Below are 108,146 nucleotides of genomic sequence, written 5' to 3'. Positions count from 1 at the left end.
TGCCACTAAAGGGATGTTTTTTGGGAGATCATAAAACTACATGTATGACTGAGGCATATAATTAGTCATTTCTTTTTCATTTTCGGCATGTAAGGAGCGCCTGAAATATTTCAAACCCTCAAAAATTCGAATTTATGACATCTATAAACCATAGAGCCAGGACCTCCATGATTCATGATTTCAGGATATCTTGAAATATTTCCTTGATATTTATGGAGCTCCATAATTATATATTCAAGGACCTCCATAATTCGATTAAATGATATCCTAATAAGTATATTCTCCCAAGTAAGGAAATTCAAAAGCACCAGGAAACCATTTTTTCGGAAATCGACGACGGACATAAGCCTTAGGACAGACTGACAAACTCCCGGCTACATATTTACAGAATCCAAAACGTATTATTTTGGGCTATTTTGCCGGGTCTGATTGAAAAATAGAAATGACTATTTTGCCTGCACCAGCATTTTATATACTAAGTAGTGAATTTGTTATTTTGCCAGTTCTTTGTAAAGAGTGAATTTGATATTTACTACTTTTAAAAAGTATTACTAGAATGTGCACTGTAAACATAAAAGAATAAAATAATTACTATATTCCAGACGTATTATTAAATAGGAAAACAGCTAACAATATTTGATACACATATGAGTAGTAGTAGTAGTAGTGGGGAAACTACCGGTTCTGGGCCACTTTGTCTAAGGTTAACTCTATGGGGAAAAGGTAGCCTCCTGAGAGGTAGCCTCCCGATGTGAGGCTAATTTCTATGACGTCATTTTTAGGTATTACGACACTAATTAATTAAATTAATTACTTTGGAAGATAAGGTCATTATTAAATGTTACTAATTACGTTTGTGTTAATTATGCATAAGTATATGATTTTTATTTTTATTTTAATTTGATATATGAAAATCCCCAGTCTATTAATAGATATACAGGTAAACCCATCTAAGTGTGTATCAAATATGTATTTGTTTGTTTATATATCTATTCACCTACGGCTGTGAAGAATAAGACGTACACGTTATTATATAAATAATATAATCGTTAAATCAATATTGAAAGCGTGTTTTAACTTGTCGTTATTGTACGTATAGTGACCTTTAACATGTTTAGACGTGTCTTTTTAATATAAGTAAATCGTTACATTAATGGAACAAAATAGTATTTTACATCTAACTATTTCTTGGGTGAAATTTTGAAAGGTATTTAATCTCGAATTTTATAATATAATTGTTCAATCAACATCGATAGCGTGTATTAACTTTCAATAGGTTTTATTGATAAACGATGCACCGGTGTTTATCATTGTTAGTGTTTGTGTATGTTTGTGTGTGTGTGTGTGTTTGTGTGTATCGATTCAAGGTTTAATCCATACAAATATGAGCAAGGAATTATCCAATATGATTCTCCTTTTGTGTGATTGTATTCCTTTTTTATTTTTTTTTAAGTTTCTGCTTCTCGGTACCACACTAGTAATGATAACAACAATAATTTGTACAATATTTAATATCCCCGTCAATTCAGACAGACATGGGTCGCGGAGCCATCCACATATGTTGTCTTTACAATATATATAAAGAATAAAATTATCTATAATTATTTTATACATCGAGATAAAAAGAAATAGAGAGTTGCATATCACTCAACAGTATCTCTAACCTCACGAAAGGGCCAACAGTATGCTATATTTCGTGCAGGGGTGTAAACTGTCGAGACTTGGGTCCTTTGCCTTTTGTTTTGAGGATGTTTTCAACTTTCCATATATCATCTTCCCGAACATCCACTTTCTGCACTTCTGATTGGTAGAAGGTTCCTGAAATTTCTTCGTCTTGAAAATCAATAAGTCGATAAACTGGAAGCCCACCACGTAATATTCTTTGAGATATTCTAAATATCTCTCCGCTCCATTTCTCATCGTATTCCCTGGTAAAAGGATTTCTTATGTATGTAATCCGAACTTTATCACCGATTTTGAAACGGAAAGGTTTTCGTACATTCTTTGTCTTAGGTTGTAATCTTTTTGGCCAATACATTTTCCACCACAGGTTTGTCTCTTTAGATAGGGTGACTTTATCTGGTGCCATGCCAATCGTTCTATGGAAGGTCTTGTTGTAGCTGTTAGCAAAATTCTGTAAGTTATCCACATAGTCATATGACTGCTTACTGGTGATAAATCTCATAATTTTTGATTTAATAGTCTTGATCACTCTTTCAACGTAATTAGCTTTGATTTCCGTATTTTGTGCAAATAGATGTTGAATATTTCTCTGTTTAAGGAGAGATTCTACTAATCGTGATCTGAATTCTTGTCCTTTATCTGTTCTTATTCTGTTTGGAGATCTTCCTTGTGATAAAACATGTTTCAAAGCATTCGCCACGGATTCACCTTTCTTATTCTTTAAAGGTCTTAGCCATACATATTTGGAAAATATGTCAATCACCACCAATATGAAATTAAATCCACTGTTAAATTTCGAAAATTTAGACATGTCCATTAAATCGACATCCCATTGGTCGTCTATTCCAATAACGATAACTCTGTTCCGCTTGAACGACCTTTTTAAGGGTCTTTGTAAACTGTATGGTTCCTGTCGTTGTAGCCATTTTCGTATTCTATATTTACTGAGAACGTATTTTCCATCTGATCGAACAAATCTGTAAAGTTTATCAGGCCCTGCAAAACTCGCTGGGTTAGCTGGATTGTAATAAATATTTCTCAAGTACTTTTCCCAAGAGGCCATCTTTACACATGGGATGATGACTATAGAATGATATACAGAGTAAAACGTTCTCATATTTATATAGTTGAGCTCTCATCGTCTACATCCTCCTCTCCCCCCTCTTCCTCTCCATCATCATCAATGCTATCTTCGCTTTCAGAACCATCATCATTTGTTTCGTTATCAATAGCTTCATCTAGATAGATTTCCAACAAAGGTTTATATTTCCTGACGGCTAATTTAATGGCTTTCTCGTAGTCCATGTCATCGTTAATTAGTTTTGTAATCAATTTCGTCTACACGAGACTTCTTTATGGGAATGTCTTCATCCTCTTTTTCCCTTTTTCTTTTTAAATCATTATTTTCCGGGCACCACTTATTCATATGTCTTGCTAAATCAGGAACGCTTTCAAAGACTACACCGCAATCATCACATGAAGGCATGATTTCTTTCTCGTCTGGTAAATACGTCTGCTCACTTTGAAATGAATCTTCAAACTGAGGTGGTTCTAGTTCTTTTCTGCTAATATACTCTTCAGAAACACCTCCACCAATCATGTTCTTGTTTACAAATATATTAAGTTTTAGTCTGTCGTCTTCCGGTGTATTCTGTTTCAAATCAATGAATAGACTCCCATATGGTCGTTGTGTCCCCTCTTTGTACTTATTTATGAATTTCTTTGGATTATTAGGATACATCTGTCTAGCAAATATGGCTGGCCCAACTTGATCACGTGGGTTTTTGAATAGGACTATATACTGGCTATTGATGCTCATGGTTCGACTCTCCTTTCCCTTCGAGAACGCATTTTGCAGTATACAAGCTACACTTAGGTTTCTGTGATGGCTGCCCTCCACAAAGAGTTCACAAACATCCTTACTATTGGTGACGTCTCTCATTAAATCGTCTAGGATGATTAAACTTGGATATCTAGAGTCAATGAATGAGCCATCATTCAAATTTTCAGGTAAACCTTGAACAAATAAAATGTTTTTAATGGTTTGTTGCAGTTCACTAAATAATGGCTGCCACCGTTTATAACACCATATAATCCTCTCAGGTGGCGGAGGCGGTGGTGGCGGCGGCGGTGGATATGCATCATTGCTCTGCGGATATGGTTGACTAATTCTGTGTTTGTTTCTTTGGTGTCGCAACATAACATCTTTTCTCGAAAGAAAAAAAATTATTACAATCCAGCTAACCCAGCGAGTTTTGCAGGGCCTGATAAACTTTACAGATTTGTTCGATCAGATCATGGAAAATTCGTTCTCAGTAAATATAGAATACGAAAATGGCTACAACGACAGGAACCATACAGTTTACAAAGACCCTTAAAAAGGTCGTTTAAGCGGAACAGAGTTATCGTTATTGGAATAGACGACCAATGGGATGTCTATTTAATGGACATGTCTAAATTTTCGAAATTTAACAGTGGATTTAATTTCATATTGGTGGTGATTGACATATTTTCCAAATATGTATGGCTAAGACCTTTAAAGAATAAGAAAGGTGAATCCGTGGCGAATGTTTTGAAACATGTTTTATCACAAGGAAGATCTCCAAACAGAATAAGAACAGATAATGGACAAGAATTCAGATCACGATTAGTAGAATCTCTCCTTAAACAGAGAAATATTCAACATCTATTTGCACAAAATACGGAAATCAAAGCTAATTACGTTGAAAGAGTGATCAAGACTATCAAATCAAAAATTATGAGATTTATCACCAGTAAGCAGTCATATGACTATGTGGATAACTAACAGAATTTTGCTAACAGCTACAACAAGACCTTCCATAGAACGATTGGCATGGCACCAGATAAAGTCACCCTATCTAAAGAGACAAACCTGTGGTGGAAAATGTATTGGCCAAAAAGATTACAACCTAAGACAAAGAATGTACGAAAACCTTTCCGTTTCAAAATCGGTGATAAAGTTCGGATTACATACATAAGATATCCTTTTAGGGGACGACCATTTGATATTCTGGGGGGGGGGGGGGGGGGGGGCCAGGAGGATTTTGAAAATAAATAACTCAGCCTTGATAATCACAAAAATAAATGGTTTGTTCTGTGGTAGTTTGAAAATAAATAACCTGACTTGCAATGTATTAAAAATAAATAACTCAGCAGGTCTATTTGAGAGCATGAGATTGCACCAGATTCTTTATAAAATTCAACTTTTTTTTCAAAAAAAATCGGGAATCACTTCCCAAATCTTTGAATAATAAAAGTATAAATAATTATTTAAAATACTTGAAATTTCTGAAAAATGGGTTTCATTTAACTTGAGGTATATTGTCTCAGGAACACTTAACTCACTTTTATTACATATGGCAGTAACTACATTCAGGCAAATGCCTCATGTAGGAAATTTCAAAACCAAAAGCTTGTCTTCATATCAAATTGTTTTCACATTAAGTGTCTTGCAAGAAGCAAGTTCTGTTCTCCCTCAGACGTAGCTCCTGTTTTTTTGGGATCAATGTTTCTTATTTATTTGTCTTTTGTTCATTGATTGCCCTTCTGTATTCTGTTAGTGTTGCATTCCTTTTGTAATTTAGTAATTTTGTTATTAACTTGATCAAGAGTTTAAAAAAAAACAGCAGCCACATACTTAACTATGTGAATTAAATTTTTGCTTTATCTTTGTCTTTTGATGTTGTTCCTAAAAACTTAAGTCTTACACTGAATCTATACATGTTGCTTTGAGACCAAAATATTGTCAAAAAATGATTAAAACAGAACTTTCATTTTCAGATTAAGAAAGGGTATGGGAAACACATTTTGCATCATTAGTTCTATAGCAACTTGGGGCCTTCAGCGGCTCCAAAACCCTTCAAATTTTTTTAGCCTCGCTCCGCTCGGCATAAATGATTTGCAATACTTTTAAAAGACACTAATTACAGCCAAACTTTGATATATTGTATGTATGCAATACATGTATATGCAGTTGGGAATTCAGAAGATTCATTTCTACAGATGATGATGATTAATTCTGATTAAATGGTACATAATGATTGGACTATATGTATTATTTATAATAAAAAATAAATTTAAAAATTGTATGTTTTCAAATATTATAAATATAGTTGTTAAAATAAATAATCAGTCCCTTGCTTTAATGAAAATGAAAAATCTTGCTTCAGCAGTGCAGAAAATAGATAATCTGTCCTCTTAGTTTACAAAAATAAATAACCGATCAAAAACAAATCCTCCTGGCCCCCCCCAGAATATCAAATGGTCGTCCCCTAATCTTAAAGCATCAGAAGCATTTTTTTTTAATTTCATCAAGTAGTTAACAATGCATGCTGAATGTTGAAGCAGCTTGTCCTTGAAATTATTTCTGAGGAGTAATTTCACCACAGGATGGCCTGCCGGATAATTTGTGTCACTTAAAACAATATCAGTACGCTCAAATGACTCGACATGCCTTAATTGCTTAGCTTGTTGTAGCTTGTTGTATGACTTTTGTCTCCAGAATAGACATTTTTACCAGTCATGGTAATGCAATGGAGCGTGTTTTAACGAAAGTTGATTCAGCATTACACATATTGTTTTTTTCCCTAATTCAAATACATCGAAAGGTTTTCTTCTTGTACATGTAAAGGCTTAATAAAACGACCTACGCAACTTTACTCTGTCTTATTTAATAGAATTAGCACTACCAATAATTTTCTGGAATTTTTCGGATGTCTTCCAATATGGTTTAAAATTAGTCTTTTCAGAAAACTTTTAACAAGAATAAAAGCACCTCAAAAGTTCAACACATAGACACAACTATTGATACAAATCTATATTCTTATTTAAAAAACTTAAGAAAATGCAATTAAATTCATTGTGCAAAACACAGCATTTCATATGACAGGGGAAAATAGGAAACAGGAGTGTTACATGACTTATTGAGGTGAAAATTGCATAGTAATCCTGCTATGTGATGAGTAGCATAAATAGGCTTGTAGGCTTGTCTTTCTATGTTGTGATGTTACACTATTGTTTCAGAAAAAGGGTGATGGTTTGGTACCATTAAAACGTTTAAACCCGCTGCATTTGTTTGCACCTGTCCTAAGTCAGGAATCTGATGTTCAGTAGTTGTCGTTTGTTGATGTCGTTCATAAGTGTTTCTCGTTTCTCGTTTTTTATATAGATTAGACCGTTGGTTTTCCCATTTGAATGGTTTTACACTAGTAATTTTTGGGGCCTTTTATAGCTTACTGTTCGGTGTGAGCCAAGGCTCCGTGTTGAAGACCGTACTGTGACCTATAATGGTTTACTTTTATAAATTTTGACTTGGATGGAGAGTTGTCTCATTGGCACTCATACCACATCTTCTTATATCTATTGTAAAAGAGCCGTATTTACAAAGTGCAACTTTCATTCATGTTATTTCAAATAATTCTTATTTAGATAATTTGACGCTAAATTTAATCTATTTTCTTGTCTGTAAATTAGTTTTCTTGTTTCTAAATTATTCTTCTTGTTGCTCATAAGTAAGACCTGTATATTGAATAAAAAAAATATTAAAGTTTAAAGATAAATCTTTAGACTTTTGCTAATATTGTAATATATAATATATAAAATGTTAAGATAGCAGTCAACTATTCTATCTTATTTAGTTAATTGTCAGATTGTAGTAAAATAATGATAATGTACACAATAAATAGATTTAATATATGTCAAAAAGTGTCCAACACCAGAATATGTTCAGAATAATACAAGTGTTCTTGATCTTTTTTTTATAAAGCTCAAGATTATTATGAAAATAAGCATAGTTTAATATGAATTAATTTTAAATCCAATTGATGAAGGATATATATGCTATCCAAATCATTTATTGATTAACTTTTTTCTTTTTTTTATTTTTGGTGTTGTATGTTACACTTTTTAGGTCGAAAAGTATTTGGAAGGCCATTCAATTTAGGATAGACTCTTGAATTTTAAAGAGTCAAAATATGATGAACGGATTATATAAACCGTTCTATCCTAAATTGAGGTAAATTATATTTTAAATACTGTTTCAATCCCTAACATCACTGTAGAGACATTAATTGTCAAATTTGGATATGGTGTAAAAAATTTAGCACATGAGCTCATGTTGTGGTTTACCATCTTTGCCGCAAGATTATTGTTTTCTACTTGGTATTAAATTAATATAGAGATCCATTTTGTTACACCTTGTGATCAATTTATTTGGCAATCATCAATGGCAGTCAGCAGGGTTTAAGAACATCAGTTGTTCGACCTGCTAGTCAAATGCATTTAGTTAAAATATATTTTTTCACTCTTTTGGTCTTTTGGAAAAGTTGTTTGTGCTGTATTTAGACCCTTCTACAACGAAATTTGTTACATGTACAGGTATAAAAATTGCGGTTTTAATCTAACGCAATCATAGGTTTGAACATTGTTTTCAATTTAGACTTTAGACAAGATGTAACAAAATTTAATACTAAACAGAAAACAATAACCTTGGGGCAAAGGTGTTATAAAATTGAGAATGGAAATGAGGAATGTGTCATAGAGACAACAACCCGACCATAGAGCAGACAACAGCCGAAGGCCACCAATGGGTCTTCAATGCAGCGAGAAACTCCCGCACCCGGAGGCGTCCTTCAGCTGGCCCCTAAACAAATATGTATACTAGTTTAGTGATAATGGACGTCACACTAAACTCCAAATTATACCACAAACATGAGCTGCAAAATATTTTGTACACCAGATCCTGATTTCGACAATAAATGTCTCTTCAGTGATGTTAGGGATCGAAATGGTATTTGGAAGGCCATATAATTTACTTCAATTTAGGATAGACTCTTGAATTTAGAGTCAAAATAGGATGAACGGATCATATAAACTGGAGGGAAAATATGATACAAGGCCAAAACGAAAATTATAAACAAGCCTAAATTGAAAACTACGTTCAAACCTATGATTGCGTTGGATAAAAACCGCAATTTTTATATGTGTGCATGTAAAACAAATTTCGTTGTAGAAGGGTCTAAATACAGCACAAACAACATATATATATACAATACAAATTAAATTATATGAACAAAAATACATACTAGAAGTTTGTATTATTTTATTAAATCATTATTATATATAAAAAGGTTGAAATATATAAAAGATAACAGTCAAAAATGTAATTATTACCTTCTTTCTATATTACCGCAAACAGCTATCACATTAAGTATGTAACAATATTCTTCAAAATGATTTAGTCAAAACAAATATCATTAAAAACTACATTATTTTTTAACAAATTCTGCTGACGAATCAATCACAGATATATTAACAAGCATTATCAGTAGATCAAACTGTAGTGACATACAACTCTAAAACATCTAAATTTGTCCTGCAATCCATTGATGTCTCCAGTGTGACCATCACAAAAATGTGCATCCTTATTGTCTCAGTATGGACTATACTTCAGTAAGAAATCCTGCCAAAAAATGACATAAAAATAATTCATGGCTGAGTGGATGGATTCTAGCAAACTTAGTTATTGTGATCTCTAGTCATCTTTTTCTTTATATTCAGTCTATGGAAAGTGAGAATCCAAAAATAGTTTCTTTTGTTAGAGAAGCAATATTCTTTTTTTGTGGAGAAGCAATACTCTTTTTTTGTGGAGAAGCAATATTCTCTTATAAGAAATTGTGAATGTGCACAGACTACATAAGTAAAAAGATGTTTTAACAATGAAAAATATGTTTGATATTTAAAAATATCAGTAGATAAGGTCCAGAATTTCTTCACATGATAAACAGGAGAGTCATTTGTATTATAAATCAATAGAGTCTGAAATCATTCATTACCTAAATTTTAATGTCGTTTTAAAGCAAAAGAGTCAAGTACATCTGTAGATCGCAAAAACAAATCTTTATAGATATATCAACAGTCAAAATATTGTTTAAAACAAACCAAAATTAAGTCTGAAATATGTTCAATTGCAAAATAATAGCAAAAGTTTATGTCTACGGAAAAAAATGTATTGCTACATTTTTTTTTAATGTAAATAAATGCTTAAGGGGGCTCGCAGGCATAAATCGATTTCTTTTTAAATATAGGATTTTGCTATTTTTTTCTATAAATGAACTTTATCATATACTTAATAGAAAATAAAATAAACAAGAATGTGTCCCCAGTACACGGATGACCCATCCGCACTATCATTTTCTATGTTCAGTGGACCGTGAAAATGGGGGAAAATCTCTAATTAGGCATTAAAATTAGAAAGATCATATCATAGGGAACATGTGTACTAAGTTTCAAGTTGATTGGACTTCAACTTCATCAAAAACTACCTCGACCAAAAACTTTAACCTGAAGCGGGACAGACGGACGGACGAACGGACGGAAGAACAAACAAACATACGCACAGACCAGAAAACATAATGCCCATAAATGGGGCATAAAAAATGGGGTCACCGTTCATTTAATCTCACAATCTCCCTTCGAAAGAAGCATGCATTTTTGTAAAGGTACTTTTTTTCTGTTGAACTAATAGGATTAAATATGGTTATATCGAAATAAAAAAAGAACTAAATTACAGAAAATGCCTAAATTTTACAATTTTTTAGTTTAAGTACAGCTTATTTGAAAATAATAATAAAAAATATAGGTCACCGATGACATTTTTGCACTAAAGGGAGATAATTTGGAGCTTTTTCAATAGTATAAACATTTTAAAAGTCATCTGGGGCCAAAACGAATCTATATTTTTGGTTGATTTTTGTACCATATCATTAAGTAACAATTATTAATAGTATAATAAATAAAATTTTTAAAGATTTTTTTTTTTTTAAATTTTTCTGAAATTTTTTGTTCCCTCGAACCTCCTTAAATGCTATTCATTTTATTATAACCCCAGCTTTATCTTATACAAGGTTTCAGATTTGAGCTTACTGCTGAGCATGAAAATTAATTTAAAAGCGTCTTTCGATATTCTGAATTTTTCTTCAAACATAAATCTATTTGATAAAATTTATATATACATTGATGGTAAATAATTGTTTTCCCTTTTTGCTGGAATGTAGAGAAGTAACGTCCATGTCCGGGACAACAGTTACTGTACATCTGTCTTTGTTTGGAATGATACTTCGCCATATGTGATTTATTTTCAGGTTTAGTTGTAAACCATATGAGACTGCATTGTCTCTCCAAAATATTTCTTTTTCTTAAGAAATAGTAATTCTTTGATGGTGTGGCTATTTGCTGCATGACACTCGAAGTACTGTAATACCAGCAATTTTGACATAGTAAGTCACATCTGGTTGAATACGAAATAGGTTGGAAAAAAAATTTCCCTTGAATTCGACAGTTGTAGGAAATTATTCCTATATTTCATTGCAGTAACAAATTTCTGAGTCGTAAACATATATCTTTTGGTATTTCAAAGCACCATTATTTTTTTATTTGTTTTTCTATAAATTATTTTGGAAACTTGAGGTCACATGGTTACTAAAAAGGGGTGAACATTTCATTGGCTCAATTCCAGTGATGTTTTTTTTCATATATGTTATGTAAAATTTTGTTTATAGTACTGGACAGGATAAAACTTTACTCATGCAAAGTATTTCTTTATGTTAAACAAAGACAAATTCTGCACAATTTTTTGAAAAGTGCAAATATAACAAAGACTAATTTGGGAAAATCAATGGTGGTAATACACCTTGATACAATCAAATAATTTGGGAAGAATATTAAGTGGCCATATCAATTTTCTTCCAAAGAACCACCATTTAAAATAGAAATAATAAGTAGAAAGATAGAATCGTGTATTACAGACTTATTGAAGGTGGTAAATATTGGGAAATATTGATAGGGAAATCCAAAAGTGACCTATTATCTATAAAACTTAGTAAAAATTTCCACTTAATTGATAAATTTAATAACACTCATATTTTTTTTTTAATAATCAAGAATTATCTTACTATACTGCTAAAAATTATCCATGTGAATTTTCTTTAGATAAATCTAATATTAACAGCATTGATTGTCCTTTTTCTAGATTTAAAATTTCAGATTGACACGTGAAAATCTAAAAAAAAATTTCACATCAAAACAGACAAGTTTTCATTCTCTAGTGTTAAGTTGGACTGTGGCATTCTTCTGGCCCTTTTAAAGTGATTTATATTTCCCACCCCAATATCTATAACCAATTGTCTGTAGTGACGTTTAAGTTTTCAATAAATGAAATATATGCATCACTGGTAAGTCATATAATTTGAATTTCTGGTTATAATAATTATAAAGAAATTATTGAACAAAAGCATGCATATATACTAAACTAAGTCCTCTGTGCAATCGACGTTTTGAAGTGCTTTCCATAGTCTTTGCTACATCATCGTCTTAGTATTCTGTACACCTCAAAATTATACTTCATACAAATAGGTTTCATTTAAACTAATTTGCCTAATGTACCATGTAAATACAAAATACTTGGAACTATATACAGTGCATGGGAAGCTATAAAGATGATGCTCCCTGTACATGATTAACCTTGAGGGGCCTGTTGGTGGCCTTTCGCAAGTTATAATTTCAGTCGCTATCACTGAACCCTCATTTTCTAGTGGCATTTGAAATTTCCAACCTGTCCTAACAAAGTCATAGGTACTTTACTTTCTTATATGGAATATTAATGTATATCAATCCAAAAAATAATGTAAAGTTGCAAAAATCAATCCAGGAATACAGGATCTCACTAAGGATTTTTTAACTTGTTATTTTTGGCCATGGTGAGTCCAACAGTAAGAAGAAGAAGATATCTTATTGCAATATAATTTATTATTTTAGTCTCTATGACCTAATAGAGCAACAAAATGACATTAAATTCAGATAACTTTTAAACTTTTGCTAAAAATTATATGTATGTGTTCAGTTTACTGGGATTCATATATTTTCATGGGTATCAATTTTCATGGATTGAGGAAAACTTGAATTTTCGTAGATATTTTATTTCTTGGTTTTGCCAATCTCTGCATGCCAAACCTATAGAACATTTGTAATTCGTTGAATATTTGAATTCATGGTTCAACTGTACCCACAAAACCCACGAAAAATGGTATCCAACGAATCATAATGAATCCACAGTATACAAAATATTTCAAACTTGATGCATCTTTGGACTCAACAGTTTTGAAAATGGTGCGTCCAGACAGATTTTTAAGAGTCCAGGACTCATAGACTTGCCTTAGTGAGAACCCTGGAGCAGTGTCATACATGAATAATTGCCTTTTCTCAAATTGTAATGTCCAATAACTCCGGAACAACAAACCAGAAAAGCAAAAAATTTGTATGGTAACTTTATCAATCATTATAACAAATATGTGTTGATATCACAACAATGTCTGTAGACTGTCATGAAATATAAATTTAAGTGTTGTTTTTTTTTTGCAGCATTCTTTGAGAATGCAAATATTTCTTTTTATTGAAAATTGTGTCAATATTTTTGTAAACATTATCATGCAAGAGTCTCTTGATTATTTTTTTTCTTCATAAAATGTGAATAATATATGAGTATAGATATTTAACCTGATTCCTAATGTTTGTTTGTTTCAATAAGTGACTGACCTTATCATGTTTGTTTCCTGTAAAGCCTTTCAGGAAATGAATATATCTTGCAGCAAACTCAAATACTGTTGCTTTATCTGTTTTATCAGACATACCAGGAACCAGTTTTCTCATTACTTCACAGGCATCTTTAATTCTGGCCCTGAGAGAATAAAAAATATCACATTTTGTCATGCCTGTATTAATGTTGTGAAAAAAATATATCTTATTATTTAGTTTTAGGCTAAATTAATTTAGAAAGGGAATGTGTCAGTATATGCTGTATATCTAAAGTGAAGTTTTTATAAAATGACTCATAATATATAATATCTACCTCTAATGTATTTTTTCTTCTTCTATTGAACTTATATGTACTTATTTAATATTTATGCTGCTATATGTAACTGTATTATGTATTTTATTTTGTTTGTATTTTTATTTTATTTTCTATTTGTATTAATAGTTTTGAAGATCTCATGGAAGATTAACATGTCAATGTTGATGTGTTACCTTCGTTAAATAAAGAATTTTATTATTATTATTATTATTCAGAAAAATTAACATCACAAATTCTCTATGTGCATGTTCAAGTGATTGTGTTCATGCCCTCCTAGTGGAAATGAATTTCAGTTTCCTTTTCAAGTTTGTTGAAGACATAATGAACATTATTAGTTTTATCATTATGAGTTCTCAAAGTCATAATTTTGTTCTTATTTGTGATAGCACTTATAGTTTTATATTTAAAATGCTTCCTCAGCATTTCCTCTTATCTCCAGAAAAGTGTTTTCTTCCAAACATAATTGTTTTCAAGCTGAAGTTCTATGTACAACAGTCTTATCAAAATAGGAACTGAAATACATCTGTGGCCACTATCAAAATCAAGGCTAATTCTACATAATCATTGATCAGCATTTCAGATTTTTATAAAACTTTCAGAACTCGTTAAACTGCATATGAATTTAAAAGTAATAATGTTCAATTCTTTTTTTTTCCAAATTAAGAATTGAAAAGGAACTATAATATAATGTATGTGAAATCATCAATAAAAGGCATTTAATTGGAGTTCTGGGCCGTAACTAGCCTCTTTTAAAATTGAGGCAAAATATATTAGCTGAGCGTAGCGAGGCAAAAAAATTTCGGCAAGGGGTATGGCTCCGAGAAAAATCACGCAAAATCATGCATTCTGAGCGTTTCCCGGACTCTTTCTTACATTGAAACGCAATTAATTTTTAGCTATTTTTCAGAAATATATCCTTCTGGTCTCAAAGCAAATATATAGATTCATTGTAATTTAAGACTTTTAGGTTTTAAGGACAACATTAAAAGACCATATGCAGGATAAAGAAAAAATCGTAATTCTCATAATCATTAATACCGGATCTGCCTGTATTGTCTTTAGACTTAGGTGAATTTTTTTATGACTAGATTTATATATAGTGACAGTGCAGTATTATACTTTAAGTACTAGTAATGCTTGAGTCGACACTAGGGACCATCTTGACCTTGTTTTATGGTATTATTGATTCTTTCATTGTTGAAGACCCTCCAGCAACTATCAAGATGAAGAACAGGAATAAAAACCCTGACTGTTGATAATATGTATTTTTTTCTATGCATTGACTTTGTGTGCGATTAAGTCCCGTGCATGTTTACTCCATTTTCCTTTATTTTCTGTTAAAGGGTCTGAACACGACTTAAAGCAAGTTTAACCCTTCAATGTAAAAACATGTCAGCTATCTAGTTTTATCTTTATCTACAAAAAAAGAGCAAGTTTTGTGTTCAATTCTCCATGAAGAAACAACCAATTTTTCTGTGTCCAGTAGCATCGTATCTTCTTAAAATATTTTCTCGCACAATGTCTGGACACTGGTGGACATGCAACATTGCCAAACCACACATTTACAAATGAAAATCAACACTTAGACTATAGTCATAAATTAGGACAATAAATGAACAAAAGACATAGACCATCAACACTGAAAACTAAAAGTAAAATAGAAACATGGATCACGAATTACATGCAGGGGCGACATCAGAGAGTGAAGAGAACTTGCCTCTTGCAAGACAATTGCCGTGAAAACAATTTGATATTCCAAGGACAAGTTTTTTGGTAGAAAAATCAGTTATAGTCCTGTTATGTAAAATGAAAAAGGCAGTGACAACGTTATGCTTCAATTAATTGTAATACTAATAGTTCATGTTTTACTATCATGTTTAAGATTGCAAAAGTGAATCTGATGATCCCTTATATTTTCATACACAAAAAATAAAAAATTTGCACATCCGTACCTTTTCATTTTTAAAACTAGTTCTGTTGAAGGAGTTTTTATAAATCCAGAATATAAGTGAATAAAATGTCCTTTATTAAAATGTCCTTTATTGGTCTTTTTTGTATTAAATGAAAATTCTATAATTTTTGTAGATTCCATTAAAAATATGATTGTATCCAAGGGTCCGGAAACGGTCATATTTGCCAGTCATGTCCTAAGATGAAAATATTTGTCCTAAACAAGTAATTGGGATTTAGGACAAATTTTATTTTTTTACAGAAGTAATTTCGGTCATTTCATTGACTCAATGTTTGAAATCGGATTTCTTAATCGCCATTTTGCACTTGTGATCACTTGTTTTTGTTTATAATCCCTTTCCTGTAATAAAACTGCCACTACAGTAGTTTGATAATCCTGAGGGCCCTCCTAATATCTATATCAATGCCTCCGGGAAACATTGGCTAATGATCGCTAATCACTTTTTACCTGTGGTTTTAATTCACACCTGACAGTGATCACAAAGCTCAGAATAATATCTTTAAAACATTAAAGTTCCCTGACAAGTGTATTCATTATTTATTTACTTTTCATCAAAGACAGTCATCAATTCTGATTTAAAAATTAAAAAGTATTTTTTCATGAAAACACATGTGCTTTATTTACTATGTAATATACGCATGCATGAAATTGTCTTCAGCAGATTTAATATTTAATCGTGAAATGCAAATTGATTTCATGCTAAATTAAACGAGTGCAACTATTGTCTGTTATATTCAAACACTTTTAAAGGTAATAAAATAAAAAAGCCATAAAAAGCCGGTGACTTCCTGTCAGTTTGATAAACAAAACAAATCACGGAAATGAATCCGGAATTATTCATACTTTAAAATATCGCAAACTTCCGGTTTTAACTTTTGTCAAATCGAAAGAAACGTAAGCAATGTCTGAGAAATTAACCATTTTGAGTCATTAAAATCATTTCAATTTTAGACTGTTGCCTTCACTATACTATCCTTCATGGTAATGGTAAGACATTTACTTAGTAAATGCGATGAAACAGCAATACAAGTTCGTCATGTTCGTTGATGCTATGAATATAGTCAAGTTGATATCGACAATTTGAAAAGGGGCACCAGTTAACTTTTCAAACATCTCAAAATGACCGAAATTGTCTGGAAAAATTTCCGGATCCTTGATTGTATCTGTGGAATTTATAAGTTAAAATATACAAGGGAGACTCTATCCCATGAATGAGCGGGAGACAATTCTTTTGAATGTCACCCTCTGGTGAAGACCAATAAAAACAATCGATAATTTAAAGGACAATGAATTTACAACAAGTAATTAAAGACAATGCTTAAGTTCTATGTTTTGGTACAGAACTTTTTCATTGACGGTTCTAAATTTGTACAAAATTTCATAAAATTGTGACACTGACAAAATTAATGCAGGTAAACTTAGTTTACAAAAAAAAAATACTTTGAATTTGGAAAGTTTAAATATTAATTTCTCGTCTTGACAAGCAAAAAATACAATGTGACAGTAAATATTTGTGTATTGTTAAAGAGAGAAATCGAGACAGACTGCAAGCATACTGCATAAATAAATCATGAAACAAGGTTTCAATTCGACATGTTTTAAGAGGTCACAGCTATGATAGATGTGTTTATAATGTCAGAAAGGTGTAGAGACAAGAATTATCAAATAATATGTTATTTTTTTTCTCTATTTTTATTGTTTGGTCAGCCAGCAATTTGTAGCAATTGTCTAGATGTCTCCACATAAATTACAACCCTGAAAAGAGTGTCAACAAAAGAAATATTTCAGTAAAGAGGCATAACAGTAATGGAAGAAGACTATATAAATATAAGTTTGATTAATTTGTGTCTCATCCCCTTTGCATATGTAAGCAAATAAAATATGTTTACACTAAACATAACAGTAAAAGTGACAGAGTGAGCAGCAAATATGGCAATTTTCAATAATTTTTTTTAGAAATTGAGAACACCCAAATTCGAATTTAACAGTATTTGGTGGTAATAAGCTGTGTGTATAAGTTTCAGAACATTTATTTGTGGTAAAATGAAGTTTATGTGTAGAAATGGCAAATTTAGCATTTTTTTCATTTAGAAAGGACAAAACTAGAGAATGATGAAAGGGAAAGCTACCCAAATTCAAACTTGTTTTTAGTGGTAATATTAGTTAGAGAACCAAAAGTAATGTTTGAGTTGTCCAGATGGACAAGAGTAAAACTTAATGCCATCTCCGCAGAAACAATCTGAGAGGATAATTCTTCATTCCAGTCAGCAGAATATACAGAAAGATGTATATATTTTCTATTCTACTAGTGTCAATATCATTGAAAGATGCAGCATTTTCTGTCACCCAAAATCATTCCAAATATACAATTGCACATTCATTTCAGCAATGAACTAAATGATGATAATGAACAATTTGAAGAATGCAAATAACTTATATTTTCAAGTAAATTAAGTTACAATCTGGTTTGCTTGTTAATTATGAAACTTGACAGAGAAAAAGATCATTGTACAATGTCTTGAAAATGATCATCAATTCACTAACCATACATAAAAAGCATTGAGTATATTATTGTGTCTCCTGTAAGAAATTATTTTTCGGGAGTTCTAACAGTCAATGCTATCCGTCTTCCTGTTGGACCTTAGTTTCACTTTTTCAGAAGACTATATGTGTTTGAATAACTGAACTTCATGAGTACATGTGCAATCATTATCAACTGAGGTCACACCAAAATTGAAAGTATATGGATCTAAATGATGTTAAATATTTGACTTGCAAGTCAATAATATATCAACTAGTTTTGAGGCTTATTGACAAAATTGAACCAAACTGAATGCTATCAATAAAGAATTCACTACTGAATTCTTGTAAATGTATGAATAAAAAAACAAGTTAATGCACCTTTAGTACCTTCTCTTTCTTTCTTTTAGATTGTGCTGTTCTCTGCTCTCCTCTCCATTACCACTGTTGATAAACATTGGTGGAAAATCTAAATCTAGTTCTCCTGGAGACTTAGAACTGTCAGGTGACATATTCTCCTTTTCTTCTGTTTTTTCTGTCACAGGTTTGGGTGACTGACTGGAACATGCATCTGATTTCTATCAAAATATTAGAATAACATGATCTAATGACTATAAATACACTTCATCAAGTATTGTTCCACTAAAGTATCGGGCAGATATTGAATGATTACTGATACATGATATTTTTTTTTCATATTCATGGAAATATTTGTATTATTTTGTATAAATAAACAGTATGTTGTAATATAAATCCAATCAAAATAATTAACAAAGATCTGTTTCTGAAATCTGAAGGGATTATCATTATATGGAATGGGAACCCAATTGTTTCCTCCATTTTTTCAATGAAACTTTATCATAATTGAGGCCACACTTAAAAAGACTTTGGTTTGCCCAAACCCTACCCATACATTGAGACAGAGGGTAGGTAGGTAGGCATTTTCTTTGTTTTTTTCTTTCAAAGCGAAATTGAAATGTCAGATATTTATTAGTCTTCATGTCTATCTTAATAAAAAAAAAAAAATTCACATCAGGACAATAAAAGATTTTGAGTAGGCAGCTATTTTCTGGGTAGGTAGGGTAATGGCAAACAAACCTATTCTTTTTTATGGCCTGAGGGGCATATTTTTATTGTTGAGCCTGTGACTTTTGTCACAAAAGCGAGACATAGCAATCCTACATCCTCCGTCGTCCACAAATATTCACTCTTTGTGCGGTTAATTTTTTTGAAATTTTAATTACTTTCTTAAACTATCCTGGATTTCTACCAAAATGGGACAGAAACTTGTTTAAAATCATAAGATAGTATCTAGAAATAAATTTTGTAAAAAAAAAAATCCTGTTTAACAGTTTATCGGTATTTTACTTATAAATGGACTTAGTTTTTCTGCCAGTAAACATTACATTAACTCTGTGGTAAAGTTTTAAAATTTTAATAACTTTCTTTTAACTATCCTGGATTTGTAACAAACTTAGACAGAAGATTGTTTATGATCTAAAACTAGAAGGAAATTTTGTAAAAAATTGTTATTTTCTGTTTTTCCATATATTACTTATAAATGGACTTTAAAAGCTTTTCTTTAAGTTAACATTACATACAGTCTGCAGTAAAAACAAATAAAACTTTTAGAACATAAATTAAACCATCCTGGATTTTTACCAAAATTTGGATCAACAGATAGTATCTAGATGAAATTTTTTCCCCAATTTTTGTTGAGTCTGCTATATACTAACAGCAAAAGTAGGTGAGACACTTGGTTCCTGGAACCCTTACAAATTTTCCCCTATATTAGACTGCAAAATTTCAATTACTTTGTCATAGTTTCTTGAAGGGTCATAAACGGGATTTAAGAGAGAAATACTATTTTTAGTATAAATAGGGTGATTTTATTAACTTCTTGGTTAAAATCAAAAATAAAATTTACCATTTACTCAGACAATCGTCCACCCTTTACATTTCAGAATCACTTAAAATTTTACAGAATTTGAAAGTTTAATGAACAGCATTTGGATATAAATATTTAAGCATCTTTACATAATTTTCATCTCGGTACAATATCCCATTTAAAAAAATATAAATTCATTAAGGGACTTTATTTGTGGGTACTTGACTATTATCTGTAACTGGGATCCTATTTCATATAGAAATATATCAAGAGGCTCTAAAGAGCCTGGGTCGCTCACCTTGGTCTATGTGCATATTCAACAAAGGACTCTACAACATTGTAAAGAAGAATAGAATTCATGAATAAAATCTGTTTTGTTGATCTTGTATTGTTGATCATTTAGCCTGTTTAGATTCTCTCTATCTTCTTTAGTTTTTGCTCAAAACACAAAATTTTTAAGGGCAACCCATTCTATAAAGAGTCACAGTCTACTTAACTATATCGGCAAAATTTTATTTGTAAGTAGATCATGACTTGCTGATCATTTTGTGATTTAAAGTGTATTTTTATCAATTAAAAATAAAACTTTCTATCATTTTGGACAAAAAGCAAAAAGAAAGTGAACATGAGTTTTATTAAAATCTGGCAAGAATTGTACCCATCAGAGCACTGACCAGGCTCTTTTCCATAAAGGACAAGGTACGATAAGGCCCGTTTTTGGCCCCCCTATTTTCTCATTTTTCAAATTCTGTTTTGGAAAGCTACTTTTTAAGTTAAAACATTCCCTGATGTTTGAAGTTTGTTTGGATATACTTCAAAACCACTAATTTTTGCAACTGGGTGAGGTGAGGGGGTGTACTTTCTGTTATTATTCAAATATTGTAATTATTATTCACTTTGAAGGTGTTCAGTACAACTAATTTTTAGTTTTTAAGTGCCTGCGCCAAAGTGACCCAGAAATTTTTTTATTCCAATGTCATGAGAACTGTTTTTGCTGTCTAAATCGCCATAATTTTCTCCGGGTCACGTAGGCGCACACTATTAAATTTTTAGAAACAATGGCCAAAAATCGTAATTTTTCCTTCTTTTGGCGTTTTTGATGCCCTTTTACCCCCCTCACCTCACCCATTTTCTGAAATTAATGGTTTTGAAGTTCATCCAAACAAACTTCAAACCTAAGCGAATATTTAACGTGATAAGCAGCTTTTCAAAACAAATTTTGAAAAATGAGAAAATAAGGGGGCCAAAAACGGTTCTTATCGTACCTTGTCCTTTAATATTTCCAAGGCCCATTACTTTTTTTAAATAAACAGCTGCGCCATGAGCACATGATGCGCCCATTGGGTTTTTCAAAGAATAAAGTTCAATAACTTCTCAACGTCATATCAGAAATTTATAAAAATTGAAAAGGAGCTTAAACAAAAGATACAAACAATTTATCAAAGTTTCATGAAAACTGCTGAAAGCATTTTTGAATTATTGTCCAAAAACTGGAAAATCCCCCCTTTTTAATGAATAAAACCCCAAAACTCAGAAACGTAAAACCTAAAATTTATAAAAATAACAAGAGGCTGTCAGAGCTACAGCAAACTGGATTTATTAACATTTATTTGTGTCCTGGCATTTTTCAATATCACAAGGACCATAACTGATGAACGGTGAAAGTGAAAATCGTAAATATCAAATTTGACCTCCATTTTGTCATCAGTAACAACATATTTAAATTTGAAAAGCTTTGGTTGAACGGTTCAAGAGTAAATGCTTGGACACGACTGGAAACACCATTTTTTCAATCTCTCAAGAACCATAACTCCTGAACGGTAAAAGTCAAAATCTAATTATTGAACTTGACCTCCATTTTGTCATCAGTAACAACATATTAACATTTTAAAAGCTTTGGTTGAACAATTCATGAGTAAATACACGGACACAACTGGAAACGCCATTTGTCGATCTTTCAAGATCCATAACTCCTGAACGGTAAAAGTCAAAATCGTCATTATTGAACATGACCTCCATTTTGTCATCAGTAACAACATATTAAAATTTTAAAAGCTTTGGTCGAATGGTTCATGAGTAAAAAGGGATCTTATGTCAATAAATGTAAACTATTTACCAAAGTGTCATGAGACCTGCTGAAAGCATTTTTGAGTGATTGTCCGAAAACTGGAAAATCCCCCCTTTTTCAATGAATAAAACCCCATAACTCGGAAACGTATAATCAAAAATTGATAAAAAATGAAAGGGAGCTCACGTCAATAGATATAAACAATTCACCAAAGTTAAATGCAAATTGGTTTTTAAAGCATTTTTGAGATATTGTCTGAAAACTGGAAAATCCCCCTATTTTAATAAATAAAAAACCCCATAACTCGGAAACTTAAAATCAAAAATTTATAAAAAACCAAGGGAGCTCACTTCAATAGATATAAACAATTCATCAAAGTTTCTTGCACATTGGTTAAAGTGTTTTTGAGTTAATGACCGACATGTTGACGAAGGACGGAAGGACAGACGGACAACGGTATACAATAATACGTCCTGTAAACAGGCGTATAAAAAATAATCCCAGGGGCTTTTCCATGGCTCATTAAGGGCACAACCAATGTCTCATACCGAACTTTAACAGAACTGGAAGTCACATGGGACTGCCACCATTCAACAGGTCAAAAGGTCAGTTATATTTTAAGGTCTTTTAAAAAATACTGATCATTTTTGCAGTTTATAGGAGATAGATTAGCAAGTAACCACAATAAATGGCCCTGTAAAGGTGTTTCTTTTTAAATTCAATTGTTTTGAGTTTATAAATCTCTATTGCATGTATTGCTTAAATACTTAAACCAGTTAAATGAGACTTACCTGTAAGGTGAAGTTTGACTCAGATTTCTTCGACCAATTGGGTACCTCTGGCTAAAATGATAAAACTGACCTGTATTATTTTTGTTACTCTTTCAAAAATATACACAAAACAGGATACTTTAAAGAATTATCTCGTAATAACTTTTTTTAGTTTCAAAGATATACACAAAAACTATTCTTAATTGACGTAACTTTTGAACAGATTGTTGAACAGTTTTCAGTCATAAGCATACAACGTTGTTCTTTGAAAGGAACATTCTATGCAATAGGCGTAAAAATTATTGGTGAAGGTGCCTTGTCCCTATGACTACAAGAGAAATAACTCTTATAAGGGTTGATAACAAATTACTTTTTTTTCTGTTTATAATTTGCATAGCTATATATAGAGTGTTTCTGTACATGTTGCCATTCTCAGATCAATTCTATTTGTAACAATTTTAAAGATATATGCAAATAAATGTAATGTTTTCAAGGGCATATAACACTGGTGATACTTCATGATGAGATGTACCTATTGTCCAAATAGGGTCATGATATCCTCAAAAAAGACGCCATGTTAAAAAACAATAAAAGGGAGATAATTTGTAAAAAGGGAGATGAAATCTTACAAAGGGTCATCTGGTAATAACGAGGTCAATTGATGGGTCAAATGAGTATACAAAGTAGAGACAGAAACCACAATAAATGGCCCTGTAAAATTTATTTTTTTTTTATATTGGATTGTTTGAGTGAATCTTTCTGTATGTACATTGTGTTGCTATATTAACCAGTTAAATGAGACTTACCTGTATTGGCTGTAAGGTGAAGTTTGACTCAGATTTCTTCGACCAATTGGGTACCTCTGGCTAAAATGAGATGATAAACTGACCTGTATTTTATTTTTGAAATTATAATCAGAAAAATTGTATATCTGCATCATATTTTTAAATAGATGAGCCTGAAATGGGTATAGAATTTTTTTCTAATCCATTCTTCTAAAAAGTGTCACCTTTTTCAGCCTATTTTCATGATTTCATATGGTGCCACCCCTCACTTATTGATATTTTGGTTAATTAAGTACTAAGGATATATATGGTAATATAAAGAATATTTCAGCAAACATTGTTGTGGGTGAGGGATGGTGCTAAAGTTATTTTTCATAAAAGTTCCACATAGAAAAAGTATTCTGGAATATTATTTCCACTAGAATAAATATTACAGAATATGTTCCTTATTGCATAAATGATATATAATAGAATATTTATTCCAACAGGAACAGATATTATGACATTGTTTATAACAAAGTTTCTAGTGGAACATCTGTTAGGCAGAACAAATATACGACGCCAGGTTTAACATAATTGTTTCACTTCCTAAGTTGATATTATATTCTTCTTAATAGCTGAACATGCCTAATTCATGCCTAATTAACCCATCTCTAGCTAAGGGGTATAATTTAAGTTCATATGCATACAGATTTAATTAGTTCAAACTATTCACTTGCAAATGAATAATCCATTAGCCATGTTTCTTTGCTTATCTTGACAAAACTGAACCTGGCTGCTAAAAGCAAATTATTATATCATTATTTCATTTTCATTAATAATTAAAACAAAAAAAATTCAAAAGAAAAAATGGGGTCAACAAACTTGTTTTCTTGCTACAAGTTAAAGATGAAAATTTCACTAATATTTCAGCAATCTTTGCCTAGGCTTGTAAAAATGCTATCATGCCTGTTAAAATCATCTCTACTGGTCAATAGAATTTTACTTTAATTTTCATAAAATTCGGTTTGAATGGGCATATACATTGAAATTATGCTTATTGTGCATATTGTTCCAGTATAAAAAAAAAACCCTACTTTACGAGTTATCTCACCGATATGGCTAAGCTGAAAAAATAAATCAAACAAAACAAATATTTAGTATTCTTTCAAAAAGTCTAAATAATGCAATTAATCTTCATCTAAATGAGCAGTCTAACACATTAATTGCCAATCTGTCTAAATAAATGGAGATTTAATTAAACTAGAGGATCCAAGGAGCCTGTGTCTCTCACCTGATATCTTTATTTACAATTGATGCATGAAATGATGCAACCGTTATACTTTTGCTTTAGTTTCAGAGATGTAAGTCAAAAACTGCGTATTTCCCCCTAAGTTCTATTTTTAGCCATGTCTGCCATGTTGGTTGGCAGGCAGAGTCATTGAGTGATTGACACATTATTTAAACTATATACCCTAATGCTGAATGTGGCCAAGTTGGTTAAATTTGTCTCAGTTGTTTCAGGAGAAGACTTTTGTATAAGATTACAAACATTTATGAAAAATTGTTAAATTTGATTTTAAAGGGCAATTACTCCTTATGGGGTCAATTGACCATTTTGATCATGTGACTTATTTGAAGATCTTCTGAACATTATTGCGGTTTACAGTTTACCTCTATCTACTGTAGAAACATTAATTTTCGTGGGGTTAAAATTTCATGGTTTTGTCTCTATATAAGATTTCATTGGGATTTAATTTCATGGTTTTCATTAAATGGAATTGATATGGTATGATGGTTGAATTTTCATGGGGGTTTTAATTTCATGGATATATTCTTTCCACGAAATAAAGGAAATTAAATCCACCACGAAAATTTCTGCTTTTACAGTATCATAATATTCAAGATAATAACCAAAAACTGCAAAATTTCTAATTCAGGGGCAGCATCCCAACAACGACTTGTCTGATTCTTCTGAAAATTTCAGGACAGATAAATCTTAACCTGATGATCATTTTTACCCATGGCCAAATTTGCTTTAAATGCTTATGTCTCAGAGACATAAGCCAAAAATTGCATTTTACCACTATGTACTATTTTTAGCCATGTCGGCCATCTTGATTGGTGAGCCTGGTTATAGAACACATTTTAAAACTAAATACCCTAGTAATGATTGTGGCCAAGTATGATTAAATTTGGCCCAGTAGTTTCAGAAGAGAAGATTTTAGTAAAAATTTACTATAAAGGGCAATAACTCCTTAAGGGGTCAATTGACCATTTTTGATGGTGGTATACAGACAATCTACCTTTACCATAACAAAAGACACTTGTTTGATTGAATGACAATAAAGATCAATATTTCCTCCAAGTTTTATTTTTTTATTAGAAATTAAGAATCTGACAAAATAAAAACAATCAAATTTTTTTGTATACTTTATTGCTCCTTATACTTAAAAATTTAGCTATCCCTTATGGTAATTGTCAAATTAAAAGTTAAAGAGTCCAGAATTATATGGATATCCTATTTTTATAATATTTCACATGAAAATCGTTTTTGATCATAAGCTATCATAAAAATGCAGAGATTTGGATGAATAGGTTACTTTTGTACTCAATCTGACTCCTTGTGAAAGCAGTATCTGACTTTAACCCATTCGCCCCCAATCCCGCCTGTAGTCGTGATGGCGACCACCATTCTTTGATGGCCTGTATGACCCTCCATACATTTTTAGAACTGCCCTAGCTCAACTGTCTTTACAGTAGGGACGTCAACCATGCAATTCATGGTCCATAAACTCTTCTCAGATGTGTGATTATGAAAATATGGGAACTTAAATGGCCTTTTTAGAGTTCAAAATCGGAAAAACGTGTAAAGAAGCCAAAATCAGGTGGGGGTGGGAGTCTTTTAACGACCCCTACGTTACTGGTATGGGTTGTAGGTATCAACTATTATCATAAATACATGCATAGATGGTACAGGAACACAATGAGGTATAGTAGGGCCAAAAGAAATGTGGTCTGTAAAATCTAGGTCACCGTTTTGTCAGAAATCGGTAAAAACGGACATTTAGGCATAGTTGGCTACCCAATAATAATTCCCCAGCAAGATTCTCAAGTCACATTTACTTCCAGTCAGTATGGATAGACTGCTGTAACTGTAAGGTACTACTTGAATGACAAAGAAACACAGTTTAGTTAATGTTCACCTCTCAAGGTCGTATTAAAATCGAAAAATGGACTGAAAATGATCATTTTTCAGTGGGGGTGGGTTCAAACCCACCAGAAAATATACCACGTCCCACCCCACCCCCCAGCCATGCCATCTGTAAGCGTTCTTTCATTCCGCCATGTATTTATTCCGGGTAACTGTTTTTCACTAGAGAATATTGGATGTAAATAGTGTGAAAGCGTCGATCTTGATATCGTTTTGTTTATATTAGACCGGTTTATTGTTTACATAAATTATTCCACACAGAATGTACACGGAATATAGTAGGAATATTGCATTGAATTCCTACCAGAAAAGAGTGATATTCTAGTCAGACAGTAGTAGGAATCCACACGGAAAATAGCCGAAATATTTAAATTAGCAGGAATTTCTTAGTAGGAATATTGTATATTTCTACCAGGAATATTTAAATTAGCAGGAATAATTTGGCGGGAAAAAAAATTCCTACTAGAAAACCTGGCAGGAATTTTTCAAAATTCCACATAGAAAAAAATATTTTCTAGTAGGATTCTAAAAATATACAAAATGTAAGTGTATATTCACAAATATACAACTGGGTCAATCATTTAAGTTTGAATCTCAACAACAAAAAACAAAGGAAATGCATGGAATATATTCATTTAAAAAAAGTTGACTTTTGAAATGTATGAGTAAGCTGTGATATATCCAAACATATATGTAGATGGGCAAAAAGGTTGATTCTAAGATGAAATTAAAGAGTTATGAAAAATTAATAAGTAAAATAAAATTATGCAATATTGTTGAATTAACTGATTACTAAATATATTGGCATACAGATCAAAAATTTAATCTTTAAAGTATAAAATTTACCTTCAATCTACATGAGCCATATTTTCTCATATTTCGATATTGTAGTTGTTTAACCCTTGCAGCATATTGTGTTCCAACACAACTTTTTTTTCTTCTACCCTTCAACTTTTGAATTTGTGAACTGGAACTTGTTTGCATTCAACACAGCAAAATTTATGTCATAATTAGCAAACAGGAATCCAGTTTAAGATAATTAAAAAGATTCCATGTAGAAAGATTTTCTAGTAGGAATAAATTAATTCTGGTAGGAACCTTGTAGTAGGAAAATGAATAATCTTATCATATTTTCTATATTTAAATATGAATATTACAATTAGTGACAATTTAAAAGCATATGATTTTATAGATTTGCATAGAAAAATTATTTAAATCTCATTCGTTAATAAGCATTATTGTGTTATCGTGAGTTCAAAATGAGTACTAATCACCTCATCAATGAATAGATCTAAAGCACTAGTGTAATTAATCCCGCCGGGTATAAAATAACTAGTGCAATCATTCCGGTACAAAATCACTAGTGTAATCATTCCTGATTCAAAAACACTAGTGTGAACATTCCTTGGATGAAAACTCTCCACTTTTTACATAAATCAACTATGCAATTTTCAAATACACTAAAAACTATTAAGCCACATTTTATATATATTTCACCTTCAAAAAAACCTTTTTAGAACCTTAAAATGACTGGTGGATGTTTTACACTGGACCCGGATAGAAAACCCTAGTGATTTTTTGTTGGTGGATAAAAATCACTGGGGATTTTCTTCCTCCGTATAAAGTACACTGGCGGAATCAAACCACTGTTACACATCAGACCCAAAATCTCAATACATAGATTAATAGATCAGCATCAGTTACAGCATCAAGAGTCTACTAATTTGCATAAGTTTGCAAATTTTCAAAAATGATTAATTTTCCGGAAATCTCTTGGGGTCGAATGAGTTAAGAGGTAGTCCAAAGCAGGGAGCATGTTAAATGCTTGTCAGTATTGTAAAATCTCAATCTGTGTGAGCCCTTCAGTGTCTTTAGAATTTTGATAATAGTCAGAACTTAGTCAGGGTAACTTAATGAAACTTCTTCTGGCCCAAAAAGATTGATGTATTATACCTCAGTATGTTTTTCTATATAAAATATTAATATTTGTGCTATTTCATTACACAAGACTATTTGCCTATCAAAAATTTCAAAGACCTCGTTCAATAGTTTTATAATATTTCATCCACTTGTTTTTCATTGTATAACAATGCAGTCATTGAGTTGCTTTTAGACATGAAATATGGTTTTAGATGTAGGTATATGTATGTCGTGTACAAGTTGTAATGTTAAAAATTATAATTTGTACAGAATTTTTGTACAAGTTATCAGTGTTTTATGAACCGCTTTACACAAATGGATGATGCAAGAACATAGTCTTTTGTTTTGTATATCTCTGTCATATTTCCACAACAACATGATACAAACTAAAACTGAGCATTGATACAAAAACGTTGTAAGAACACAAAAGGACTCTTTATTGATATGATTTTAGTATAATTAGAAAAATAAAATTAGAATTTAAACCATTCAGGTATCCTCATATCCAGTTTGAGGACAAATTAAATAGCACTAAATGTTAGGTTGAAGTATATAAATTTGAATTTAAGACATTAAACTGATACATTTTTGAAGATAAAAATTATCACCTGGTGCAAGAAGGTATGTGTCAAAAAACTTATTTAAGACAGACAGCTAGATACCATAAACATATTATGTATACACAGGCCAGAGTCTGAGCTTGATTTGCGATATGATATAAAAACTTAACTGACGAAAAAAGGTCATTTATTCAAAATCATAAAATGCAAAAAATAAATTTTGCAAATAAACCATTAATTTGACATAAAAGTTCATATTTAATATGAAATAATAATACATAATTAATACGAAATTACATCAACTAAATTCATATCAATTGAATAAATGACAAAGAATAGCAAAGGTGGGGAGAAAAATCCACCCAATACATAAACATATATACAAATCTACTTCAAAAGATAACATTGAGGGAGGTATGTGGTTGGGAATTTTCAACAAATTGTTTGATAAGAATCGATCACAAGTTAACTCATCAAATGCTGATGATAAAAGGAAGTGACCACGACCCACTTACACGTGAACTCGTGCTGACCCCGCAAGATTATTGACCAATAAGAGAGATGAAATCCAATGATGCATTGGTCATAAGTGAAATTTCTCTGCATGTGAAAACGTGTTATCTAATTTCAACAATTTATCGCTTAATTAAGTAGGACACTCTGACCCTTTGACCAGACTAGAGACATCATAAATCTACAGTATAAATAACTCGCTCTTTATTTAAGTCTTAGTAATAACCAATTAAAACATAATTATCTTCTCTGCTGTCTTAAATTATTTTATTCAGCTTAATTTTCAATAAGCAAATAAAATTGGTTATCTTATACAAAATTATAATTTGTACAAACTTACATATTGTACACAACATATATATTGTTGTAATTTCTAATTAATATATTACATAGCATTTGAAAAAGAAACCAGATGCTCCGCAGGGCACAGCTTTATAAGACCGCAGAGGTCGAACCCTGAACAGTTGGGGCAAGTATGGACACAACATTCAAGCTTGATACAGCTCTGAATTTGGATTGTGATTAAATAGTTGACACAGCAAAGGTTTCTGACACAGAATGAATGTGGTCTAATGAACTTAAATTTTTTTTTTTTTGCTTTTGAGCAATACACTATGCTGTTGAATATTAATCCCCTCAAAAAAAAATATTTGAAGAAAAATTATTTTTAAATTTCTGAAATCTGAAATGAGAAAATTTTTACCCTCCCCCCCCCAAATATTTTTTCACCTCCCCCTTTCCCTTATTCCAAAAATAATCTCAATTCAGATTTCTAATGGAGTTGGCAACAATAACTACTCATTTAAATACATCATAAAATATTAAAATACAAGAGTGCACACACTAAAATGTCTCGCCTTCTTTACTAATCATTGATATTATGTTGATAGTCCTAAATATAAAACTTTATTACAACTGTCACATAAACTTAACATTAACCAAGTAAACTAAACATTGACCAATGAACCATGAAAATGAGGTCAAGGTCAGAAGAACCATGCTAGGCAGGCATGTACAGCTAACAATTCTTCCATACAACACATATAGTTGACCTATTGCTTATAGTTTAAGAAAAACAGACCAAAAAACAAAAACTTAACACTGAGCAATGAACCTTGAAAATGAGGTCAAGGTCAAATAAAACCTGCGTGACTGACATATAGATCATTAAATTTACATACATCAAATATAGTTGAACTATTGCATATAGTATTAGAAAAAAAGACCAAAACTCAAAAACTTAACTTTGACCACTGAACCATGAAAAAGAGGTCAAGGTCAGATGACACCTGCCAGCTAGACATGTACACCTTACAATCATTCCATACACCAAATATAGTAGACCTATTGCATACAGTATGAGAAAAACAGACCAAAACACAAAAACTTAACTATAACCACTGAACCATGAAAATGAGGTCGAGGTCACATGACACCTGCCAGTTGGACATGTACACCTTACAGTCCTTCCACACACCGAATATACTAGACCTATTGCTTATAGTATCTGAGATATGGACTTGACCACCAAAACTAAACCTTGTTCACTGATCCATATAATGAGGTCGAGGTCAAGTGAAAACTGTCTGACGGGCATGAGGACCTTGCAAGGTACGCATATACCAAATATAGTTATCCTATTACTTATAATAAGAGAGAATTTAACATTACAAAAAATCTTAACTTTTTTTTCAAGTAGTCACTGAACCATGAAAATGAGGTCACGGACATTGGACATGTGACTGACGGAAACTTCGTAACATGAGGCATCCATATACAAAGTATGAAGCATCAAGATCTTCCACCTTCTAAAATATAAAGCTTTTAAGAAGTGAGCTAACGCCGCCACCGCCGCCACTGCCGGATCACTATCCCTATGTCGAGCTTTCTGCGACAAAAGTCGCAGGCTCGACAATAAAATGACATACAGTCATGGTTAAAATTAATATTAATTAATAGTAACTTCTAAAAATAAATTCACAGCTACACATCTCAAGACAATCATCATTTCTTAATACATAATTTTCAAGCAGTGTAAGGGAGGTAATCAAACATATATATAACAGTATTTTTGACCCCTTTTTTGCCCCTAACTGCTAAAAGATTTTAGCCATAACCCCCCATAACCATCCCTTTGTAGTATGGAAACTTGTGGTATAATTTCAGAGAGATTTATACACTTAAACACAAGAAGTTATTGACTGAAAAACTACAAAAAATGCTTATTTGGGCCCCTTGTTTGGCCCCTCATTCCTAAACCTTTGGGACCATAACCCCCAAAATCAATCCCAACCTTTCTTTTGTGGTCATAAACTTTGTGTTAAAATCTTATTGATTTCTATTTACTTATACTAAAGTTATTATCCGGAAACCATCTGTCTTTGGATGACGCTGTCAACGCCGACGACATGATACCAATATAGGACCAAAAAAATTTTAATTTTTGCAGTCTTATAAAAATAAATTCTATGCAACATTTTATGGCATTTCAACGTAACAAATGCATGGAATGGGTCATCCTCTTCTTAATCTGTGATTGTTTTTGTGGACGGTAATTTATCTTAGTAAGCAGTTAATAAATGCATAGGAATTTTAAAGGATCCCTGGTTAAAATAAGTTAATTTTTAGTACCACAAGGACCAAAAAAATACTTTATTGTTCATCTTGCATATGCATGTATACCTGACTATTTGTTTTTCCCAGGTGGACATGGAGTAAGTATGGTTTTTTAATCTGTTTTGTTCAGTATAATTGAAAGCAAGTTTCTTGAAATTTTAATGTTATCTATTATCTATTGAACCAATACATGTATATATATATGTAGGACTCAAATCTATGGCGGGTTCCAAATCTATGGCAGATTCCTAATCTATGGCAAATATGACGTTACAAACGCCAAACAAATCAAATCTATGACAGTATTTTGTTTTCTCCAGATTTAGGCAGATTTAGGAATTACGTAATTTTCCGGGAAAAAGAGTAACATATAACGTCACAACAAAATAACGCCACATATAAGTTGTCGCCGACAGTAAAGTTGTTGGCTCTCAAAACTTTCCTAAGTCCTGTGTTTAAAATACGCAGGAAAACACTTTCCGCTTTCCCTACACAATTTGCCGATGGTTTAAATGAAGATGTGATCTTTTATCCATAGGAGGGACACTAATTATTGTACCGTCCGAATCCCGCGATCAAGAAAGGCACAGCTGTTTTAGTAGTGGATATTTTGGGAATGGAGTTATAGTAAATATTTTAGCGTCTACGGCTGGCAAAGTATTTAAAGTGAGAAAATGAAATTACAGGATACCACCTTGACTTAAATCGTCACCAGTTAAAAAAGATGGATTAACGCTGAAATAAATATTATGTGAAAAGTCAAACTGTTTAAATTTTTTTTTTTATAAAAAACTGCTTTCTTGTTTGTTAAGAGACTTCCATTTTTCTAGTTGTTTTAATTAATGGATTAAACAGGTACCATGCACAGATTAGGAAATGCTTATTTTTCCTGGGAAGATAATTTTAATCCCGATTTCTGTATTATGGTCACTTCTACACTTTTTTATGGTTGACATCACGATTTGGTTGACCATTATGGAATTTTTATTTCACAAATGTTTACAGACATGCTCCCGTTGTCGTACATTTCAACTTATTTAAGACAAGTCAGTGATTGTATTTGTACTGCCTTGCTCTACATTTGCGCAAAATCTGCCATAGATTTGGAAACAACAAAAATCCGCCATAGATTAGGAAATTACAAAACTTGCCATAGATTAGGATTTTAAAAAATCTGCCATAGATTAGGGATAGCATGACGTATTATTTACCATAGATTAGAAATCTGCCATAGATCTGGAACCCACCATAGATTTGAGTCCTACATATATATATATATATATACTAAAGCAATTCTTGCATGCATGGTTTTTATATATAAAAAAGAAGATGTGGTATGATTGCCAATGAGACAACTCTCCACAAGAGATCAAAATGACACAGAAATTAACAACTATAGGTCACCGTACGGCCTTCAACAATGAGCAAAGCTAGCTATAAAAGGCCCCGAAATGACAATGTAAAACAATTCAAACGAGAAAACTTACGGCCTTATTTATATGAAAAAATGAATGAAAAACAAATATGTAACACATAAACAAACAACAACCACTGAATTACAGGCTCCTGACTTGGGACAGGCACATACATATGTTTATGTTTATTACAAATCTATAACATATTATCAACAAATAATATTTCATTCAGTGGATGTTGATCGCAAGCTAATTAACCAAGGTTTACCAGATTGAGAGTTTAATTTGATAAACAATAATCAAAGCACCAAAGGCGCTATAGGCAGTTAATTAAAAAAATCAAAGGTAAACTTGGCAGAAGTTAAGATGAAAATTATGGAAGAATGGATGAAAATATTTTTCTCTAATTCTTCGTCAATTTATCCCTTTCTGCACCCATTATATAAAAAAAATTTAATCAACGTGTGGTTCGTTTGATCTCAGTTCTTCATTGGTTAAAATCCGATTATGACGTCGAATTTACTTGCTTTCCTCTGAATTTCCTATTGTGACGGCATGAAAAAAGGCGACCATGCCTGATGACGTCACATAGAAAGAACACATCTTTTTACAGATCATTCAAAAAGACGGAATAAGTTTGCCTGCATATTGTTTGAAAATCATTAGAGAAACAGATTCCACCACCAAATCTCGTGTAATACGATATTTATCCACTCTCGACAGTTAAATTTTAAATATTTAAAACGCTCGGTGAGCCTCGCGTTTTAAATTTGAAAATTTAACTGTCTCGAGTGGATAAATATCGTATCACACTCGATGCAGTGGTAGAATCTATATATCTCAGCTATTTCTCAAGTATCAAATAATGTTTGTACCGTAATGTTTCTGCTATCCAATCCTACCACTTTCAAAAGTTATTTCCAATTTATTTTTTAAAGATTTAATGTCTGAGATTATGCACATACACTGTCCCGTGTTAGGGGAGAGTTTTGTGCCAGCTAACATGTTTAACCCGCCACATTCTGTATGTACCTGTCCATAGTGAGGACCCAGTAATTTGGTGATTGTTGATTGTTGCTGTATATCATATTTATTTTTCATAATTGATTTGTACATAAATCAGGCTGCTTTAGTTTTATTGTTTTACATTTGTCATTTCGTGGTCGTTTATATCTTACTATGCAGTATAGGTTTTGCTAATTGTTGCAGACTGCATGGAGGAATATTCTTTTCAGAATAATAATTTCAATTATGGTGTCCAACAGTGGTGTATGGTTTAATTCCACTATGTACTAGAGTTTGAATATGCCATATTAGCGCTTTTAGTTGGATCAGCTGGTGCCACTATGCACAATCATCAAATCATACCTGAAACTATCTGAAATGATGCAATTTTCTTGTATACTAGTATTACAAGAAATGCTGATGTTGTTATAATAGCCTAGCAATGATGCAACATATATTTTTGAAGGCTGTATGGTTGCCTGTAATTGCTTACATCCACTTCATTTGAATTTTGGTGGATAGTTGTCTCATTTGCAATCATACCACATCTCGTTATTTTTATAATAATTACACATGTCTAATCTATAATAAGCTATTAACACTAAGATATGTTTTGCCTATTTGTTATTTTGATAATGCAAATGTTACACTTAAAATAGTAATACTTTAACATGTAAGTGATATTCAAAGTCAATGAACCATGACTGAAGGTACAGGGCTAAACAATCTCTATGGAAATGAAAGGTGCCAATGCTTGTACAACTGCAAACCAAATACCATTGACTTTTCATAAGTCGTTCCCTTTAAACAAACCTTAACACAAATTCAATTTCTAAGTCAATGAACCATAATGAGGGGGTGGAGTTATATAATATCCATGGAAATGAAACTTTTGAATACCAATACGTTCGCATACCAAATAGCTTTGACTTAAGATTACTGGTAATTTTAAACAGACATAATCATAATAATCACAAACTCATTCATGTAAACTAAGTAAAAGTTTCAAAGTCAATAGATCATGCATATGACTGAGGGGTGAGGACCAAATATCTTCTATGGAAAGGAGACGTACTAATGCTTCTACACCTACATGCCAATTATCATTGACCTACCACTATTGGTTTCCCTAATACTAACCTAATCAAAAACTAATAAATGAAATTTCAAAGTAACATAAGTTTCCAAGTAAAAAGAGCATGATTGAGGGGGCGGGGCCAAATAATCTCAATGGAAATTAGAAATGAAAAAGTTTATACAACAGCACACCAAATATCATTGACCTACCACTAGTGGTTCCCCCTAAACTGACCTAATCACAAACATATACATGTAAACTATGCAAAGTTTCAAAGTCAATAGACCATGACTAAGGGGGTTGGGCCAAATATTCTCTATGGTAATGAGATGTGCCTATGCTAACACAACTACTTACCAAATGTCATTGACCTACCAGAAACCAGACCTTATCACAAAATCACAAACTAATACATTGTTGATTCCGCCAAAACAGCATGCCTATATATATATATATATGTCTCACTTTTTGACTCTGTCAAGGCAAGACAAAAATTGCAACAGATTTAATACAAATATTTTGTCCATCTTTTTTTAATATTCTTCATTTCTTAGATATATCAATGCTGCGTTTACACATAATTCGAATTCGATTCACATTATTAACTGATTTGAATTAGTTTAATACGCATTCGAAACGTTTAATGTCCAAAAGTAAATTCTACTTGGAATTGCAATACACGTCAAAATCGCTTTACTGTGAATGCAGGGGTTAAAATTAACATTTGGTACTGGACAGTCCAGGACCTTTGACACTCCAAACTGAAAGGTCCACAACCTAAATTCCAGGTCCTGCTTTTACTTGAAATAGTTCATAACTCAGTAAGATACTTTAATGTGCTTTTGGTGTTAAGTTAGCTTGTTTCATTGTCAGTGTCACTGTCGTTTAACATGTTTAATAATAAATGTAATTGTCTTGTATATTAATTTATGAATTCAAATAATCTTTTTTTTTGTATTAGGAAGGCTGAGGGAGGCTGAGGGTATCACTGTGGGTGGGTGTGTTGTCTCAACAATTGATTATTTGTTACTAATTATACCATTATATTAAACAGTTCAAATTCAAAACTGTTTAAGTGTATCATATCTAGTTGCACTATATATTATATTAGCTAGTTCCTCTGTGAAAATAAAGTAAGAAACTTCCAGATTTTATAGGCCCTTCAAAATTGAGAAGAAATTACCTCATGGAATTGTAGTAATATGTTTAAACAATAAAAACATCTACATGTAATATCAATATTTATTAATGATAAGGAAAATACTGTCACATTTTATTGGTTTTTGACATGAAAATTTGTGAACTAAAAGTAATTTTGAGTTTCTGTATAAAATATTTCCTGCTTTTTCTTTCTTTTCAATATATCTTTGGTTTTCAATTCTAGAGTTTATATTTCATCATGATAGATGTATTTTGTCTCATGCCTGGAATTATTTTTTTTTTATTGTATTTAATCGGCAAACCCGGAATTACCCTTATCCGCCCCTGGAATTAGATCCGGTATTATAATTGTCTTCATTTCCGGTTTATGGCATCCATTGTTTTTCAATGTTGTTTTTGTCAGTCAGATACGATTTACTCGGATTTACACATAACATGTTGGCGATTTTCGGTATAAAGCTAGCGGTTGAACAAAATGATTATTATCAGAAATCACCAAATTTAAAACGTCCTTGACTTACGTTTTGTCGACGAAGTTAAAATTACCGCCAACTGAGACTTCAACTCCGTGTCATATTAGTCACAGCCGTTATACAATATTCCTACGCTTTGTGCCATTTGGCAACTGTAAACGACTTGTAATAAAAGATTTTCGGCGATGAAATAATTCATGCAATTGTTCTTTGACATCTTGGCCAAAAGCACAGGGGATAATAAACTACATAAGGATTTCTATTGAGCACTACTTCCTATGTGCAACTTCAAAACTTTTGGGTGGTTCGACGATCATTTAAGGTTTTTCTGGTCATATTTTTTGTATTCCAGAATTAAAAGTATGAAAAAAGTGTTCAATTAGTTATAAATAACATTATAGCCAGCCAGATAATAACAATGGCACATATTTCAGCATTTATTGGGTAGAACACAAATCTAGGGTGCTCGCATAAAGCAGCTTAACTGCTTAAAAACAGAGCAACAGGATAGCGTGACAGATAAGTGAATTGAAAGATTCTAAGTTTTTAAATTTCAATGCATTCCCATTTGACTATTAAAAAAATATTCCTTAACAGTTGTTAAATGATTTGTTGTATTGATATTATTCTTTAAGAATCTGTTATTTTTATTCCTTCATCACAGTTTTCTCCTGTGACTTGTGCAGTGCAGTGTAGCCAAAGTTATAACGTGAGGTCTCGTAGTTAAGGTAACAACATACGGGAAAAATCATCTGCAAATTAGGGTCTGGGAAGTCAATAATTCAATATTGTTACATTTAAGGACTTTGATAATAAAGGATTTTCTATTTAAAGTTCATTGTCCATTCTTTTAGAGTTAAACTTAGTCATTCAAGTATATAAAACATGCTCAACTTTTTTTTTCAAATTTGAAGTTTCACAATTTTAATGACTGGTTATGAGGGTAATAGCAATTAAGTTTTCCCATGGATTATAAATATTGCCCTCTGGTTTTTTTTAAAAGATCTAACTAGTCAAAAAAGGTTTTTATGGGTAAGTTCCATTAAATTCTAAACTCTGAACTTCCAATTTGACAATTACCATGTCCATGTGACGGCATAAAAATAATTAACTCCATTCTTAAATAATATTGTTTGGTATCAAATAATAAACAGCTGTGCCATGAGAGCATGATACGCCCGTTGTCTTGTGTGTGAAGTTATATGCAATACCCCCGTTGTCTTGTGTGTGAAGTTATATGCAATACCCTGGTAATCATGAAGAGTTTCTGAGAAACGGCACATGTGAAACCCCCCCACCCCTTTTTTTTACAATAGGATTTTGAATCATCACCAAAAAGTTTACAGATCTTTAGATTAATATAACTAAGAAGTGTTTAAAGTTTTAAGCAATAATCATAAATCGTTTTTGAGATACGGCACGACATGTGAAAACCCCCTCTTTTTTTTTTTTTTTTTTACAAAAAACTCGATAACTCTAAAACAAAATTTTGAATCATCATCAAAAAGTATACAAATCTTGAGATTAGTATATCTAAGAAGTGTGTAAAGTTTTAAGCAATAATCATTATTCATTTTTGAGATAAAGGGCTACATGTGAAAAAAAAACACCCCCTGTTTTAGTTACAAAGCCCTGTAACTCAAAAAGTTTTAATCTTATTTTCAAAAAAAATTAAACAGATCGTTTGACCATCATAAGAAACAACTATTTTAAGTTTCATGAAATTTGGATAAGTTGTTCTTAAGTTACGGTGCGACATGTTTACGCCAGACAGGTGGACGCTGGACATTTGTATACCATAATACATCCTGTCAAAATTTTGACAGGCATATAAAAACCCCTGGGAATTTAAATACTGTCAAATCCTTCGATTAGTAGAAAATACCTTAGTTTTATGTTTATTCTTTGGTGTACTGATGTTGGTAGTCTTTGTTTTTATTGTTGCTGTTGATGCATTGAGTGGCTGTGACATATACTGTATTTGTGGCTCAGACACATATATTACTTGACCAGTCTTTGGATGTGGTGTGTAGACATGTCGACCTGAATCATTTGTTCCAGATGGCTGCAAGATACTGTGCATTCTTATAGGAGTACTGCTATTTCCTGATGGAATATATTGAAGTTGCTGAAATCAGATGCAACAAAAACAGACATTTTTAGATTATCACTTATACTTTCACCTATTACAACAATTAGGTAGGTTTCTAGTCAATAACCAATCATACTAAAACTATAGTACAAAGTAAAAAGATTTACAAAAGTCTGACAGCTGAAGTCCTAGGCAAATGTCACCCTGGAACAACTAAACTAGAAATGTTATACAAATTGATAGGGAACTAGCATTGTACCATTAGACCAAACAGCATGAAGAATACACAGACCATTCCAACCATTCTCAATCCTTTCCCAAATAATCGAAATAATTTTACACACCACCAGAAGAACAAGCATTCTGTGGGTATTGCATGACAATACATAGTAGTCCCCTTACGATTAAAAATTCATTGTGTTGGGAAAAAATTCTAATTTGATCTAGCTATAACTTATCATGGTGTAAATTATATAACAAATATCAAGTCAATTTCTTCAAGCATGACGAAAAAAAGTGTTGAAAACTGATTATTTAAGTGTTTTCTAAGTCCAAGGACCATAACTCTGCACAAAATCAGGCCGCAACAAAATTTGAACTTGATCTGTAACTTCTCATGATAAAAATATTAACCAATTATCAAATCAATATCTTTAAAAATGACAAAAAAAGTGTCGAAAACTGATTATTTTAGTGAATTGTCTAAGTCAAAGGACCATAACTCTTCACAAAATCATCAGATCGGAACAAAATTCGAACTTGATCTGTAACTTGTACTACTTTTGGTTAACTGCAAAATTTGTACTTCATTGTTTTATTTTATGAATATACTTGTCCTGAGAGACGCCATGCTTCCTGGCCAAACATGTTGACCAATTAAACAAGTACCATGTCGTAAAAATTGAGTGTTGTTTTCTTTTGTGAATATATAATTGCCTTAAAATCTGACTCTCACTTTGGAAAGACAGTGACACATCCATCTCAAAATCCAAAAGAGGGTCTGCCAATTCTAATGTGTTAAGTTTTAATTTATAAAAACTGGTTAATGCACATTTGAGTAATCAATAATCATTACAAGTAACAAAGTGTTGACAGAATGGACTGGTTGTGATTTACATAACACTTCCTGTCTTACAGATGGACATATAAAAATAAACTTATCAATAAAGATTATAATCTCTGTACCCAATTAAAATCAATGAGAACACTAATTAGGTCTTTCCACTTTTCGGTGGAAAGACCTATTGTATTTGTTCTGATTATTATTATTTTTTTTTTTTTTCTTCTTCCGCCACTTTTATTTCTTGCGTATAAATTTTGTTTCGCAAGATGTCGCTTAGATGTTTGGTATATGATATTGAACAGTTTATGCGCCTTTGAAATTCACCCTGCGTAACCGAATACTTTTCTTTGTAGGAGTTATCTCCCCGAACACTGTTTTCCTTGTGACTGCATCTCCTCCGTAACCGTATAAGAAAGCGACAAATTTATTTTATAAAATTGCTCGTTATATCCTTCGCATGATTTGTTCAATTTTGACCGAAGCCATACGAACACTCCATATGAGAGTTATTTCCCCTAATGCATTTGAAATAAGTGATATGCATTTGTAACTGGTAAACCATAAGTGATAGAGACCTAGAGTCTGTTGATTTGAGGTCCTTGGTCCTAAAGAATAGAAAACTAGGTCAAGGTCAAAGGTCAAGGTCATGTTGTGATTTTTTACATTAAGTTCATATCGCTTCTTCCTAGAAAGAGTTATAGATATCGACAAAACAATTAAACCAAAAAGTTTGTCGCGACACGTGTTTACTAGAAAATTTTTGTCGAAATGGTACGCGTCATTTTATTGCAGGGTCAATGTCCCTGTTATGGTCGAATCAACAAATTACTTATCAAAACTTCAAACTTTGCAGCTATCATGTTGTAAATGTTTCTTATCTCAATTATCAACCACAGTCTACCACTACACTCCCCCCCCTTTTTTTTTCTACTGATTTTTTTTTAAAAGTTATCCCATTTCTATGAAAAGAAAATCGCTTTTAGTGCCGTACATTATACTGTAAAATGCCAATCCTTCTTATGTACAAATTTCTTTCTGAAATAGAAATCCATCCCTGCAAAAATCTGCTCCAATTCATGTATTTTCTGAAATTAATCGATGAGACACGTGCGGTCCGCTTGATTGGGAAATTAAAATCAATGTCGTAGAAATCGCTCCTTTAAGTTCGTAAATATTACTGAAATCTTACAATCAAATTTCTAAACATGCATTAAAATACAAATCTGTGCTCCCGTAAACATGTGTACGTAATTTGTATGCGTGATCCGACATCAATGACCTGTACAAAATAAAAACAATAGTTATCGTGTTTCTCTGATCAATACACATGTGCTCTGTTCAACGGTCTCCCCTGAAAAGAAATTAATATTCTAACTCCAGACATATATATTCGAGGGTCACGTGATCTCACAACATCATCTCGTGCGCGGACCTAAATTTAGAATAAAACATTGCATATCCAAATAAGGAAAATAAAACTTCCAAGATAAAATTTACTCCGTTTTCCTACAAATTCAATCAAAATGCATACACAACAAATAGATGAAAAATGGAAGTCCGAAGTAACATAGAAACTAGAGAAAATTTATAAACGAATGATGCTAGGATCAATTTTTATGAGGACATCTCAGGCGTCCGTTTAGCTGTGCGGGATGTCTAAGTACGCAGTCACGTTCGGTCAGAACATAGGCGTTATTTAAGTTAGCTGCGTCGCACAGAGAAAGTGCCATGCAATCAATCAATCAATCAATCAATCAATCAATCGACCAACCAACCAACCAACCAACCAACCAACCAAAAAACCAATTAATCATGTTTCGGAGGGGAAAGACCGTTTAACAATTGTTTTTAAAACAATTGATTTATATTATATTTTTTTTTTTTTTTCTTCTTCCGCCACTTTTATTTCTTGCGTATAAATTTTGTTTCGCAAGATGTCGCTTAGATAATTGGTATATGATATTGTACAGTTTATGCGCCTTTGAAATTCACCCTGCGTAACCGAATACTTTTCTTTGTAGGAGTTATCTCCCCGAACACTGTTTTCCTTGTGACTGCATCTCCTCCGTAACCGTATAAGAAAGCGACAAATTTATTTTATAAAATTGCTCGTTATATCCTTCGCATGATTTGTTCAATTTTGACCGAAGCCATACGAACACTCCATATGAGAGTTATTTCCCCTAATGCATTTGAAATAAGTGATATGCATTTGTAACTGGTAAACCATAAGTGATAGAGACCTAGAGTCTGTTGATTTGAGGTCCTTGGTCCTAAAGAATAGAAAACTAGGTCAAGGTCAAAGGTCAAGGTCATGTTGTGATTTTTTACATTAAGTTCATATCGCTTCTTCCTAGAAAGAGTTATAGATATCGACAAAACAATTAAACCAAAAAGTTTGTCGCGACACGTGTTTACTAGAAAATTTTTGTCGAAATGGTACGCGTCATTTTATTGCAGGGTCAATGTCCCTGTTATGGTCGAATCAACAAATTACTTATCAAAACTTCAAACTTTGCAGCTATCATGTTGTAAATGTTTCTTATCTCAATTATCAACCACAGTCTACCACTACACTCACCCCCCTTTTTTTTTCTACTGATTTTTTTTTTAAAGTTATCCCATTTCTATGAAAAGAAAATCGCTTTTAGTGCCGTACATTATACTGTAAAATGCCAATCCTTCTTATGTACAAATTTCTTTCTGAAATAGAAATCCATCCCTGCAAAAATCTGCTCCAATTCATGTATTTTCTGAAATTAATCGATGAGACACGTGCGGTCCGCTTGATTGCGAAATTAAAATCAATGTCGTAGAAATCGCTCCTTTAAATTCGTAAATATTACTGAAATCTTACAATCAAATTTCTAAACATGCATTAAAATACAAATCTGTGCTCCCGTAAACATGTGTACGTAATATGTATGCGTGATCCGACATCAATGACCTGTACAAAATAAAAACAATAGTTATCGTGTTTCTCTGATCAATACACATGTGCTCTGTTCAACGGTCTCCCCTGAAAAGAAATTAATATTCTAACTCCAGTCATATATATTCGAGGGTCACGTGATCTCACATCATCTCGCGCGCAGACCTAAATTTAGAATAAAACATTGCATATCCAAATAAGGAAAATAAAACTTCCAAGATAAAATTTACTCCGTTTTCCTACAAATTCAATCAAAATGCATACACAACAAATAGATGAAAAATGGAAGTCCGAAGTAACATAGAAACTAGAGAAAATTTATAAACGAATGATGCTAGGATCAATTTTTATGAGGACATCTCAGGCGTCCGTTTAGCTGTGCGGGATGTCTAAGTACGCAGTCACGTTCGGTCAGAACATAGGCGTTATTTAAGTTAGCTGCGTCGCACAGAGAAAGTGCCATGCAATCAATCAATCAATCAATCAATCGACCGACCAACCAACCAAAAAACCAATTAATCATGTTTCGGAGGGGAAAGACCGTTTAACAATTGTTTTTAAAACAATTGATTTATATTATATTATTGGTTATGTTTATAAAATCTAAATTTACAAAACATGAATAATAATAAAAATAGAATTAAAAACCAATTGTTCAGAGAACAATTGAAGGTCTTTCCACCCATAAAGATCTATTTTGATATAAAAATATTAAAATTCGGTTTAAAATGTCATTTCCAGCGTCAAATGATAGCTTATTGTACACGGATTCCAAAAATATATGGTTTCTATACATTTTTTTTTAAATAAGGGAGATAATTTGTTACTTCCGGTTTGAAAAATGTTACTTTCGGTATAATTTGAATGTTTACTTGACACTGATTCCAAAAATATATGGTTCTATATACTTTTATATTAAATAAGTACAAAAAATAGCTACTTGCGGTTTACACAAGGTCACTTCCTGTTGGATTTTTCAAGGTCAAATGGCTTGCAACCTAATGCAAAAAGTCCCATGGCTTTATCATGTATACATATGAGGTAAAAGCAAAGGTCAAAATCTAGAACGTCAAATTTACCTAAGACCTTGAGCTCAATTTCAAGGTCATAAACCAAGGACCTGAAATCAAAAGACCCTAGGTCTTAGTTATATATGGTTAATGAGTTATATCACCATACACATATTTTTAATTACAAGAGGGGAGAAAACTCTAATTTAATGTTAGCGCACCCTTTAACCAAAATGTATGTGTTACGACATGTCGCAACTAACAATTTAGTAATAATATGTTGTCGATATCTTATACGGAGTGAAAATAAGCCAAAATCAAAATTCAGAATATGACCATGACCTTTGACCTTGACCAAATTTTCTTTTATTTGGACCAAGGACCTCAAATCAAAAGACCCTAGGTCTCTATCACTTATGGTTTACCAGTTAGAAATGCATATCACTTATATCAAATGCATAAGGGGAAATAACTCTCATATGGAGTCTCCGGAACGCTTCGATGAAAACCAAACTCAACATCCTGACGATATAGCGAGCAATTTGGTAAAATAAATTTGTCGTAATCTTTTACGGTTGCGAAGGAGTAGTGGCCACAAGAAAAACAGTGTTTGGGGAGATAACTCTTACAACGTAAAGTATTCGGTTAAGCGGTTGTCAGTTTCAAAAGTGTATAAACTGTTCGATATCACATACCAAATATCTAAGTGATATCTTATGAAACAACAATACTACGCAAGAAAAAAATTAGGCGGAAGAAAAAAAAAAAAAAAAAAAAAATTAAAAACCAATTGTTCAAAGAACAATTGAAGGTCTTTCCAAATCAATTTTCTAAATAATTGATAGGAAGCTACTTCTGGTTTACTCAAAGTTATAAATAGCGTCAAAGTATAGATTTCTTCATACTGATACAATAAATAAATGGTTTTTATATACTTTTGCCTGAAATAAGGGAGATAACTGCCAACTTCCGGTTTAGAAAATGTCACTTCCGGTCTCATATGATAGCTTTATTCACACTGATTCCAAAAATATATGGTTTATATATACTTATGCCTGTAATAAGGGAGATAATATGCTACTTCCGGTTTATAAAATATCACTTCCTGTCTCAAATGATAGATTAATGTATGACCATTCAAAAAATATATGGTTTCTATGTACTTCTACATGAAATAAGTGCAAAAATGACTACTTCTGGTTCACTCAAGGTCACTTCCGGTTGACATTTTTCAAGGTCATATGTCACCCAACATTTTGCAAAAGATTATATGACTTTATCATGTACCAAGTTGGAGTAATAATCAATTAACCTTAAATTGAATCATTTCAGGGACAATAACTCATATAAGATATCATTGGATTATTTCAGACCAAATGTATCATATCTTAATCACAATTAAGCAAATATTTTGCACTAGTTCATTAATTTGTAATTTTAAAAGCGACAGAGGAGATCAAATAACAAGGAAAAGTCAAAATTTAGAATATGACCTTGACCTTTGACCTTGGCCTCAATTTCATTTAAATGAACCAAGGAACTCAAATCAATATACCTTAGGTCTCTATCACTTACCATTCATGCTATACATTTATATATCCCTTATGTCAAATACAGAAGGGGAAATAACTCTCATATGGAGTTTACGTATCGCTTCGGTCAAAATTGGACAAAACATCCTGAGGATATAACGAGCAATTTGGTAAAATAAATTTGTCGCTTTCTTTTACGGTTACGGAGGAGATGCGTGCACAAGGAAAACAGTGTTCGGGGAGATAACTCCTACAAAGGAAATTATTTGGTTTCGCAGGGTCAATTTCAAAGGCGCATAAACTGTTCGATATCATATACCAAATATCTAAGCAACATATTGCCAAACAAATATTTATCGCAAGAACAAAATTAGGCGGAAGAAAAAAAAAAAAAAATAATCAGAAGAAAACCAATAGGTCTTTCCACAGAAAAGTGGAAAGACCTAATTAAAAACCAATTGTTCAGAGAACAATTGAAGGTCTTTCCACACATAAAGATCTATTTTGATATGGAAATATTAAACTTTGGTTTAAAATGTCATTTCCAGCGTCAATTGATAGCTTATTGTATGCTGATTCCAAAATTATATGGTTTCTATACATTTTTTTTAAATAAGGGAGATAATTTGTCACTTCCGGTTTGAAAATGTTACTTCCGGTATAATTTGAATGTTTACTTGACACTGATTCCAAAAATATATGGTTCTACATACTTTTATATTAAATAAGTATAAAAAATAGCTACTTCCGGTTTACACAAGGTCACTTCCGGTTGGATTTTCCAAGGCCAAATGGCTTGCAACCTAACGCAAAAAGTCCCATGGCTTTATCATGTATACATATGAGGTAAAAGCAAAGGTCAAAATCTAGAACGTCAAATTCAACTTTGACCTTGAGCTCAATTTCAAGGTCATAAACCAAGGACCTTAAATCAAATTACCCTAGGTCTTTATTATACTTGGTAAATGAGTTATACCACCATACAGGTAATTTTAAGTATACATGTATAAAAGGGAGAAAACTCCCATTGACGGTCAACATACCCTTGCAATCAAAATTTACGACATGTCGCAACTAACAATTTAGTAAAAATAATTTGTCGATATCTGATATCTTGTACGGTATTTGAAAATAAGTGATAATAAGCCAAAATCAAAATTGAGAATATGACCTTGACCTTTTTTTGGACCAAGGACCTCAAATCAAAAGACCCTAGGTCTATATCACCTATGGTTTACTAGTTAGAAATGCATATCACTTATATCAAATGCATAAGGGGAAATAACTCTCATATGGAGTCTCCAGATAGCTTCGGTCCAAATGGTCAGCCTTATCCTGAAAATGTTACGAGCAATTTGGTAAAATAAATTTGTCGTAATCTTTTACGGTTGCAAAGGAGTAGTGGCCACAAGAAAAACAGTGTTTGGGGAGATAACTCTTACAACGTAAAGTGTTCGGTTAAACAGTGTCAGTTTTAAAAGCGTATAAACTGTTCGATAGCATATACCAAATATCTAAGCGACATCTTGTGAAACAACAATACTACGCAAGAAAAAAATTAGGCGGAAGAAAAACAAAAAAAAAATAATAATCAGAACAAAATCAATAGGTCTTTCCACGGAAAAGTGGAAAGACCTAATAATTACATGAAATTCCCATTTACCTCTTGCATGTTACAACAAAAAATAGTACATTTTGATGAATTTTTATTGCATAAATTATGAAATTTTCATATTTCTCTAGTTTATAAGGCACTTTCTTTTAACCTTTTGCTGCTACATGTATAAGAATGGAAAATATGCTACATAACATAAAAAAAATCATGTCTTCCAGCAAAAGATTGGCATAGCCAAGTTATAGTGCATATTTGTAATTACTATAAACATTTATCATGGTCCAGATACCTTAAACCAGCTATGCAGACAAGAGTCACCACACACTTTCAACCTTGTCCTATTTTTAAAAATGGATGGCAAGCTACAGTGCATGGCAAAAAATGATAAAAAAAAAATAATCAGCTTGCAACACCTTGAATTTATATGCGGGAGCCTAACTTGATATAGGGCCCTAATTCATTGTGGGAGTCATAATTATTGGGAAGCAACAAAAGAAAGTTGATATATTAAAGCACACTTCATCAGTTTTGCACAACAAATATTAAACTTAATTGGTATCAAATAGTTGCAAATAAAAAATGCAGTAAAAATTTTCTATATAAAGAACATATATGCATTCATTTATCTGGCAAATGTGAATTACTTATTAAATTGATCTGATTAGGCCAATTAAAATTAATTGATAGATTTTTCATCCTTGCCCGCCCAGATTTTTTTTATTTAAAAAAAAAATATATGATTTCTGGATTTTTTTGTTTCTATTTCCGTTAACCGTACATGCTAACAACTTCGTTTCATTCAAAACTTCATGTTTCAAAATACGGATTTCGTATTTCTTCTGAGTAATTTAACCCAAATAATTCAGTCAATATCTTCCAAGAACAGAGATTAATTACAGGAAAGGCCTGATGTATTCGAGTGCAAGAAATAAGCGGTGTCAACAAAACCCAAATAATGTTAATATGTCACAAATTTCAGTGATTAGAAAAACTTTTTTAGTTTTATTTTAACAATACAAAGAGTTTGTGAAAGAAAATTTGGACTGTGAATGCTATTCAAAGCGTAATAATCATGACACACATATGTGTAAAACATGATTGAAATAAAGAAATTGATGCAAATGATCTTGTGCTTTACAATTTACACTAGTTGCTTAGGACTGTATATTGACTTGAGAACCGCCCAAGGGTGACCAGGGAAAAATAAATATGGTCACAACAGGTCTTCTTTAGACCGGCAGTAAAAACCTTGCCAAAGTTTGGTGTCTATTTGGCTTGCATGACGTACAACAATGCAGCCATGTCCGAACAAAACGGGGACGTTAACTCTGATGTTTTGTGTAGAAAGAATGCAATGCTCTCTGCAGGATAAGAACCCTTGTAACAACTTTGTGAGGGTCCATAGGTGGCCTGTTGCAAGGTAATATTTCTGTCCCTATCCAATATACCCTCATTTTCCATTGGCAGTCTAAACCCCCAGAACTTCATCACAGACAGCCTCTATTACTGGACCTACCTACTGTATTTATTGTTTATTTGTTTTCGTCCTGAACATGCATGAAATATTTGCCATGGCTGTTAAGCCACCAACAATCAATAATAACATTGACTTTAAAACAAAAAGTTCTCCAACATATATAGCAAGATTTACCCCATGACTGTCCCTTTTTGTTGACAATCTTAAAAGCAATCAAACCTAGTATTTTCAACACAATTTGAGTTTTCATTTTACTCTACTCATAATACTTGTGTTTCTTACCAATGCATACATGAAGGTTTTATTTTATGGGCACAATAAACCATATTTAAGCTAGCATAGAAGGCAAAATAAAGTTGATGTAGGCAGTCTAAAAGAGAGCATTTCTTGTAATGTTTTTCTATTAACTGTAAGTTGGTTTCTAATATGAACAGTGATTCCCAATCCGAAATGTTTAATTTAAAATTTGAAAAAGTGTGTAGAATTCTATATATATACTTGATATAAGCTTATTATTACTTGCATATGAAGAATACATTACGAAAGTGTGGCAATTTAGAAAAATAAAAAATAAAATCCTCCCACCCACCCATTTTTGTCAAAAAGTTCGCTGAAAATCTACTAATTAATTTTAGTTGCAGCAATCATATAATAAATAAGCAATTGATCTGAAAATGTCACATTGTTTAACTTTTCAATAATATGAAGTTTGATACAAAATTTGAAGAAACTGACACAGATAAACCATTGGAGCAGGGGTTTGGGGTATAATAAATATGAACTCAGAAAATATTACCAACCTGTTTATGATGATTAGTTGGAGTGTACATTGTGACTGGTTCATAAATCTTATTCTGTGATGAACCTCGTAGTTCAACTTGCTGATGTGGTGTCTGAAACCTGTTTAAATTATTTCAATAGAATTAAATTCAAAATATTACCAGCTATTTGAGTATTGCACAATGCTGTAATAATTCTCTCAAATAATCTTATATGTATTGTTAAAAAGCTAAACAATTGCTAATTATCTATGATGCTTAAAATCAAGTGACCCCTGTACGAAATGTGATGCCTGTAAATGAGACGGAAACCAGGCGTAAAAATCATACTATATCCTTGTATCATTGCAGTGTTAGGGAATGAATGTCCAGGCGGAAACCAAGCATAACTGAGACCATGACAATTTTAACAATTTTTTGTGTTTTTGTCCTATATCTTAAAAATCATAATAGTTAGATGGAAACTTTTATAAGCAAAAATGATCAGCAAGACAAAATCTACACTTGAGATAATTTGGTGGAAATCATACAACGCCTCCTTATTTGAGTTATTGCCCTTTAATGACGATTTTTGCCATTTTTTTCTCCCGTTTTGACTTTATATATGATTTAAGTTATGACAGATAAATAGACACTTCAATATAAAAAATGATCAACAATGCAAAATCTACAAAAAAGTCAAATTTTGCCGATATAGTTAGTAGACTGTTACTCTTCATAGGAGTGATTGCCCTCTTTTGTGTTTGAAGAAGATAGAGAGCAACAAAACAGACTAAATGATCAGTAATACAAGATCAACAAAACAGAGATTTTTGTCATGAATTATATTCTTTCCTACCATGTTTGAGAGTGTCCTTTGTTAAATATGCATATAGACCAAGGTGAGCGACACAGGTTCTTAATTAAAGCCTCTAGTTTATTATCCTAGGATTTAAGAATAATGTCTAACATAGGATTTAAGCTTAATGCCTAATTTCACTTATTGCCCCTAACACATCTATTTCTTCAATCTTGACCTTGGGAAAAATAATATTACATATTTTTTTATATAAAGATTGTTGTTTTAACTCTACTTGAATTCAATAAATAAAAGGAGTTAGATAAATGAATATATTAATATTCCATTTTGATATCATAAAAATATTTGAAAAAAAAGATTATGGGAATTACTGAATGAATGAATTCTAGAAAATTGATAAGAAATGTTTCATGAAAACTAGCCAAACTAATGACGGTTGGCCATGCTTTCATTGAAATTTCAGTATGAATGACCCAACTGACCCCCTCCTTTTTTAGCCATGAATTCAAATTTATTCCAGATTCAAATAAAATGCTTCACTGAGCGCAGCCTGATACAACCACAGAGGTCGATCCCTGTTGGGGCAAGTAATCAAATTTTTGACATAATATAGGTTTCTGACACAAAATAAATGTGGTCAAAGGGGGTTTAAACAAGATGCACAAGTACACGGATGCGCGACTCGCACTATCATTTTCCATGTTTAGTGGACCATGAAATTGGGGTCAAAACTATAATTTGGCATTAAAATTAGAAAGATTATATCACAGGGAACATATGTACTAAGTTTCAAGTTGATTGGACTTCAACTTCATCAAAAACTAACTTGACCAAAAACTTTAACCTGAAGCAGGACAGACGGACAAACAGACGGAAGGAAGAAAGGACGCACAGACATAAAGAAAACATAATGCACCTAGGTGGGGCATAAAAAACAACAAAAATTTAATTTAGTTGAAATCAAACAAATTTTAATTTTGGACCCTTCAAACCATAATATGGACTAATTTGAAAACAGGGACCAAAATAAAAAATCTGAATGCACAATAAGATTCAGCATATCATAGAGCCGCAATAATTCAATTTTGGACCCTTTGAACCTCAATGTAGACCAATTTAAAAATGCGGCCCAATATCCAAACTAGTAAGGCCAAAAAAAATTATATGTCTATTTAAGGTTACATACTTTAAAACAAGAGTGCACACGCTGAAATGTCTCGCCTTCTTTATTAATCATTGATATTATGTTGATAGTCCTAAATATAAAGCTTTATTACAACTGTCACATAAACTTAACATTAACCAAAAAACTAAACATTGACCAATGAACCATGAAAATGAGTTCAAGGTCAGATGAACCATGCCAGGCAGACATGTACAGCTAACAATTCTTCCATACAACAAATATAGTTGACCTATTGCTTATAGTTTAAGAAAAACAGACCACAACACAAAAACTTAACACTGAGCAATGAACCGTGAAAATGAGGTCAAGGTCAAATAAAACCTGTGCGACCGACATATAGATCATAAAATATTTCCATATACCAAATATAGTTGACCTATTGCATATAGTATTAGAAAAAAAGACCAAAACTCAAAAACTTAACTTTGACCACTGAACCATGAAAATGAGGTCAAGGTCAGATGAAACCTGCCAGCTAGACATGTACACCATACTATCATTCCATACACCAAATATAGTAGACCTATTGCATACAGTATAAGAAAAACAGACCAAAACACAAAAACTTAACTATAACCACTGAACCATGAAAATGGGGTCAAGGTCAGATGACACCTGCCAGTTGGACATGTACACCTTATAGTCCTTCCATACACCGAATATACAAGACCTATTGCTTATAGTATCTGAGATATGGACTTGACCACCAAAACTTAACCTTGTTCACTGATCCATGAAATGAGGTCGAGGTCAAGTGAAAACTGTCTGACGGGGATGAGGACCTTGTAAGGTACGCACATACCAAATATAGTTATCCTATTACTTTTAATAAGAGAGAATTAAATGTAACAAAAAATCTGAACTTTTTTTTCAAGTAGTCACTGAACCATGAAAATGAGGTCAAGGACATTGGACATGTGACTGACGGAAACTTCGTAACATGAGGCATCTATATACAAAGTATGAAGCATCCAGGTCTTCTAGCTTCTAAAATTAAAAGCTTTTAAAAAGTTCGCTAACGCCGCCGCCGCCGCCGGATCACTATCCCTATGTCGAGCTTTCTGCGACAAAAGTCACAGGCTCGACAAAAATAGGGTAGGTAGATCGGTATTTACATTTTATTTTATTTTTTCATTTTATTTTTTGTGACATAATTTTGAGTCATGCGGTTTCGTCTTGTCGTGGTCCGAGTTGATCACGGGCCGATTTTACCCATTATTTTAATGATTGGATTATTTCCCTTGGTTATTGGTTGGAACAAAATGGCGGCAAAGTGTTTATTTCATCACACGAGTCGTGAATTTCCTTAAAACAGCTGTCATATTCACGATTGTGAACATTGGGATGTATCAGGCAATTGATTTTTATTATCGGCAACACTAACTTCGCTTTTGACACGAGTTCAGTTTATTTTTCACTTTACAACGGAAATAAAATGACTTAGGGTAGGCACTCAAAAGTAGGGTCGGTCAGGTAACCGTAAACAGACATATATTTTTTTTTGGCCTAATACAAGGTTATAGAACCCCCAAAAATTAAAGACTTTAAATTAATCCCATTGAAATTGGATAAAAGATTTGTATCTATTTTCAATTGAAGATTTCTTGCTATTGCGCTATACTGTGACATTGTGCAATACAGTGCTTTTATATATAAATCAGAAAATTTTTTGGAAAAAAAAAACCCAAAAAAATATGAAAAAAAAAATTCCAAACAATTTGCTTGTTTTGGCCCCTAATTTCTAAACGTTTGGAGCAATTACCCCCAAACTCAATCCCAACCTTCCCTTTGTGGTATGGAAATTTGTAGTACAATTTCAGAAAGATCCATATACTTAAACACAAGTTATTGTCTGGAAACTAGAACTAGAGGCTCTCAAGAGCCTGTGTCACTCACCTGTATCTACTGTGGTTTTGGAAATCATGTAAAATAAGGTTTAAATCATAATAAATAGTACTAGATACCCTAATAATGATTGAGGCCAAGTTTGGTTTAATTTGGCCCAGTAGTTAAATTAAAAGCAGGTCATCCCACTCGTAACTAGACTTACAATAGTTACTGAAGACCCCTTATCATTATTTAAATTCGTTTTCATGTTGTGACCATTTGAATTTGTTTTTTTACAATTTTCTCTTAGACTTCTATAGTAAATCCCTGTTATATTTTTAGCCATGGTGCCCATGTTGGTTGGATGGCAGGGTCATCGGATATATTTTTCAATCAAGATACCCTATTGAAAATTGTGGCTAAGTTTAATTCTATTTGGCCCAATAGATTAAGTGGAGAAGATTTTTGTAAAAGATTGCAAAAATTTACGAAAAAAATTGACTATAAAGGGCAATAACTCCTTAAGGGGTCAATTGAAAATTTTGGTCATATTGACTTATTTGTAGATTGTACTTTGCTAAACATTATTGCTGTTTACATTTATCTCTATCTATAATAATATTTAAGATAATAACCAAAAACTGCAAAATTTTCTTAAAATTACCAATTCAGGGGCAGCAACCCAACAACAGGTTGTCTGATTCGTCTAAAAATCACAGGGCAGATAGATCTTAACCTGATGAACATTTTTACCCCATGTCACTTTGCTCTAAATGCTTTAGTTTCAGACATAAGCCAATAAAATGCTTCGCTGAGCACAGCCTGATATGACCGCAGAGGTTGAACCTTGAACAGTTGGGGCAAATTTGGACACAATATTCAAGCTTGATACTGTCTGAATTTGGATTGTGATAAAATTTTTGACATAATATAAGTTTCTGACACAAAATAAATGTGGTCAAAGATCTTATTGCCCAATACTGTGCAATAGAAGATTTCTTCTTAAAACTTTTCAAAATTTCAAAACTTGAAAAATTTTGAAAAAAAAATATGAATCCCCTAAAAAAATTGGGAAAAAAAATCCCCCCCCCACTTTTTGGCCCTTAATTCCTAAATTGTTGGCCCCATAACCCCTTTAATGAATCCCAACCTTCTACTTGTGGTATTAATCATTGTGGTACAATTTCAGAGCAATCGAAATACTTATACACAAGTTATTATCCTGAAACTATGAAACTAGAAAAATGCTTATGATGGTATGATACTAAACCCCTAACGGGAAGGATTGTGCCTGATATTCATATGATGAAGACATAATCTTTCAATCAGTTTAATTGAAGTCTGGAGCTGGCATGTCAGTTAACTGCTAGTAGTCTGTTGTTATTTATGTATTATTGTCATTTTGTTTATTTTCTTTGGTTACATCTTCTGACATCAGACTCGGACTTCTCTTGAACTGAATTTTAATGTGCGTATTGTTATGCGTTTACTTTTCTACATTGGCTAGAGGTATAGGGGGAGGGTTGAGATCTCATAAACATGTTTAACCCCGCCGCATTTTTGCGCCTGTCCCAAGTCAGGAGCCTCTAGCCTTTGTTAGTCTTGTATTATTTTTAATTTTAGTTTCTTGTGTACAATTTGGAGTTTAGTATGGCGTTCATTATCACTGAACTAGTATATATATTTGTTTAGGGGCCAGCTGAAGGACGCCTCCGGGTGCGGGAATTTCTCGCTGCATTGAAGACCTGTTGGTGGCCTTCTGCTGTTGTCTGTTCTGTGGTCGGGTTGTTGTCTCTTTGACACATTCCCCATTTCCATTCTCAATTTTATTTTATTGTTTTGGGCCCCTTTTTCCTAAACGGTTGGGACCATCATCCCCAAAATCAATCCCAACCTTCCTTATGTGGTATTGAACCTTCTTAAAAAATTTCATAGAGATCCATTCCCTTTAACTTAAGTTATTGTCCGGAAACCAATGTGTCTTCGGACGATGATGCAGACGACATCATACGATCCCAAAAATTTTTTTGCAGTCGTATAAAAACTGCATTTTACCCCTTTGTTCTATTTTTAGGCATGTCAGCCATGTTGGTTGGCAGGCAGGGTCATCGGACACATTTTTTAAAACTAGATACCCTAATGATGATTGTGGCCAAGTTTGGTTAAATTTCGCCCTGTAGTTTCAGAGAAGATTTTTGTAAAAGTTAACGACGACGGACGACGGACTCCAAGTGATGAGAAAAGCTCACTTGGCCCTTCTGGCCAGGTGAGCTAACAATGCTTGTTTTTGGCCCCTTTTTTGCCACCAATTCCTGAACTGTTGGTACCATAACCCCCAAAATCAATCCCAACCTTCTTTTTGTGGTATTGAACCTTCTGGTAAAATTTCATAGAGATCCATTCACTTAAAACAAAAGTTATTGTCCAGAAACCAAATGTGTCTTCGGACAACAACGACGAAATGATAACATAATATGAACACAAATTTTTTGTGTTCGTATAATAATTCCGCGTTTTTTGCAGAGCAAAACCATGATATCAAATATCCACAAAAAATACAATTGTTTCATAATTCACGAAAATTGATACCCCTGAAAATAAATGAATCCACAGTATTAGACACATTTTGTACAAACCATGTGTGCTGGTGTTGATTCATCATGTTTGGAACAATGGTAAAACTGTCTCCTAGGGAAGCACTCACACCTAAAGCTTCTACATTTTCCATTGGTATTTCTTCAATATGGTAGGTTAGAGGCTGGCCACTGAAAAAAAAAAAAGAACTAAAAGCTAACTTACCCGTAACAAATGATGACCCCTGCCTTACAATACTATAAGTATATCTAAAATACCAATAACCAAAAACAATCTTACAGACTTTTAGGAGACAAGAGTCCCCTTGACATGTAGAACAATAATATATTCCTTTATTCACATCCTCATGCAGGTATTGTATTCTTCTAGCTGTTGTATTGTCATGGAATAAAAGTTCCTCTACTGTCGTTAAAATACTAGTTCCAAATGGAAGAAATATTTCCTTTGGAAGAAATTTTACAGTATTTATTCCTTGGTAAAAGGGAATAAAGGGTATAGAATATTTGTTCCAATAGAAACATTTGTTATAAAATTGAGAACCGAAATGGGGAATGTTTCAAAGAGACAACAATCCAACCAAAGAGCAGAAAACAGTCCAAGCCCACCAATGGGTCTTCAACACATCAAGAAAATCCCTCACCAGAAGGCATGCAGTCTTTAGCTGACCCATAAACAAAAATGTGTACTAGTTCAGTGAAAATGGACTAAACTCCAAAACATATAAATGAACCAAAATTTAAAAAACATGCAAGACTAACATAGGCCAGAGTATTATAGCATTGTTTTAAAAAAAAAGTAATTTCATAAAACTTATGTAAGTAAGTAAAAAAAAGATAGCATTTAGAGGAGGTTTAATAATATTACGAGACAAGGTACAGTCTAAGGGATATATTTGGCCCCCTATTTTGTTACAAGCATCGGAAAAGATTTGCTTATATCTGTTCTTCAGAAGCACATCCAAATTTATCATTCAGTAAAGCAGAAACCTGATTTTGGGTTGCTTCAAGTGCTTTGAATACGTCAAAAGATCGAAAAATGTCAATTTCTAGACTGAAATACCTCGTTTTTAAAGGCCTCCACCAAGGTGGGCCACAGTAAAAAAATGTGATGAAGATGGCAAACAACAGGGTTTGTCTTTAAGAAAAGAAACTATTGGCTCATGTTGACAGAGGCACTCAAAAAACAAAATATTCTCCTAAAATTAACAACAACAAAATAATCTGAAAATATTAATATTGGAGCAAAAGGGATAAAGGGCAGAAAGTATCCACATGTGGCTGTGACTACAAGACACCCTCAACTAAAGCAAGAAAACTTCCAAAGGTGAGGTTTTTTTGTTTAATGATTTGTCACCATTCTTTAAATTGTTTTTTATAATATCTTTGTTAATATCAAGGGTGATAGTGTTTTATCGATTTAGATCAACACTTAAAATGGTGAAAACATATGCAATTGGCACGCATGATAAAAAGGTCATTTTTCAGTTGTCCCTCTGGTTGAGTCACCTCTTAAATTAAAGAGACAAATAGTTATAATTATTAAATTACTTTTCTATTCAAGTAAAAAATACTCAGCATATGTAAAAATTTAGGACAAAATACTGGGCTATGAGAAAAAACACCTCCGCTGTTTACATAACTAGTTTTGTTCAATATTAACGTCAAAATTTATAATGAAAAAACGTGAAAGTAAACAATTCTTGCAAGTCAGTTTGTCCCAGTCTCAGATTACAAAAAGAAAAAGAGGAGAAAAGTTACAAATCATCTATGCAGTAGGTGTAAATACATCACTGATCAGTAAGGTTAATTGATAACCAAGTGTAGTGGTAACACGTCTGAATCAGATTCTAGCTGGCATTATAGAAATAATACGTTCAAATCTCGTTCATTTCACTATTATCGTATTTTCAGGATAATAATAGCCAGCAATTTAGTCGGATGACTATACGCACATACTTTTTAGTCGTTTCAATGGAATGTTAAAGGATTTTCTTCAAACTTCATGTCTCATTCACTTTTGGCCCTTTATTTTCGATGTTTCATTTTTTTTAAAACAAAAACAGTGGAATAGATCTAAAATCTTTCATCAGATGTTATTCAAATTTTAGGCCAATATTTGCCCCTATGGGACCTTCTCCTTTGCAGATTTAAACATAAAGCTAGATTGATTGTGTATTGCTATTTTACAATCCAAGATGGCAGCTATTACAGTTAATCAACCGTAACTTCCATCAAAACATGAATCATTAACTTTTGTAATAAAGCGCATGTAAAAATAGTGGAATTAAATATTTTTGTAGTGTAAAAGTTTTGACTTTTAAACTCTCTAAAATACACTTCCACACAATCTTATCAAACAAAAGTTTTCCTATTCAATATATTGGAGGTTGATTTGAAAAATCTGATAGCAGATTTTTCTGCTGCATCGATCTTTCTCATATGAAGCCTTCTCCTGTAATGAAAAAGGTAAATACAATTGATACATACTGGAAGTGTGATCAGATTTTCAAAGCTGTAAATTTTCTCTTTGACAACATCTATTTATGTTTCAGCAATATAGTTTATCGACAGGTTGTTGGTATTCCTAAAGGCACCAATTTCACCCATTTGATAGCCGACTTATTATTGTATTGTTATGAATCACAGTGTATGGACAAACTCAGTAAAGACCATTCATAATTCCATTTAATTGATAAATTCAACAACACTTACTGTTATCTTGATGACATTTTTTTCCTTTAATAATTAAGAATCCTCGATATCTTCTGCTGAAATTTACTTTAAACAAATCAAACATAAACAGCGATTTACTAGGCTCTTTGCCAACAAATTTATCCTGCAATTGCAGAATATTCACAGCTAAGTTAGCCATTATCTCTGTTTGTGACATCTCCATGCTTGAAAATTTGCCCATGACGTCTTTCATTGTTGGACTGTTAATGTTATTGTTAGTTTCACCACCTGTGGTTTTGCTTTCACTTTCAGGATTCCTGGACATGCGCACTGCATCTGTACTTCTATTCATTAAAATACTATTTTTATTATCGGTATCATGGTTTCCCACTGTTTCCTAAACCTTTCCCAATTTAAGTTTATACAATTCTTTTGTGCGACATTTCACCATTTCGGCCAAATTGTTCCTTTCAGATTTCGATTCACCAATGTTCTCATCCGCCATTGTGTAGACCACTTTGGTCAATGCCAGTATTTATCCAATCAATCTACACGAATTTCAAACCATCACACAAAATTCACAGCATATCCATCAAACATAAAAGTTTAACAATGATAAGAAAAATATAAAAAGTCCAACAAATTATTATTTCCAATGAAAATGTCGAAAAACTAATCAATCTCATAAAAATGCATGTACCATCTCGGATAACAATGTGACTGCAATAACCTTGGGCAGTGCCACCTGGCTGTCCTCGCATGGGAAATGGTATATATCACTAGTTTATTTCCTATAATGAAATATTCCAGTTTTACGAGGGAAACATTTTACAAAACATTTTGACAAAACAGACAATTTTTCATTTCCTAATGTTAATTTTCCTGTTTTGGATAATGATGTTCCTTTGGCCCCACCTTACAGTGTTTAAATATCCCAACAATGAACACATTGGGTATGTCAGAGTCAGTAATGATATTTTGGATTTCAATGAAAGTTGAATATATGTATTACTGGTATATTATTAAGTCAAGGATTTCAAATTTACTTATTATAAAACTTTTACTAAATGCTACATATATATTATAAAATGCTCCGCAGGGCGCAGCTTGATACGACCGCAGAGGTCGAACCCTGAACAGTTGGGGCAAGTATGGACAAAACATTCAAGCTTGATACAGCTCTGAATTTGGATTGTGATTAAATATTTGACACAGCATAGGTTTCTGACACAGAATGAATATGGTCTAAGAACTTAAAAATTTAATATTGGACATTTACCTATTATGGTCCAATATCCAAAATCTAAATACATGGTTAGATTCAGCATATCAAAAAACCCAAAGAATTCAATTTTTTATGAAATCAAACAAAGTTTAATTTTGGACCCTTTTGACCTCAATGTAGACCAATTTGATAACGAGGCCCAAAAATAAAAAATCTAAATACATGGTTAGATTCAGCATATCAAAGAACCCCATACATTCAATTTTTGTTGAAATCAAACAAAGTTTAATCTTGGACCCCGATTTGGACCAACTTGAAAACTGGGCCCATAATCAAAAATCTAAATACATGTTTAGATTCAGCATATCAAAGAACCCCAAGAATTCAATTTTTGTTGAAATGAAACTAAGTTAATTTTGGACCCTTTGGACCTTAATGCAGACCAATTTGAAAACGGGACCAAAATTAAAAATCTTAATACACGGTTAGATTCGGCATATCAAAGAACCACAATCATTCAATTTTTGATGAAAAATTTTGGACCCTTTGGACCTTAATGTGGACCAATTTAAAAACGTGGTCCAAAATTCAAAAAAATTTAATACACGGTTAGATTCAGTATATCAAAGATCCCCATATATTCAATTTTAGTTGAAATCAAACAAAGTTTAATTTTAGACCCCGATTTAGACCAACTTGAAAACTGGGCCCATAATCAAAAGTCTAACTACATGTTTAGATTCAGCATATCAAAGAACCCCAAGAATTCAATTTTTGTAAAAATCAAACTAAGTTTAATTTTGGACCCTTTGGACCTTAATGTAGACCAATTTGAAAACGGGGCCCAAAATCAAAAAATTTAATACACAGTTAGATTCAGGATAGATATTAAAGAACCCCATATATTCAATTTTTTATGAAATCAAACAAAGTTTAATTTTGGACCCCTATTTGGACCAACTTGAAAACTGGGCCCATAATCAAAAGTCTAACTACATGTTTAGATTCAGCATATCAAAGAACCCAAAGTATTCAATTTTTGTTAAAATCAAACTTAGTTTAATTTTGGACCCTTTGGACCTTAATGTAGACCAATTTGAAAATGGGACCAAAAATTAAAAATCTAAATACACGGTTAGATTAGGCATATCAAAAAACCCCAATAATTCAATTTTTGATGAAATCAAACAAATTTTAATTTTGGACCCTTTGGACCTCAATGTTGACCAATTTAAAAACGGGGCCCAAAATCCAAAAACTTAATACACGGTTAGATTCAGCATATCAAAGAACCCCAAGAATTCAATTTTTGTTAAAAATCAAACTAAGTTTAATTTTGGACCCTTTGGACCTTAATGTAGACCAATTTGAAAACGGGACAAAAAATAAAAAATCTAAATACACGGTTAGATTTGGCATAACAAAAACCCCCAATAATTCATTTTTTTATGAAATCAAACAAAGTTTAATTTTGGACCCTTTGGACCTCAATGTGGCTAAATTAAAAACGGGGCCCAAAATCCAAAAACTTAATACACAGTTAGATTCAGCATATTAAAGAACCCCAAGAATTCAAGAATAAAACCCCATTGAAATTGGTCAAGAAATAAGCAATTTATACAAAGTATTAGAAAAGTATTGTTTTTTGCCCCTTTTTGGTCCCTAATTCCTAAACAGTAAGGGCCATAACCCCCAAAATCAATCCCTACCTTCCTTTTTTTGTATGAAACCTTGTGGTACAATTTCAGAAAGATCCATACACTTACACACAAGTTAATGTCTGGAAACTAGAAAAATGCTTATTTGGACCCCTTTTTAGGCCCTTAATTCATAAACTGTTAGGACCATAACCCCCAAAATCAATCCCAACCTTCCTTTTGTGGTTTCAAACCTTATGTTTCAATTTCATAGAGATCCATTCACTTAAACTAAAGTTATTGCCCGGAAACTAAATGTCTTTGGACGACGCGGACGTGATACCAATATACGACCGCAAAAATATTTTGCGGTCATATAAAAATTTAGTTAAGAAGTTTGGCTGCACCTCTAGAAACTTATTTGAATAGTTATTAAAAAAGGGTTATAATTATTGATATTGTTATCAATAAATCAAAACCCAACTAAATATGTTTGCTATACACCTATTGACACTTACGGTCGTACATTTTGTCGAAACCTATATTTTCCCATTGCACAAGATCATGCATTTCTTTGACTATTAATGATGTTTTTACACAAAATTTGATGTGTACTGATCAATATTTTACTCTTAGATTCATGATGATATTAGTTGTTATAGGCTATGAACTAGCTTTCAGTAACTGTTAGTACTCTCATGCAGATCTGTACTTTTAGTGGGTTTTTTTTTTGAATCTATCTGATTAGTTTAGCCCAATTCAACTGATTTTATAGTTTGTTCTTATTATGTGCTGTTAACTACTGTCGAACTTAAGGGGAAGGGTTCTACGACCGCAAACATGTTTATCAATGCCACATTATGTATGCACCTGTTCCAAGTCAGGAGCATGCAATTCTGTTGTTGTAGTTTGTTGATGTATACATATAATATTAGTTTTTCATTTATTGATTTGTGCATATAAATCAGGCGGTTAGATTTCTCGTTTGAATTGTTTTGCATTTGTCATGCTGAAGCCTGCCAGTATAGCTGGCTATGCGGTATGAGATTTGCTCATCGTTGAAGGCCATAGGCTGACCTATAGTTACTAACTTCTTTGTCATTTGGTATTTGATAGAGTTGACTGATTGGCAATCAAACCACATCTTCTTATTTTGATATCAGATTATTATTTCATTCATAGAGCATTTTTGTATATCTTCTATTGTTCATCTTTGCTTAAGCAATTACTGTCTTTCTATCATTCTTGCAAAAATGATAAAGGTTAATTTTTCAAAATTTGTCAATTAGTTATAAGGACAAAACTTCTATAGGGAGTCAGTTGATGTGTTCAGTCATTGAGCATTTATGTAGATCATGTATTGCTGATAATTTTAGCACGAAATGATTTTAGTGTATTCCAATGTTTAAAAAAAAAAATTTGGTTCGAAATATTCATTTTAGGGCAATAACTTCTAAAAGTATAAGGAGCTAACAGATGATTACATAGTACAAGCAAATGAAAAATTTTAAAAAATAAAACTTCACATTGATTTGAGGGGAAGTTTCTTTTATGTTGTAGTTTTTGAGCTAATAAACAAGAACATGTTTAACTCCCATCTGGTGATCATTTTCTATTTTTGATAACAGTGGCCATGTTCTTTTTCATTGGTTTTGGAGGAGAAACTTTTTTAAAACTGTCATGAATGCCAAGATATAATAGCTCAGAACATTCACCTTAAAATACATATTTCAAGTTTTCCAACCAATAAGGAACTATATATACAACGTTTTTCAATTATATTTCTGTATTCTATTACTACTTATATAACACAAGAACAGAAACATTAAAAAAAAATATAAATGTTGTCAAGAAGAAACCCATTAACCTGTAAACCTTAAATATGCATAATTATATCTTAATTGTTTTATCAAATCAGTTATTATGTACATATATACATATGCTTACTTGTTATCAGGGTTTAAATAAGGCTGCTGTATGGCTATCTGTCGAGATATATGCTCTAACAAACTTCCATCATGTGTTAAAGAGGAATCTAGATCATCATCCATCACAAGCTCTATCGGTGGATTTTTGTAACTGAGCCCAGTCTCAAGGATATCTGGTCTTTCCATGGAAATATCCTGTTGCTGAGATCGTAATGTTTCAATACTGTCATCTCCATTTGAGTAAGTTGCACTGACCATATCATGGATGTGGTTATTGTTGATATCTGGTGCATTTTCTAATGGTTCGTGAATATTACGATCACTGTTGTTATTTTGTTCTTGTATTGGTAAACTTATATTTACTGGTAGGCCAGAACTGAAAAAAAGTATTGTCATTTGACATCTATGCATAATACTCACTAAAGCAGAGCACCAGTAATATCTGATATGAATAAAAAAATATATTGGGTGTAAATTAATGAGACAAAAACAAACCAACAAAAAATAAGCAAAAGAGATCTAGAGGGTAATGTACAGACTTCAACAACAGATCATATGTTTATATGCAAAGCTCAATCGGCTAAAGTCCACAAACATACAAATACATTTGTACTCCAAAACAGTTCTCCAGCGGCAGGTACATAACATCATCTATAATATATTACTAAATTTAAAGACTTTAATTTTTTGCAATTTTTATCCTTTTAAAATTGTATAATATATGATATCAACCTGATTTTGATGTTGATAATCTCACCCTGTTTGACCAAACACTTTTCTTTGTAAGAGTTGATTGATAGCGTTCAATTTTGTCAGTTTTTATGGACTTCCCCTTTTTATGCCCCACCTAAGATAGTAGAGGGGCATTATGTTTTTCGGTCTGTGCGTCCGTTCATTCGTCCGTCCATCGGTCTGTCCCGCTTCAGATTTAAGTTTTTGGTCAAGGTAGTTTTTGATGAAGTTGAAGTCCAATCAACTTGAAACTTAGTACACATGTTCCCTATGATATGATCTTTCTAATTTTAATGCCAAATTAGAGTTTTACAGTCCACTGAACATAGAAAATGATAGCATGAGTGGGGCATCTGTGTACAATGGACACATTCTCGTTTGAATTTGCCTTGGAGTTCAGTAATTTTTTTTGAAACACTGTTTCCTTCCCAACCATATAAGAATCTGATTAATTTATTTTTCCAAATTACTTGTTTAATATATCTTCAGGGTGTCTTGTTCAATTTGACCGAAGCGATACATATAGACTCCATATGAGAGTTATTTCCTCTTTTGTATTTAACATAAGTGATATGTAAGTGTAATTCATGAACTGTAAATGATAGACATAGAGTATTTTGATTTGAGGTTCTTTCAGAACGACTAGACCACTATAAATTCAAAATGTCAGAGTTAATTACCATATCAGTGTTGTTCAGTTAGGAGTTGAGTTTTTTCAATTTCAATTCTTGGATTTATAGTCATGGAACTATTTTGTATAAATAGATTATTAATACACAATTCATTTTTGTGCTATGCCTGTACATATAATTTTAATTGGGAATTCCTGTCTATTATTTGGTCCAATCAGTGTGGGGGTTTCCCAGTTACTGCTGCATGTGAAATCTCGTTTACGAATTGCTTTTTCGAGATCATACTACTAACCAATCAAAATTAACATTGCATTTGAATTAACCAATCAGCGCTTAATTAACAGGGCTTTTGTTTTAGGCACTAGCACATAATTATTTTGAAAGCAACGCTTGCTTTGAGCAGACATTCAAATATTTCTGGGAAATAATTTATTCCCACCCTCCGCTCCCTAGAGGATAGTTTTTACTTTATTGCTATGTCATTTCAGCCTTTTATTATAATATATTGTTCATAAGTAGAGTAGTAATGTTTTCAAAAGAACTCACAGTTATCATGTACTTTGTGTTAGGAGCTAGTACCACAGATTTTCAACTTGATTTTGCTTTGTTTGTAATTATGTTTATTGCTTTATTGATATGCAAAGAAAATATTAAACTGTGGTTCTTTGTCCCAGACCTGTGTTTGTTCAGTTTATACTTCTAACCAAGAACCGGTTAACATGTCTTGGGCCCCTTACTGATCTCTGATTAGTGTAAAACAGATGCTTTCATTTGCACTGTATCTTTTCAGCGTTTGGTTTGGCCCCCAAAAGAGAGAGCACTTAAGTAATAGTAACACAGTCCCTAAATAGAATAAGGAGCATAATATAGGGAGGATTTGGGGGGGACTAGTAATGTGGATTAATTCTTTTATTGCATTGCCCATGGCCTGGACTATTTAGTGGAAATAAAGTAGAAAATGAAGGTAACTATATAACTTCTGCACGTTCTCGATTGTTTTGATGGAACGTCATCTACAAAGTTTTGACAACATCCATTGTTGTGTGATGTTAGAGGAGTGAAATTGTCAGATTTTTATTTCACTTGGAAATCACTGTAATTCATTGGCAATTTGCTGTGTTTTTGGCAAAGACTGTTAAATACATATGTTTCAGGCATTTTGTAAAATGACTGAATAATATCAGACTATTTATAAATGCCTAACCTTGACAGGCATTATAAAATAAATGACTAAATAAACCTAGTCATTTTTCAAAATGACAGAAATTTTGAAACAAAATTGAACAAACTGCTGTTAAGTTTCAGAGAATTTCAATTTTGTAGAAAATTATATTATTGAGATACATATATATATTTATATATATATATATACGACCAAAAAACACAATATCCTGCAAAATTAAGTTTTATTCTTCAAATACCAGCTGGGAAAGTTTGTATGTCTTTGATAAGTTCTCTTCAGTGAAACTACTTTAAGAAGAATGTGTAACAGTAAATTTGGTCCGGTAGTAAAATTTGTCCGCCAGACTTTTTTTCCTAGTTAATCAAGTCCATGACCATTATTTTACTAGGAATGTATGTCCCAGGACAAATTTTCCTAGGAAAATAAGTCCATAGCTAGTAAAATATGTCTGGCACTTATTTTCCTAGGAAAAATTGTCCTAAGACTAGTTTTTCTAGTAATTTTTATTATATTATAAAAATTAATGAAAATAAAAAAAAAAACATATTTTCTTAGTTAAGATGGGAAAGTTTTATTTTGTTCCCTACATGGACGTTTTTACCTAGGAATATTAATGACATGGACATGATTTTCTAGGAAAATTAGTCTGGGGACATGAATTTTATTAAGATATTAATGCACAACTCTTTAACAATATTAAAACATAAAAATTGAATTTCCATTGTTTACATATAAATAATTTGTTTCATTAGAATTTTCCTTTTAAATAAAAGACATAAACGTTTTTAACTCGGCATATTCATGACTTGGACAAGATTTCCTAGGAAAATTAGTCTGGGGACATAAATTCTATTAAAAAAATTGATACACAAATCTTAAACAATATTAAAACATAACATTTATATTTACCTTTTAAAATAAAGGGCATGGACGTTTTTCCTAGGAATATTTATGACATGGACATGATTTCCTAGGAAAATTAGTCTGGGGACATACATTTTATCAAAACTATAAATACACAACTCTTAAACAATTAAACATAACATTTAAATTTTCATTGTTTAAATGTAAATGATTTGATTCATTAATATTTTTTCCTATAAAAAAAAGGACATGGACGTTTTTACCTAGGAATATTAATGACATGGACTTGAATTCCTAGGAAAATTTGTCTGGGGACATAAATTACTAACATCGGACTAAAATTACTAGTAAATTCTGTAACCATGGACTTTTTATACTAGTAATATATGTCCGCCCGGACATATTTTACCAGGACAAATTTATCTCTTACAAATGCACTCAGTCTGTATTTTAGATAGTAATTTTATAATCTTCTAAGTTCTTGTCACAATTGTAGAAGGACAAACTGTTCTGCAATAGAACAAACTTTACTAACATTTTTTGAAAAATCTAGATTCAAAACAGAAGTGTTTAATATGAAGCAGAAAAAAATAACGATGTTTTTCATTGGCTAATTGATTTTTGTTTGCTCTGTGACAAATTAAAACATGCATATTTAGAATGAGAACAAATGGATAAAAACCAGACAACAAAGTTCCACTGATTAATATCAACAGCCCTTCGATGAGATTGTAGTTGAGAAACACCTCTTGTTTGAAATTTTTAATTTTGTCCAAATCATATGTATAAATGTCCTGTAAAAAAGAGTATTGTCCAGTTAAGAAGAATGGTTTACTGAACCAAATGTCCAGTTGATTTCTCATAGCCTTGGGAACCACTGTAAAACAACCTCCGACATACATATAGGTATAAACAACATGGGCCTCGTGAAGCAATAAACACATCAAATAACAAATAAATTTAATTTTTGATAAGGAATCATTTTTAACCAGGAACACACTATAACTTTTCCATACAGTAGCAGAAATATACAGGAAAGAACAGACTTTCAGAGAAATTGACTGATTCAATATGACTGGTTTCTATACTCTTCTTTAAAAGAAGGAGCTTATTGTATATATACATTGGTCAATTATTATATATATATATATTATTAATATCAACTTGACTTGTTTAAAACATTTATCATGTATTAAGTTTCTTGTCACTTGTGTATACAATGTACTATGTTTGCATTTTAACCCGCCAGTTTCATGTTTTGCAATAAAGATATATATATAATAACATATTGTGCTCTATGTGGGGTTGGCAATTGTGGAATCCTAGCAAACAAACCTTTAACTGGTATGGCACATGCTTGTACCAGACTAAACGAAAAATTTCCGAAAGGTGACGATCCGTGTAAAAAAAGTAGAGCCAAAACTGTAGCTTTTCCTTGATAATATCGAGAAAAAGACGGTCTATATACAAACTTTATAGTACTCAGATGCACATGCATTATAATTTACATTTTTTACAGGCATGCAGGCATCCACGAAAAATGAAATTGGAATCAATTTTATAAGTTCCCTGTTTAACCATTAGCTTTAATTGTTACAATTTTCATGACATAGTTATCAATAAAACAAAATTGAATTTTTATAAATTTCTGGATCCACTCCTGATATTTATGACCTCTTGAACTGTTGAAAGGCAGTTGCAGAGTAGGAAGGCTTTTCAGCAATAAATTAAATAGCCTTTCAAAACCTCATAATTATTTGGACTTGTCTCAACCACTTGTCTCAACATACCTTCTCCTTTAAGATTTCATCTAATTTCTGTTTCGTAATATCGACGATCCTGCAGTAAATATAAATATTTTGATATTAAAATAATGTTGCCGACTGCTGGTCATTTGCTGTCTTCATTTTGAGCTTTTTTCAGTTCTTCAACTTGTTCAAGAGAAGACGATTTTATATCATTAGTCTAGAAGATCATAGAATTATTTATATGCATACCCTATAAAACTGGGAACATTGTGACATCTTTCAAGTTCATCCTGTGTCATCAATCTTGTTTCGCCACTGCTATCTTGAACTAAAATCCATGATGTTGCCGTATCGTCTGCTGTTGTCCGACGAGCACCTGCTCTATCAGACGAAATCGAACACTTTTCCATGAATAGCTTCCCAAAAGAGAAATTTTGATGAACAGCTGTGAAAATAAGAGATTGAAATTAAAAATATTTCTTTAAACAAGCACATCTGGAAATAGTATAATAACAGAGCACATTTAAATTACATATAAAATGATAACCGAGACATACAATAAAACTCTGATGGTAATGACCAAATATGTAAAACCGTACTTTCAGTTTCATGTGCATATTCAAAGCATAATGATACACAATTTATACATGGCAATAAAGTATTATGTTAATGAGCAATATATCACATTTGTATAATTATGTACGCAAATATGCACGAGACCTGCTGAACATGGTCAGTGTCAAAATCAGCTGATTGAGTGATTCACAGATACTGCTTCTGTAACCCATACGTTCGTGTTTCAAGTATCCGTATCGTCAATCTTAATTTTATCAATTCATGTTTATAGGCACTTTTTCAGTTTACTTACGTTTTTTTAGGGAAATACAAATGTCAATCCAGCGGGAAAAGTGAAGTGCTATGCTGGTGCTAAGAACGTGGATAGCGTCTGTTTACAACGTCTGTTTTGAATTTTACGTCACCGGGCGTTACGTCACGCAGATGAACTTCTCCAAAAGAAGCAACCATTTGATTGTAGGGGTGCAGTAAAGATTCTGAGGGAAAAAATCAGGAATAGTTTACTTCAGATATATATATGTCAGAATACAATTTTATATTTCTCGGATTTCACCAAGGAATTCATTGTGTATTTAGATGTACAGTTAGTATTACCATGGTATTACCAAAACGTCACAGTACCCAAATTGCACCCGTTTAGCAAAAATAACAGCGGAAATCGTACAATTTTTTTTAGAGACTATAAAAAATTTGTACTTTTATGATATGACGTTAAACACGTCTTTCGTCATAGCTCAATATATTTAAATATACACAAAACGTTCACAGTATATATCAACAGATGAAGTATTCACTGGAAAAAGTAACTTCTACGGAAACGTCGTGCCACTGCGTCGCGCGCCATGCGACGTACACAAAAAGTCAACTTTTAAAAATGAGCAATTTAAGATCATTAAAATATGTTACAGGAATCCATTTCTTAAAAAGATAATAGTTAGCATGGACTATTGTCAAATTGTTCTAAATATCTGGAGAATTAAAACTAACATTTGTTACTCGATTTTTTACGGATGTGAATTCAAATCCATTTTCTATGATTCAAAATCAAATTGGTGGAACTATGTAGTAAATAAGGATACATCTACAAAATAAACACAGAATGGAAACTTTGGATCATAAATAAACATGGGTGAAAAAAACTGTCAAAATAGGTGCAATTTGGGTACACTCACGTTAGTTGTAATAGCCATAGATATACATTGTAGATATGGCTACTATATCTATGGTATTACACAAACGGAATTTAAATTTAAGTGTCAATTTATGAAATATGGAAATGTCTGTACCAAGTCAGGAATATGACAGTTGTTTTCCATTCGTTTGCCAGCTTTTGTTTTTGCCATTTGATAAGGGACTTTCCGTTCTGAATCTTCCTTGGAATTCGGTATTTTTATATATTTTATACACATTGATCGCGCTAGGGCATACACTAATATAAGATACGATAAATTTCATAAAGATCATTAAAGTCGGGTTTGTAAAACAAAGAAAACACAAGGGTTTTTTTCCGACAATAAAAACATATAGCGGTACATAACAGTAAAACGATTCATGCAAATTTAATATCAGAAACAAGATGGCAGGCATATCTTAAAAATAATATCTATAATATTAATACTAGGAATCTCAACGAATTAAACATCTGCTGGAACATGTAGTTAAAAAACAATAAAAGGTCAGAAAAAAAGAAGAATAATTGTTTTCATCTACAAGGCACATTTGCAGGCAATCCTATTACAATATAAAAATAAATTTCTGAATTGATTATAATTTGTTTCATTTCTGAAGTTTTCGGACAGTGAATTCCATAATATAGGTGCAGCATACCGAATTTTTTTTCTCCATAAGTACTTATTTTAATTGATGGAAATTCCAATAAATTTACATATCTAAAAGCATGCTTGCTGTTTGATTTTTTAGTGACAAGATCATTTAGACTACTGAGGAGGAGCTTGCCATGGCCGTTTATGATTTTAAAAGTCTTTAACGCCTTCGTTTTCATTTGTCTAATTTTACCTTGGCTGTATTATGCAAAACCTTTTTGAATTTCGGGTCCAAGAATTCTCTTCGACCTCGTACTTTATTTGACCTTTTAGCCTGTTCATTTTAGCATTAACTGTTGGAGTTATTATGTCACCCCGAACGAATGTTTTTACTCTGCATCTTTTTTATTATTATTATTATTCCACCTTTTATGTCCGCGGCAATTCCAAGAGACTTCTGGATCAATGTGACTGAAGCTGCAGCATAATGAGAAGCACCATATGAAGTTGTGCAGGACACTTTTGGAATTTTTTTAATGGCCGCCGTAACCATGGAAATTACAAACATATAAAGAAAAAGTTTAACATAGAACCATATGAGAAAACACATAAAGGAAGCATTTTCTCACAGAATGTAGATCAAACACGATAAAACTTCGCTGAAATGTAACATGTCATGTGGCATCTGTCTTTAGAATTTTCAAAATTAATAGCTCCCGTTACCATGGAAACAATGCAAAAAAATTCAAAATGCTCTAAACTTAATGAAATTTTAGAGAAATGTCACCTGGCTTGTGAAGAGTTGCTGTTTGATTTTGGAATTTTCAAAATTGCTGCCGTTACCATGGAAACAGCAAAAATGTTAAAATTTCAAAATGTTCCAAATGTTCTGAAAATAACAGAAAGATGTATAACCATGCATATACCCTCACCAACCTCTTCTGTTTCAGTAATGGTCTCGTTATTTTCTTTCAGTGTAATACGGGGTGCTAAGGAAATATCAATTTTTTAATTAAAATGGTTTAATTGTTACAATACACGAAACGAAAATATCAAACATCATACGAACAATTGTCAAGCATCTTTTGGGTAAAAAGATACTAAAAGGGACAAAAAAATATGAATCCGAAGGTGCAAGTATAAAAATGAAGGAAAGCAATTTATAATTAAATAGACTTCATATAGAAATAAGAAGATGTGGTATGATTGCCAATGAGACAACTCTCCACAAGAGACCAAATGACACAGAAATTGACAACTATAGGTCACTGTACGGCCTTCAACAATGAGCACAACCCATACCTCATAGTTAGCTATAAAAGGCCCTGAAATGACAAATGTAAAACAATTCAAACGAGAAAACTAAACTTAAGTACAAAATAATGAACGAAAAACAAAAATATAACTTATATTTGTTGGGTATGGAACTTTATGTCAAGGTAGCGAGACTCACCAATCCTAAATTCCGTCGAAAACATTTAGGCTTACAATCTGGGGTTCCAGGTTTTTTTAAAGACATCAATAACTTTGTCAAACCTTCATAGAATCTCACGGCACTTTAACAGAAGCTTTTCTCATGATTACGAAATAGCATCAGAAGAAAAAAACATCAATTTTTACATTGTTTCTTTATTTTACTGATAAATGCACTTGGATGGATAAATACCCTGCCACGTCCGGTCTTCGTTTATGTTTGATGTTTTTCTGCTTTGTATCCATCTGATGAGATAAGCCTTTTTCAACTGATTTTTATAGTTTGTTCTTATGTTCTGCTGTTACACCACTGTCACAGGTTAGGGGAGCGCTCACAAACATGTTAAACCCCGCCACATTCTTTATGTGCATGTCCAAAGTCAGGATCCTGTAATTCAGTGGTTGTTGGTTTATTGTTGAAGGATGCCTATAATTGCTTACATCCACTTTATTTGAACTTTTGTAGATAGTTGTCTCATTGGCAATCATACCTCATCTCCTTATTTTCATATTGGTTGCCTTTCCACGTCTGTATCCTTAATCACATTTTTAAGAGACCATGTCATGCAGCAAGCACTGCGCTCTGAATGAAATGTCAAAGAAATATTTTTTTTCATGTTTAATGATGTGTTGCATGTAATGTATCACAAAAAAGATGAAAATGGTATATTTTTTTCCAAATCCACTGGTTTCCATGGCAAATTTCATTTCCTGAGATAATTGTCAAAATACCACCCCAAAACGTAGTAAAACATGCATTTTTCAATTAAACAGGAAATCAATACTGTAACAAAGTAATTTCTCAACTCTATTATCGTAAAGAATAAATTTGCCTTGATATAATTTGCACAGTATTTAATTGCCTTATCTTAAAATCCGGATAGCAATGTTATTGCCCTTTATTGTATTCTTAATAGTACAGGTACAAACAACTATAAATGTAAAAATAAAATTTGGGTAAGCGTTCAAAAATGTAAATATGTAGCCCCTACAAAAAACAGATTTTAACAATTTTTGAGGTTAATTTCTTAATGAAATATTTTTAAGGAACGTATGTTTCCCCAATTTATTCTAATATGAACCTTGTATTATGAAGTCAAGAATCAAGCACACATTTGGGTCATAAACGAACAATCTGAAATAAAATGGTTGCTTAGCAACACATGTATTCCTTAGTAACAGAGTTCAATTTTAATTATCTAAGCACAGATAATTTTTTAATAAAGAAATAATCGGATGAGCAAATTACCAGTTTTTTCTGAATCCATTTATTTTGTATAATTTGTAGCCTACATATTAGTTTATTTTTTATGTCAGTTTTCCATGTCTGCATTCCAAAGGGAAGGTTGCTAGGCAACAACAAAAGGGCCTGGATTATGCAATATTATTATATTGTCCTGAAAATAAGTAAAAGATTTTGGTGCACTATATCTATAAATATGTTTAAATTCTTTCCAAGTGCTTACATATTTCCTGTAACTTGATATGACAATGCACTTTTCTCCTTAGCAACATTTATTTTCTAATATAATTTTAATATATTTATTCCGCAACCTCGGACACCTTATTACATCCACAAATTTAATGAAAATTTGAATTTAACTTTCAATAGATATGTACCGTACAAATTATTAAACACTTAACAAAAAGTAAAAATCCTACAGCTGACCCACATATGTATATATATATACATGTATAAAAAATTATTTTTGTGATCTACTGAAAAAAAGGTAAAATAACAAAAAAACTGAACTCCAAGGGAAATTCAAAACAGAAAGTCCCTTATAAAATGGGAAAATCAAAAGCTCAAACACATCAAACGAATGGAAAACAACTATCATATTCCTGACTTGATACAGGCATTTCACTATGTAGAAACCTGGTTTTATAGCTAGCTAAATCTCTCACTTGTATGACATTCACATTATATTGACAACAATGTGTGAGCAAAACAAACAGACATCACTGGTAAAAATGTCAAAAATTTGGGTAGAGCAGTCAACATTGTGTTATAATCTTAATCGCTGTAAAAACAAAAAAACAATATGTCAACAAAGAAAAACACAATGGCATATAGACACTCTATAGACAAAGCCCATAAGCAAAAATGAAAGACAAGAATACAAAAAAAGCCCGGGCCCCCGTATGGAGCTTCATTTATGGTTAATCCAGATCTTTTACTTGTTAAACTACAAATTTTGTCTAGTTTTGGACCCTGTTTCTTCTTAATGCAGCGGGCTTAGCGAAGAAGCAGCATATACCTATTTTATAGTCTAGTTAAAATCTGTTGGGCTTCAAACACTGAGAACTCCTTCACCGAGGCTAACACACTACCGCAGGACCACTGAGGCGGTATAAAAGAGGCTTGAATATACCACGATGCATGTCAACAGAATGTCTTAGTGACCCATTTTGTATTCTCCTTGTAATTGGTAGACATTTTTTTACAGATTTAAATTTACTATTATTATTGGAAATTGACCATGAAATATTAGATAACTGCAAAGTTTTTTTTAAGATCGATATAAAACCCATATGATGAGAATAAATAAGCTGCACAAAAAAGAATTAAAAACAAGAAATTGATACAAAGATGCTGAAAAGACTGGAAAGCAAAATTTCTCAGGTGTTTATATCACTGCATATATAACTGTTAGAGGATGCTGTCAAAATCGATGAAAAGCTGCAACCCTATCTAGTCACTCAGAAGTGCTATATATATGTTTATTTAAAAGCAACACATAATCAGAAACAAGACAGGCTGTTAACTTGTAATTTTTTAAACAGCAGTAATGTCAGAAGTTAAAATGTTTAGAGATTTCTGAAGAAAATAGAAACTACACGAGAAAAAAAAACTGCACATCCATTAGACCAGTACATCAAGCCCTTAAAAAGAAACTAACATTCTCCCACCCTCTCAAACTTACTTCTTTACATACCATTCTCAACATTACCCTCATCATCCCAATTCTTACTTTTTCTCCCTTTAGAACATACATCTTTACATATCCCTCTCGTTACTTACCCTCACCCTCTCAATCCTTCCTATTTCTCCCTCCCTACATCTCTCTCTAATTCATACCAACCATAGCCACCTATATTAACCTACTCTATGTGTTAGAAGAAATGGGCATGGAAGAAAAAAAAATTCAACACTGAAAGAAGATCAAAACTTTTTGACATGAAACATGTAAATTGTTTTTAGCATTGAGCCAATATTGAAATTGTAGTTTTTATTTTCAAAATTGAATGGTTATCATATCATTTCATATCAGCCAAAGTTACAATAAGCCAAAATGTGTGATGTAAATTTTATAAAAAGAAATTATCCTTGGATAACCATTATGCAGCCAAAATGTGTATTTAACTGAAAGGTGTTAAAAATATTTTAAAACAATTAAACAAAAAAATAGAAAAATAGAAACAAGGTAAGTCCAAAAGTAAAATTTGCCAAAAGTTTTAAAAATGCCAAAGGGAACAAAAGTACCTGTCTGCTTGTGCTAGCCAGTTGGCCTGTGGGTTATCTGGTCTTTTGGGTGCTAGATCACCAAGACAAATGCCCACAGTAAGACACCTGCCTCTTCCTTTTGGAGTACCAGTTTTAAAGTATCTGATTTTACTTTCATTGGCATTACTTATACAGCCAAGGTTTTAAAAAATATTAAAAAAGGGTATTTATGGTATAAATGTTAATAAAAAAAATGACCTATTTAAGATTTTGATAAAACAATAAAATCTTTCCAATTAAAATTTTGATAAAACAATAAAAAAAATCTTTCCAATTAAAATTTTTATAAAACAATAAAATATTTCCAATTTAAATTTTGTAAAACAGTAAAATATCCCCAATGAAAATTTGATAAAAACAGTAAAATATCCCCAATTAAATTTGGACAAAAACTTGGATAAAAACAGTAAAATATCCCAAATAAAAATTTGGATATAAACAGAAAAGTATCCCCAATGGAAATTTGGATAAAAGCAGCAAAACACCCATCCCGAATTAAAATTTAGATAAAAATAGTAATACATCCATGACCCCCCATCCATCCCCAATAAAAATTTTGAAAATGCAGTAAAATATCCCCAATAAAAATTTTGATAAAAACAGTAAAATATCCCTAATTAAAATTTGGTTAAAAACAGTAAAATGTCCCCAATTGAAATTTCGATAAAAGCAGTAAAACATCCATCCCCAATTAAAATTTGGATAAAAGGGTAAATATCCAATTAAAAATTACATAAAAAAACATATAAAAAAAACCTTTTGCTGTTAAAACAATAACATGACCCATTTAAATTTTTGATAAAATCAGTAAAACATCCTCTATTAAAATTTGATAAAAACAAAATAACCAGTCCCTTTTAAAACACAATAAAATGCCCCATTTAAAATTTTGATAAACACAGCAAAAAAAAATCACATTTAAAATTTTGATAAAACAGTAAAATGATCAATTTCAAATTTGGATAAAACCCATAAAACATTCCCAATTAGAATTTGGATAAATACAATAAAATATCCTTTTTTTTTTAATTTAGATAAAAACAGTAAAATATCCCCAATTAAAATTTTGATAAAAACGGTAAAACATCCCCAATGAAAATTTGGATAAAAACAGTAAAATATCCTCAATGCAATTTTGATAAAACAGTAAAACATCCCCAATTAAAATTTTGATAAAAATAGTAAAATATCCCCAATCAAAATTTTGATAAAAACAGTTAAATATCCCCCAATCAAAATTTTGATGAAAACAGAAAAACATTCATCCCCAATCACAATTTGGTTAAAAACAGTATAATATCCCCAATGAAAATTAAGACAAAAACAGTAAAACATCCCCAATTAAAAATTTGATAAAAACAGTAAAATATCCGCAATAAAATTCTGATAAAATAGTAAAACACCCCCAATCAAAATTTGGATAAAAACAGTAAAATATCCCCAAATCAAAATTTTGATGAAAACAGAAAAACATTCATCCCCAATTACAATTTGGATAAAAACAGTAAAATGTCTCCAATGAAAATTTAGATAAAAACAGTAAAACATCCCCAATTAAAAATTTGATAAAATAGTAAAATATCCCCAATTAAATTTGGATAAAAACTTTCAAAACATCCCCAATTAAAATTTGGATAAAAACAGTAAAATATCTCCAATGAAAATTTAAATAAAAACAGTAAAACATCCCCAAATAAATATTTGGATAAAAACAGAAAAATATCCCTAATTAAATTTGGATAAAAGCAGTAAAACAACCATCCCCAATTAAAATTTAGATAAAAATAGTAAAACAGCCATCCCCAATAAAAAATTTTGAAAAATCAGTAAAACATCCTCAATTAAAATTTTAATAAAAAACAGTAGAATATCCCCAATTAAAATATGGATAAAAGCAGTAAAACATCCATCCTCAATTTAAATAGGATAAAAACAGTAAAATATCCCCAATTTTAATTTGGATTAAAACAGTAAAACAGCCATCCCCAATTAAAATAGGATAAATACAGTAAAATATCCCAAATTAAAATTTGGACAAAAACAGTAAAATTTCCCCAATTAAAATTTGGATAAAAACAGGAAAATATCCCCAATAAAATTTTTGATAAAAACAGTAAAATATCCCAAATGGAAATTTCGATAAAAGCAGTAAAACATAAATCCCCAATTAAAATTTGGATATAAACAGTAAAACATCCTTTCCAAATAAAAATTTTGATAAAAAGAGTAAAACATCCCCAATTAAAATTTTGATAGAAAAACAGTAAAATATCCCCAATTGAAATTTGGATAAAAGCAGTAAAACACCCATCCCCAATTGAAATAGGATAAAAAGAGTAAAATATCCCAAATTAAAATTTTGATAAAAACAGTAAAACATCCCCAATTAAAATTTTGATAAAAGCAGTGAAACGTCCATCCCCAATTATAAGAGAATAAAAACAGTAAGATATCCCCCAATTTAAATTTAGATAAACAGTAAAGTATCCTTAATTAAAATTTGGTTAAAAACAATAAAATATCCCTAATTAGAATTTGGATAAAAGCAGTAAAACATCCTTCCCCAATTAAAAAAAAAACCCTTCCCTGTTAAAAGCATGTTGACAGAGCCTCACATGCTGACTGAGCGGCGCCTCACTCAGTTTGTACAAGTAATAGCAAATACTTGGTACGTATGGTTGATAAAATATCCCCACCTCCAAAAGATTTTTGACCGAGCCGCCTCACTCAGTTTGTACCAGTAAAAGTGGATACTTGCTACGTATCGTAGGGGACGTTACTATACCTAAATGGGAGGCATGATAGCATCTGTGAACCCTAAACACAGAAAGCGGCTTAACTTCTAATACGTGTATACAAGTAACCAATGCTTATTGATAAGTAACGTTATCATGTTTTTCATGTCAGTCACTGAAAATAATTTATAAAATAAAACTACTGAAGAACCTACTACAATAATAACATACAAGAGTGCACACGCTGAAATGTCTCACCTACTATACTGACCATTGATTGTATGTTGATAGTCCTAAATATAAAGTTTTACTACAAGTATCACACTAACATTTATGATCCAAGAAAATGAGGTCAAGGTCGGATAAACCAAGCCGGAAATACATGTACACCTTTAATACAATTATTCCATATACCGAATATAGATGACCTATTGCTTATAGTATGAAAGAAACAGACCAAACCATTGAAATTTTCTATTGACTAATGAAACATGAAAATAAGTTCAAGGTCAGATGAACCCTGCCAGACAGACATGTACACCTTAAAATCCATGCATAAGATAAAGTTGACCTTTTGCTTATAGTACCTAAGAAACAAAGTTAGCCAGGAAAACTGAACACTGACCAATGAACCATGAAAATGAGGTGAAGGTCAGATGATACCTGCCAGACAGACATATACACCTAACAATCATTCCATATACCAAATATGGTTGACCTAGTGCTTAAAGTTTAAGAAAAACAGACCAAAACACAAAAACTTAACATTGAGCAATGAACCATGAAAATGAGGTAAAGGTAAATTAAAACATGCCAGACTGACATGTACATCGTAAAATATTTTCATACACCAAATATAGTTGACCTATTGCATACAGTATTAGAAAGAAAAGGAAAAAAAACAGACCAAAACACAAAAACTTAACTTAAACCACTGGACCATGAAAATGACGCCAAGGTCAGATGACACCTGCCATTTGGACATTTACACCTTACAATCATTACATACACCAAATATAGTAGACCTATTGCTTATAGTATCTGAGATATGGACTTGACCACGAAAACTTAACTTTGTTCACTGATCCATGAAATGAGGTCGGGGTCAACTGAAAACTCTCTAACAGGCATGAGGACCTTGCAAGGTACGCACATACCAAATATAGTTATCCTATTACTCATTATAAGAGAGAAATTAACATTACAAAAAATCTTAACTTTTTTTTCAAGTAGTCACTGAACCATGAAAATGAGGTCAAGGACAATGGACATATGACAGACGGAAACTTCATGTCATAAGGCATCTTAATATATTCAAAGTATGAAGCATCCAGGTCTTCTACCATCTGAAATATTAAGCTTTTAAGGAGTTATTTTACGCCTCCGTATCACTATCCCTATGTCGAGCTTTCTGCGACTTTCGTCGCAGGCTCGACAAAAACCATGTATCTAAGTTTCCTGTGACAAGTGAAATATTTTTTCTATAAAAGTTCATATTCACTAAGTAAGTCTAGGTTTGATATTCTTGAAGGTTTTCAAAAGGATTGAAAAAGATGTGGCCTTTAGGTAACACTGTGTAACTATGGTGTACCATTTGGTTCAAAAGGTATTTTTATCGGTTAACCGCTATTTATATACCGGTTAACCGCTATTTAATGTCGGTTAATCGCTATTTTTATCGATTAACCGCTATATATTTGTCGGTTAACCGCCTTTTTTATCGGTTAACCGCTATTTTTATCGGTTAATCGCTATTAATTTATCGGTTAACCGCTATTTTTATCGGTTAACCGCTATTTTTTATTGTTAGTCACTTCTAATTTATCGTCTATGAACAAAACAACTAATTATTAGAAATAAGTAAGTGATTGATGGAGGAAGTTTATCGCTTAACCTGTTTCAACAGTAATTTGAATTGCTGACTCCTCCCATGTTGGTCAATTATTCCCACCCAACTTAAAGAATTGTTTGACGAACGCCCACTTGTTTCGAGCGTTGAGCACGTGGCAATATCATAGCACATAGCACTATATTGCACGTCAGCAATCTTTATTTTATTTATGACGTATTGCTTTGCGTGAATTAATCACCAAAGAATGGATTAATTTACCTCTCAGATTCCCATCTTCTCCCGCCCTCACCTCCTTTTTTATATATACGCCGACAAAACAACGCGGTAGACGCTTTCCTGGTGATGGAATTTACAATTTCTACCTCTTTAATCCTAAATATCATAATTTCTAGATCGATTCGTGATTTATTGTTTTTTTTTTGTTCATTCTCTTTATAAAACATTGAAAAAAATATTATGCACTGGTTGTTTTTGGCTTACTAAGCATCTTTAACGCTTCCACAAGATACCAAATGACACAGAAATTAACAACTATTATAATAGGTCACCGTAAGGCCTTCAACAATGAGAAAAGCCCATACCGCATAGTCAGCTAGAAAAGGCCTCGAAATGACAAATGTAAAAAAGTTCAAACGAGAAAACTGACGACCTAATTTATGTACAAAATAATGAACGAAAAACAAATATGTAACAGCAACAAAAGACAACCACTGAATTACAAGCTCCTGACTTGGGAGAGGCAGATACAGAATGTGGTTGGGTTAAACTAGAATACATTTTACAGAAAATTTATGAAAACCGGTAGCTTTTTTCTTGAAAATGTATCACTTGATTTTTTATGAAGCGGTTTTTTGTTTAGGTAAAACACATTTTACTATCACATGAACCCAGAATCCTTCATGTAATGATATAAAACTAAAACCATATACTGTGACCTATAAGAGTCTAGTAGTTATTCGTGTCGTTGGATTGCTATCTAAATGACATATACCATTGTTTCTAATGATACATGCAGAAAAGTCTAAAAAGAATGCTCACAGAATTATGAGAATAAAATGTTTCTTTGGAAATGGTTAAGATATATTATAAACCAAAAAACATTGGATGGCAATAAAATAGATGCATGGAATGTGCCACGGGAGTTTACAATAAATTTTATGACACAAGTAACACGATACCGAATGGCATATCTCCCTATTTCTAAAATATTTTGCACACTTTGAATTTGATCCGAGTTATTTTGGAATATGAAATACAAAATGGGGGTCACCATTTTTGTTTTCTTGTAATTTTCAAAGGAAAACTTCAATTTTGGTGGCATAGGACAATGATCACTTTAGGCCAAATATAGCCCTGAATTTCAGCTTTATCGTAAAATTTCAAAATCTTAAATGGATCTGTTTTTAAAAGATTTACTTTCTTGGTAAAAGAAATCTCTTCATAAGAGTGCATTATTTGCTTCAAAATCAGCACATTTTTTATATTTTGTCAAAATAGGATGATTTAGTGAATTTCGGAAAATTCCGGACCTATAAGCTTGAGAAAACCCTTGGCTGCAACCTAGGATTCAAAATGTTCTGTAACCAATTGTTTCCAATGATGAGATTGAATCCCTAGACACAAAACTTTCTGAATTTGTATGGTGGCCAAAGTAAATTATGCAAAAACATGTTAAGAATTATTGACCAAATCAAATAAAGAATACTTTTAAAGAGTCAATACTTCGTCATATGTAATATGATGTGCCAAATTGAAGTTATTATAGGATTAAACGCCTTTTTAAAGGAATTTATTGGTGTATAAACTCGACCAATTCACTCACAAACAAATAAAAGTCCGAAGGACTTTTATGATATGTTTGTGAGTGACTTGGTACAGTTTATACACCAATAAATTCCTTTAAAAAGGCGTTTAATCCTTATAATTCTTTAAAATTGGAAATAAGGAATTTATTTTTCCACATTCGTAACCTCTATCACACGTAAATTGTATATTTGTGTCATTGAATAGGCCTGGCGCGTGGATATATTTGTTGGTTAACGCAAAAATATGTACTCCATGAAATTTGCAATCTGATAAAAAATAAACAACAAAAACTCTTATTATCATTCAAACGAATGTTTTGTGTTTATTATTTAATTTAACTATTAAGACCTATTAACGCGAATTGAAAATAAATTTTGTTAACGTCGATCCGGATTGTGTCATTATCGCCGCCATCTTGTTTACATTGGTTACGAAAAGAAGTTCGGTCAACGTCGTCTATCGAAAAACTGAAATAAACAACGTCAAGAACAACTACCGGAAGTCCTCTCAACCAATCATATCCACGTATTCTCTAATATGCAAATCATATAAGAATTATTTTGTAATAATTTAATTTTGGATGTAACGCGTCTTCTGATTAGCTGACGTTGTTTTGTTTATCAGCTCATACATTCGTCACAACTCGGCCGATTCCGTACCTTCATCTATAGAAGGAGAGTAGCGGATTCACCCGAGGATTGCCGATTGTCAGCTCAAAGACATAATTTTGTCATGTGACCGTGACGTCATCAACGTTTATTCATGGTTTACTCCGGTTTAAAATGAAATTTAGAATTAAATTATAAGAAATGACTGTAATATTTTTTCTGTCTATGCAAAATAACATAAAAAATGTGGTGCACACTTTAAAATAAAACGCTACGCGGGTTATTCAGTGTGCACCACATTTTTTATGTTATTTCTTCATAGACAGAAAAAATATTACAGTCATTCCTTAAATAAAAGTAATATCATGACTATTTCTATGTGATCTGTGTAGTATTATGGCCTGATTAAAAAAAAACCCATCAAAATCTTACGGCCAATGTTAAACCTTCGTGAACTTACATGGATATAATAAGGAAAAAGCCTTTTTCGACATACAGTGGAGATCACTTCTAACCTCTCATTAGAACTGTCAGAATAATCTGTTATAGAACTGTTCTAAACTGTCCTAGAACAGTTCTACCCTAGAACTGTTCTAAGTAGAACTGTCAGAATCAGTTCTAGGTAGAACTGACCAAATCAGTTCTAGGTAGAACTGTCAGGATCAGTTCTAGGGTAGAACTGTCTAAAACTGTTCTAGATAGAACTGTCCAAATCAGTTCTAGTCGTAGAACTGTCAGCAGAACTGAACAAATCAGTTCTAACCATAGAACTGTCCAGAGCTTTACTTTTGCGCCAATTGGCATTTCATTTGCGCTAAAATAATCTTTCATTTGCGCCACAAACCATATTTCATTTGCGACAACATAAAACATTTCATTTGCGCCAATGATACAGGTTAATATAGGTAATTAGTAAAACAAATAGTTATATTTAAAGGAGACTTTTCATAATAACCTCAAAACACAATTTTTGATTGCATCATAAAATATATTTCTCCGAAATCAGTCATCGTAACCATAATGAAAGCAATATACACGGATACGTTCTTGATAACAGATATTTCATAATACAATTCTGTTATGAATTAACGAGATCATCAAACCCAAAAGGAAGCACTTTACACTGGAGTAAGACCAAAAGTTCGTTCTGACACAAGACTTGTAAGCAACGGCCCGGATGTACTCATGTACACTGGATAAACTATATGTGTGGTCAAAATAAAAAATTACAGACTTATTTTATATTTATAGTTTTATATCTAAGTGACTCTCAGTTTCATGTATAAGAAATGAGCATGAACTTACTTAGATATCAAGGGGGAATACTCTAAAAAAAATCTTATTCACGATAAAACGATTTATATTTTTAACTTTTCCGTTAAAAGTTACCTGTAAAATGGCGCAAAAGTAGTTTTTATTTTTTTTGGCGCAAATGAAATATAACCTTGTGGCGCAAATGAAAGATTAGATTTTGTAAAAAAAAAAACTGGCGCAAATGCAATGCGCCCGAACTGTCAGCAGAACTGAACAAATCAGTTCTAGCCGTAGACATGACCAAACCTGTCATGATTGTAGAACAGTTCTAAATGACGTCACTGCACTTAGGGCATCTCACTGGTCACCATTCAGTGTTATTATTATCGTTAATAAAGACACACGCAAAATGAGAAATTTTTAATATATATTATATTCTTTTGACTTATTTATATTTAAGACAGAGAGTTCTTAAAACTGGTCTATGGATAGAACTGACTAAATCAATTCTAGCCGTAGAACTGACCAAATCAGTTCTAATCGTAGAACTATTCTAGTCGTAGAACTGTTCTAGCCGTAGAACTGTTCTAGTCGTAGAACTGACCAAAGATTTGGTCAGTTCTAGGTAGAACTGTCTAAAACTGTTCTAGGGTAGAACTGTCAGGATCAGTTCTAGGTAGAACTGTCTAAATCAGTTCTAGGTAGAACTGACCAAATCAGTTCTAGATCAGAACTGTTCTAGCTAGAACTGTCTAAAAGGTGTCAGGGTGACAGTTCTACATACTGTCCTAGAACAGTTCTCCTGACAGATTTGATGAGAGGTTAGAAGTGATCTCCACTGTATCTATTTAGATTTTTCAATGTATGGCTATTTTCTTATATATATGGAGAAATAAGACTGACATAATATCCTGGATTGTATACTACATGTAATTGCATGCATGTATAAAAATACTAATGTCACCATCCCTTGTTTTTTTAGATAAATTGCTTCAAAGTTGATCAATCAATACGTTTAGAATTTGACCGAAAACGTGTATCAGTGACGTTATTGAATATAGAAAAAAATTAAACGTTATTCTTTACTCAGCCGCTGAGGTTTTGAAAAAAAAAATATGTGTCGGGATCTGACAGGTGTTTATTTTAGTTTTATTTCGCCTGTTATTTTTCGTAAATTTTATAGTTATTAAATATAAATTTCTACTGATTTAATTTATTTCGTCCTACACAGGGATATTTCACTATCGTGTGAAATCCACACGAATTTCACCTCAAACGAGCTTAAACGTGAAACTCACGTGAACTGATTTCCACGTGAATTTCATGATAATTTCATGTATAAATCACAAGAACTTTGTACACGTGAAATTCACGTGAATTCAAATTACAGTTATTCATATAATATCTAAATTTCCATATCTAGTTAAAATTATGAAAAATATCATATTTATTTTATCATACTTGTCGATGGTGATGCCACCGCTGCATCCATGCATGAATAAAGTGCTCCAAAATTTTGTTTCAGTAAACAGAGATGTTGAAGTACAATTTAAACTGATTGATTGATTGTTGCTTAACGTGCATTGGCAAATATTTCATTCATGCCCAGAACGATACAATAAAATTTGAAACAGTTTTGTCTTTAGGACACATTGTATGCACCGGTCAAAAATATTAAACATTCTGGTGTGAAAATTATTCAGAAAACAAATATACTGATCAAATACACATTCGAAAATGTAAAATAACAAATCTAAGGAAAATTCAAAACGAAAAGCCCATTTCATGCTTATCGACTGGCAGGATAAAAAGCCCAAACACAACAATGAATGGAAAACAAATGTCATATTCCTGAATTGATACAGGCATTAATATAATATATTCTGTGTGCGTAGTTAGTCAGACAAACCTTCCAAACTGTATGCAAAATTTCTCTTAAAAAAAGTTCAACATTCTGCATGTCATTCTTGGAAAATTATACCAAAAATAAACCTGAGAATATCTATATATGTATAACCAGAAAGATTTGGACAAATGTGAAATAGAAATAAAGCTAATTCCGACAATATATTTTAAGTGCTATAGTGACAATTTATTAATCCGTTTATCAAACCTTTTACATTTCTTTGTGTTTAATTAATTCTATTGTTAAATATATGTTTGTCGTAATGGAAATCACTCTGACGATGACAAGTTAATCCTTTGGACACTAATCCTTTGCTATAGTAACTGTTTTCTATATATGCTTTTGTATGTTATTTTGTAGTCAGTTTAGGTCTTAGGTCTGGTACTGTCCGGACCTTGCTAATAAAGTTTAAAGTATTGGTATTCCGTCTTTGAATTACTATAACACGGAAAACGCCCGGTTATATATGCACCCTCTTTATAAGTAAAACACTCTGCGCAACATTAAAGTTCCAGCTTGAAATTATACATTCGGGAGTAGTAAACCGGAGTCTGTGCTCTGCGTGCCTTTATTTATTATCAAAATGCCATATTCAACAACCTGTCATTTAGAAAAATAATGCTGACGAAATGCACACCTTAAGTATATGCAGTAACATTAAGAAACTAATTTAAAAAATAAAGCTTTTAAAAACTGTAGTCCTAAGAAATTAGTCGTATAAACCTTATACCAAGTAATGGATGGACGGTCGAAAAATTGTCATTTTTTCGTGGGAGCAAAATTTATATTAGCGTATATATGATGATGTTCTATTTTATAAAGCATTTGGTGACAAATAATTTTTTGAATATATGCAGTAGTTCATAGTTGAAAGGTAATTTGTAGCAATGTAAGCAAGCTAACATCTACATCATTTGGTCTTTGGTGGAACTTGTCTTATTGGCAATCATACCACAATTCCTGATTTCATAATGGTTTCAGTTTTCTCCCGAAATTCAAGAATTTTAGACTTTAACAAATGTGTACTAAATATGCTACTGTGATAATTAAAATATGGCTATTGTTGTGAACATGTGCTGTTATAATTTGAAAGATCTAATACTTGCTATACTAAATATACCTATTAGCCTTCTATTTCAAGGAACCAACAAATGTTAACTAAAACTACAAATTTGCATTAAAAAAATATACCCGCCAATCTTGCATTATATATCTCACATATCCATTTATTCACACAAAAAATTACCAACACTTTGAACACCCTTTTCACATACATACTTGTATACTTGTTATAAAACTCCTTATAAGACTGCAAATACCCTAGGGCTTTTCCTTACGCCTATGTGAACAATATGCCTCTCCCAAAAAAGGCAACTTTGATAATCGTCTTTCAGTCGTTGTGTCCCCCCACTTTGTGAAATGGTGCGTTAACAATTTTCATAATCTATACTTGTACATTATGTCCAACTCAAAACACCAAAAACACACCGATCCCCTAATATCCAAGCGAATGAATATAAGATCTAAATGATTTTAAGATATCGCTGGGTTTTTTTTCAGTTTGTTTCTTTCGTTTGAATAATATAGGTTAATGAAAATATCTCTTAATAATTAATTTTGTTTTGCGTTCGAAGCGCTTTTCTGGATTTACTTTCATCAGAACGCAGATCATCTCTTATTGCGGAGCCACGCATTTATTTTGATGATTTATTTGTTTGTAAATTTCGAGAAAATAATTTGAAAAAACTAGATCTGAATTATTTAATTTCATTTCGTCCTAACTGGCCAAGTGCACATGTATTTCAAGCCTTTGTTAACTTTCTCCTCATTCCGATGTTGCTGTCCTGTTTAGACTGCGCATATACGAATCCAAAGCTAGCAAAATAGTTTCATAGCTATATAGGATTTCTTTTGTACAGTCCAATACATTTCAGAGACTGTTTACACTTGGAACACAGGGAAATTTTTTCGGTCAAATAACCAAATTAAACTTTCTTTTATTCATTCCATGCCAAACAACTAGTTTCTATCCGAGTTTGAATGTCTGCTCGTGCGGGGCTTTTATGCCCGATTTTTTTCGTAATCTGTTCCAGTTACATTAATTTTCCTTTTTCGATTTTGCGAGCGGTGTTTTTTGGCGACCATTGAAAAACGAATGAGTTTCTCAGCGAAATTGTATTAATAGTGGTACAATTCCTCGTATTTTCACACATCATCCTTTTTATAAATTAGATTTCTACTTTCAAACAAAATTTCATTGGGAAACAGTGTGCATCATAAATAAGAATGTATTGCAAACAAATAACCAAAAATAAAAAAAATCTCTGTTATGCATAAGGATATATATAGATAAATCGTACAAAATTAATGCTTACTCATTAATAGAGACAGCTACGTTTGAAAAGTTTATTTTCAAATGTAAAGAATGAGCAGAAGAACTGTCGTAAGACGACGAAACAATCAATGTCAACTAATTATGTATTGCATTAAATCTCCGATCGGCACTATGCATTTAGGCAAAGTTAAATCAAAATTAGCTTCACCAATATTAGACTTCTTTGTTGCTTAAATATTAAATTTTCATCTAGAAAAAGTTTAGCTGTCATATATTACCATTTCAAAACCAAATTCAACTTAATTGGCCAAGTTGAATTAAACAGCTTTACATAAAGTTTAAAAAAAACTTATAGAAACCATATATTTCCCGAATTTTTCGTGTATTAAATGTGTATGCCAATTCATAACTAATATTTAAATCTTTAAGAGACAGATGCCGAATCACTAACGACTGAAAAAAAACCTCTGACAGTGTGAAAACCTTTACGAATATACTTCATAGCACATTTACCCTAAAATCTTAATGCAAATTAATGGACAAAATATTTGGGGCTAAAAGTATATCATCCCACAATTGTTTTGCATTAATTTTTTATTCCTCATTCACTCGAGAAGAGATCGGGAATTCGTCGAGTAGCGGTCAAATTGATCTGGAAATGGTTGTGTAAAGATCGAGTTTGGAATACAAATATTTTACCAATCAGTACTCGATCAACTCGACCTTTGCTCGACTAATATCCTATCATTTCCCGATCAACGCCAACCTGTTTGATATTTGGTATAGATTTACTCGACCAATGCCCGATGGCTTCCAGATCACTGCGACTTCTATTATTTCTTTTTTTTTTTATCCCAGACCAACTCGACAAATACCCGATCCCTACGTGACCACATTCGACCACTCTTCGATCTCTACTCGGCCATACACGAATACACATGTATGTTACATGATTCTCTAAAAGAGTGCAGATCTGATTAACTCTCATAACTTCTGCAAAAATATATTGTCACTGTTTATTTTTAATTGTACAAAAGATTAACTCCGCAAAAATTCTTCCATGTACAGTACTTTTCTGTACTTTTGAAAGGAGGGTTACAATTTTAAAAGATAGGCGAACGATACCAAAGTAACAATCAAACTCAAAGGTCGAAAACAAACCGACACATCCATGGCGAACAAAGGAAAACCGACGAGGAGACCAGAAGCAGTCAACATAACACAACATAGAAAACTAAAACCTTAGCAACACGAAACCCAACAAAAAACTGGGATGATCTCAGGTGCTCTGGAACGGAAGTAGATCTTTCATTTTGGCCAGAAATTTTTGTAGTATAAAAATAAGAAGATGTGGTATAATTGCCAACTCTCCACAAAACACGAAATGACACAGAAATTAACAACTATAAGTCACCGTACGGCCAATTGTTTACAAACTTTTTTCATAAGAACTTTTGACTCAATTTTACAAATGATTTTTATTTGATCTCTTGATAGATATATGTATACAGTTTCAGATAAGGTTCAAAATGTATCACTTCAAGGCATTGAAATTTTACTTTTGACCAAATTTTTGGGAAATATATACGTGACATCTTTCCCCACCTTTTGCAATATGCTTTATCAAATACATGCACGGTGTTTTCGCCGTGTCAGCTTCTACCTCACCTAGATTTCTCGGCACCGATTGCTGTCTATGCCTTCTTGTTCGTCTTCTACGATCTCTTCAAGCTCCGTAACAGCTATTAACCTGTCTCTCTTGATCTCTTACTACCTTGCACACAAACCCAACTGCTTTATTTCCATGTAGATATACTAATTGTGTTACTTTACATTCTGTGAACTACTGAATCTAACCAACTAAATGGAGAATGTGTTAGTGGGACATATATAATGCCCCGGCGTGCATATAACGTTATAAAAGGTCATTACTCCAGAACGGTAAAAGTGACGCCACCCAAATTCGCACTTGATCTGTTTTTTTTATGGTAATAAGCATATTGTATACAATTAAGTTAGAGAACGGAAACTATTTGATGGAACGTACGTATGTACGGACAGACAAGGGTAACACTCAGGTCTATCTGGTCTGATCGAGATCGGGCTGAGCTCGAGTATAATTGATTTGGTCTAGCTAGTCGAGTAAAGATCGTGTATAGCGATCGTGAACTGGTCGGAATAATCGAATATGTATACAATTAATGGTCGGGTTGGAGTCGTGATGGAGTCATTTAAAAGGAGTTGTGAATTGTCGAGTTCAAGTCGTGTACAGTCGGATAGCGGTCAGGTAGAAGTCGTAAACAGGCCCGATCGAGAATTGGGTTACGCTTGGTCTTGCAAATTTGGACAATCGGGATCATCGAGTTGATCTGATCGGCAGTGTGAACCTAGCTTAAACAACAACATCAAAATAACTGTATATGTTCGTGAGAGTCAGGCTCGATGATTTAATTGGCTATTCGAGTATTTCCACCGATTGTAAAATGAAAAGATTTTTGTGTACATTTATTATAATCATAAAACGATGCAACCATGCATCCAATGTCGTCTGATAGGACCCAACACTGTTTTAGTATTTCGGCAGTTATAAAGCTTGGGTTGGTCCTCTTGGACTTGAATACGATCAAATATAAAAATTATTCATATACTAGTACATGTTAAATTATAAATATTTAAATGATTCATCAATACATATCATGACAGATCTGCCATCATCAGGGGTCCAACTGTCAATTGTTTGTTTTTAAGTCTTGATCTAGTAAGCATGAACCCTAGACTTTTGTGATTGCTCTACATAACTGTTGGTTCAACATTAAACACTTGCCCACATTCTTCGTCAGACTGCAATAAATGCTAATATTTTATGATACTTTTTTTACGAATACATGGGTTATATTTTATTATTAAAAATAATGAATATATTCTTTTTTATCTAAGTTTTTGTGCTGCAATATTTCAGTAGAATCAATAAATAGAGCATATGTTATTATACTAGTTTCGTCGTTTTTGACGTTATCATAACCACTAAAATTTGTTAGATTTGTATTAATTTGTTATGGTCACTTATTGTTTCTGTATCGGCCGCTTCATCTTTAATACATCATTGGAATACATGCTGTGATAGACAGCTATTTCGATTCAGATTGATAACATTTGTTTCTATTAAATGTATTTCAAGGTCAAGAATGCCATATGTTGTAAATCTTTGACTGAGTAGTTTAAGATTTCATGGTTAGACTTTAGTAAAGGATTGTCCAGACGAAATCTTTAACTTCATCTGATACTCCATTACTAGTATATATTATAAATCCATCACCCTATATTTTCCATGTTTTTTTTATGTCGAAATGCAGAAACTATCTTATTCATTATTTCAAACATAAGTATGCCACAGATTTCCGGTTAAAAAACTGCCGCCAACTATCGTACCTAGTATTTTTTTTATATTTTCCAATCAAATTAAAATAAAAAGTAATCTATAATGAGTATCAGTCAACAGAAGTATTTTATTACATTGACCGTTAGGACATCGACTTTGAATATGTCAGTTTGGATTGCTCTATAAACAACTGTCATACAAGTTTGAGGTTTAGCTAGCTATACAATCAGGTTTACCTCACTATTTTCCTCCGAAAATGCTTTTACCAAAATAGAGATATGACGGTTGGTTTTCACTCGTTCCGTTTATTGATAATGTTTGATTTTGTAATTTTATATGGACCCCACCCCCATCCCATCCCCAACCCCATGCCCCTCTTTTTTGAAAAAAACCTTGGAGTCCTTTTTGTTATACTTTTCAGTGGCATAGGCTCCTTTAACTGCAACTAAAAGAACAATTTTAGGAAGATTTGTAAATATTTGTGTTGTATCAAACGAAACCGACAGGCTATTTCTCATTGATATTAATGAAAGTTGAAAGTACAGATCTGTTATACAGGTAGACTGATTTTTACGAAGCTCGGTAGGGATCTATGCATGACACAATATATAAATCGTTCGACAATACACAATATTTTGTGCGCTCATTATATATTTTGTGCGTTTAATATAAATTTATAGTGCGCACAAATAAATATTTTGATTGCACGATATAAAATATTTGTGGTATCAATTAATATTTTGTGCGCTAAATATGAATATATTTTACGCACAAATTCATATTTAGTTTTCATGTGGTAATGCTGTCTCATGTCTACAGGTCATAGGGATTCATCAGTCATAATTATAGAGGATTTTTAAGGTTTTATTTTGACAAAAGGTTAGAATGCAGCAAAATTATCACACTTCTCGCAAAGTATTAAATTTGCAGCCTCGTCCGGTCAGAATGGGAACATTAAATCCGATGCCTCGTGTAAAGAGAGTGCCAGGCTCTTTAAACGTTAAGAACCCTTGCAGCAACTCTTTTATGAGTCCGCAGGTGACCTGTTGCAAAACTAAATTTCTATTCCTATCCAATATACCCTCATTTCCCGTGGTTGTCTAAATTTCTCTGACCTAAATCCCGGACGCCTCTATTACAGACCCTACCTATTTTTTTAGTTCTCGTCCTGAATATGCATGAAATATTTGCTACTGGACGCTAAGCAACCAACTATCAATCAATCAATATCTCATAAAAGGTCATTAACAAAAGTCAAGCCGATTCTATACGATTTGAGAGCTAAAATATTGCCTATGCTAAATAAGATAAAAGTCCAAGCCAGCCTATTCCCGCTTTAAAAAAATTGTCGCAAAAGGAGATCCATTACCTATCAATTTTTTACCTGATTTGTCCTTAAACTAATACTCTTCGAATTTATAGTACTAGTATCAATTTTAAGGATGTACTTAGGTGAGATTTTGGAATTTGTGTCAGATGTTCTGACTCCTTGTTTTTTCCCCATACGATACAAGGTAAAATACACCCATCTATCTTTTCATACAAGACTTAATAGCTCATAAAAGGTCATTTGCAAAAATTTAAGCAGATTCTTAATTTCTTTTCTTTTGATTTGAGACCCAAATAATACCAATACAAATAGAAGGTAAAAGTCCGATTCAGCTAGCCTTTTCCTGTCATATTTTAAAAATCAAATATCTTGAAAAGGAGCTCCATGATCTATCAATATTTTTAGCTTATTTTGTTCCTTAAATAATGCTTTTTCGACAGTATCAATTTTAAACTCTTGATTTTTTTAATTTCACCTATATACATCCTTAAATTCCAGATATTTGTTTAATTTCATCCAACTCCAGTATTCAAGATAAAAGATTTTAAAGCATAACGTATTGATATAATTGACATGAGATGATGAGGCTATGTTTTTAAAATATTAATTGCACGTAATTTGATGGCGTAAACCGCTTGCAATTGCTCGAGTGGTTCGTTCATTTTGAATTCTATTTGTGACCATGGACGTACGTCGTAAAGGAGCGATCATGCGATTAACTTAAGTTTGTTTGACTTTTCTTAAGAAGTAAATAATAAAGATATTGGATAAACGTCAATAACACAGTAACCCAACAACACTAAAAAGATCTACATACGGCCTAAAAATATGGATATTCGCCTCGGTTCTAGATAGGTTGTGAAATAATACATTTTGGGGGGAAACGCTTTTCCTCATTTTTCTTTCAAATTGTGCATTAATTGTAGTGATAAAAACTGGCGCAAAGTCAGTACATGGATTTACGATTTGCATAGTGTCTTTCTAAAAATCAAAATGTCCACAGTGCTTTGAATGTCATGCCGCTTAATTCTTTGTCCGAAATTTCAATCCCATTCATGTAGCCATGAATTTTATTTTACAATAGTACAATTGAAAATATTGTCACTCATTCAGTTTGCTGTTTTAAGCATTACTATGATCGAAAACATTAGCATAGACATGCATGTATATTCATTCATCCAAAAGGAATGTTGAAATTTGAAAGTTACTCCTATATGATATGTATATATATATATATTTGTAGATTGTAAAGATTGTAGTGCTATAAAAAGATAACTGAAAAATCATTATTCTCTTCGTGTTCTTTTTTATGACGAAAAAATACCCTTTAAGTTACACTACGCATCTGATCGTTTATTCTGGCAAACACCTGATTATTTGTACATCCCGCACAGCCAAACGGACGATCTACTTTGACGAGTGGAAGGAAGACCAATGATGACCATACTTCTATTCCCCAGTCACCCTTTGGGTATGCTATATTGAAGTCTAATATGCAATGAAAAGAGGGTGATACATGTATGGGGAAAATATTTTACCCTGTATCGTTAAAAAAAACCAAGGAGTCCGAACAGTTGACACAAATTCCTAAACAGGCGATGACTACATTCTTACATGTATTTCTCTGTTTCTAGTTTCCGTTTCCTTTCCATATTCCTTTTCCACTTTTTAGAAACTCTCATTTTCAGAGGGTCATCAAGTTGGTTACTTATTCCTTATTCGTTTCTTATTCCTTATTCGTTACCTTACGCGCGGGTTATTTCACCTCTAAGAACCCATAGCTAACACCAGAGACCTGAACAAATTTTACAAGCGAATAAGGAAAGATAAAAGGTAACAGCGTATCAGTCGAGAGCTGAAACTGGTACATACACACTAATAGGGTTATTTTACTTCTACGTGTAAGTACCCATAACTTAAACTAAAGACAAGAAAAAATTTACAACCATTTTTTAAAAGGTGCAAAGTATAACACACGTATTACAATCGAACAAGGGACTAATAACTAACAGGGTATCTGTCGAGCGCTGAAACAAGTACATACGCTTTAATAGGGTTATTTCACCTCTAAGAAGTCATAGCTAACAGCAGAGACATGATACAAATTGAAAAGAATTTATTTAAGAGGTGCAACGTATAACACACGCATTACACATGTTACAAGCGAATAAGGAACGAATAAGTAACAGGGTATCAGTCGAGCGCTAAAACGGTTACATATGCGCTAATAGGGTTATTTCACCTGCAAGAACCCATTGCTAACACAAGAGACAAGAAAAAAAAATTAAAATTGTTTTTAAAAGGTGCAACGTATACCACATGTATTACAAGCGAATAAGGAACGATTAAGTAATAGAGTATCAGTCAAGCTCTGATACGGGTACATTCGTGCTAAAAGTGTAATTCACCTCTACACACAAAGAACTATCACCAGAGATAAGAAAGTAAAGCACGAAAAGAGAACTCATACTAAAATCGATTAAGTAATAAATAAGGAATAAGGAATAAGTAACGAATATTTAACGATCGAATAAGAAATAAGTAACGAATAGGTAACGAATAAGGAATAAGTAACGAATAGGTAACGAATAAGGAATAAGTAACGAATAGGTAACGAATAAGGAATAAGTAACAAATAGGTAACGAATAAGGAATAAGTAACAAATAGGTAACGAATAAGGAATAAGTAACGAATAGGTAACGAATAAGGAATAAGTAACGAATAGGAAACGAATAAGGAATAAGTAACGAATAAGGAATAAGTAACGAATAGGTAACGAATAAGGAATAAGTAACGAATAGGTAACGAATAAGGAATAAGTAACGAATAGCTAACGAATAAGGAATAAGTAACGAATAAGGAATAAGTAACGAATATGTAACCAATAAGGAATAAGTAACGAATAGGTATCGAATAAGGAAAAAGAATAATTAACGACTAAGGAATGAGAAATTAATAACCAACTAGACGACCCTCATTTAGAGCACTGTTTTACTTCAAATTCAGCATTTAACATTGTTCGTATTTTTTCGAGAGCAAAAATATCATCAAGATAACGGTAAATGTTTTTAAATTTATCAATTAAATTTACTTCAGACGGATCTTTTCTGAGATTGGCAATTAATGCTCTTATTACAGTTGCAGAAAAAGGCTTTGTATGAGTTACAGAAAATAAATCTGCAATCGTGAATCTAACCCAACATCAAAATAAAACCTTGTAAATGACCGACCAATTACTGAACCACACTGTGATATGATTCGCCTACCAGGTGAAATTACATTCAAGTTCATTTAATCCAGCCTGTTTTATTTGTTTTAACTTCTCCGTTTCAAGACGGTGATTTTTTTGGAGGAATATAAACTCTGACTACCTTAGTTTATTTAAGTAGCTGGAAATGATCAATTGGATAAAGATAATTGATTGTGTCTTTAGTAAGTAATATCCCGAGGAAGGATTGCCTTGAAGTTACATAATGACCTTCCCTTTTCTTTATTTTGTTTCTAATGCAAATGATTTAAGTCCAAAGTTTTCAGTTTTCAGTTTCAATAAGAAAACCCTCAGTATATTAGATATTGTTTTCATTTCCTGATTTTTTTCAAATATAAAAATTGACAAATTCATGTAGAAATATGCACAAAATAAGATTATAAATGATAAAAATATCTTGTAATTTAACTTGAACCTTTGTGCACAAATGGTTCAGATCAACCTATTCCCAGTACTGATTTCCCCCGTTACTTGTACTGATGCTCCCAAAATTTGATGCAGTATATCCTTAAAAAATAAAGATTAAACCAGGAATATTTGCCAAATGTGTTAAAATATATACATGAGCATGTTCTATTAAAAATGAATGGTCAAAAGGAAAAACAGTCTTTCATTTTTTACTTAAATTCATAGTATCGCAAATGTTTTATACTTTACATGTTTTGGCTTATCAAGTCATCAAATTATAAACGTCAGAATTATGACAAGAACTACATGTACAATTCAGAGTTGGAGAGGAGGGGAAGATCGAGGGATAAGCTGGTGGGTCAATTAATAATTCAATATATATATGAGTGTTCCAATTCAGGGTCAAATGTTACAACTGAATGTTTATATGACTTAGCAATGCGAATGTCCTGGCTATATGAAATAAAGTTTAGATCTGGAAAGTAAAATTAGTAACTACTATGTCCTCAGTCTTATCTAAATAGTAAAAAAAATTGCCATTTCCTTAACTATTCGTCCAGCTTATTCAAGTCATGGTCAACAACTGGTTTGATTGGCAGTGTATTAAGACCGAGCTGCTCGTCCAAACATCATCAGCAAAATGTCTACTAAGAAAACGAGTTAATCAAATATGTCATTAGTTTATATATATATGAAATATTTTAGTCTAAGGTTCTTACTGATTCTTGAAGGACTTCAGCGGGAAAGTGACCAAATACAGATGGTTTATTTTTTTTATTTTCATTCTTTTTGTCTCCTTTGTAGGTCACTCATAAACTATTTAACAAGTCACATCAAACTGCATATTCTTTCATTTCTTTTTTATAGAAGAATCTTTATCCAACGTTATCAAATAACTTAGAAAAGTCACACAAAAAACACAAAAAAATCGAAGTAGCTAAATTTTAATTAAACTGCTGAGAGCCTGTGACGCTCACCTGACTAAACTTGGGTTTTTGAAATCATAAAAAAAAAGATAAAAATCATAACAGATACTTAAATAATGTTTGAGGCCAAATTTGGTTGATATTGGCCCTGTAATTTAATAATTAATCCCGGTGGCCATCTTGAACAGTAAATCAGCAACAAAGAAGCAACACTTCATCAGCACCTCACAAGGAACATTTATGACATGCTTGGTTTCATATTATTGAGTGGTTCTCGTAAAGAAAACATTTGTATGTATTTCCCATAGGGTCCTATGTTAAACTAAGTCCCCTCTAGCGGCCATCTTGGATAAAGGATCAGCTACAAAGTAACAACACTTGGTCAGCACCTTGTAAGGAACATTCATGCTATGTTTGGTTTTATTTCATTCAGTGGTTATCTAAAAGAAGACATTTGTATGTTTTTCCCATAGGGTCCTATGTTAAACTAAGTCCCCTGCTTGCAGCCATCTTGGATGATGGATCGGCTACAAAGTAACAACACATGTTCAGCATCTCATAAGAAACATTCATGCTATGTTTGGTTTCATTTCATTCAGTGGTTCTCTAAAAGAAGACATCTGTATGTATTTCCCATAGGGTCCTATGTTAAGCTATGTCCCCCACTGACGGCCATCTTGGATGATGGATCGGCTACAAAGTAACAACACTTGGTCAGCACCTCATAAGGAACATTCATGCTATGTTTGGTTTCATTCCATTCAGTGTTTCTTTAAAAGAAGACATTTGTATGTATTTCCCATAGGGTCCTATGTTAAACTAAGTCCCCCGATGGCGGCCATCTTGGATGATGGATCGGCTACAAAGTAACAACACTTGGTCAGCACCTCATAAGGAACAGTCATACCATATTTGGTCCCATTCCATTCAGTGGTTCTCTAGAAGAAGTTCAAAATGTAAAAAGTTAACGACGACGACGACGACGGACGCCAAGTGATGAGAATAGCTCACTTGGCCCTTCCGGCTAGGTGAGCTAAAAAAAGCAGTTACAAAAATGTATAAGACTAGAGGTTCTAAAGAGCCTGTGTCGCTCACCTTGGTCTATGTGCATATTAAACAAAGGACACAGATGGATTCATGACAAAATTGTGTTTTGGTGATGGTGGTGTGTTTGTAGATCTTACTTTACTGAAACATTCTTGCTGCTTACAATTATCTCCATCTATAATGAACTTGGCCCAGTAGTTACAGTGGAAAATATTTTGTAAAAATTTACAAAAATTTATAAAATTTATGAAAATTGTTAAAAATTGACTATAAAGGGCAATAACTCCTTAAGGCGTCAACTGACCATTTTGGTCATGTTGACTTATTTGTAGGTCTTACTTTGATGTACATTATTGCTGTTTACAGTTTATCTCTATCTATAATAATATTCAAGATAACCAAAAGCTGCAAAATTTTCTTAAAATTACCAATTCAGGGGCAGCAACCCAACAACGGGTTGCCTGATTGGTCTGAAAATTTCAGGGCAGATAGATTTTGACCTAATGAACAATTTTATCTGGTCAGATTAGCTTTAAATGCTTTGGTTTTAGAGATATGAGCCAAAAACGGCATTTTACCCTATGTACTATTTTTAGCCAAGTCGGCCATCTTGGTTCGCAAGCGGGGTCATCAGACACATTTTTTAAACTAGATACCCAAATGATGATTGTGGACAAGTTTAGTTAAATTTGTCTTAGTAATTTCAGAGGAGAAGATTTTTGTAAAAGCTTACAAAAATTTACGAAAAATTGTTAAAAATTGACTATAAAGGTCAATAACTCTTTAAGGAGTCAACTGACCATTTTGGTCATGTTGACTTATTTGTAGATCTTACTTTGCTGAACATTATTGCTGTTACAGTTTATCTCTATCTATAATAATATTCAAGATAATAAACAAAAACGGGTTGCCCGATTCATCTGAAAATTTCAGGGCAGATAGATCTTGACCCGATAAACAATTTAACTCCCAATGTCAGATTTGCTCTAAATGCTTTGGTTTCAGAGATATCTACATTTTGCCCCCAATGTTCTATTTTTAGCCATGGCGGCCATCTTGGTTGGTTGGCCGGGTCAACGGACACATTTTTTAAACTAGATACCCCAATGATGATATAGGCCAAGTTTGGTTAAATTTGACCCAGTAGTTTCAGAGGAGAAGATTTTTGTAAAAGTTAACGACGACGGACGACGACGACGGACAACGACGACGATGGACGACGGACGCCAAGTGATGAGAAAATCTCATTTGTCCCTTTGGGCCAGGTGAGCTAAAAAAGCAGTTATGTACATTTCTATTAGTTGATGCACAGTTTTCCATTTTAGGCGGAATTTTGACGAACTTTCATAAAACGTTTGTTTCTCGTTATTAAAAAAAGTTATACTTTCTTATTAAATAACTCTCTCCATTACTTTATACCACCCAGCTTGTAACATATATCGGACATAAATCGGAAAGTAGATGCTGAATCCACCTTTTTACATCGCGATGACCTTGGGGTCATTCAGATGTATTGCTATCGCCCAGATTTCCATTATGTAAATTAGTTTTGGGTTTGTAACCGATCTATAAACATGATAAATATGCGCACATAAACGAATGCAAAATAACATTCCTTATCGTTTGATATAAATACATCTCTGCAATGAATACTGATAAAAATATTTTTGTTTACAACATAAATTAATAATATGAAAATGTTTTGTAGTTCGATATATATATATAAGTAAAAAATCATTGATAATATCAATGCAGACGTACCGAAAAATTGTGTTAAAGCATGCGGAAGAATATCTCAGAGAACTTTTTGCGAGGACCGGTAACTCTGTAATTGTTTTTGAGGGAAAATATGAATGCCTACTCGTATCCAATCTTAGAAAAATCGAATTTTTACAGAAAAGTGTCCACCATGTATACTGATTTGTATCACTACAATATAATAGTTATTATGGTGAAGTTGAATTTCCTGTCATTTATTCATCATCCACGCACGAACTTGTCTCAGAAAAAAATATATCTCTGTACATTAACCTCAGTTTCAGGTAAAGAGATATGTTGTTTTTTTCTGAGACAAGTGCTTTTGACCATCCTCAAGAACGTGTGGTCATCCGATGTTCAGTACTTCAGTACTTTGATTCCAATAACATTTGCAATAATACAATTATAACAAAAAATACATTCTTCAAGTGATTTATTAAAAAAATATTGAATTAAAGCATTGGTAGAGTTTTTGAATAGCATTAATAATTTAATTCAATAATATAGAAAATGTATCATATATATCGTTTCATGTCTGTGGGAGAAATATGGAAGAGAACAGTTTTTCATTTCTAATTTGGAAATAACACAAAATATATGTGCATGTTAGAAGATAACATTTCTCGTCTTCATTACACACGGTATCATCAATCGAATTATCATTTATACAGATTTGTAGTAATGGAATATATACAAGCACCTCTATTTGATAAATGAGCATTTTCATGTTTTTTCACTAAGTTTTTGGAATTTAAAACATCGTCATATAATTATTTTATATTCAGATCCATGAAATCCAATACATTTTGTCATATTAAAAGTGTAAAATTAAATAAAACAAAAATTGTTGACGTACAATAAAGTGTGATGTGCTATATAGAATTGCCACGTGTTCAACACTAAAATCTTGTGTTCGTATGTCAATTAACAATTCTATAACTTGGGTGGGAGTGATTGACCAAAAATAGATATATGGGAGGCGTAAGCAATCCACATTACGTTTTAACAGGCTAAGCGATAAACTTTGTCCATCAATCACTTACTCATTTAAGATAATAATTTATTTGTGCATAGACGATAAATTAGAATTGATTAAGCAATAAAAATAGCGGTTAACCGGCATATTTATAGCGGTTAACCGACATCCAAGTAGCGGTTAACCGATAAAAATAGCGGTTAACCGATAAAAGTAGCGGTTAATCGATAAAAATACCTTTTGAACCAAATGGTACACCATATGTAACAGTAACTGAACAATAGAGTAAACCAGAAAGATATGAAAATGTAAAAATACAGTCTTTAATAATAAACAAATTTTGACAGTCTTTAATAATAAACGATTATAACTAATAGTACCTTATGGTATTTGAATGTTATATTGTCACCTTTTTTTGTATTGAAATCCATGATAAGCTATAATTTATTCCTTATCTTTGATCTTTAGGGATAGATGTCTCATTTTCAATCCTACCACATCCCCATATTTTTATATGATGACAGAGAGTTTACTGTAGTTTTCTGTGTTGATAACCCATGCATTGAGTTACACTTTTAGGCTAACAAATAGACTTGCAAAAGGCACCTTGTATGGAATTTCTCGAAGCACACCTATCAAGAATTAGTATATAAGAATTAATTCTGTAATAAGTGTAATGAAAAAAAGAAAGAAATTTGTCTATCTTTTATGTTGTTTTTATAGATTCCAGGTAGAAAACATATTCTTATAATTCTTTGAATGAGCACCCATTCTTCATTTCATACACATAATTTACTGTCTTTAACAAGTTCTTCTAAAATCTGCAGAAACCAGTACAAGTTCTTCAAGTCTTTAAATGCATAAATTTTTTTGTCACATCCAATTGTTTGCCTTGTAAGTCTTCATATGAAAAATTCCACATTTAAGTCATACAAATGCTAGTCAGATTATATCAACATAGTCTTAAAATAACAATTGAATATTAATTATTGTCTCATGACTGTTATTGCTTCACTTCTAAAACAATTTACTTTATTCAAGGATGAAGTCTTGACCGCTGTGATTCCTCTTCAAACAAAATAGTTTGTTCTGAACTTTTCTCAACATACTAAAAAGTAAAAACATGATTTATAATTCTTAAGTAATTTTAAAATGCAAATATTAATGTCAGATAAATGCAAAAGGGGAATAATGGGGAGGTCATAGGGTAAACATGCATGTTCATAGGAAATAAAGACAGTTTTTACTTTTTCATAACAAAAATTTTCTGCAATGCAATAAGTATCTGATGCCTTAAATGGCAACGAGAAAGAGGAAAGGTTGATTTCCCTGTACCTGTGTATGGCAAGCCATTATTATATTATTCAATTTCAAGATATCTTATAACGATAAATATATATCTTATACATAAGAAGATGTGGTATGAGTGCCAATGAGACAACTCTCCATCCAAGTCACAATGTATAATAAGTAAACAATTATAGGTCAAAGTACGGCCTTCAACACGGAGCCATTGCTCACACCGAACAGCAAGCTATAAAGGGCCCCAAAATGACTATTGTAAAACAATTTAAACAGGAAAACCAACGGTCTTGCATTCTTAATGAGATATCTTATTTGATTTGAAGTTTAAAAATTACTTATACACTTCATAAGTTATCTTGTTAACTTTAAACAAATACTTTGAGAGATCTCATATATTTCATGACATATTTTGTATACTTTATGCGATATTTTGTATACTTTATGATATATGATATATCTTGTAAGTTGTATAGTTGATAAGAAATCTTTAAAAGTACATAAGATATATTATTTACTTTATAATATATCTAAATTAGTTTATTATATATCTTATTTAATATATAAGATATCTAAAATATTTAAAAGTATCTCATCAAGTATTTAATATATATTTTTAACTTCAAATTATATAAGATATCACATATAAATTCATAAGATATTGTTTTTAGTTTATAAGATATATATTTTATTTAGTTTATAAGATATATATTTTATTTAGTTTATAAGATATATATTTTATTTAGTTTATAAGATATATTTTTTATTTAGTTTATAAGATATCTTCAAAAAAGAATATATAAGATATCATTTAAGATAAATAAGATATCTTATTTACTCAATAATATATATTCAAACCTAAAACAGATATTTTGGAAACTAAATAAGATATCTTTATAAAATGTTTAATCAGATATCTCAATTAGTTAATATATTTTTTTAAAACTTTATAAGATATCTTGAAATTGTAAATAAATATACAAAATAGATTACCTTAGCCACTTACAGAATCAAAATCTGAAAGTTGTTACGGCATACTAGAATTGGAGTAGTATATATAGACAATAACTGTTTAGTGTCTTCAAATATTAGCTGTATTTGTACGAGGCTAAGAAACAGGTGTAATGCGAGCTTTAGTGTTTATTGTATAATAGGTATAATAGTACTAGGTAAAACATGGTATCAATAGATATTAGTCCAAGGTCAAATATGGAAAATGAACAAAAAAATTTAAATCTTAAATCTTAAATTTACTCCTGAATTGCCATAGAAGCATAGAATATTGTATACATATATAAGTACGTCTAAACAAGTGACAACTCTACGACAGATCCATCCATTGGATCACCAGTGAAGGTGATACACGGCTGCAAACACATCTTATATTCATAATTACTCTAAATATCAGCACAACAGTGTTAAATCTGCAAATTTGCGGTTGCAAATTTTAGTTCTTCCCTCGCCGGGCTCCGAACTCATGCTATTGGGATATCGTGACAAATATATTATATATATATATATATATATAATTCGTTTCAAATTTAGCCGAACAATGTTAGATCTTCAAATTTGCGTTGCAAATTTTTGTTCTTCCCTCAGTGGGCACCGTGTTCAGCGCCCTAGACCACTCGACCACCTAGGCTACATATCTATATATGTCTCTGACAATGCAAACAGTCCAAAACCAATGAACCAAGACTGAGACGCAGAGCCAAATAATTTCAATGGAGACGAGAAATGCCAATGTTAAACAACTTAATACCAAATACCATTGACTTATTTAAGTGGTTTCCTTTAGACTGGACAAGTTCCGTAAGGGCCATATTCGGCCCCGATTATTAAGTGCAATGTTTCAAGATGAAAAATGTATCAAGTTGATGAAAAGACATGTGAGCAAGTTAAATATGTGATTTTTTTTTTCCAAATTTTATTTTAAAGCGATGATTTTTACATCCCAAATAGGCCTACAATAGAGATTTTCGTGAAATTTGACAAAATCCTCTTGATTTCAACCATATCAAGGCTTAGGATACATAGAGCGCAGGCGTCGAAAAACAAAATATTCAAGTCAGATATGTAAAATGTTATAGCAAACATTATATAAAATGATCTTTTCTGTTGACGCATGAACTTTATGTTTTCAGTCGAAAAATTCAATGGAAATTGACCCGTTTTCATTGAATTTTTGTGGAAAATCAAAATCAGTGCTATTAGTGAAGTCATGAATAGAACGCAAGTATTGAATTTTTCAACAAAAAGATAAATTTTTTATCTAATCATTGTATACGCTATGATTCATTGCGATATTGGTCAACAAAAAAGTCAAATCCTAATTTGAAATTGGAGCTAGAAATAGGGGCCATTTTAGGGCCTTTCGAACCTACTACTTTAACATGTAAGCAATACAAATTTTTCAAAAGTCAACGAACCATAATGAGGGATCAGCACCATATAATCTCCATGGAACAGAGATGAGCAAATGCTAATAGGATTGCATACCAATATGTTTTAACAGAAAAAGTCTGATCTGATAAAATATTTTGAGGGAAATTACTAATCAAAAATGGTTTTATTTCCATTTAATAGTCTCCTTTGTAACAACTCTTTGTATGAAGAATATGCAGATGGTTTGTTGCAAATCCTATTTTTCAGTAATAGTTCCTCCCCTCTCCAATAATTTTTACAAAATTTGCAGAAGTTACTTAAGTGTGATCTATTATTTTTCATTTCATCTTGAATATATATATATGAAAAGTTTACCACAGTATAGTAAACAAGCAATGTCAGGGCAGATCAGGCTCTGTATAGCTGACTATAATGGGCTCATTGTTGAAAGTTGTATAGTAACCTATTAGTTCCATAAAATCTGCATTATTTGGACTCTGGTGGATAATTGTCTCATTAGAAAATCATACCACATCTCTTTATGTATGACAATTGATAAGAATCAACCAATCTGATTCTATTCAGTCAATTATTTCAAATCTAAAGCCAAAAATATTCAGCAACATTTTTTTGGTGACCAGTCAGCTGTCTCGGGTTCACGTATTACTTTTCTTTTTTAAAGAAAGCAACTTGTTTTTATGATAACTCAACGACTCAACGTTAAATCATCGAACAAAATTTAGTCTTTTAGAATTAAAGGAGATGGTATGATAAAAGTCAAATTGTTTGGTCCTCTGAATTCGAAAACGCAAAAATGATTATAAATCAGTCAAATAACAACCTTTAAATGTTCACAGGACATTAGACTAACTTTCAATCATCAGTATTCATATCTTTATATTTTTTTTTACATAGTTACATTAGGGCTATAAAATCCTTGCATTTTATACAAAACTGCAAACACAGCCAAAATAGCTTGTCATTAATATTTAGTTACAAGTATTAGGGGACGACCATTTGATATCCGAAGGGGGAGGCATGACGATTTTTTTGCAGATTGACTTATGATTTTCATCTGTTGCTTTGAGTCAATTATCAATACGCTATTGTGTGATGCTAATCAGATTGATATAACAATTTTATAGGAGTAACACGACAGGTGCCACATGTGGAGCAAGATCCGCTTACCTTTCCGGAGCACATGAGATCACCCGGTTTTTGGTGGGTTCGTGTTGAATCTGTCTTTAGTTTTCAATGTTGTGTTTTGTATACTGTTGTTTGTCTTTTGGTCGTTTTTCGTTTTTTGACATTGCATTGTCAATTCGTATGAGCTTGATTATCCCTTTTGTATCTTTTGCTACTCGTGCTTATATTTTTCCGTGGCTTCTACACAGGAAAATTTATTTTCGCTTATGTAAACAATTGTTTCCTGCATTTTGTGTGACAGACTTTCCATTATCATTCTGACTTCTGCAAGTTTAATTATTTGCAGCTGTTACAAGATGAAAAACAGATATGTCTAAACACTGCTCAGGACCCCTTGACTGACTCAGGACATTAAAAGTGCAGGACTCTTTAAAGTCATCGTATATATGCACACAGGGCGAATTTTTATATTCGTTGCACGCTGTTTATTTTAGTGGTTAATTTTGGTAGATTTTGAAAACGAACTTAAATAGATATTTATTATTTTTTATAAAATAATGAGGACACGTGTCAGTGATTACACAACTATTCTGTCGTGAATTACCTGAGTGGATTATTCTTATTGTGTATTAAAACTAGCATCATGTTATCAGAACAGCGTTTTAAAAAATTGAATTATACGATGCTTTAAAGTTGTTTTGGCATTGTTTTATGTAATTTAATTTACTCTATGCGTAGTTAATTTTGTACAGTGTATGTGTAATGAGGACAGCTAAATCAATTTTGTTATTGTACGTTCTGCAGTTCATAAATAAAGAAAATTACAATTGATATTGTTATATAGTTGTCTATTTATCTATCACAAGTTCGTTTTTGTTTTCCTTTGTGAATTTGTGAATTTGTTTTTCCCTCTTCGACATCAACTTACAAAAAATGAAAACAACAAACAATAAATTTCAATGCGTCCGAAGCGCTTTTTTGGATTTATCTTCATCAGGAACGCTCAAAGTCAAATATTTGAAAGCCATGTATGTATTCGAACCGAAACAATTGAAGAGCTATATATAACCAAAAGGACAGATTTTTTTTAGCAAAACCCATATAAGGTCAACTTGGCTTGTGTTTGGAACCATATACCTATTACGATTGTTACATAGGGACAGATATTATATTTCTAAACTTCGATGTTCGAACTTGAAGTTACCTATTGAGACGGGGAGATGAGCAGGGATTCCGCGAGAAAATAGAATATGTACTTTATGTAATGAGGGAATAGGTGATGAGTTTCATGTATTGTTTACCTGATACTTCTGCTCCTTTATTGTTTCTT

At 32.2% G+C, this 108,146-nt stretch overlaps 1 protein-coding gene across 2 annotated transcripts; it reads right to left on the bottom strand.

Annotated features, from left to right (window-relative positions):
• Positions 1-8,880: 8,880 nt before the first annotated feature.
• On the bottom strand, positions 8,881-69,512 carry LOC127705757 (uncharacterized). Of its 2 annotated transcripts, XM_052210116.1 has the most exons (10): positions 69,324-69,512; positions 63,935-64,291; positions 56,495-56,623; positions 50,068-50,167; positions 39,432-39,674; positions 23,634-23,693; positions 22,849-22,899; positions 18,492-18,679; positions 13,294-13,435; positions 8,881-9,163 (listed from the first exon to the last, which is right to left on the bottom strand). In XM_052210116.1, the coding sequence occupies exons 1-10, from the start codon at positions 69,482-69,484 to the stop codon at positions 9,134-9,136; spliced, it is 1,461 nt and encodes a 486-aa protein (XP_052066076.1). In that variant the 5' UTR covers positions 69,485-69,512; the 3' UTR covers positions 8,881-9,133. The 2 variants fall into 2 exon arrangements, with proteins under 2 accessions (XP_052066076.1, XP_052066077.1); XM_052210117.1 differs by lacking the exon at positions 23,634-23,693.
• Between the last annotated feature and the right edge of the window lie 38,634 nt (positions 69,513-108,146).

The sequence above is a fragment of the Mytilus californianus genome, unplaced genomic scaffold (genome assembly GCF_021869535.1).
Source record: "Mytilus californianus isolate M0D057914Y unplaced genomic scaffold, xbMytCali1.0.p SCAF_6, whole genome shotgun sequence".
NCBI classification, from domain to species: Eukaryota; Metazoa; Mollusca; class Bivalvia; order Mytilida; family Mytilidae; genus Mytilus; species Mytilus californianus.
The sequence above is the reverse complement of the archived record's forward strand: the minus strand, read 5'-3'. Positions and strand labels throughout refer to the sequence as shown.

Bases quoted from the DNA above. Each gene is read 5' to 3' on its own strand.
- LOC127705757 (XM_052210116.1), bottom strand. From the start codon at position 69,484: ATGGAAAAGTGTTCGATTTCGTCTGATAGAGCAGGTGCTCGTCGGACA. The intron at 64,292-69,323 runs GTATGCATATAA...ACTTTTTTTCAG, and splicing joins AATGTTCCCAGTTTTATAGG to TTCTGGCCTACCAGTAAATA. The intron at 9,164-13,293 runs GTCAGTCACTTA...ATTTTTTGGCAG, and splicing joins CAGGAAACAAACATGATAAG to GATTTCTTACTGAAGTATAG.